Source organism: Aythya ferina (assembly GCF_964211825.1).
Source record: "Aythya ferina genome assembly, chromosome: 1".
NCBI classification, from domain to species: Eukaryota; Metazoa; Chordata; class Aves; order Anseriformes; family Anatidae; genus Aythya; species Aythya ferina.
In genome coordinates this window covers 127,843,827-127,969,422 of record NC_140296.1, presented here as the reverse complement: position 1 = coordinate 127,969,422, position 125,596 = coordinate 127,843,827, and the positions used below count along the sequence as shown (strand labels likewise).

General features: G+C 40.9%; 2 protein-coding genes and 2 long non-coding RNA genes across 7 annotated transcripts; 1 reads left to right on the top strand and 3 right to left on the bottom strand.

Annotated features, from left to right (window-relative positions):
- Nucleotides 1-30,387: 30,387 nt before the first annotated feature.
- LOC311431342 lies at nt 30,388-90,384 on the top strand. Of its 3 annotated transcripts, XR_014689360.1 has the most exons (3): nt 30,388-30,482; nt 32,425-32,488; nt 88,862-90,384. It is a non-coding gene; the product is annotated as an uncharacterized lncRNA (long non-coding RNA). The 3 variants fall into 3 exon arrangements; XR_014689361.1 differs by lacking the exons at nt 30,388-30,482; nt 32,425-32,488 and adding an exon at nt 60,334-60,769; XR_014689362.1 differs by lacking the exons at nt 30,388-30,482; nt 32,425-32,488 and adding an exon at nt 60,334-60,821.
- Nucleotides 36,927-43,671, bottom strand: LOC311431335. Its single transcript, XR_014689355.1, has 2 exons — nt 42,850-43,671; nt 36,927-39,682 (listed from the first exon to the last, which is right to left on the bottom strand). It is a non-coding gene; the product is annotated as an uncharacterized lncRNA (long non-coding RNA).
- Nucleotides 51,546-85,963, bottom strand: GALNT8 (polypeptide N-acetylgalactosaminyltransferase 8). 2 transcript variants are annotated; one of them, XM_084508559.1, is made up of 12 exons: nt 85,709-85,957; nt 85,249-85,540; nt 74,427-74,715; nt 72,670-72,836; nt 71,383-71,566; nt 69,601-69,810; nt 65,370-65,484; nt 58,541-58,726; nt 57,093-57,230; nt 56,117-56,212; nt 55,370-55,537; nt 51,546-52,325 (listed from the first exon to the last, which is right to left on the bottom strand). In XM_084508559.1, the coding sequence occupies exons 2-12, from the start codon at nt 85,439-85,441 to the stop codon at nt 52,155-52,157; spliced, it is 1,917 nt and encodes a 638-aa protein (XP_084364685.1). In that variant the 5' UTR covers nt 85,442-85,540; nt 85,709-85,957; the 3' UTR covers nt 51,546-52,154. The 2 variants fall into 2 exon arrangements, with proteins under 2 accessions (XP_084364685.1, XP_084364686.1); XM_084508560.1 differs by lacking the exon at nt 55,370-55,537 and having other exon boundaries at nt 85,249-85,963.
- A 6,758-nt stretch (nt 90,385-97,142) lies between the features above and the next one.
- NDUFA9 (NADH:ubiquinone oxidoreductase subunit A9) lies at nt 97,143-116,137 on the bottom strand. The gene is made up of 11 exons (XM_084508671.1): nt 116,021-116,137; nt 112,387-112,557; nt 111,499-111,596; nt 111,216-111,307; nt 108,173-108,314; nt 107,028-107,130; nt 106,405-106,472; nt 106,182-106,258; nt 101,562-101,657; nt 99,535-99,601; nt 97,143-97,415 (listed from the first exon to the last, which is right to left on the bottom strand). Exons 1-11 carry the CDS (start codon nt 116,076-116,078, stop codon nt 97,245-97,247), a joined length of 1,143 nt encoding a protein of 380 aa, XP_084364797.1. The 5' UTR covers nt 116,079-116,137; the 3' UTR covers nt 97,143-97,244.
- Nucleotides 116,138-125,596: the final 9,459 nt, after the last annotated feature.

Here is a 125,596-nt window from a genome sequence, read left to right as displayed (position 1 = left end):
GACCCATGGGCTGCAGGGGGGCTCCACCAGGGGCCTCTCCACGGGCCACAGGGGAACTTGTGCTGCCTTGTGCCTGGAGCACCTCCTGCGCTCCTTCTGCACTCACCTTGGGGTCTGCAGGGCTGGTTCTCACTCATCACTCTTCCAGCAGCTGTTGTAAAGCAGATTTCTTCCCTTCTTTAAGTCTGCTCTCCCAGAGGTGCAATGAGCATCGCTCATTGGCTCAGCTCTGGCCAGCAGTTGGTCCCTTTTGGAACTGGCTGGAACTGTCTTTGACCTGACATGGCATCTTCTGTACTCTTCTCATAGAGACCACCCTAGCAACCACCCCACTACCAAACATTGCCCCATAAATCGCATACAATACAGGCTGTCTTTACACTACACTTCAAATAGAATGCCTATGCCATCATTAAGTGAGGAAGGAAGAAGTACACTTCCACAATAAGCTGGAGGTGATAGCCTCATTCACTACATCACTCAGCAATATTCCTGGAGCGCTATCTTTTCTGTACCTTCAATGAGGATAGGTTCTAGTATTGGGAAAAATATGCCACCATGTAACTAAAAAGCATGTCACAATCCTGGAATAGAGGGAGAAGTGGAAGGGAAAACAAGGTTGTATCAGAAACTTTTGTGCAAGTACTTCCTAGCTTTCAAGTACTTACTCCTGTAACCTTAAAAGTGTTGTTAAAGTTGTGCTTATCTTGGGCTTTCAAAAAACTAAATTTTAAAAGAAAATCCCCAAACTTGTCCCACAGATGAGTAACATTTAAACATGAGCTATTTCTAAATAAGCAAGTATATTTCATGAAAACACTTTTTTTTAATTGCCTTTCAGAAATACCTTAGAATTATTACAGGAACTGCCAGGAGATATCTATCACAAGTTAAAAAACATGCTGGCCTGTCAGACGGCCACGGTATTTAGGCTCACAACACAACCCTATGTCATGTGAATGAGTGAAACAGAAGGTAACAACAGCATGCAGACCTATCACCAGAAAACAAAAACAAACAAAGAAACAACAACAAAAAAACATACATATATATATATATATATATATATATATATATATATAAAGTGGGGGTTTCGTAACTGTTTGATAGACAGCTTAGAATTATTGAGACGTGTTGTCCAAATTCAGGTTCTGCAATGTTGCAATGTCAGAGATGCAGCTCCTTTGAGATGTCTGTCCACCCTTCAGCTTGACTTTGTCTTCTTTTGGTTCTGTTCAGCTTCTTTTGTTTCTGGATTCCATCATCCAATTTCATTCTCTTAATTTATTTATATCTTATAGTCCCTGAGCTGGCCCCAAATGTTTACCCTGCCATCCTGTACCTTGGCTCTTCCCCATACTCATTCCTTCTGTTCCTATCTTCTATTTCTCCCAGTCCTTTCAGTTCATTGCTCTTATCCTATCTCATTTTCTAGTTCATCCTTCCTAAACATTATATTTAAATTTGGTTCAGTTCCTCAAATTCCAAGTATTTCAACAGATGTCCTTTCCCATGCAGGAGAATGACTTTATTTGCAAAAGAAGCAATCCTTTAAAATCATGCTGTGGTATTTGCTACATTGCTTGCCAATGTAGCAAAGCTCAAGACACAGCTTTGGAGAGGGCCAGCCTGTGCTTTGTAACTGATAAGGATGGGGAAAACGTAGGAACAGGAGGATTTAGGTTATTTGAGAATATTTGAGGAGGGCCTGTGTTTTGTGTTCCTTAACACAAAACCTGTTAAGGAACATTTAGGGGAAGGGGTTCAGGCAGAAACAAAAGAGTGAATAGATGCTGTATAACAACACAGGGCACACAAAAGCTGTTGACAGTCAGTGTGCTCATCTGATTGAGCCTGGTAGCTTGATTTGCCTTCTTCTGCAAAGCCTGCCTCAGCTACCTCTCACATGCTCTCACCACCACCCGTGTGTGAGTGCTGTAGGGACGAGGTGCCACCAACTGGGAGCTGCGTGAGTTGGTTTGGTGCCTGTGGCTGGAGCCAGGTCAGGGTGCTGGCATACCAACCTGTGGTGCCAGACTGGGGTAGGCAAGGGTTTCAGCCCTGCCACTGGGTCAGGACCAGTGTGCGCATCCCAAAAAACAGCTTCTGGGGAACTGGGCTGAGTGAGGTGAGGGCAGGGCTCTGTGATGGCCGTCACCAGTGAACAGCAGTCCTGAGCAGCCAGAGAGGAGGAAAGGGACTTGTCTGCCTGTAGTTACGCGAGACCTAGCAGTGTTACATCTGGGTGCTGCTTAAGGCAGCACCTGTTTTGTGGCAGTCTGTGCAGCTGGCTATGTCAGTGCATCTGTCTCTGGGATGCACACTCAGCCTCACTACTCTTTCAACCTACAAATGTCCATTGACGTGGGATAGAGATCTCTGGGTCTTTGGGGGCTCAGGATTGAGCACCAACATCCAGGAATGAGGAACTTCTTTGTGAGGAGCTTCTGGGTTCTTCAGAGGTCACTTATAGGCCCTAGCATATGCATAGATATAGCATCCCTTAACACCCATCAATGGGAGATTAGGGATAGGCAGTAGAATTTCCACTGAGAAAGTCTCTGCAGACACATGCACATTAAGTATGTTTAAACATTATTTTTGAAAAAAAAAAAATAGAAAAATAAAAAAAGAGCAGCAGCAACATAAGCAACTATGGAAACATATTTAAATTTGTTACTCTTTGCATGTTATTATGTGTTACGTGTTGCCTGTATTGTTCAATGTCAGCTCCTTTACTGTATGTTGGCACTGCAAATCATTATTAAAACAGAATGATAAGACATGTTTAAGTGAGGTTTGTGTAGTTCTGATGGGAAGAAAACCCAGGGTAAGCCTTCATCCTGTCCCAGCCACTTTCCCACGCCAACACACAAACATGGTGCTGTGAGGAATATTCTGGATGCAAAAAGCTCTTTCCCGTCATGGTTCCATATGACCCAGTTGTCCACCAAATAATGCATCTGTCCTCATCCCGTTGACTGAGAATCCCTCTGTGCATATAAATGCAGTGTCTCTCAAACACAGATCTGCCCAGGTCTGTGGGGCCTCTTCATTATGCTGCCTTTGAGAGGAGGGTCTCTATAAAAGGATGTCTTTCCATTTCTCCCCCAAGGTATTGCTAGGGCAAGTGTAGGCAGTAGACTGACCAGTTGTGCACAAGAGGGGAAAGAGAGACCCTAGAGCCACATGGATCTTTCTGCTCACTCTCCCTGTCCATTCCAATTCCACCTGAGAAGGGGAGGGGAAAAAAAATGGCTTTTTTTTTTTTTTGCAACATCCCTGCCTAGCTGCTCTTCACAGGGATTTCTCTTCACTCCTGGAATAGAAATTATGGGATTTCTAGAGCTTCTTTGACCAAAATGGGACATGTCACTGCCCATGAAGACAAAATTGTCAATACTGTGTTCCTACTCCCATCTCAAGCTCCCTCTGCCACTCCTTGCATTTCTACACCTGACACACACAGCTTCCAACTTCCCCAGTGTCCTGCCTGCAGGCACTTGGAGCACTTCAAGAACAGCTCTCTGTTCTGCTGCCTGTCATCACATCCATCCTGCACAGACAGGAGCAGCAAGGTCTTAGACAGCACAGCTCCTCCTACTGATGTGAAAACCCTTGGTCTTCTCCGTGCAAGGAAATCCTCGGGGATTTTGTGGCAAATCTCTGACAAGTCTCTATGAAAATACACGTCAAAGGAATAGATCTGAGCAGATTTCTTCAAGGATAGCAAAAATGAAACCATAATATCAGAACAACCTCCCTGGCAACTATCCCATATCTGCTCAAAAAGTAAAAGAGCTTTGCAGTAAAATGAGTGTAATAAATCTTGACAGGCAAAGCAAAACATTTTCCACTAACTTTGTTTCAGCAGCAGCCAAATAATATTTTGTTTGTTTGTTTTAGCAGAAGATTCCTAAATAAAAACAAACAAATTAGCCCCAAGGTGGAAAACCAACATGAAAAAAATGCAATTTGAAAGGACTTAAGATTAACAAGAAACCCTCCAGCAGGAGCAGGAAGAGACAGATTCTTCTAAGATAAAAGTAGCATGTGCATGGTGCATACTGACAATATTTTAGAACCTTTTTCACTAAATGTTGACCATATAAGCGCTAAAGCCAATTAAAATTCAACAGAGGAGCCTGATACATGAAAATACACTACTCAGGCTAATTTAATTCACACATTGCTGCCATCTTAATGCCTATAAAGAACAAGTGTAACTTCCCCTACTCTTGACCACTGGGACAATAAGATGATCTCCAAATATGAAGCAATAAGAAACAGATGTAAGCACCAGTCTGGTAACATGAGCCATCTCTTTTCTTGGATGAAAGGGAAAGTCAGTGTGGCATTTCAGAGAAACTGCATAAAAGCCCACTGATAAGGTGGAAATGACACGTCTGGTAGGAATTATTCATGCAAAATAATCTCCATTCACTCCTGGGCTTTCTAGAAACCACTGGAGAACCACAAGCTTTCAGTCTGATTCAAATTTCAGGCCAACAGGAATGGGCTTTATAAGTAAACTGCCAGAAAAAGGAAGGCTAACTAACCCCTTTGCTCAAAGATCCCATTGCTCAGTGAGACAGGGGACCTAGGGACAAAGGACAAGAAAAAGACAAGAAAAGGTTAATATATATATATATACATATATATATATATATATATATATATATATATAGCTTGAGTATACACAGAATAGAAAGCAGCTTTGCAGAAAATGACCTGAGGTCATCATGGGACATAAATAAGATGTGAGTATGCAGGGTGTCCTTGCAGAAAAGAATGTGAGACACATCCCAGTATATATCAGCAGAGAGTAGAGAGCATAGTAAGGGAACTGGTTCTTTCCTCCTTTTGGCATCTGTGGGATCACAGTTGGAGTACTGTACCTAATTTTGGGTCTCCCATCAGAAGAAAGATGTTCACACACTGAAGTAAGCTCAGAGAAAGGCCATTAGGATGGTGAGAGGTCTGGAGAATGAGAGATAAGAGGCTGAGGGAGCTAACTTTGTTCAACCTGGAGGAGAGAAGACTTAAGGGACATCTTACTGCTGTTTTCAACTGCCCTATGGAAGAGTATGAGGAAGTTGAAGAATGTATACTCTTTGAACTGCACAATGGAAGGGTAAGGTGCACTAGATACACACTGGCACATGGGGAATCCCAACTTGATATATGGAAAAAAATAACTCACCAAGAAGGTGGTGAAACACTGAAACAGATACCCAGAGAGTCTGAAGAATCTCCACCCTTGGAGATATTAGCTACTTGACAGAACGAGTTCCTCAGCTACATGGCACAGCTGGATCTATTTCGAGTATGGAGCTGGACCACATCAGTTCAGAGGTCTCTTCCAACCTACCAACCTACATGAGTATGTGATTCTAAGATTTAGCAGGAAACAAAGAACAAATTCAAAATCTGTAGGGGAAAAGGAAAAAGGAGAGGAGAGGAGAGGAGAGGAGAGGAGAGGAGAGGAGAGGAGAGGAGAGGAGAGGAGAGGAGAGGAGAGGAGAGGAGAGGAGAGGAGAGGAGAGGAGAGGAGAGGAGAGGAGAGGAGAGGAGAGGAGAGGAGAGGAGAGGAGAGGAGAGGAGAGGAGAGGAGAGGAGAGGAGAGGAGAGGAGAGGAGAGGAGAGGAGAGGAGAGGAGAGGAGAGGAGAGGAGAGGAGAGGAGAGGAGAGGAGAGGAAAGGAAAGGAAAGGAAAGGAAAGGAAAGGAAAGGAAAGGAAAGGAAAGGAAAGGAAAGGAAAGGAAAGGAAAGGAAAGGAAAGGAAAGGAAAGGAAAGGAAAGGAAAGGAAAGGAAAGGAAAGGAAAGGAAAGGAAAGGAAAGGAAAGGAAAGGAAAGGAAAGGAAAGGAAAGGAAAGGAAAGGAAAGGAAAGGAAAGGAAAGGAAAGGAAAGAAAAGAAAAGAAAAGAAAAGAAAAGAAAAGAAAAGAAAAGAAAAGAAAAGAAAAGAAAAGAAAAGAAAAGAAAAGAAAAGAAAAGAAAAGAAAAGAAAAGAGGAAAATTGTGCATCTCTGCAAGACCAGTGTAGCCCTGTCTCATAAAACATCCACTGGTACTTAAATGTGCACCAATATAGGAAACAAAAGCTATTACCTTCTCCACGCTATGTATACTGCCACCATCCTATACTTAATGTATCCTGAAATATGTGCTAAATAGCAATGGAAATAGAGAACTGTACTACAGATATTTCTGATATGGGTCTTCCAATTTCATGATTTTTCAAAATTACAATCTTGGCAGAATCATAACTTAAAGCACTAGATGCAGTTTAAAGCCATATCAAATAATCTGGGAAGCAGACCTGCAATATCTTTGGTATAAAACTTCCTAAAGAATAAGGAGTTCCAAGGAAAGTGTGCCCTTTTCAAGCTCCAACTGCTCCTTGCAGAGCATGTCTATAGTGGTGAAATATAATTATCTAACTGGAATGTGGTCAACCTGGGACATTCAGGAGAGCCTTCTCAAAAGAGGAGGAAGAGTTTCAGGATCAGAGAACAAGAGCAAAGGAAAAAAGTGATCTCTCCTAGTCCTGGTGTCAAATTCCAGAGATGTAGTTTGGCACCTAATACCGAATTAAACCAAGTATTCGAGCTCTGTGCACAGCTCAAAGCAATGAATCACACTTTTTCCATGACATCTCTACAATTAGAGCTGTCTTATCCACTTATATCCAGCATTTTCTTAATGGTTGCCAAACCAAGCCTCAGCTCCACAGACACGATCTTAAGTGAGGAAAAATAACAGCAGAACCGCTCTTCTTTTAAAATTGCCTGAACAGGCAAAAGCTGCCTGTACATAAAACATGGACCTCCTCAAATCATCTCTCAAAGTTTAATGAGATATACATACAGTTAACCTTGCATATCCTTGCCGAGTCACAGCTTGCTGTGAAGATGTCAACACCCAATGGATTATGGTTGTAAGAAAAAAATATTACACAATCCTGTACCCATGAGAAGCCTTATATAGTCACTTAGGTACTATTGTAGTGACAGGCATGGGAGCAACTGTAATTGGCCTGTGGAATCCTGCTAACCTCTCTGAGATTGCTCAAAGTCAGTAGAGCTATCCTAGCATGTCAATGTTTGTGGAGTTAGGCTCTAACTATCATGAGTTGCGTTTTTTCTGGTGAGCAAACTTGCAAAATGCTGTTCCAGCACAGGGTATGTGCCCACAAATGTGTCAAACAAAATTCTTAATTACAATTTTGATTCTTGCTTCTTTAGAAGATGTGGAAAAAGGAGGGGAAACATCTTGCAGTCTCTATTCTCTGTCCCAAGACTGAATAGATTTTAATTTTAGTTCTCTAATAACCAGAACTATAAAAGTCCTTTTCCTCTCAAAATATCGAACATCATTTTAATAACATATAATGAAGAGGCTGTGGTTAAATAATGTAACTCTTTTGCCCCAGTTCTGATACTTTTTTATAGTGTTCATCTAAGTCACTAAAAGGAATTAATATTTTATTTCTTTCTATGAAAAATGCATAACATCTCTCCCATAGCTTTTCAGCAAGGTTTTAAAACTCTTGTCAGTACGGTTCAGAGCAGAATTTCTTTCCGATTTTTTCCTCACTGGGGTCAATTACCCCCTGTGGGAAAAAACAAAAACTATTTGTTAAAAAATTAACAGGAGCCTTAAATTTGTCATGAAAACTGTTTTTGAACTTGCTTCATAAATCCGTTGTCACATTTCAGTTCCACAGCCCTGAAAAAGAGGAATTTCTGTTTCTGTCTGTATACATCATCACATACTAACCCTTTGTAAAACTCTGGACTCAGTAGCCTGTGATTTTTACAAATTAGGCTGTCTTTACAAAAATGTAATCGCCTAACTCTTTTCTGCTGTATCCTGTCTGTGCAATAGGCCAGCTCATCCCTTAAAACTAAGTATTTGCAAACAAGACTCCATCAAACTAACAATGCTAATGAAGCAAATATAACTGAACTGACAGGTCTATGTAATCAAAACTATTGTTGACATCTTGATGTTGGATGAAAAATAAGCAACATCACTTGATAAAATGACGAGCTTAAACATCCTTAAAGCAGCCAGATTGGTTTCCAGACATCTAAAAATAAATCAAATATTCCAAGCTTTTAACAACAAATAAAATCCCTCTCATTTCCAGTAGTTTCTCAGGAGCATATTCTCTAGGACTTTTCCCAAGGGAACCATTTCACATAATGATAGTAATCCTAATCCTGCAGCTTTTTACACAGTTTAGAAGCATTTCTTTAGCCTTTTTAGCATAAATAACCCCTAATGTGAGGAATAGTCTGACTAAATGACTGGTAAATGTGGAATTCTGAATGTAAAATCTTTTGTAGAGACATTGCTATTAATATTTAAGAATTAAAAAAAAAAAAAAAAAAAAAAAAAAAGATTAGCTGAGGACAGAAATAGCATTGACTGTATTTCATTTTGTAAGGCATTTTGAGCTGTCATCAGAACCAATTACTGGAATGAAGCCTTAAGGATCTACTCTATCTTTGTGAGCCAAAAGTGACCAATAATTCTTCAAACAAAGATGTTGAGATATGCGTGATACCTGATGCCCAGGGTCTGGTGATTGTAGTCCAGTGAAATATTGTGTGTACTCCTCAACAATGTTTTAGGAAGGTTAAATAAGACAAAGTTTCCCAGAGCCTTCTGAGGAGGGCTTTTGCACAGATTTTTCTTTCTGCAGCCAACCAGTGCTTCTACCAAGCAGGAATATCCATTTCCCACGTGAACACTGTTCAAGGATCAGACTGTTTTCCACTCCAGCAGGCATCTTTGGCAGATGTTTCTACAGGGTAATGCATTTACACAAGCTGAAACAGGACTGATCTTTCTCCACTCTCCTTGACATTTACTATGGGCAGTACTGACCTGAGATTCATTCCTCTGCTACATTATTAGAAGGACATCAGTGCTACTGAAAACCCATTAAATGGATTTGCTTCCAGTGCTCCTTCAATTACATGTAAACATATCCAGTTTACACTGATAGATTCAGAGATATCAGTTGCCATTCTATACACTGCTATGAGGAGATGTCTCATCAGCTGTTTATTTCTGAGTTATGCAGAAAACTGCAGACAGATCTAGCTGAGGCAGAACAGTGTAGCAAGAAAACAATATCAAGCTGCACACACTAATCTTGCCTCATGTCAGATGAATTCATCTGACCTTTGCACCTACTCAAATCATAATCCCAAGGAACACCACGCATCTGTCTTCCACTTTTTCTTATCTCTCTGCATGAGAAATACACTGGTGGAAATTTTGACTAACTAGATGCATGTCATTAAGGGTTTTGTTGCCTTATTTATCTATTTCTTCCGCCATTTTTCCTGGCTACTTCTAAGGAGAAAGATAATTTACCAGTAGTTCTTTATAGGAATCGTGAGGCTGAGAACCAAAGTTTTGTGATTCTCTGCTTCCCCCCTTTCCCAGTCCCTGTCTGCCAGAGAGGATCCTGAGTGATGCAGGCAGGGAGGTGGCTGTTGTGTTGCACTTGGTAAGTGCTTCTGAGTTTCACTCTTCCTCTGAAGCTCAAACCTTCAGAACACACGATCAAGGATCCTTCTCTCCAGTCATCCCAGGAGAGGGGGCAGGTGATAGAGTGGGGAAGCTCTCTCTGTATAAAATCTGAGTGTCTGACGTCTTTTTCATGGGAAAACTGATCAGGTAAAAGATTCCCAGCTAGTCCTATTTAAAATGTAATTCCTAAATCCTCATAAATAAAGAAGGACTATCATCTTCTTTGTTTCAAATAAATGATGTCTGATCTCCATCTTTTAATTCAGGGTAAGAACAGTGAAGAGGATAACAATAAAGTACTCAGTTTCTTACTAATTGTTATTGATTATCCTTGGGTAAACAACCAGAAATTCCACAGCAGCCATCAGGATTATTGAGTCTAGATCAGGGTAACTGAGGTCCAAGAGATCCACAGAGAGCTAGCAAAAACTGTTCAGTCCTAGGATGATAGTGGTGTACAGCATTTGGTCCCAAATCAGATCAGAAATGGAAATGAATGAACTAGTCTCTTTTAGCAGACACAAATTTAAACATAAAATGTAACATAGATAGTTTTTAAAGCCTGACAGGGAGCTTTCTCTAGAGCCCAGCCACAGCAACTGATATTTTTAAGGGTATTATAACAGGTACAGTTCTGAAAACCTAAACAATTGAGTGTCAGCATTTGTGTGCTTCAAAATCATACCAATGCATGTAGTGCATATAAAATCAGAGTCACAGATTAATATTGTGACTCAGGTCATTGGGTGAGGAGGAAAAAGCACAGATCATCATGACATGTATTTCTTTCTCTGCTGTTCCCAAATGAATGCCATTATCTGCAAGGGCAGAACCACACCAGGGAATTCCATAGGAAGTTCCAAGCACTATGCATTGCCAAAACATCTAATTGATTTATTCAGAAGCATACTGATGCTCTCCAGAGGAGAGAAGGAAAGAGAAAGAGAAAGAGAAAGAGAAAGAGAAAGAGAAAGAGAAAGAGAAAGAGAAAGAGAAAGAGAAAGAGAAAGAGAAAGAGAAAGAGAAAGAGAAAGAGAAAGAGAAAGAGAAAGAGAAAGAGAAAGAGAAAGAGAAAGAGAAAGAGAAAGAGAAAGAGAAAGAGGAAAAGAAAAAAGGAAAAGAAAGAGAAAAAGAAAGAGAAAAAGAAAAAGAAAAAGAAAAAGAAAAAGAAAAAGAAAAAGAAAAAGAAAAAGAAAAAGAAAAAGAAAAAGAAAAAGAAAAAGAAAAAGAAAAAGAAAAAGAAAAAGAAAAAGAAAAAGAAAACATATTTTTTTCTTCTGTGCTTACTACAAAGGCACCACACTCAGTCTCAATTTCAAATTTTTATCCTACACGATGAACATTGCTTACAGAAAAGATTTAGCTTATGCATGAGCTCATTAGTACATTTCCACAAGTAACTGCTGTGTTTGTGTATTCTTTGTACACACAGAAAAAGAAGGTCTGATTTGCAAAATAGCTTCTTACCACTTCTTAGGATCACACTTTTTAAGATGCCTTGAAGTATTCAAAATGAATGCTCTTCTGAATCATTAGCCATTTTTTTTCAAAACCAAGATGCACAAATCATCCCTAACTGACTGACTTTAAAGGGAACATTCTGCTGAGTACAAAGATCTTCTGATCAAGTTCTAAAGGATGTAAAACATTTTACCAGTAAAGTGACAGGAGGTGAATACTTCAGGCTTCATGTAGAATAAAAGGTGCATTGAGTCTGAATGCTTCAAATGAAAGAGTCCTTTCATTCCAGGATAGCTCAGGTACAAGTTAAGTGAGTAGGCTGGTTTTTGGAACTTAACCATCTTTTCTTTCTCTGCTGTGTTCAGTTACTGAAAGTTTACTGGAACTGTCTGCAAGTCTCTATTTTTGAAGGGTCTTTTTAGAAATAATTATTTGATATTTCATTAATATCTTCCACCCAAACTTCTCGACTTACCTTTAAAATTGCTTTATTCTTTCCAGATATTAAGGTAGTTATTAAAAACAAATAATGGTGAAATTTGTACATATCTCTATGTGTACATGTGCATGTTTATATGCATATGTTTGGTTGCAGGTCTGTGCTTACTTGCAGAATTATTCACGGGCCATAAAAATATGTATCCTTGTAAATTTATGCAACAATATGTTTTTGAATAATTTAGGGAGGTTTTTTACAATGTATCTGGAAATGTATGTTCAAAAAGTGTTACATTCACTATTCTCTCTTCATTAATTACTTTCCTGCTTTAAAGTTTCAGACATCGGGGAGCAAATTACCAAGAAAACCAGTGAAGGGAGGAAGGCTTACTTTAAAGCAAGGAGTTCAAAGACAGCCTTCATAATAAGATGACTTCCCCTTTGCTATTCAGTGCAAAGCTTCAAAATATTCATTTAAAAATAAATCAGGACTGGATGGCTTAAATGTAAGTTAATTTGTTGTATAATTTACTCACTGAAAAGAGTTTAGTGAGCTTTAAACCAATGCTTTAGAAAATGAGCAGTCATATTTTGTTGGAGGGATGCTCACCAATACTTGTACATTGTTCTTATCTCCAAATGCACTATCAAAAAACAGATGAAGCATGCATATTTAGAACGGGTCAGTCTTACTGAGGGTCCCCTTTTTGCAGAAAAAAAAACAAGCAAGCCAAGTGGCTTACCCAAGGACACAAAGTGAGTCAGTAGCAGACCAAACCCTAGAGCTGAGGTTACTTTTGTTCAGAGCTCTAAATAAACCCATATCCATGTGTGGCAATGTGCCATCACACTCAGAGGACATCTTCTCAGCCGCCCATTCTTGGATACAGCATTTGGCTAAGGGACCCTTACCTAGAAGGGCCAGGATGGACAGAGATTTAGATAGGTTTGCTTCAGAGAACTGTCTATCTCAAAAAGCGTGTCTAACCCCTTCCCACCACCACCACCACAAAAAAAAAAAAAAAAAAAAAAAAAAAAAAAGTCTATTTTCTGCTCAACTTGCATGTGTCTTTCAGGCAGGGAGAATGGTAAAATACAATTCAAAAAAACTAAAGCTTCAGAGACCTTTCACATCCATTAATATGATCAGACACAAAGTCAATTAGATAGTGGAAGCAAGGTCCTGTCTTCAGAGGAAGACGAAATGTTTTTCCCATATGACAGAGGATACCTGCTCACACTTACAGAAGTATCAGCCAGAAGAAATTCACTTGAAATGAACACAGCAGCATAAGTGCTGAACCCAGTGAAAACAGGATCAGCCCAAGAGGCTCTTCAAAGGACAAAGGCAACAATATATTCTGAGACTCAGCTCCCATTTCAGGACAGCCAGATGGAAGGAAAGTGAAGCCTCCAAGTCTGCCACATTTCTCAGAGCTTCAGAGACACAAAAGAGATTGCGAGGATACCAAGTATAGGTTTGTAATTTAATTTATGTTTATTTTGGTCCAAGGTTGAGGTCAACGCACAATGAGGAGGTTATCAGATGACTCATATTAGCCTGAGCATCGTGCTGGGATAAAGTTAGTACTGTGCCTACTGGGAAGATGTAAGATTGTCAGATGGCCAGGATATAGCCTTATATAATTCATTTCTATTCCTGAAATAATTTTCTTGACCAAGTCTGAGAAGGGAAGGAACATTCTTTTGTAGTGGTGTGTGGGGGAAGCCTGGCTTTATATATAATATGCTCAGATAAATTGACAGAAAAGCTCATGCAATTGCATTATTAATGTAAATTACTTGCATTGTTTAACACTCAACATGATGATATGACATACACAGCAATACTCAGATTTTTTTTTTCTACTTGACAAAACACAAACATAGATTTCTAAGCAGTACTGCCTTGTTGTTTGGCCTAATTGATGAAACAGGCAGTAGGAGTAGGACAAAGCATTGAGAACCTAGTTTTCAGCTTCATTTAAGTCCAAAGTAAAAAAACATGTTTTTTTCATGGAAAGAAAACAGGACTCCTGGTTGATGGGGGAGGGGGAGACATGACACAAAAAGAAGATAACCCAGACAGAATGTCAAGGAAATGTGAAGCAGATGCTCTGTTCACATATTTGAACACAGGCATATAGGACATCCAATTAAAATATTTAATCTATTATTATCCATCCTTTTAGAGGAAACATAAAAATAAACTTAAACAGCTATTTCAGGGAATCTCTTAAAAAATAGATTAATGTTCAACAGACAGCGATACCTGTGCATCTTTTTTTTTTTCTATCAGGTGGCCAGAAAATACATTGCCATGCTACACTCTAGACTGAGACCTTGTGATACACAGCCTGTATTTTTGTAGTGAATCAGAAACTGTCCAGGTTGGGATGCTCTTTAAAACTGAAAGTAGGACACTCCTTACATTTTTGTGAAGAGCTACTTTATCCAAAATTCTCTGACTATCTACATGAAAGTACTTGGAAATTCCAAGTACATTTGGGTACCTGGAAAATCTTCCCACTGCAACACTATGCCCAAGTCTACCCCATATGTTGTCTTTGTGTGTAGTATGCCACCTTACACAGGTGAGTACAAATAACAGCATCAGCATGGGATGATGTTGCACCCAGCCAATTTTCATTAAATCAACTTTGCTCATGGAAAATGCACCAAAATGCACAATGCATTGAGCACATTTTTTTCATGGCTTTTTCTGAACAGAAACTTCACAACTCCTCACTTATGTCCACTTATTAAAAAATACATGAAGAGTCGTGCTCTCCCCCATAATTAAGCATGTTAGACTAGATGAATTATTCTACAGCATTTGTAAAAACAAAGAAAGTAGATATTTCAAGAACATATTAAAATATTGGGCAAAGTTACGTGGTGATATACAGGCTATAATACTTCACTGTTGTACAAACACTGACAGAGACAGCACTCCTGTCCAAAGGAATCATTCAGTTTTAAATCCCATTCTACAGGGGTTTGTCATTCTCCTGTTTAGAAATTTGTCTACTGATGAGAAGTATTCAACTAGCTGTTTTGCTCCCATCAGAAGTATCAAAAACAAAAGTTGGATCATTAGGTCACACCAACATTTTTGTGCCAGCTGTCAACCTGGAATGAACCTTCCTAGCCAAAGGAGAAAATCATAGGACCAAGGATTTATACTAAGAACACTGTTATGAAACTTTACTCCACAAAAGCCTGGAGCTCTTTCCATCTAGGAGAAGGAGACCATACCAGTGCATGTTTGCAGGCTTGTAGCCTCAATACAACCACTGTTATGAAGCCAGATTTATTACTCAGAGTGTCAAAGAAATCTTTTTAAGACATAGTATCTGTTATAGAACTGTCTATTCCTTTTTATCATTATTATCACTACAGAAATATGGACTGTAGCTAAGGCTACATTTCTTTCATGTTGACTTGCACAGTTGTCAAAAAGTATCATTTAATGCACAGATGGCCTCGTACAAAAACTACCATACTCAACAGAGAGGCATTCAGATTTATTTGGTAACTGAAATGTGGTAATCTGTGAAGTTATATGTTAAGATTAAAGTGAGGATGACCCAATAAACCACAGATTCTTCAAGTTCATTCTAAGTAGCATAGCTTTAAGAGAAGATGGGTCCAACTTTGAAACTGGCATACTTTCTGTTGGTTTAAACCTCATTTTTCAATAATTGAATCTGTCTACATTATTTTTAGACTAGTTTTGCAAATTTAATAGGAACATATGAGAAATTATCATTTTTCTGAGGATATCAAGGCACCAACAACTTACAGCCAAGCTCCAGCAACTTTTCATATCTGAGATAAGAATGGCTTTCCAGGAGCACTACTACACCCATGGAGGATGTGGGGAGCTTCAGTAAGAAGCTGAACAGAATCTGAACAAGATCAGGTTTAGAAACCCTCCTTGGCTCACTTCCTGGAAGCTATCATGCCAGCACAACTGCAAACAGGTCATAAAATGTAGCCTCAGGACAGGAGTCATGCTAAAATTGTCCAAGAACTGCTTTTTAGTCAAGTGCCACCTGATTTCTCTCTGACCAAATGACTGTTTGTGTCCCTCTGGCAGCCATCACTTCCACCACAGCCAATTTCAACAGAAAGTTGACAGAAAGGCTTAGATCTCTGATATAGCAAGTTCCCACTTTTTCACAGAAATTGCTAAACACAGAAGAGAGAAAAAATGGGAATTTCTGTGCCAGAGAGAAAAGCCTCAACTCTATTAACATAGAAGAATTCTTATAGAATTCATCCCTGAAGCACAAATACATAGGAATCAATGTAGTTTTATTATTATTATTTATTTATTTATTTATTTATTTATTTATTTATTCCCACACTCAGACTGCTCCTAACATGTGTATAGTGGGATGTTTATATAGGTGTTCCTTACAAAAATATAAGGTTGGTGATTAGGCAAGCAGCTAGTCAGCTTGCCCAGCCTGCTGCAAGCTTGTAAAAAGCTGAGGGGCAGACACATTTGGGGCTAAATCCCTGCCCACCTATTTCACTGCATGTTCATGGCTTTAGACTGTCAGTGAATCTAGATAGAACTGAGTGGGATACAACTCAACCATTTGGAAACCAGGACTCTTCTGATGAACTGTGTAGCTTTCATGTATAGGCTTCAAAACATACTGACAAGGAACGGATGGGAGCTGCATTTCTCGACCTGAAAAGATCTGAAGCTTTGTTATGGCTTTGTCCCAGAGAAGCAAGACAAGGTGAAATCCCTTCTCTCAGCACACACACACATATTTCAAGGTTGTAGGAACAATTTCTGAAGTATAAGAACAGTTCAAATTTTATGTGATAGTACTTGTGTCTCATGGGTTGTTTAAGGAGAGGAAAAAAAAAAACATTTCAAATGCAAAGTTTGACATGCAAAAAACACATGCAGAATGTAATGGAAATTTAGAAAACCAAGATGGCATTTCTGCATGGGAAAAAAAAAAAAAAAAAACTGTCGTCAATAAATTCTGAAGTTCATCTAGACTTTCAGGAGCAAGTGCATTTCGCAGTACCTACAATAAGCCATAGTGCTGGAAATACAGGAGATATATCAGCAAGTGCAACCAGGTGCACTAAACCACAAGGTTAAAAAACCTTCAACACTAAGCACTACTAATACCCAGCTGATACCGCAGAAATCTGACGATAAGCAGCCAAGGCAGAGAGGTTTTAGGGTATAAAGTAATTAATCAGGAGAAAGAAAAAAAAAAAAAAAAAAAGAAACGGAGACAGGGCGCATTTCGCGCCCGTGCCTGTGGGTGGCACAGCAGGCGCAGGAACCCGGCTGACGGGTACATTCGGCTCCGGGGTCTGCGAATTTCTGGGGTCTGAGATTTCTGTGCCATTAAATGAAGAGGACAGCGAGACTTTGGGCGCAGGTGCGTTACCTGCGCCCCTCCAGAGGCCGCCCTGCAGCCCGAGCTGGGTCCGGGGGTCTGGGGGTGGGAAGAGCATCCCTGGGACGAACGTGAGCCTGGGCAGGTGCATGAGCAAGCTTTGTGAAAACTTTCACAACAAGAATTCACAAGTAAGAGAAATTCACTGGGAGCCAGGGCTAGGATGGGGGTCTTACATTTTACCATTTCAGTTCTTTAGGACAGTTTGTTTTTTACTCATTTTCCCTGCTTTGCATGAGGAAAGGTACTGCACATGGCAGAGTTGTTTTGTCATCCAGTAGCATCTTGCACCTGGAGTCTAAGACAAAAAAAAAAAAAAAAAAAAAAAAAGGGCTTATTGAGCATAGTTTCTTCTCTCAGACACTCCCAGTGATAAATTGCAGTAGACCATCCTCCAATTTAAAACCTGTACCAGATCCTGCCCCCACTTTTTCAGCTCCCAGGCTGTCCCACACTAAGAAGTACACTAAGAAGATAAAAAAGCTGCCTAAATTGTGGACTCAAAATGCTTCAAGTTCTGTTAACAGCTCTGGGTGCCTGCCATCCATTGCCCACAGATGGAGATGTCATGGTTTGGTACATAACTCCTTTGTTTACCAGCAGTCAGAGTAACCACCCCATCACTCTATATAGCACAATAGTTTGATTCTAGTTAAGCTTTCTCAAAAAAAAAAAAAAATAAAAATAAAAGTACACAGGGTGGAACCTTTCTTCCCTGTAAGAACACACCCCACAGAACAGATCATAGCATGGTCAAGGGAGATACCAGAGCTAGAGGGAGTGTCTTTACAAACAAAACCAGTAGTTCTGTGGGAATTAAGGTGGAAGGAATTTCAGAAGGTCATCTAGGACAATTTCCTAGGTCATAACTTCAAATTTAGATTAGCTTGCTCAAAACTTACCCAGTTTTGAAAGGCTGCAAGGATGGAGATTTTACTGCCCCTTGGAGCTTTGCCAGTGTTGAATCATTTTGATGGGGAAAAAGTTTTTCCTTACATTGGGTCAGAGAAGATACAGGAGTCATCATAGCAAACCTGAAATTGCAGGCTTAGAATTTTGTATTACCCATGTCAGAAGACCTAGACTGGAGCTATGCACAATCGTGTACCTTAAGAAAAATATGCTGCATTTCTTCTACAGTTTCCTGCAGCCTTAAACAGCCCCATTGAGATATACTTCCAAAACTGATATTTGTTTAAACGCTGTGTAATGCTGGTGATACTCTAAGAAGAATAATATTTGCAAATGTACATGCAAAGGAACCAAATATTTGCACAGTAAAGCCATACTGCAAGGTACCACTAAGCCCTCTGTTAGCTTTCACAAAGGGAAGTATAAACATTCCTCTAGTAGGATGAGAGGGAAGTGTGCATCTGATTTCAGCTGAGTTGTGTCTGAGTTGCTTGACAGAAGCAAAGTTTCCCCAGTTAGGTCTGCCTGCTGGCATGTTGGGCAACACTGGGATGTACAGTTCTACTACAGTTCTAGCCTAAGCATCTTCACCAGCTACTTCTGTGCTGCTGTCGTCAGACGCTGTATCAACATAATTTGTCTCAGCCTCATAAACCTGCACAGTAGCTGCAATGTTACCTTACTCATTTTAAGCTTGATTTTTAATGATGTTCATTCCTCATGAGCTGTCTGATAAGGCCATGACTAGTTTGAACACTGAAAATTTATCTGCTCACCACATTCTAGTTGTAGGCCTGCAAAAGCTCCTTTACACAGAGGTCTAGTGTAGTAATACACAGATCATTGCTATGATATGATATATTTACTCATAGCCTTGGGAAATTCATCATGTTTGCTTACTTTGGATCAGAACTCTGCTTTTGAAGTTAATCTGATCATACCAACTTACTGTGGCAGTCTCATAGGGGGTCGGTCTTAACTCCTTCCAGGTGAGACAGTGTTCATGAACTCACCTATTTCCAAGGCTTCCTTCAGTCTTCACATCCCCAAAAAGTACATTATTTGTGAGTTTGATGTCCAACAGAGCACCTCTCTTCATTGTCTCCTTTATTACTTGGGCGATCAGTGCTCTCCAGGAACCCCCTGCATTACTGGTGCCCTGCTGTGTTCCTCCAGCAGATATCAGCATGGAGGAAGTCCCCCCATGAGGACTAGGGCCAGTGGACATGAGACTGCTGCTAGCTGTCTGTAGAAGACTTCACTTCCTTATTCTTCCCGGTCAAGCAGCCTATCACAGACACACCCACAACAGTATCAGCCTTACCTGTATGCTCTTTAATCCTCAGTCATAAGCTCTCAGATAGTTTACCACCCATCCCCAGGCAGAGCTCCAGGCACTCCAACGGGTTTCTCACACAAAGGGCAGCTCCACCACTTCTTCCCAGCCTGAGGAGCCTGTATCTTTCCACTGCAACACTCCGGTCATGGGAGACATTGCACCACATCTCTGTGATCCCAGTGGGGTTACAGAACTGCAACTACACACAGATCTCTAACTCTCCATGCTCATTTCCTATGCTGCATGCATTAGTGTACAGGCACTTCAAACAGGCAACCCAGTATGCTGATTTCCCAGAAATGGTTCGTGGTGGTTTTTTTTGTTGTTGTTGTTGTTTGTTTTGTTTTGTTTTGTTGTTTTGTTTTGTTTTTTTTTGTGTGTGTTTTTTTTTTTTTTTCCATAACAATACCTTGTCCACATTTGCTTACTCACATGCAAATGCTGTAGGTGACCCCACTTAAGACCCATTTTGTTGATTGTGTGTTCCTTTCTGTTATCATCACCACAGGCCCTTTGGTCATCAACCCTGCCTTCATTCCCTCGTAGCGCTACTGGTAGCTTATCCCCCTTGCCCATCATTCCTAGTTAAAAGTCCATCTTACCAGGTCAGCCATCCTGCTGGAAAAGATTCTTTTTCTGCTTAGTTACACAGATCCCATATCTCCCAGGTAATCTTCAGACAGAGTCTCATGGTGATAGAAATCCAAACCCTGTTGCCAACCCTGCCTAATCAGGGGGTAGATGCAACAAAGCTCCAGGCACCCTTGGGTCAGGGACAGCTGACCAAGCCTCTTAGAAGCTGCTAGAACTTATAATAAAATGGATTTTCATTATGTGCCTTCAAAACAGTTTGATGCCATGAAATTTGTATTTCCTGATGGAATACTATTCTGCCAGGACAAAAAAAAAAAAAAAAAAAAAAAAAAAAAAAAAAAAAAGCTCTATGAATTTCTTTGCAAGTATCAAAAGAAATATCAAAAGATTCATGAAGACTCCTAGAATGTTATTCATCTAACAGCCTTCAATATTACATCAATATTTCATTCAGAGACAACATCAATCAACACTTGATTTCTGGAGATCCTGTATATGATAAAATATTCTTTAGTGCATTGTTCAAAAAATGTTTTGCTGGTACTTTCTTGAAAGCTAGCCCACAGAAAAATTATGAACTGACATTTCTAAAGCAGGAATTTAAAATTTTGTGAGCAAAATCATCATTTTTTAATCTTTCCAAATATGTGCTCTGAAGATTGAGACACTAAACTACTAAGTAACTTTTTCCGTAGTGAGATCGTCTTTTGCTCCATGTGACTTAACAGCTCAAAAAATTTTGCCCTAAAAATGTTCTTGTGTGCTTAAAAATGTACTTTGACTTGCAAAAGATTTGGTTGTAGTGTTTCCACAATGTGTGATACTAGCCCTTTAAGACTTTGAACTTCCGTATCCCAGATAAGACTGCCATTCTTTCAATTTCTTGGTTGTACATAGCATATAAGCTGATCTCTAATTTTGGTCTCAAATGTTCCTTCCATCTTCTTGACTTGTACTCTACTGCACTACCTGACTCTAACCATACTTTGAGTACCTGAGCCCTGTTACGGCTTCATACACTTTCTCTATTCCAGCCTCAAGCTGCACTTTATACCCTGAAATCTGCTAATACACTACATAAGCCAAAGAAATTGTATAACCATTGATAAAATGGGCAACCTGGAAACTGCCTTTGTTGTTTGTTTTTTTTTGTTTGTTTGTTTTGTTTTGTTTTGTTTTGTTTGTTTTTTTGTTTTGTTTTGTTTGTTTTTTTGTTTTGTTTTGTTTTGTTTTGTTTTTTTCCTTCATTTGGTTAGTTTGTTTTATTTTTGTTGTTATTTGTTTTCTCTGTGTGTGTGTGTATGCACGTGTGGGTGTGTGTGTGATAATATCAATTTTAAAGCTGTCAGGAACACAAAGGAGCAATTCAGAGAAGAAATTATAAATCTCTATGTTATTCAAGAATTATGCAATGAAAACAGAAGCTGTTGCAGATGCAAAGCAGTAACTCCTCTGACTTCTGAATACTTCCTTAAGTTTTGCAAACATTGTTTAATTTTGTGTTTAATCCACTTGCACTGGGCCATCTGGTTTGAACTGTAGCATTACATCAGTGCTAGAATTCACCTGATTTCCTTAAAGACCTCCAAACATTTCTGGAACTTTCAGCCACTAACAGACTCCACCAGCTAGCTTACAAGGGTCCTTGCTCTAACAGTTTGTTCTACACTTGTTTCATGCAGTGCCTGTTAGTCCTAAGGAATGGAAATACCTCCTTTTTTCAATGGGATCTTTTGCCAATGAGAGCTGGCTTGAGGCTACTTATTCAGACATGCAGCACCCACCTGACAGGACACACCTTTCCATTTTCTCCCTTCAGTGGCAGTGGTAGCTGACGCTGCAGCATGAAGTAAGTTGCAGTACTACAATGGATGGTTGTGCTAATATTGAAAGAAAGAAGGGAGAGCCTTGTAAAGGACATGCTAAACAAAGCGAGCAGGTTGCTTCACTACAGTTTGTCACAACCCCAAACTCCCCAGCTGGAAAATGTCATTTTGTGCAGTTTTTTTCATTTTGAAATTAAATATTTCAGACACTGAGTATGAATATTATGCCTCACTCAGTTCTAAAGTGCCTCATCTGCTCAAGCATAGCACAGATCTTCTGGATCACAAAGAAGAGACCCAAACCCTCCTATGGCCCCTGCTGTGGAGAGTTTACAGTCAGTAATCAGGAAATGCTCTGCCTTTCACCTTGAGATAGGATACAAAGTTTGTTCTAAAGCCATGGACTGCAGAAGCCAGAGCACTCTAAGCCTTGAGATTGGCAAGAAGCAAAGCCAACTTCTGCCTATGTTTTCTCAGGAGCTTTCTGAAAGCAAAATGCCATTGAATGCTTTAGTTGCAAAGCTATTATTTTTCTGTGAAAGCATGGTTCCTTGGAAAATACCAAGAGCTATCTTCTTACTATTTCCTCTACAGAGAAAGGTCGATCTTCCACACTTCAGGAAACTCTAGCTACACTGGCACAGGAATGGCAGACAGGAATGCTGCAGGCTCAAGTGTTTACATGGGTAAAAACTAATTTTGCAAAAATCAATGATTCCTTCTAAGGTTTCTTAGTACTATTGACAATCAATTGTAATGTCCTTGCCTGTGGACTCAAAACATATTTCATTCAACCTAACAGAAACAAACTTTCCCTATACTCCACAACTGGCTCAGATAGATGTGAATTTGTACATTCCACAACCTACGTGCCTCCACAGCCTTAATTTCAAAGCTGATGTAAACCCAATATTCTCGCTTCAAATTAAGCCATTTTTTTTCCTGCCCTTTTCCTTCTTTAAGCACTTTTGTACCTTTTCAACTTTTTTACTGACCATGTCTTGCCTAAAACATTCTTTCTTTAGGTGAAGAGGGCAAAGGGATCTAGTTGCTTTGTTAATTTCTTTTTCCTATTGCCAAAAAGGAAATGTTGAATTTTGCAGAAAGAGATAGGAAAATAAATTAAAAAAAGAGTAAAAATGGATAAGCTAGAGGACTGGAATTATAGAATTGTGGTGAAATTCAATAGTGTAAAGTAGGACAAACTTATGAAAACACTTAAGAAAATCCTAGTATGAATCAAGAAAAGCATTTCATGCAAATTGTAAAATACAAATTACTTTGCACTAGGTATCAGTATGCTTTCCTTTGAAATACTGTGTATGACTCTTATGCCAGTGTTTGAAGAAGATGAATTATAACTGTAACAGATGCAGAGCAAACACATGTAGGATGATCCAGGAAGGAGATGTTTTATCATATAAAGAGACTAAAAAAAAATGCCTACTTTATTTAGCCTGACAAAAGTGAAGTTGAAAAAGGAATATGATTGCTTCTTTTATTCCCCAGGAGGGAAAACACAAAGGAGGAGGTACATTTAAGTTAAAAGACAATGTTGACAGAAGAGCATATGGTCTGTTTATTTATATTCTCCAAGGAAGGATGTGGGCTGAAAATTTAGGAGAAATTTCTAACAATCCAAACTATGAAGTTCTAGAACAACCTTTTAGGAATACGGGGGCAAAAACACTATTTTTGGTACAAAACTTGACCAGTTCTGAAATTGCAGGATTTAATGGACTGCTTGCAATTCTGGGAATACAGATATGATGTTAAAGTAGTCATAGGAGGCCCTGGACTTGACATTGCATTGGAGTTTTTAAAAAGAGGGCTGGGGAGGAAGAGAAGAAAAAGAGGAGGAGAGAGAGGGGTGAGAATATGGAATGCTTTAAATTTTCAAAAGCGATGCTCTGAAAGTCACCAGTATTTCTTAGTGATGGGTTATTTTGTAAATAATGTTGCTCAGTAAGTTAAAATGTGTCAGAGAGCATAGATCAAGCTTTTTAATTACTGTTAGTATGGGCTATGTCTTTTTCTTTCTTTCTTTCTTTCTTTATTTATTTATTTTTGACTGACTGACCAAGTGGAAAAACTGAAAATTGAAAAATTGAATATATCCTGTAACAGCAAATCTCAAGAATAACCTCATGCACTTTTACTGCACATTCCTAACACTGGAAATAACCTTCTGCAATCTAGCAGTGGATGGAAAGTAAGAGAAATGGTGGAGAGCCTTCAGCCAGGCCATCTTTCTCTTTACTCTCAGCTTTTTCCACTGTCATTCCCTTTTCCATCTGCTTCTTTTTATCTCTTTTTTACACCTTTTTTCTTTATGGGGTTTGCTTTTTGGAATTTTCCTCTTTTGGTCTGCTTTTGCTGTTAAGAGATTGGGAGCAGGGAAAGATATCATAACTCATATGGTAAAAAGAGAGGATCATAAGACTAGAGAAGATGAATGTAGGCCTACAGGGTGTGTGGACTGTGTGTGAATGAGAAATTGCTGTAAACAACATTATTGGAAGCTACTCTAGAGCAGAGCTGGGAAACACTTGCAAGGTTTTTCCACACCATTTATCAGTCAAAGTTCACTGAATTTTTCCTGTTACTACCGATCTTGAAGCAATGTAATCACCAGAGCTAAACAAAGGTAAACAAGGTCCTTTGCCAGAACTGCTACATTTTGGCTAAAAACATAGTAGGAAGCAAGCAAAGTATTCAGTCTCCAGTGTAGATTACAATGGAGCTCCATAATGTGCAAGTATTTATTGTGTGACATTTCATAAACCATAAAGCGTGACTTGTCGAGGCGATCAGCTCCGGGGCAGAAACGTTCTTCAGCGGAGCAGGGGATCAGCACAGGCAGGGCTTTTTTTCCGGCATCAAGGCCACTCAAGGCAGCCAAGGGCCGGCAGCCCTTGGGAGCCGGAAATGCCCCTCTACCCTGACGTTCAAAGGCAGCACCTAGGGAGCGTGAGCAACCAGGACAAGCAAACAGGGCACGGTGCAGCGCAGCAGTTCGCACAGGCAGGGTGAGCAGGGAGGGCCCCCCACCCATAAGAACAAATCCTCTAATGGCTGTCTTTCCCTAGCTAAGCCGCAATAGTCTACACCAGGCAGAGAGCTCTCTCTAGGAAGTCTGTAACCACCCAGACTGACTGCCCGCTCAACAATGTGGCAGTTCAGGTCTCTGGATGCAGGGAGTGCCTGAGCCTGTTGCTGCCCTCTGAGGGTGGTGGAGACACCGTGTGTGTGAGGTGTGAGCAGGTGGATGACCTGGTCCACCTGGTGGCAGGGTTCAAGGAGGAGGTGAAGAGGTTGAGAGGTGGAGAGGACCTGGGAGTATTGGTGGATAGTCAGCTGAATAGGAGCCAGCAGTGTGCTCAGGTGGCCAAGAAGGCCAACAGCATCCTGGCTTGATTAAGAAACAGTGTGGCCAGCAGGGCTAGGGAGGTGATCATCCCCCTGTACTCGGCTCTGGTGAGGCCGCACCTCAAGTACTGTGTTCAGTTTTGGGCCCCTCGCTACAAGAAGGACATCGAGGTGCTTGAGCGAGTCCAGAGAAGGGCGATGAAGCTGGTGAGGGGCCTGGAGAACAAGTCCTACGAGGAGCGGCTGAGGGAGCTGGGATTGTTCAGCCCAGAGAAAAGGAGGCTCAGGGGCGACCTTATTGCTCTCTATAGGTACCTTAAAGGAGGCTGTAGAGAGGTGGAGGTTGGTCTATTCTCCCACGTACCTGGTGACAGGATGGGGGGGAATGGACTAAAGTTGCACCAGGGGTGTTTTAGGTTGGATCTTAGGAAGAACTTCTTTACAGAAAGGGTTGTTAGGCATTGGAATGGGCTGCCCAGGGAAGTGGTTCCGTCACCATCCCTGGAGGTTGTTAAAAGACCTTTAGATGTTGAGCTTAGTGATATGGTTTAGTGGAGGACTGGTTAGTGTTAGGTCTGAGGTTGGACTAGGTGATTTTGGAGGTCTCTTCCAACCTAGATGATTCTGTGATTCTGCAATTTCATCATGATAAAGCATTTTGGACAAGAAAAGCAAGATATTTTGTACACACATAGTTGTGCCTGCAGACAAACACATTCCAGGTCATCATTATGTCGGTATTATAGTACCAGTATTACATTACTAATATATTATATTATCCTGTGCAAGGATATTGAGACAGCACAAATACAATAGGACATTGTTATCGGAAGCAGGTTTTCTGCAAACTTGAACAATTATTTGAGTACAGAACACAAAGGCTACTCTTCCCATGAACTTAAATAACACAAAGGACTGAGGAGTAACAACACTATGACCCTGCTTACTGAAGGAGAGGCTGCCAAGGCTTGTCCAGTCCTCAGACTCTGATTTTCCACGTAGGCACAAATGATGCTGCCTTGGGAGATCTGAAGGATATCAAGCATGATTGCATGGCTCAGGGGGTGATAGTCAAGGTCATGGGGATCCGGGTGGTATTCCTGTGGATTCTCTCAGTAAGGTGGAAGGCCTTGAGGAGGAGTAGACAGATCCTGCAGGTCAGCAACTGTTTGTACATCTGGTATTTGCAGCAGGGTTTTGGCTTCATGATCATTTTGTTTTGTTTTGTTTTGTTTTTCCAGCAAGGTCCTCTTTGAAAGAGACAAGATCCATATGACCAAGAGAGGCAAAAGTATCTTCACCAACAGGCTGGCTAACCTGGTAAGAAGAGCTCTAAAGAATGAATGATTAAGTAGTCAACAACATGGGGCTGAAGTGGGGTCACCTTAAGCATATGCACTTAAATAAGGAAATGTCTATGTAACATCTATGGGAAAGCTCTCATACCTCTTCTGTGAAATCACCATGCCAGCACACTTCTATCATGTGCCAGTATATCAATGCATACAGCACAGGGAACAAAGAGGAAGCATTAGAGGTCCATGTTCAATTACTGAGCTACAGAATCATTGGGATCACAGAGACATCATGAGATTGCTCACATAATTGAAATGTTGCAGGAGATGAATACAGGCCCTTTATGCAGGACAGACAGGGAAGGCGAGGAATATGTGTCCTTTATGTGAGAGTATATTGGGAATGCATGGAGCTCTGTCTAGGAAAGGATGATGAGCCAAACAACAGTTTATGGGTCAGGATTCTTGGGCAGACCAACGTGGGTAACATTGTTTTGGTTGTCTGCTGCAGACTGCCTGATCAAGCAGAAGGAATATATGAGGCTTTCTTCAGACAAATTAGGGGCAGCCTTGTCTGCATCCTGATAGAAAGGAGCAGAGCAAAAAAAGGTTTAAAACACTGTCCTTCAAGAGAGCAGGCTTTGGCCCCTTCAGGGATCCATTTGGAAGAATTCAATGGGATGTGAGCCTGGAGAGAAAAGGGGTCCAAGTGATCCAGTTTATATTCAAGAATCACCTACTCAAGGCAGCAGAAAGCCTGTACAGATGAATGAGGAATTCCTGACAAAACTACAAAGAAAAAATATATAAAGTGGAAGCAGGGATATGTGACTCCTGACAATATAAATTTAGTGCCCAAACACACAATGATGCAGGGGTCCTAGTGATAAAAGACATGGAAAAGGCCAAGGTATTCAACACCTTCTTTACCTCAGTCTTTACTGGTAAGACCGACTTTTAGGAATCCCAGGCCCCTAAAGTAAGAGGGAAAGTCTTGAGCAAGGAAGACTTCAACCCTTAGTGGACAAGGATCAAGTTAGAGAATATTTAAACAAACGGGACATACAAGACCATGGGACACAATGGGATACACCTACAACTGTTAAGAGATCAGTGAACACATTTAAATGTGAAGCCACTCTCAATTATATTTGAGAGATCATAGCATTTAGAAGAGGTTTCTAAGGACTGGAAGAAAGCAAATGTCATACATTTTCAAGGAGGATCTAGGGAACTACTGGTCAGTCAGTCTTACCTCAATCCCTGGAAAGGTCATAGAACCATAGAATCATTTAGGTTAGAAAAAACCTCTAAGATCATCTAGTCCAACCTTTAACATAGCAGTGCCAAGTCCACCATTAAACCATGTCACTAAGCTCTACATCTACACCATTTTTGAAGATGTCAAAGAATGGTGACTCAACTACTTACCTGGGCAGCCTGTTCCAATATTTAACAAGCCTTTCAGTGAAGAAATTTTTCCTAATATCCTACCTAAACTGTCCCTGGTGCAACTTGAGGCCATTTCCTCTTGGCTTATCACTGGGTGCTTGGGAGAAGAGACCAATCCCCACCTTGCTACAGAATCATAGAGTATCCCAAGTTTGAAGGGACCCACAAGGATTACTGAGTCCAACTCACGTGTCCCCAAAGGACCACCCAAAAAATCAGACCATGCATCTGAAAGCATTTTTCAAATGCTTCTTGAACTCTTGGTGTTGTGACCACTTCCCTGGGGAGACTGTTCCAGTGCCCAGCCACCCTCCTGGTGAAGAACTTTTTCCTGATGTTGAGACTGAACCACCCCTGTCATAGCCTCCTTTAAAGTAATTGTAAAGTACAATAAGGTCTCCCCTGCACCTTCTCTTCTCCAGCTAAACAACCCAACTCCCTCAGCTACTCATCATAAGACTTCTTCTCTAGATTCTTCACCAACTGAAGTGAACTTCTTCAGAAACAGGCCAGAAACTCGATGTCTTTCTTGTAGTGAGGAGCCCAAAACTGGACACGGTATTCAAAGTGCAGCCTCACCAGAGTCAAGTATAGAGGGACAATCACTTCCCTAGTCCTGCTGGCAATGTTATTTCTGATACAAGACAGGATGCCGTTGGTCTTCTTGGCCACCTGAGCACACTGCTGGCTCACATTCAGCCAGCTATCAACCAATACTCCCAAGTCTCTTTCTGCTGGACAGCTTTCCAGCCACTCTTATCCAAGTCTGTAGCGCAGCATGGGGTTGTTGTGCCCAAGGTGCAGGACCCAACACTTGACCTTGTTGAACCTCATATAGTTGGCCTTGGCCAACCTATCCAGATCCCTCTACAGAGTCTCCCTACCCTTAGGCAAGTCAATATTCACGCCCAACTTGGTGTCGTTTATGATTTTAGGAGGGTGTACTAAATCCCTTCATCCAGATCATTGATAAAGATATTGAAGAGAACTGACCCCAGTACTGAGGCCTAGGGGACACCACTAGTGACCTGCCTCCAACTGGATTTAATTCCATTCACCATGACTCTCTGTTATGTGGAATTATTTGTGGAATTAGTTATTACATGCCATGGTGATGGAATAACTAATCCTGGGATCATTTCCAGGCACATGAAGAACAAGAAGATGAGCAGGATTAGTCAGCATGGATTTAAGAAGAGGAAATCATGCTTAAGCAACCTAATAGCCTTCAACAATGAGGATGAGTTGCTTTACAGATGGAGGAAATATAGTAGGTGTTATTTATCTTGACTTCAGGAAGGTTTTCTTCATAGCTAATGAATCCCAAGGTGTGTAATTAGGCAATGAGTTGGATTGAAAACTGGCTGAGTGGACCGGCTCAAAGAGTTGTCATCAACAGCACAAGTCCAGCTAAAGGGCGGTCACTAGTGGTATACTGCAGGGTTTAACACTGTTTACGACCTTTGTTAATTACCTGGATGATGAGAAAGAGAACATCTTCAAGAAGTTTGCAAAACTGGGAGGAGATGATGATACATCATACATATAGCAATTGCCTTGCTACCAAGAAGGCTAAGAGTATTCTTGGCTGCACTATGTGAAGTATTACTAGCAGGTCAAAAGAGATGATTCTCCACTCAGCATTAGTGAGGCCACACCTGGAGCACTGTACCCAGTTCCAGGTCCCTCAGTACAAGAGAGACCTCGACATACAGGGAAGAGTCGAACCGATGCCTACCAAGACAATAAAAGGGGTGGAGCACCTCTCCTATGAGGAGAGGCTGAGAGACCTGGGACTGTTCAGCCTGGAGAAGAGGCTCAGGGTTGATCTTATCATTGCCTATAAACACCTGAAGGAATAATGCAAAGAAGATGGAGCCAGTTTTTTTTTTCCGTGGTGCCCAGTGCCAGAACAAGAGGCAATGGGCACAAAATGGAACACAAGAGGTTCTGTCGAAACATCAGGAAGCACTTCTGCATTGTGTGAGTGATGGAGCACTGGAACAGGTTGCCCAGAGTGGTTGTAGAGTCTCCCTCCTTGGAGATCTTCAATAACCACTTGGACGTGGTCCTGGGCAATCTGCTCTAGGTGTCCTTGCTTTAGTAGGTGCACTGGAACAGACAATCTTGTGGAGTAATTGCCTAAAGTAATTAGGAAAATAAAACTAATATTCATATTTTAAAGAAAATATACAGCACTGAAGAGGTTTTCAGGCTAGGGTGTAGCTGAATTACCTGAACGTTCCCTAGGCTTCCAACCTTAGATGCTATTGCGCTAGGGGAACCTGGTGTGCTGGCTCTAAGGAACAGTATGGAGCATAGAGTAGAGTGGAGACACTGTGACTAGGTTCTGTGACGAGATGAGGTCTCGACTGTTCTTGTGCACACCGAGACTGATAAATTGAACATTTGCTACCCTGAGCCAACAACCTGTCATGTTTTTGACAAAATGCTGTACTCTAGTGAACTTTTGCTCATTATAATATCATTATAATATGAAAACACACCCCCATCCCAAAAGTTACTCACCTCCAAGGTGCAACCACCCCTCACTAAGCTCGCGGTCTGAATTTCTCAGAGCCTATACCTTTAAACAAAGGCGAGAAAACTTTTAACCAATCATAACCAAGACATGCTTGACTAGAGTCACTCAAGCTCCACCTAAAAGGTAGAAAATAATATAAATTGGCTTAAAAGAAAGGGGATGTCAGGGAAGATACCATCCTGAGGGAAGATACCATCCTGACTTCTGGGATAAGTTGATGGGCTGAGCCTCTCTTTCCCCCTCATTGGGACACCTTTGGGTGAGATTTGAACACTTGGTTATACTGGGTGTCTCTGCAGAAGCCTAGAAATTTCTGTAGAGTCTTTGTGCCTTTTAACGTGTTAATAGCCAGGCTGTGTATATGTGTATCTCATGCATGCTAGCTTGATTTTCTAGACAGTGAATTTATCACCAGCAATCCAAAGAACCTGTGTACCTGTTGCTGTAATAAATTGCAGTTAATTGCATTGTTCCTAGCAGTGATAGTTCTAATTGAGTGTGGCTAGAGTGAGGGCATGCTATGTTGATGGTGAGTCTGCAACTGTGATAGTTCAGTACCCTGAATCCAACCAGACCCATAACAGTTAATACATTATTGGTGAGTCTGTGACCATGATAGTTCAGTACCCTGAATCCAACCAGGCCCATAACGGTTAATCAGCTACACCCCTTAACACAAAAAACCTCCAGAAGTCCCTGCCAACCTCAACTGTTCTGTGATTTTGTGATACGGTTGCAATGCTGTTCAAAGCATTACCAACCTCAACAGTTCTGTGATTCTGTTCTGTTCTGAATCCCTGCTGGTGATGTGGCAGAGCAAACAGTCTAAGAAACAAAAGGATGTATTCCTGTCAGGACCACACAGTTTCTAGAGAGATACAGAGCTGGTCTCAGACATGCTGCCCCAAGAAATGTTTGCCATCCAACTTAGTGTTTCTGGGGATACAACCTGAAAAGAGATGGAAAGGCCAAGCAGTCTCAATGTTTCCTTTCTGGATAGGTCACACTTTAGATGTCCCTTAGTGCATCACAAAACAAGGATGGTTTGAACAGTCAGGGAACTGAAGCTTTTAGAAAGCTGTGGGAGATACTGTCACAGAACAATGCAAGAACAAGCCATGATCCATTGCATGAAAGAAGCATTAAAGCATTTGCAGAGATCAAGAGCACCAAAAAGGAATGAGCTGGTTTATGTGTCACCAATCACCCTAAAGCAGCATAAAGGGTAATTTGGGACAGTCTGTCCAGGGAGAAGAGTCAGACTGAGAGATGAAAGAAGTAGTTGCTGAAGCAAAGTGATAAAACAAATACCTTCAAGCTGAAAAGATTTAAGGATTAAGTGTCTACACTGTTAATGAAAGCAAGTAAATCTCATTAAAACTATTGGCACTGCTTTAAAACAGGGAATATCAAACAATGTATTAATATCTCCAGTAAGGCAAAACATGCCCTGAACTATGGTGATTAAGAGTTACATTTTAAATAACTATTACAGTGTTAACTGTTAAAATTTTATCTTAATTCCCTGAAAGGATTTTAATGTCTCTGGCTAAATAGACCTTATTTCTTCAGCTGTCTGAACTGAATGGTTTAACTGCATTAGTAATAACTGTATGAGACACCAGAATACAGCCCAAAGATCCAGCAAATGCCCAGCAAGTTCTACAAACCAAAGATGTGTAAAGTGACAGAAATACCTCCCACTTCTTCATCTTCAGAGCTACACCCATATTCCATGCACAATGGAGAGGTATCACTGCCTCTTTCCTGTGCCACAAAACAAAACAAAACAAACAAAAAGAACAAACAAAATGAAACAAACAAACAAAAACCACCAAAAACAAACCAGCATCTTTTGTGACCTTCTAATTAGCCATGTTTGGCATGCTGGTAGAGAAGAATTGCCCATCTCCTCAGGGAAGAGACAGAACCCTGCTTCAAACTCTCTTTCCTATCTGCAATGCAGCAATGCAACAAAGCAGTCCCTTTCCCCAGCACAGGTCTGAACTTGAATGTTGAGGTCTCAGGTGTCAAGACAGAAGTCAGTAGACCCACCATAAGCATAACATGGAAATGGAAATTTATGACAACACCCCAGTGCCTACAGTAACTGAGAATTAGCGGGGGGAGGGGTGGCAAAAAGTTGAGCAGATGAAGGGTTCAATGTCTTTATTTTTTTGTCTTTTTTTTTTTTTTTTAAGCACACTGGTGATTCACATGCTTGGGATTCAGACAGAGTGATGAAGACTTGACCTCTGAAAGCAGGTGACAAAGAGAAAACTAAGTGGAAACTGCCAGTATTTCCATAAAGAAAAGAGGGAAAAGTACTCTGTAGGAAACCCTTTGGAGATTTTTCCCATTTTCTATTGCTGTGCAGTAGAAAATCATTGCTTTGCTTCTTTGTTTGGGAGATTCAGATATGGAGTGCATGCATGTCTGTGCAAACAGTCCATACTCTGCAGTAAGAAAGAAGCCCTCTGGGCTGAAGTATAAAATTTGGAGACAAATGTAGAAAGGAAGTGAATATACCCACTAAAAAAAACGTTTGTAGACTTTTTATAGGATTTATTGTGTGGGAGGCAGACCAGTTTTAAACATTACACTATGACTAAGGACAAGTACATTTCCTAACCTTATTTTATGTTCTTGAAGGACAGAGGCTGCAACTCAAATGCAGTAATAATGTGTAGAATAAATATGATATTTCATGTTTTTATATAATGTCTTCATGTTGTTATACAATAGCTTTATGTTTTTTAACAAAGGACTTGCAAATCCCTTAGGGTCTTCAGGCCTTCAGAGTCAATGTCCACTCCTCTTGCTTCAACAGAAAAGAATTCAAAGATACTACTGCGATGCTCCAATTTCAATACTGACAAGCTCTTGCTATGTCACAAAAATATCACTGATTTAATGGTGCAGTGTACAGAAACACATATATACGTATATACATGCTTCCTGCTCCTGAATATGCCCCTGAAGATCATATTTTGGTTTTCTTCCTCTCTTAGGCATACCTGCAAAAGATTAGATTTTTAAGTCAGCTTTCCTGCAATCTGCTTAATGTTTTATTTATTTATTTGTTTGTTTCTTTGTTTGTTTTAATTTTTTCATTAATGATTTTTTTTTTCATTTCCTTGTAACTCTGCACTTCTCAGAATAAACACAGGCAAGAAAACAAATATGAAACTGTTCTTAAAGAATTATGCCTTTACCTGCCAAGATAATGTTAATGTGTGGGCAGGTCTGATGTTGAATTAAGGTATCCCTTTCTTTTGTGCCATGCTTTGTTCCTTCCATTACAGAAAACAATATGCTTTGCTCTGAAGACCCCATTCCAAGCCATTGCTTTCTCACACAGATCATTGACTGTGGATGAAAGTCATGCATGGGAAAAACATGGCATCCTGATGAATTACTGCAGTCAGGAAACAGCAACTGCCTTTCAGTCCTGATGACCCAAGATTTTACAGGGCTTATGACCACCATATGTTCCTTGTATGGCTCCTCCTTTTGTCCCACCTTCCACGGAGAGAAAGAGAGAAAGGGAGCAAGACAAAGTCAATACATAAAAGCAACAGTCAAATATCCTGAAAGGGAGTACAGGATCAGGAAAAGGGTCACATGGAAAGTGTACAAACAAGTTAAAAATAATAGAGAATGCCAGAGAAAAGAATAATAGCCCCTTATTGAACATATTATCTCTCCTGATATCAATAAAAAATAAAAATAGAAAATAGCAAAAGAATGGTCTGATCATAAAGGCAGGTGTGAACACATGAATATTTGTGTATCAGGTCCATTACTGTTAACACTTTATTTTGGGTTACATCTAGCAAACCATAAGGGCGGGATTTCCAAAGGCACCTAAGTTAAGACTTTCAAAAAGAGAAACTGTCTCCATGGCAATAAGAAATATTTTCACAGGACCAAGGCATATGATTCACTCTACAGACTTGTTTAACTACATAATACAAAATAAACCTGTCTGAATTAACCCTGTACAGAAAACATGAGCATACAGAAAACATGAGCAATAGCAAATGTCACATTTAATAATGCATTCATCATATATTATAAAGCAAGAAAATTGACTGACTGGTGCTCAGGAAGAATAACGTGGGGGAGTCTCTATGCAGTATCTTACACACTTAAATAAAGAATATGTAAATGGTTTAATGTGGTTTATATTCCACATATACAACAAATATAACTCTATTCATAGCACTGTCAGAACAAGAACTAGGACAGTACATTTAAATCCTCAGAAACAAAAATCTCAAGCTAATGATAAATTACTATTCACCAAAACATTGAATTAATTCTGAGGGGAAAAAATAACATTTACATATGCTCATTTTTTCCTTAAATTCAAAACAAATCTTCCTAATTAAACAAGCCCTTTTAAACTTTGCCCAAAGCTAGAACCTCCAGTTCCCAAGTGTTTGGTGTTCTCACTGCCCTCATGTTACCTTCTCTGGGAACATGAAGGTTTCACAATTGTTATAGACTGTACAGAACCAGAGAGACTTCTTTGCCACATCACAGCTTTCTGTCTAGTTCTCCACATGCACTGAAGTGCATCATAGTTTATATCAGACAACATATCTTGGCAAGGGAAAAAAAAAAAAAAAAAAGAAAAAAAAAAGAAAAGAAAAAAAAAAGAAATAAAAGGAAAATTAATGATTTCTAGATAGAACAAGCAAAAACCTTCTCTGCTAGTGGCCCTTTCATTCAGGCAAAATTGACTCTGTGAGCTGAATACATAAAACTTAAGACTATAAAACAATATTTGGCACAGTAGTTAACTAGGCTCCTAGGTGAGCATCAGTATGTTCACTGTACCCAAGAAAACAACTTTTATTAGTAAAACTGAGCCAAGGTTGCTGCAAGCCAAGTGCTGCAAGATTTGTGCTACACTGCACAAGACTTTGGATCACAGACAGATGAACTCTGGAGATGTGTGATTTCAGCACACATGAAAGCAGAGCTGTGGCTCTGGAGGTGGTGAAGAAGGACATGACTGAATTACTTCTGAGCTAGCACAGAACAACTGAACACACCAGAGGATCTGATGTTACCTTTTGTACCCATCCAAACACTCTTGCATAGGAAGCAATGGAGATTCTGGAAAGGGCAACAACAACAAAACAGACATAAAATTTAAAAATATTTTATTTGAGAGTGAATACACTCAACTCTTTGCAACACAAACAGTGGTTTTGCCATCAGGTGAACTAAGACAGAAGAATATGATGACAGCAGTTATCTTTCAAAACCTCTTTTTTTTTTCTTTTTCTTTTTTTTTTTTGATTGAACAAAGCACGTTTTTCTTTAGAACAAGAGAATTTCCAATAGAGTATTCAGGCCTGTGATAGTGTCACATCTGTAAAACCAAAGCTATAAAGTGAACACTGGCAATCAGTATGCCTCAACATTAGCACTTATCAATAGCTATGTAATAGGATTACTGTTAAAACTTGCATGTGTGAAGCATTTTAAATATATTAGACATTTCTCAAATATAAAAACAAAGAGGCAATTGATAACTTCAACCTTGAACATGTGTTTACTTTACATCATTTCACAGCTTTTTGATTGTTTTATTCTAGCCATGCTGGCCCCCAAAATTCTCTCATCTCTTTGCAAAAGCATAATACACAGAGTAAAAAGAATGATCCAGCATTTTTTTTTATCTTCTGCTATAAAACTTGCACCCTGCCATCCAAAAATTACCTTGTTAGGAAGAAGTCCTGGTGTTCCTTAAAGGAACAAAATCCTTCTTTCATCTCTACTACAGAGAGGGTTGCAAAACTGAAAGACAATATTACAGAAAATCCGCATGGACAATGAGGCAAATGTCACACATACTAAAAAAGGGAAAGGGAGAGGTGTACTGAAAGTAGCTAATTTGTTCTTTAGCCTTAAACAGATGCCCCTGTATTTCTCAGCAATCCTGGTAGGTAAGATCTTTTGTCTTAGCTGAATTTAACAGTGTAAAAGAAGTTATATGATTCTACAATTTAAGTTTAGTTTTCCAAATTGCAAATGCATGCAAATGCTTCACTGTGAAAGCAGACTGCTGAAAGACCAAGGGAAATACTGAGCACTTGCACAATGTCAGGAGGCCACAAGTTGGTCTGGTGTTTTATCACCTCATGTATTTTATAGAATCATAGAATGATTTGGGTTGGAAGGGGCCTTAAAGATCATCCAGCTCCAACCCCCTGGCCATGGGATACCTCCCACTAGACCAGGTTGCTCAAAGCCTCATCCAGCTTGGCCATGAACACTTCCAGGGATGAGGCATCCACAACTTCTCTGGGCAACTTCTTCCAGGGCCTCATAGGAAAGAATTCCTTCCTAATATGCAATCTAAATCTACCTTTTTTTAGTTTAAAGCCATTACCCCTTGTCCTGTCACTACACTTACTGACACAGAGTCAGCTCTCCTGACTCTGCCCTCAACAGCCCTCCTGTAGGCCCCCTTTTGGTACTGGAAGGCCTCTATAAGATCTCCCTTAAGCCCTCTCTTCTCAAGGCTGAACAACCCCGATTCTCTCAGCCTTTCTCCATAGGAGAGGTGCTCTAGCCCCTTGATAATCTTTGTAGCCCTCCTCTAGACTCCTTCTAATACTTCCGTGTCCTTCTTCTGCTGTGCACCCTGTTATAAGTTGCCCCCTTAATTAATTTTCAGAGAGCATTGCATTAATAATAGAAAGGAATTTATTGAGTAAGCAACAGCAAGCAAAACAGCGCTGGGCGGCCGGGGAGTCTCGGCTCCACCAACGGCGCGCACCTCACCCCCGCCAGGGTCCCTTTTTATATCTTGGTAATTCTGGGATTACGCAGCACATCCTGGTATATTCTGCGACTGCGCGCACTGTTGCTAGGGGGTCGTCTCTGTCCCTCTGGTGGTCGTGAAGATGAAGGCCGTAGTCTTCCTCGGCGTTGTGGTTCAACTTCTTTTTTTATTTGGTCATGTTGGCCCAGCCTGAGACAGGAAGGCAGGATGTTGATACACTAGTTTAGCAACTTATCAGGAGATGGTTACATGAACTTTGCAGCAGTGTCTTTGAACAAAAGAGGCAACTGAGATGCAGAAGGAGAGAAGGGGAGGGGGTTCTCTTTTTTGTTACATTAAGCAAAAGAATTTTCATAGTGTCTAGCAAAGCATTATACAGCTCCTTACTTCAGCAGGGAGTTTTCACAACTCCCGTTCCTCAAACAGAACTCCTTGTTTTTATAATACAAAAGACAATGAACAAACATTTATTGTGTATTACAATCCCTCCTTTTTCTTTTAGTTACTCATTTTGTTCATTGAATCTCTGCAATGCCTGGCTACTAAGAACTAATGTTTCCTTGATTTCTTTGTTGGTACTTATTGGCTCGTATTTGGCATGTATGAGCATTAGATGTGCCGCTTCTAAACATCCCTTTACAATCGCAATCAATTTATTAAAAATACATGGTCCAAAAGTTAGTGCTATTATTAATAACAACAAAGGTCCTGCTATTGTTGATAATAAAGTAGTAAGCCAAGGTGAATAATTAAACCAAGATTCGTACCAGCTCTGTTGGGCTTCATTCTCCCGTTTCCTTTTTTCCAACCCTTCCCTGGGTCTTGCCATTGTATCTCTTACCACTCCAGTGTGATCAGCATACACAGCATTCCTCTTTCAGGGCTGCAAACAGCCCGTCCTGTTGAAAAATACCAAATCTAATCCCCTACGATTTTGTAACACTACCTCTGAAAGTGACCTGATAGATTTTACAGGGCTGAGATGGATTGTTCAATTTGTGTCAGGTCCTCGTCCACAGCAATGCGTAAGGAAGTAAATTCTTGATTTTGTTTAACTAATGAGGCTACCCTGGTCCCCACTCCAGCTCCTCCCAGGATTATTAGGGTGGCCAAAGTTAGAGCCGTGAATGGTTCCCGTCTTTCCAGATGATAACTTGCCACTGTGTGCTGGGTATACATACAATCCTCAGGGTGGTATAGAATCCTTGGTATAATTATCACCTGTATACAAAAATCACGAGACGCATTAAAGAGTTTTAGTGATAGACAAAGAGTTACGCCCACTCACGAACAAACCCACCTAGCGTTGTTGGCTGGGATTAGCCACTCGGTTGATTGTTTTCCATTCTCCATGGTATTACATAGGTGACACTTCCCACTAGGAACCGTGCCCACACACCTACCACCTCCAGTGACTTGTGTTAGTGTTACCCTTATGTCTTTTCCCCAACTGCAATGTAGAGGGCTGTTCTTGTTTGTGCAGATGGGCTCCCCAGGATCCCCAATAGCATCATAATATGAAGGCCTTATACTAAAGCATAATCAACAGTGTTTTGTTACATTTGGGTTTGTTTTGTTTAATAATTGGTAGCTAGCATTCATGACCCCCCCCCCATATGTTATTCTCAGCTATGTTATCATTCTTGGCTTTACCTGAGCTCGTAGGGCTGCTGAGGGTTGCACTGTAGTATTTTCCACAGGCTGGATTCCCTGGACATTTTCTGACAATACCTCATTTATTCCTACTGCCTGGGGCCTATCAGCATCCTCCTTTTTATTAGTATGAGTCCTCCCCTATCTGTTCCGTGTTCGTAAAATCTGACATTTTCCTAGTACCCAGCTAGTATCGTCCAAGTTTGTTATATTTATATATAGAACCTTGCAAATTTCTTTATTTCCATGGAAGGTTCCTGTATACCCTATACCATGCCCTTGCCACCTGTAACGGGGATCCACTTGTCAGTTACAACCTTGTGGCCCATATCCCACTTGTAAGAATTTATTCCGACCAGCCCCGAGTGTCCAGTCCGTAGCAATGGTTTCACACCCCCAGTATGCACAATAATGTGCGTTTGGATAATTACAGTACCCCTTTCCTGGGTTAGAACTTGGGCAGAAGTAAAATCCTGATAGGTTAAAGCATGGCTGCACTGACGCCAGGTCACATAATGTGATGCGGAAACTGGGAGCACCCGCTGTCGTCGTTTGCTGGATGATGAATTGATCCTCCCATCTGATTAAGCTCCATTTAAAAGGCTGGTGGGGATGCGCAGACCCATAGCTGACCAAAACGATGATACTGACTCCCATGTATCGTAGGAGGTGGTCGGAGCCCATCTAAATTGTCGGCCCCTCAGTCCCCCACCATTTTCACTTCTCTGCCTCGCTTGTCAGTTCGGTTGCAGCGAACTACAAGGTATCGGTTCTTCTTGGCAGCAGCAGTGTTCTTCAGGGGAACCTACTAGGGAGCCTTCGAAACAGGGCCTCCTCCCCTTCCCACGATACACAGATAATACACAATACTTATCGAGTCCGTCTTAGCGTCAGCTTCAAGTCGTCAGGGCCTGGAGCTGCCTCCCATTTACGTTCCCGGATAGGTCCTTTCACTCGGCTGGCATGCGTCCATCCTTTCTCCGCAGTTTGAATAGCCGTTTCTGTGGTAAGCAAAACAACATAGGGGCCTACCCCATAGTGGTGTTAAAAAAGTCTCTTTCCAAGTCTTAATTAGAATTGAAGGTGATCAAGTGGCAATTCCGAGTCATAGGGCATACCATATAGTATTTCAAAAGGAGAAATTCCTACATCAGTTCTGGGCTGCATCCATATGTTTAACAGTGCAAGGGGTAAGCATTTTACCCAAAAAGCCTTAGTTTCCAGCACAAGTTTTGTTAGTTGTTTCTTAATTTCACCATTCATTCGCTCTACCTTTCCAGAAGAGGAGGGGTGCCAGGGGCTGTGAAAATCCCACTCAATCTCTAAGGCCTGCTTTAATCCTTGCAGTAAAGCTTTACACCCATTCAGTCATGTGGTCAATTAGGACAAACAAGTAACTCAGTAAAGTCTACCTGTATACTTTGGAAAGGTCAAAGCCCTGGCTCCCATCCTCCTCTAGATAGGTTACAGAAGACCATTTTATTTACCCTTTGACATATAGTACATCCTCTGCATGTGTGCTTCCCTAAAGTATATATTCCTACACAGACATGCTTTCTTAGAACAACATCACACATTGCTTGCACCTCCCAATGACTCTTCTGACGTAAAACAGTTAATATTTGCCTCATTATCACTTTATTCAGCATTTCTCTCCCATCAGGGAGTATCGATTTTCCTTAAAATGATCCACATATTTATAACATTAATACCTCCTTGGGAGGTTGTAATTGCTCCAAAATCTTTTTTAGAATTTACCCAAATAGATAGGTGGCCCTGTAAACCCCTAAAGTAAAATTGTCCACCTATATTGTTGCTTCCGCCCCCATTTCAGGGTCTTTCCAGTCAGAGGTGAATATACATGTATGTTTGCTCTCAGGGCCAGAGAGCACTCCATTAATAACACTGTTATTCCAGTCTAACAATTTACTATTTGAATGCCCAATTTAATCATCAAATCCCTTCCCAACAAGTTAGTCTCTGCCTTGGATACATACAATAATTGCCCCGTGATCATTTTATCCCCTAGTCTCAGCTTGGTATCCCCCAAAAGTGGCACTGTTATCCCAGTCCCTTCTACCCCCATCACATTTAGGGTTTCATTAGTTAATTTAATCCCTGATACTTTACAAGTCAGTAATGATTTAGCTGCTCCAGTGTATTGGGTTTGATGGCAAGGTTTGAGGGTGTGTGAGGGGTGTGGGGGTGGGAAACTGCAGTGGCAGCCCCCGTGAAAAACAAAACAAAACAAAAACAGAAACCTCCCCGTGGTAGATAAGGGACAATTTCATCTGGCCCTAAAGGGGCCCACTGCTGCCCAGAGCCAAGCCATAGTAACATAGCCCGTGCCTCTGTGAGAGCACATCCACGAAAACAAACAAACAAACAAACAAACAAAAACCTGCTGCTCAACAGCAGCTGGGAGAGCGAGAAACCCCCCCGCAGACACCAAAGTCAGTGCAGAAGGAGGGGGAGGAGGCGCTCCAGGCGCTGGAGCCGAAGCCCCCCTGCGGCCGCTGGAGAGGCCCCTGGTGGAGCAGGCTGTTCCCCCCTCCCCGATGCTTGGGAAACTGAACAAACACCACAGCAAATATGCAACACCTTTCCCTGCTCATTCAACTTCGAATACCTTTAACACTTTCAACAAACCTTTTAACACTTCCTTTATCTTTCTCTAGCCTTTACTTTTCTAATGCCGACATCAAAGGCTCAGTCAGGGGCCAACTTAATTCCATACCTTTTCCCTCCAAGATGCTGAAACAACATCAATATACAACATTTCATCCTGTTTTCCTTCTCTCAACAAAAACATTGACTGTAATATGGTGTTATAATTAGTAGTTCCATTTAGGGGCCACTCCGCTCCATCCTCTAGTTTATAAAGTGGCCACCACTGATTACAATATTTGATAAGAGTCCTTTTACTTTCTGTACCCTCTCACCCCACTATATCCCTCCAATGTGTTAGTATACATCCTAGGAGGCTTTTCCTCAGGATTTCTTTGCTTTGAACTTTTCCTATTGTAATCTACAGTGGTTAATATTCCACCGTTTTCCTAGAAGCTCTTTACTAGTCAATCCCAATCCCTCCAAAATCCACAATATACAGATACACAAGTAAAATCAAACCACTGTAAATTAACTGCCTGTAGACAATTACACTGGGGACATTTAAACCTGATGAGCCGATAATATGCCTGGGCAAATTTTGTTCCCTTAGACATACACCTCAATGGCAGTTCTTATATTTACATATTAACATATTAACATATGTATAAAAGAACACTTTAACAAAAATGCCCGGGCTTTTATATATACAATATACAATGTACAGTTATTATTCCAGTTAGAATTATTCCTCAGCAGCTGCAAACATTATGCCAGTTGCCATTAAAGCTCGCTTACCCTCCTCCTGTCTCTTTCTTAAAATCTCAGACGTCCCTGGAGTTAATGGGGACTGCCACATATTCTGCCACTGGTCCCTGAGTGCTAGAATCAGAGTTGCTATCAGAGTCTCCCCGGGATTGCAGATTAGGAAGCCCGGGAGTCGGAGGGGCTGCAGGTGGGGGTGGTGGAATATAGGGAGGCAGTGGGGCTGGAATCTCTAATTCTCAGTTTATCTTGTGCCTCCCATCCCCTCCTTTTTCTTTTAGAGGATATAAATTGGCTCTAGTTTCCGAGCTGATCCACAAATGTGCATATTCACTTTCTTCCAAACTAAAAGGTTCTTTTGAGTTTACATAAATATTTAGGGCCTGGCAAACCCAATCTTCAAAGGACCCAAATACAGGCCAGTAAAGGTGGTCTCCTCAAATCTGTTTACCACCCCAAACTTCAACACAATAATGTATCATTTTTACTTTATTCCTTCCCCGCCTAAAAGGGGAATCCTCCCAATTTTTAATCATTAATCCCGGGGTAACCTAACATCAGACGTTACCCCGCCCATGGGACCAGAAGGCTTACTCTTCTTCTGTCCCATCTTCCGGAGCGCCTTCACACACACACGCATGAATCGCTTCCCCCTTTTCGTGGCCCAGTCCCTCACGGGATGTGGGAACCGCACTACTGAGGGGTCCACACTCGCTTCGTCCGCAATTGGACGTCTCACAGCGACACGCTCCAGGATACCCAACCCCAACCGAACGGATCACCGGCCTATACTTACTCACTCCTGAGTCTTCGTTCGGTCTTCGTGCACAAAGATTACTAGGGGTTGCCGGCTTTATTTGCTTGCTGCCGAATTTAGGGTTCGTCGGTGAAGGATTTGAATGAAAGCAGTCCTAGCGAAGGCCGCTGAAATCAGCGGGGCGCCCCCTCCGAAGGTCTTTCAATCAGATTGCCTTCATCCGAGTCACGGCACCAAATTTGTTATAAGTTGCCCCCTTAATTAATTTTCAGAGAGCATTGCATTAATAATAGAAAGGAATTTATTGAGTAAGCAACAGCAAGCAAAACAGCGCTGGGCGGCCGGGGAGTCTCGGCTCCACCAACGGCGCGCACCTCACCCCCGCCAGGGTCCCTTTTTATATCTTGGTAATTCTGGGATTACGCAGCACATCCTGGTATATTCTGCGACTGCGCGCACTGTTGCTAGGGGGTCGTCTCTGTCCCTCTGGTGGTCGTGAAGATGAAGGCCGTAGTCTTCCTCGGCGTTGTGGTTCAACTTCTTTTTTTATTTGGTCATGTTGGCCCAGCCTGAGACAGGAAGGCAGGATGTTGATACACTAGTTTAGCAACTTATCAGGAGATGGTTACATGAACTTTGCAGCAGTGTCTTTGAACAAAAGAGGCAACTGAGATGCAGAAGGAGAGAAGGGGAGGGGGTTCTCTTTTTTGTTACATTAAGCAAAAGAATTTTCATAGTGTCTAGCAAAGCATTATACAGCTCCTTACTTCAGCAGGGAGTTTTCACAACTCCCGTTCCTCAAACAGAACTCCTTGTTTTTATAATACAAAAGACAATGAACAAACATTTATTGTGTATTACACACCCCAGAGCTGAATGCAGTGCTCCAGGTGGTGTCTCACGAGAGCAGAGCAAAGGGAGAGAACACCTCCCTCTCTTTGCTGGCCATGTTGCTTTTGATGCAGCCTGGGATACTGTTGGCTTTCTGGGCTGCAAGCACACATTGCTGGCTCATACTGAGCTTCTCAACAACCAATACCCCCAAGTCCTTCTCCTCAGGGCTGTTCTCAATCCATTCTCTTCCCAGCCTGTATTTGTATTAGTAGAAAACACTACTCCACAAGAGTGGCAGACCAGTCCTATTGCAGGGCAAGACCACAACCTGCCTGCAACGTTCATATTTGCTGCCCATTAGACAAATGATACCAGCAGCAACCAGGCCTGGATGTACACAGCCTCTCAAAATAAAGTTATCACACAATCAAGGGTCAGCACCAGTTAAACAGGCTCCTGGTAATAGATTATGCCTTTCCTTTAGCAACATTCATAAAGGCATTTTTTACAGCAAGAAACATTGGGTTATATTTCAGATATGCTTAATACTCTGCAGATTTTTTCATGGTCCCTGAAAGATTGTTCATTATGCTTTGGGAAACACCTCATCTGTGGAGGCTTCAAGCAGACAGACACTTTTACAGTTTCTATATAGGAAGAAAGTAGAAGCATGATATGAGAGAGATAATTTCTATCCCCAGTTGTTCATCCTGTTTCAAAGAGGAAGCCACTAAAAGATTTCTCTATGAAGGACCAAATGACAAAAGAATAGAAGGAGACACTATTCCGCTGGATGTTGGCTTGTGCCCTGCATCTCAGAACACTACCCGCTGCCCTGGATGGAGTAGTAAGAACAGCAGTGGAACAGGTAGAGCATTATCTGCTACGAACAGGAGGGTTGGATGCTGGAGACAGTGGACGGCAAAGGCAATCTCTACATGTGGACTGGCCTCTTTTCTTTTACAACATGCACATGCTACTGGGTAGCCAAAGAAGACACCTCAAAAGCCAGTGGTTCACCCCTGCACAATGCTAGCTCTCTTTGAGACATTTTAAGCTTGACTCCCCTCTGTTCACCTTGTGCTACTTTTTGGTAGTGTTCTCCCTTTTGGTAACTGAGCTCTTGGGACTTGCAGATGAGTTGGAAAAAGCATGAAATTCACCGTGCATGGTCTCAGTATTACAGAGCTCAAAACCAAAGGGAAAATGCTAAGTAGCTTCTGCTTCTACTATTCCACATATTCAAAACTGCACACTACAAGGCTGTGTCCACAAGGTGTAAAATGTGTCAAATTAGGTGAGGTCTTCTCTTCATGTCCCTCACTAGAGATCAAAGTGTCCACATAAAGACAACAAAAATGTTTTTACAAATATATTAATGGTAAGACGAGGGCCAAGGAGAATCTCCATCCTTTACTGGATGTGGTGGGGAACATAACTGCTGAGGATAAGAAAAAGGCTGAGATTCTCAATACTTTCTTTACATCTGTCTTTAATAGTCAGACCAGTTATCCTTGGGGTCCTCAGCCTGGAAGTCTGGAATAGGGAGCAGGATAAACCCCCAACACTTCAGGAGGAGAGTTAGAAACCTGCTGCTCCACCTGGACTGCCACAAGTCCATGGGGCCAGATGGGATCCACCCAAGGGTGCTGAGGGAGCTGATCAGGTAACCCACCTGGTAGATGAGGGAAAGGCTGTTGATGTAGTCTACCTAGATTTCAGCAAGGCCTTTGACACGGTCTCCCACAGTATTCTCCTTGAGAAGCTGGCAGCCCATAGCTTGGACAGGTACACTCTTTGCTGGGTTACAAACTGGCTGGAGGGCCAGACCCAAAGAGTGCTGGTGAATGGAGTGAAATCCAGCAGGAGACTGGTCACCAGTGGTGTTCTGCAGGGGGCAGTGTTGGGGCCCATCCTCTTTAATATTTTATTGATGATTTGGATGAGTGAATTGAGTGCACCCTCAGTAAGTTTGCAGATGACAGCAAGCTGGGGGGAAGTGTTGATCTGCCGGAGGGTAGGAAGGCCCTGCAGAGGGACCTGGACAGGACGGGTCGACAGGCAGAGGCCAATGGGATGAGGTTCAACATGGCTAAGTGCTGGATCCTACACTTTGGCCAAAACAACCTCATGCAGCATTACAGGCTTGGGGTAGAGTGACTCGAAAGCTGTGCAGAGGAAAAGGATTTTGGGGGTGCTGATTGATGCTTGCCTGAACATGAGCCGGCAGTGTGCCCAGGTGGCCAAGACTTTCAGAATTTCAGTTCACTATCTTCCCAGCCACTGAGAAGGAAAATAGAAACTCTTGCTGTTCAGTTACCTTCCAGTTGCCTTGGATCTTTGCAGTACTCCACCAGAGCAAATAAGATTCATTTAGATGAATCTTGATAATCCCATTGCAGCCAACACACTCATCTGATGATAATAGCTGAAGATTGATACAGTGGTGCTGGGCCATGCCAGGCCTTTGTCAGCAAGCCTGCCAGTTTTCAATCTCTGAATCATAGCTCCTAACAACTGTATCACTTATCCAAAATACTAATATGATTTTGTATGTGGAGAGATCTCTGTTTCAAGCAAATTGTTTGATTTGGTGATTTGTTTTCTCTAGAAAATAATGAATTTTCAGATGTATCACAAAATCGTCTGCTCCCTTACTGCCAAAGTATGTGAACACAAACTTACTTGAATTTCAAGCTGCATGGAATTGCCAAATTACAAAATAATTGTTCATCTTTTGTCCAAAATTACCAGACAAATAATGGCAATGAACATTCCCATTTACTTCCTTAAAATTCTACCTATAGCTGCCAGAATAAGGGAAATGAAGTAGAGTATCTCTTGTTCCCTTGTTTTAGAAAAGTCTGCCATCCTTTGCAGTCCCTTCAAAGGCTTGAAAGCCCATCCAAGAAGCAGTGGTGAAAATCATTTTAAGGTTGCAGAAAATCAATCCTTTCATTCCAAAATAAACTGTTTTATGAGAACAATGATAAATTAAGGCTATTACATGTTTGCCTCCACATTACACACCCATTGTACACACAGTCTTAAGACAGATTAAAAGGAAGGAAGATTACACAAGGAAGATACCTTGAAGTAAGATACACTTTAGACTAGTGAGTAACCACATATTTGCCCAAGTAGGAGGAAAATCATCCCTTGGAGGCAGAGATGTAGGTTCCTTCACAGTGTAGTTCAGGATCTCATAGACAGATGTCCCAGAACTGACACACTGAAACTTCCTTCTTTGCTTATCTCACAGCAGAAAGTGTGTGTCATCATCACCTTGTTTAAAGAGCTTTTCCCTTGCAACCCTAAAGGCATGCTATTGATTGGGGGTGGAGTGGGCAGGATGTTTAACCACAGATATTCAATAAACACTGATTATTGCAGTTTTAATCTGTTCTGTAGCTTCTTCTGAAGGTCAGCAGCAGTCTCAGTGTGCTGAGAAGCATGCGAGGCTTGTGAGGTCCCAGGAGGTGTCTGAGGGGGTTCCTGAGTCCCAACACTCTTGTACTGTGTGTGCCTCGATGGTCTCTCTGGCATGTTGCAGTCTATGCAAACCTACTGAGAAGCTCAAGGTCTTCAGGAAATAATCAGTGCTTGTAGGCTGTGCTCTGAGATTCTTGGTAGAATAGTAGTTGAGACCAGGCATGTGCTGTGCTCTGCAGCAGCCAGGAACCTAGCCATGCCATCCGTAGACAAGTGGAGGCCATCCAGACAGAGCTTCAGGGAGGCTGCTGTCCAGGTGGAGATTTTGCAGCCCACACTCTTGGGTGGAGGAGTATGGGGTGCTCCACCTGTGCAAGGTGTGATCTAGTGGAGTTATGTAGGCAGCAGGTGGAGTAGCTGCTGGAGGAAGTTGGCAGGTTATGTTGCTTTAGGAAACGGGAACAAGAAATAGAGTAATACTTGTAGCACTGCATGGATAATTGCTAGAGCCCTGATCTCCAAGGACTAGAAGACAAAGAACATCAACGAGACAGGCAGCACCTTGGAAGAGAAGGTGTGGTGTGGTCAGACACACAGAAATTCAAGTCCAAAGGAGATGCAGAGGCAAACTTGGATGGCTCCAGTGTGTGATAGCTATCAGATTAAGTTTCCTTGCATCACAGGTTTGCGCATATTTATCACAGTCTTTTTCAATATGGCTGTCAGTGTAGCACTCTAATATTGTACCTCTTTTCCTGGAAATATGCTGAACTGACAACATCTTTGCAAAGTTACCTGTATAAAACGAGTATTTTCTCTTTATCAAACTACTGTCTTCCCTCAAGATAATGTTTGCCATTAAACCATATGTTTCTAATTTTAAATACTGATGATAATTGCTTAAATAACATTTATGCAAAGCCCTAGTGCAATCCTTATCAGGAGTGAGGGACAGGACATTACCCTGTCTTACCCTGTGTAGTTGACGAACTCCTTAATTTGTTGGCAATCTTCAGGCTTGTGCTTTGGTTACTGAGAGATTCTGGGTGGCTGTCTGTGAGCAGCTCTGCCTCTCTCTGCTGGCAATCATTCATATCCCCCAATACCTGTCAAACTGGTGGATGTCCTCAACTCATCTGCCTCTCTCAGCAGAAGGAAAAGCTCAGACTCACAGTCTGCTGAAGATTTCAAAGAACATGCATTCACAGGATACTTAGCAGAGAAAAAAAAAAAAGTGTGGGGGGGAGGGGGACAGAAAACACAAAGTGCTGGAAGATATGTGCAGGAAAACAAATAGATGTATGGCAGCTTAAATAGGATGAATAAAGCCCAGGAATATCAAATCAAACCAACAAACAAAGTGAGCTATTTCTGTCTTGTGCAGGAATGGAAAAGTTGTGTTCTGACTGGGACATGCATAGTGGTGAACTAGTGAAATGTGTAGTAAATTACCTTTCTGAAAATACAAATTCTTTTGGTAAAGTTTGTCATACCTAATGAGGCTACTTTAGCTTTTGACAGATACATTTCTCACAGATAAAATTTAATCTGTCATCTAGTTAAAGATTGATCATTGATTCTGACTGGATTGCTCTTGATGCAAGAAGAGTATTATACTGCAATGGTAACACATGTGCTTGTTTCAAAAGGACTAGTTCTGCAGTGAGAGTGGGAAAAGGAAGAAATAATTTTAGGTGGGAAAAATCAGTCAAAAACATAAATGAAAACAAATATAAATGTTATTTTCACAGTTCCCCACAACATTGTTGGTCAGAACTAAACAAATCCCCTGGTGCAAGCTGAAAAGATGTTCTGTTCTCTGATTTATTTTCCATTTAAAGAGATTGTTGGTTAGTAGTCCATTAAATAGCTCCTGCCTCTAGACTGATTCTTCTCCCTGTTCCACCAAATATTGCAGAAAAACTTATTATCCCTTTCTAGATCTTCCTCCAAAGCTGTATTTATATCAAAATATGCAGTAAGGTCAAGATTGCTTAAGCACAAAACCAAGGAGAAAAGCTTTATTATGTACGTGCTGCTATGGCTTACTTCACAGTGGTATGAATCTCAGTCATTTTGTTGATATTTGCTTTGAATTAAAGTTTCCCTTTCCTTTGCATCTGAACACTCATTAAAAACTTCTATGTTATTATTTATCACTTGTTTTCCTCTGTTTAACACATGACTCACGTGTCATTCTGCAGAAGCTGAGGTGACTTTCTGCATTTCTGAACATTCAGCTAATGACTGGTTACCAGATCAAGAAGAGATCCCATTCACTTACTCATTGGACTTCTGCGGCAAAGTTTTGGTAGCAGGGGGGACTGCAGGAGGGGTCTCTATAGGAAAAGCTGAGAAGCTGCCCCATGTTAGAGAACAGCCAGTTCCAGCTGGCTCCAAAAGGGACCCACCACTGGCCGAAGCTGAGCCAATATGTGACACTTCTTATACTTCTGTGAGACCATGTTTAAGTAAGGGAAAAATGGCTGTTAAACATCAGCTTGGAGAGAGAACTGAGAACATGTGCGAAAACCAGGCCCGCAGGCACCAAGATCAGTGCAGCAGGAGGGCAGGAGGTGCTCCAGACACTGGAGACAAAGTTCTCCCGCAGCCTGTGGAGAGGCTCCTGGTGGAGCAGGCTGTCCCCTTGCAGCCCATGGGTCCCACATGGAGCAGATCTCTGGGCCAGCCTGTGGAAGGGAGCCCATGCAGGAGCAGGGGGTCTGGTGGGAGCTTAGCTAGCCATTGCACTGAAACCACCACAGCTACAGTCATAGGTTCCTTCTCATGACACACCATGACATACAATTTCTACACCTACTCTTGACTTGCTGAGAAATCATGCAGCACTACCCTCATGCAAAAGTATTCAAAGTATATCAAAGTATTATTAGTGAGAGCAATGTATTACTGCTGTAGCACCAAAAACAAACAAACAAACAAACAACAACAAAAAACACTAAGTTGTTCTTTATGTCTCACCAAGCATCACCAGAATGCACTAGTCAGAAAATTGAGTTATTCTCTTGTGGCTACTGTCTTTCCTGTCTGCTAAATTAGCCAAACAGTTTCATTTGTGAATGGGCTTCAAAAAAACAAGACAATGCACACTTGAGAGAAACCAATATATTAGTGTATTTGAAGTGTTTCGGTTTTTTGTTGATTCTTGTGTATAACTGTTGGCCATACATTAAGAAACAGAATATCCAGACTTTCTGGAACATTTTGATGTTTTCCAAACTCTAATTTCAGAACAAAATTGTTCAAATGCCTATTACATTTTGGTTGTATTAAAGTGGCATATTAAGATGAAGAAATGGTTAAGTGAACACTTTTTATTTACTATCACCACCAGCAGCAAGCCAGATTATATTCTCAGTAGTGCTGGCAAAATTTCCACAATCTTCACTGTGCTTTCCAAATTGCTAAATCCTTTGGCTTTGGTCAGACACACTGTTGAAGATGCAGAAAAGCAGCAGAGCACATATAAAACATTTTCTTTGGTGTCTGGCTTTGACACAAAACATGGGAGTAAGAGTTAATTTCAGTAGGTTAAATCCAATCTGGATAAAATGTATCACTTTTAAAAATCAATTTTCAAGGGAAAAAAAAAAAATAAAGCCACCAAAGATTTTCTTTTAAGAGTTTCTCCAATTCCAGACCTGAATATCAGGGATAGATGGTTCACACCAAGTTTACCGAGAAATCATAGAATCATAGAATCATAGAATCATAGAATCATAGAATATCCTGAGTTGGAAGGGACCCTTAAGGATCATCAAGTCCAACTCTTGACACCGCACAGGTCTACCCAAAAGTTCAGACCATGTGCCTAAGTTCACAGTCCAATCTCTTCTTAAATTCAGACAGGCTCGGTGCAGTGACCACTTCCCTGGGGAGCCTGTTCCAGTGTGCAACCACCCTCTCTGTGAAGAACCCCCTCCTGAGGTCCAGCCTAAATTTCCCCTGCCTCAGCTTAACCCCGTTCCCGCGGGTCCTGTCACTAGTGTTATCGGAAAATGGAAGTCATATCAATTCATGAGATTATATTCAAACAAACTCTGAACACATTTTCTAATCAAATAAAATGCTTGGCACTTTTTTGATAATGAAATTACTTCAGGCTGAAACTGTGTATAGTTTCAGTGAGTTTGTTTTGCAGGAGTTCCCTTTAACAAATAAGCGTAGCTTCTAGGAGTGGTTACTCTAAGTAGGACAGCCAGTTCCTCCTACCCCTATTTCTATACTAGAGAAGAGGAATTCTTATTGAGTCTACCTGGAGTTTGCCTCTCATTAGCAACTCTGACTGTATTTTACTTGTTTTTTTTCAACAGGCATACACTACTGCACTGGCCTTATATTAGTTTGCAGAAACTACTGAATTAAATCCCCCTTAATCCACGCTGTTAGCTGGCTCACATAAATCAGCTTCATGAAGGTATTCATAAAACAGCCTTAGTGTAGCACACTGCTGAAAATAATAAACTTTACTGAGAAAATGATTCATGTCCAGGTAAATTATACAGAAAGAAAATGCACTTCATTTCACCAACTAGCATGAACACATCATGACAAGAAGTATTGCATTATCTTCATCACCCAAGAAAAATTGTCCAATTCAGCCTAAGATAAACTCATAAACTGTGATTAAGCAAGAAGCCTTAGACCCATATTTTTTATTTCTGAATATTCATAAGTTACAAAGTGAGAGACCTTGTACCTGCTCTACATTAATGAGCAGAGGTAAGCACTTCAAAATGACATCATAAATAACTCAGGTGGGCTGAAACACTTTTAGGAGTAACTGCTTCTCTCCAGTGATGACGAAACAGAGCAAAGACAATTCCAGTCCTAGCCAAAGAAACTCATGGGTAGGAGTGGGATTGGCAAGGACACTTGGCAAGGGATGCCAAGAACACAGAGAGATGAATATGTACCTTTGCATCAGTAGACGACAGCTATTATAGTAAGTAACACATTGTAAAAACCCTTTCTATCAAACTCTTCAGTTCACTCCTTTCAGTGCTGTGTTATGAACATAGCAATTTCCAAAGAAAAAGATCCTCAGTTGAACACTGTCACTGCTGTATCCTGTGTTCCACATCTTTGGTCTTTCCCCAGTCCTTTACTGTGTGTTGAATATTCCACCTTTGTCCCGTGCAGGTCTGCATTACAAGTCTGTATGTACCTGTATTGTCTGCTGTGATTTCAAGGCATCTTTTAGTGTTTCTGTTGATTACAGCTGATCCCTACAAAAGGAAAAAAAAAGAAAATATGAGAGAAGATGTGGGCATTTAAATTTAGTGCTTAGTCAGAAAGTAATTGTCTTGGCCTCTACAAATGAGTCTGACAAACACTGCTAGGTGACAGATATAAAAGAAAAATTTTACACTTGCCTCATGCTAATGACACATGACAGTTTTTGGTACCCTTCAATGCCTATTAAATATATTTAGAGATTTATTTTGTGTCTGCTTTTCAGAGTTTTTCATTCTAGTGTGTTTTTGTTTTTGTTTTTCCTTTTACACTTCAAATAAACATTTTATTACATTATAAAATAATAGAATCATAATCATAGAATCATAGAATCATAGAATCATAGAATCATAGAATCAGTTCCAACCCCCTGGCCATGGGCAGGAACACCTCTCACTAGACCAGGTTCCTAAAAGCCCCATCCAGCCTGGCCTTGAACACTTCCAGGGATGGGGCATCCACAGCTCCTCCGGGCAGCCTGTTTCAGTGCTTCACCACCCTCATAGGAAAGAATTCCTTCCTAATATGTAATCTAAATCTACCTTCCTAATATGTAACCTAAATCTACCTCACAAGAGCACAGCAGAGGGGGAGAATCACCTCCCTCAGCCTGCTGGCCACACTTCTTTTGATGCAGCCCAGGATAAGGTTGGCTTTCTAGGCTACAAGGGCATATTGACAGCTCATGTTGAGCTTGTCATTAACTAACACCCCCAGGTCCTTTTCCTCAGGGCTGCTTTCAATTCATTCTCCTCCCAGCCTGTATTTGTGCTTGGGATTGCCCTGACCCAGATGCAATACCTTATGGTTGGCCTTTTTGAACCTCATGATGTAGATACAAGCCCACTTCTCAAGCCTGTCCAAGTCCTTTGGCATGCCATCCCTTCCTTCTAGCATGTCAGCTGTGCCACTCAGCTTGGTGTCATCAGCAAACTTGCTGAGGGTGCATTCAATCCCACTGTCCATGTCACTGATAAAGGTGTTAAACAGTGTCAGTCCCAATACCTGCCCCTCAGGGACACCAGTCATGACTGATCTCCACCTGGACATTGAGCCATTGACCACAACTCTGAGTGTGACCATCCTATGAATTCCTTACCCAATGAGTGGTCCATCCACCAAATCCATATCTTTCCAGTATAAAGACAAGGATATCATGCAGGGCAGTGTCAAATGCTTTGCACAAATCCACACAAATTATATCTGTTGCTCTTCCCCTATCCACCAATGCTGTAACCCCATTGCAAAAGGCCACAAGTTTTGTCAAGCACAATCTTCCCTTAATGAGGCCATGTTTGCTATTACCAATCACCTCCTTTTTTCCATGTGCCTTAGTATAGTTTCCAGGAGGATCTGCTCCATGATCTTGCCAGGCACAGAGGTGGGACTGACTGGCCTGTAGTTCTCTGGATCTTCCCTTTTAAAAAGAGAATTTTTTTAATTTTTTTTTTTTTAAGATAAAAAGTCTTTTTAAAAATGGGGGTTATGAAGTTCCCTCTTCCGGTCAGCAGGAACTTCAACAGACTGCCAATTCTTAACACTGTATCCTGTTTCTAAATAACTCGTAACACTGCATCCTATTTCTCAATAAAACTAATAACAGATAAAAGAATAGTCATCCCTTATCTCTAAGTTAGTATTTCAGTTTTAACTGTTGTGAATGGAGTGGGATGTGATTAAGTCATCTCATTACACTGGAAACAAGGATGTTGACAAGTAGCTGGGCTCCAGACCAACAGGATCTTAACTGGCTACTGTTTGCCAGTTGTTTCACTATGATAATGCTCGACACATATGAGGAACTGAAAGTTTACTTTTAAGGTGGATCTTAATCTTCCAGAAACACACCTGCACTTTTTTCTAAGTTTTATGGTTACAGCCCAGACTAAAGATAAAAGAAATTCCATATTCGAATTTCTGGAGAACATGTAGATCTGTATTATTTGTTATACTTCACTGGAACTTTATTATTTGTTATACTTCACTGGAACTTACTTTGTCTTTCACCAGTTCAACTTTATTCTCTACCACTCTTACTGGATTTGTCTCCTGTTTAATTTTTCACTGAGAGGGATATATAGTAGACATTGCCCATACATTACATGTAAAATTAATTAACTACTAATTACATAAGCTAATAAGGTTTGAACTGCCTGACAAGGGTGAAGATGCATGGCTTCCTTTCCCACCTCTCCCTCCACCATTGCTGTTGCTGCCAGTTTATCCTCCCCCAGCACCATGACATACCATGGCTGTATCTCTCCTAGACTAGTTGACTAAGCAGAAGGAAGAGGTACTGAATACAGAAGATGAAAATATCACTGAGGCTCTTAAGCGTGTCAGCATCAGCTAGCATAAATACTGCACAAATGGAGACAACTGAACTTTTTATAGCATGAAGACTCTAATGGCCAGCTGTAACCAGAGCACTGAAAGGATGAACCTAGCCTGATCTCTGGCTAGGACTTCCATGCTCAGACACTGTTACAGATGAAAGTACTGGAGAGGGTGCAGGATGTGGTGTCTTCTCCCTTAAGACCAACACGTCCCATGAGAAGACTGGGAAGACAGATGGTGGATAGTGGAGAGGGTTCATGATGCACAGTCAGACCAAAAACAGTAGAGACTCCCGGGCTTGCATATTTCCTACCTTTCAGCTGAGCTGTGAGCAAGTGAATGTTTTTAGTCTTCTCAGTTAAAAATTAAAAACCTTTATTCTTTAACCTTTGTGTAACAGGCTTAAGCCATCTGATTCCACCCAGGCAGACGAGACAGATGGACAAATGTAAGTGACTATGGTTCAGATAACAAGTGAGGACTGGTTAAATTCTGGTAACTCAGTCAGCATCTGTTGTGTGACCATTCACACACCCCTGAGGACTCAATCAACTTCACCTTAGCTCTTGTAGTGACACCTGCAAGTCTTGAAATTGAGGCAACACTATTCAGAGGCAAGCTGCTTTGCAATGAATGTGTTTAAGGGTTCCTCATAATGGGAAAGCTTATCAAAATGTGGGGGCATAGAAATGCAACCTACCTGCTTAAAATCCCAGTGCAAGTTCAGACCTTTACTCACAGCTATGTCACATTGCTCTAAAATTGGCAGGTCCCCTCTCCCAGGGTCTGTTACACATCGATCAACTGCATTTAGTCGGGCACGTAAACCTCCTATGTACATTTCTCCTGTGCTGTGATAAAACAGGTGCTGAAAGGCAAGGTGACACCACTGACAGTGAATTAAAGTACTAAGGAAATCTCATCAGCACATTGATAGAATACAGTTCCCAAACTGATATTGAGCGACATCAGCTGTACAGTACCAGTACTCACTGATCTCTCAGTAATTAAACTAGGACAAATGTGACACCATACGATATCTTTCTCCTGTGATAATGAAAAAAAGCCAGATGCTTACTCCTGAATGGTAACCCTCAGCTTCCTACCCATGGAGAGACTATGCAGTGAGGTGTGTGGAAGAGCTCCATCTCTCTCCCTTTTAATGCACTGATCTTCTGTCAATTAACAGGATCAGTATCAACATAAGGTCTCACATTTTTCAGTAAGGCTAAATCAAAAACCTTTAATGCACTCAGATATCTGCATGAGCCTGCTCTGCTACCAGTTGGATTGGGGATCAGAATTTAAAGAAATAAAGTTTAATATTTTCCTTTCAAAAGCATAGAGAGAATAGTCCTGAAGTACCTTTTTCATGCCCCTTTGAGAGCTGAAAAGGAACAGTTAGCAATACCTCACATGTGAATATCTGTTCACTTGTTTGCATTACCTGTGGTGAGTATGCATGACAGGGATACATAATTGGTGTGTTTCCAGGGACTGGACCTTGATCAATACAGATGTCTTCTTTCAATGTGTTTTTCATCTACAGAATAAAATACAAAATTTACCATGAGGAACAGCAATTCTATTTTTGACCTCATCACTAATTTTAAAAACTATCCTAAGAGTAATGTTACTTTATTCAGAGCTCAGTATTGAATCCCGAAGTGGGAAATGTAATATGGTTTTAGGAAAAAAAAAAAAAAAAACACTTTGAATTACTATTGTAGAAATTATTAATAAAAGTAAAAATCAAAAGCAAAATCTAAGGTACTTCAAAGGCTTATTAACATTGTGTAATGTTGCTCCATCTCAGAAATCATCAGGCAGCTCCAAACAGGTGTGTACCACTGCCCAGCTCCAGCCTGGGTCTAGAAACTGTCTAGCTATATTAAGAAGCCACTGCAGCCAGGATGCTTAGTTCTCCCTTTTGTAAAGAGGGAGAACTACTGCAATTATATATATTGCTGTTCTCTAGAACTATTGCTAAAATATTTTCAATTCATACTTTCATGTTTTTCAAATTATCCTGCTAACTGCTGCAGAAAAAAATCCATACAATCCAATCCTTACTGTTCTACTTCATGGAAAAATGCAGGTACTTACAAGAAGTTGTTGATCTATTTTTGTTGATCAGTTGGTAAATTTTGCATATAGTAGAACAATGCATATTAAGCACTTTCCAAAATTACTTTTGTGTTCCCATCAGTACATATACAATAACCACAGTTTAGAAATTCTAGTTTGACAACTAATATGAAAAAAGATGTTTGAAAGCTTTAGTGTCTAGAAAGACATGCTAAAAGACTTTTTTAAAGTTTCTAGGGAAACATATTACAATCAGAAAAACAATGTTTGCAACACTTCTTCCTAACACTAGAGTTAATGTGTTGTTCCATACTTGAAATAGATTCAGTACTTACTGTTCCATAGCCAACAATGTTGGGAAGAAATCTTAAATTAGGGTAAACATTTTTTATGTACCAGTCAAAGCCTTTACAGTTCAGTTTTTTCCTTAGCTCTTTTCTGGAAGAAACATCTCCATAGTCTATTCCAGAATTCTGCAAGAACACCATACTTAATTTCAGAATATAAAAGTCATCTGAGAAACCAGGAAAAACACAGACTTATTTCTCCATATTTTCTACTAATGACATATAAATTATATTCAAAAGGACATTTAAAAAAAAATCCATGCACGTTTTTAAGCTTCAGAAATTCAGAACTTGTTTTGACTAGAAGTACCAATACACTGATGAAAAACAAACATGTTATGATTTCATACATATAAAGAATATCAAAGTAGTGAAGTTTGACAGAGATAAGTCCTACACAAGAATTTATATCCAGTCTTTCAGCAGTTTTCTAAAATGCAGTCTGAGGCCTGAATCAGTTAGCTTAAGAATTTCAACATCCCAGAGAAAAGTGATTATTAAAAAAGAACAATTTTCACACAGGTTTCATTCACTGTGAAAACTGTTATGTATGTTACAACTAAAAGCTTAGTTTTTGATGACTACCATATTCAGATGAAAAAATCCATATTTTTATTGTAAAGGTTAATTAATGGGAAAGGGAAATGAATTATTCTGAAGCTTTAATTTATAGTATATGACTATATATTTTGATTTGTTTCTTTAATATAAGGAAAATACAAGTAGATGGGAAGCTATTCTTCCTTTGTTAAAGATTCATAAACCCACTAAGGGCAGACTGGGAAAATTCATACAGTTCTTGTTATTAACCAAAGATGTACAGACTCAAATGACTTGACAATTCCATATCTTCAACAGTTTGTACAGGTTAAAATCATATTCAGAAGTACTGAAGTTAATTAAATATATACGTATATATATATAAAATGAATAAATAAAAGAAACATAATTAAAGGACAGATTATTATTAAAGGAAAAATAGCAGCGTAAAAATGTTTTTCATGAACAGAAGGAAAAAAAAAAATTGAACAGTAAATGACTTCACAAAGTGAGAGGGAACCAGAAAGTTCAAACAAAGAATCAAACAGGGACCTACTTTTATAAGACTTACTTCATAGATCTCAATGAGTGTTAAGAACACCAAGCCAAATGAGAAGTCAATATACTATGATTAACATGAATGAACCACTTTATGAGTGGTGCCTGATGTAATTCTCACTGCTTTCTTAGCAAAAGAGGAACAAGTCTATGATCATGGCTCTTAAATGTCATCCATACCAATAATTAGCACCATATCAATATTAATAACTTTTTTTTTTTTTTATTAACCACTCTTATAACCATGATAGCTTGTCTCTTCTCCTGTGGCCATATGCTCTTATTTGACCACTTTTAAACCCTCGTTATCAGTTTGAAACATAGGAAAACATTGCCACCTCAATTGGAAGATTCCATGCAAAGTAGACCATGTACTTGTATTCATCCATCCATACTTCCGCTACTCGCAAGGCATTGCGTTTCAATGCAATACTCAAGTCTGGCAAGTAAGGCTTGTGAGCTCTTTCCAAATGAGCAATTCTCGAACAGGGCAGTACTTCTATTTTACCTCCACACTGCCAGGCCTGGATCAAGAAGAGAGAATGTCAGGTAAAGTTTCCTATTTCTTCAAGCTGTATGCATTTTTGTTAAAATGTTCCAATTTTTGATCTCCCTATTCTTTCACCAGATGAACTGCCATGACCTCAACATTCCAAGTTATATTTCTTGAGTGAATGAGAATTTTTTAATACCTCTCATTTCTACTGTGTGTAGCCCTATCACAAGTCCAGGAGAGCAAAGGAATGTTCTTTCTTTCTTTTATTTTGCCATCATCATCAACAGAACTGCTCACAAGTTTCCTGTTGCAAGGCACTCAGAACCACTTCAATACTCTAAGGAAAACTGGTATATGCCTCCAAACAGTCTCATTAGAAGCTAGACTGCTAAATACTGTGGTGGATGTGGGTCTGAATCAGGAACTCTCAGGAGCAGTGACATTGCCTGGAACATCCTGAGAACAAAATTCATCCTGCAAAATCTTATATGTTAGGAAGAATTAAAGGGGAAGAAAAAAATCCAGTGGGTTCCTGGAAAATACGTGCATGGCATTCAAAGAGGTACCTAAGCAGGCTACAGCCAACACTTCAAAAGTACCAAAGTATCCAGAGCAAACATACCCAGCCTTACTATATATGAACCAGTGAAAGTTTGGAAGCTCCTCAAGAGGCCAGAAGCTATGCTAATCTAAACTCAAGCTTACTAATTAAGATTCAGAACTAAACATAAAAAGAACTGTAAGAACATGAGAAAATGTCCATACTGGACCGAAGGTCCATCTAACCTATTCTGTATACAGGAAAAACTACAAACTTACTCCTGGAAAAGTGTAAGAACAAGCCAAATACATGTTACCGCTCACAGTCCTCACTTATTTTCAGGCCAGGGGACTTTGTGCTTATTTCTGTGATTCACTGGTGTTTACTAACTCTGACTAGGTTTTTCTTCAATAACTCTTCAGTACTCTCATGAATGACTGAAAATTTTTAAGACCCACCATACTGTTTGGAAGGAGATCCACAGATCTTCAGCTGGGATAGTCAAGTTACTCCTCTCTCTTGTTCATTTTGAACCTGGTTACTACTGTCTTTCAAAGCCCCCTAGCTTTCATATTTCTTTAGAAAGATAAGCACTATGGTGTTTTTTAATCTTCTCAGGTTTCCTAGAATATCTCCATCCACCATTACTTTTCAAAAATACTTCCTAATGGAATTTTTAGTTCTGTAACATGTTCCCTAATAGCTGAAGACACTCCAGATAACAATATTGGGGAGGGGGGGGAAGTCATACATTCTTGATTTGAAGACATCTGAAGTTGAAGAATACATTACTTTCTAGGGGACATGGACCCTTCTGTTGTTGTTTTAAGAATTAAAGTTGTGCTCTTGCAGTGGAAAAATCCACTAACCTTGCATATTCAAAAGTGATTGCACAGACATAGCAGTGGGGACTATGTTAAGCAGATAAGGGGACAGTGGAAGGTCCCACTGTCCCAAAATAAGGAGGATGACTTAAAAAAAAAAAAAAACAAACAAGACAAGCAGTTGCAGAATCATCAAGAACAAGAAGCTACAAAATCATGGGCAAAAAAAAAAAAAAAAAAAAAAAAAAAGTAGAAATAGATGAAATTAAGGTTGGTCAAATAAAATTGCACATACAGGGCATTGTAACAAGCAGTGCGTAGTTCATGAACCTGTAGCACTCAGCCAATGAGGAAACAAGGAAGGAATCAAGCGTCAGGTAATAGGGAATACAGGCCTTTGATACACTTCTGCTGTGCGCTCCTGCTTGCCGAACGCCCACCATTGCAATCATGAATGAAAATGCTACTTCACTGAGATCCTCTCCTGAGCCTTTGTTATTGGCTGCAGATTGTTTCTCACAAACTGGGGGCTCGCCCAGGATCCAGTTGCCTTCAGGAAAGCTTTATTACCACTACAGCAGGAAGCCATGCCCCACTGATTTCAGCAGTCCTGTGCCTTAATGACGGTGGTTCTGCAGAGAGCTGACAAAGGAACTGCGACTGGTTAAAAAGGCAGGATCGGTGAAGAATTGGGGAAGAAAGGAAGGTAGGCACTCCAATTTCAAAAATTGACCAGGTAACTCTGTGCACACACCAAGGTAAGAAATACTAAGTTTGCCTTGGGGATTGGGTAAGACTTGCGTGAAGTGTGATTGAGACGTACGATACGAAGCAAGTGTGGAGCCCCAATCTGCAGTTCTGTAGCTCCACAAAGGGTATGGCCAGAGACAAACAAAGTGAGAGTTAAAAGAGAGAAAGGGTCTTGTGGAAATCTAGTATACAGTACCGCCGTGCACGGTAAAGTGCTCAGCAGTACACTTCCATTTTCTAGAACTGGCGCATTAATGTGTGGTACCCTACAGGAGGAAAAATTTCTGCAGCAGCACACTGAGAACGGCTAGGAAAAATAGGAAATAAGGGTTCCAGGAGACAGGGAGATATCCCTAGGACAGTGCCTACCAATAGTCCTCCAGGAAGAATGGTAAGAAATTGGAAAAAAATAATCCCAAAACTAGAGGAAATAATAAAATGTTTAAATACTGTGTATTAATCTAAACAAAGGAATCAACTGACAGAACAGCAGTATTTTGGCCTAAATATGTGTCTGATGAAAATTGGTTTTGCCAGGCTTTGAATTTATACAAATGATAAGACTTTTTCGGAGGAGGAATTGTTATGCTGCTTGCTGTGTGCAGCGGGTAAGTCAGTTTTTATTGAAAAAGGGCCATGACCAGGAGAAAGAGGAATCAGAGGGAAGGACGGGTTGATTGGAAACCTTGGATAATTTACACCCTCACCTTCTTACCCCCCCCAATCCTAATCCTGTCCCTAGAGAAAAAGTGCACTCTAGTCTCTGTCAAGAATTAGAACAACATAGAAGAGAGATCGAGAATTTCCACTTCCCTGATACTAACACTACTAACACTCCTATGTATTGTCTTAGGGAGGTCCCAGTGGGACAAGGACAAATAGGTTATGTGAACCCCCCCCCCCCCCCACACACACACACACCACCAGCAGAGAGATTAGGAATTTTAAGAAGGAAATGAAGTCTTTAACTGAGGACTCTACAGGACTAGCAGAACAGTTACAATAGTTTCTAGGGTCTAATTTATATTTGGGGCAGGGGGGAGAATATTGATCTTGAGTATGTTACTCACTAGAGACGAGGAGGGGAATGATTAGGCAGGCAGCTATGCAAGAATGGGAAAGAAGAACCAAACCTCCAGGACAAGGAGTAATTCCAGAAGACAAGAAATATCTGTTTGCTGACCCCAACTGGAATAATATCCCACAACACAGAAATCATATGGGAGACTTAAGGGATATAATAATAATGGGAATTAAGGAAGCAGGAATAAGAGAGCACTTGGGGATGAATCCCGAGGACCCAGCAGCCCAAGGGTTCCTGAAAGTTCATCTTCTGCCTAAAGTCTGGCTGGATATACAGAAAAAGCTCCAGAAGGTAGAAGGATGGAACAGTCGCTGGAGACCCTCCTGTGGGAGGCCCAGAAGGTGTTTGTCAGGAGGGTAGATGAGACAGAAAAGCAGAGAGCGAAACTAATGGTCTTCACAGTGGACCAGGTAGTGAGGCAGAGGGTTGGAGATAGACGAAGAAAAGTTTCAGGGAAGTCGGTCCCAGGAAGGAAGGGAGAGGAAGAGAGAAAAAAGAATGGCAGGCAAGGAAAGCTTGCCTTGTTTTACAGCCTAAATCCTAGCAGGGACAGGCTTTGAGAAGATGTTTAAGTGTGGCTGGGCCAGTCACCTCAAACAGGAGTGTCCAGAAAGGAAGAAGGAGGAGAGATTGCTTGCTGTTATAAATTCAGAGTAGGGGAGTCAGGGCTTCTCAGAAAGCTGGTCCACATCGAGAGGCCTTGATAAATATAATGGTGGGACCTAATGAAGAAGTTGTATTTAAAGTAGATACTGGGTGTTGTTTTACCCAGCTGGGCAGCTGAGCTCTGCTACAACTGCATCACTCCCCCTTCTCAAAGGGAAACAGGAAGAAAATACAGTGGAAAGCTCTCAAGGATTGAGATAAGGGAGATCACTCAGCAATTATCATAATGGGCAACACAGACTCAGAATAGGGAGATTAATAAAATTTATTACCTATTGCTGATGGGCTGGAGCAGTGTGAAACAAAAAAAAGAAAAAAAAAAAGAAAAAAAAAAAAAAAAAGAAACAAGCTGGGTGCGCATTCTCGCCATCCACCCTCTTCCACCTCCTCCCCCAGGCTGGCATGGGGGGGCCGGAGTGAGGGCTGTGGTTGGTCTGTAACACTTCCTCTGCAGCTCGTTCAGGGTTGCTCTCTCTTGTTCTCTGCCGTGGGGTCCCTCTCACCGGGTGCTGGTCCTGTGAGGCCTTCTCCATGGGTGGCAGCTTTTTGTGAGCTGCTCCTGGTATGGGTCCATGCTGCAGAATCCATCCATCAGGAGCAAACTGCTCCAACACGGGTCCGCCATGGGTGGCAGCTCCCCCAGGCCCCCTGCTCCTGCGTGGGCTCCTCTCCACGGCTGCAGCTCCGGCCCAGCGCCAGCTCCTGCGGGGGCTCTCCATGGGCCGCAGCCTCCTCCAGGCCACATCCACCTGCTCCACCCATGGGGGGGCTGCAGCGTGGAGATCTGCTCCATGTGGGACCCATGGGCTGCAGGGGACAGCCTGCTCCACCAGGGGCCTCTCCACAGGCTGCAGGGGAACTGCTGCTGTGGTGCCTGGAGCACCACCCTCCCTCCTTCTGCACTGACCTTGGGGGCTGCAGGGCTGGTTCTCACTCCTCACTCTCCCAGCAGCTGTTGTAAAGCAATTCGTTTGTTTGTTTCCCCCCCCTTTCTTAAATCTGCTCTCAAAGGAGCGCAAACAACATCGCTTGTCAGCTCAGCTCTGGCCAGAAGCAGGTCCCTTTGGAGCCTGATGAAACTGGCTCTGATCTGACATGGGGCAGCTTTTGGATTCTTCTCACACAGGCCACCCCTGCAGCCCCCCGCTACTAAAACCTTGCTACATAAACCCAGTACACTGGGGCAGCTAGGTCATCACTGGCCCATAAAGTATCAGAGCTTAAATTAACTAATGAAACCCAAAAGGTGACAGGGGCAGAAGGGACTGGGATAACAGTGCCACTTTTTGGGGACACCAAGATAAGATTAAGGTATAAAACGACCACTGGGCAATTATTGTATGTACCCAAGGCAGGGACTAACTTGTTGAGAAAAGATTTGATGATGAAATTGGGCATTCAAATAGTAAGTTTTTAGACTGGAATAACAGTATCAATTAAGTTATTGACAGAGGTTGATGAAAAAAAAGAGAGACCCTGTGGTATGAGTCAAGGAAGGAAATAGAGGAAGGCTTAATATCACTCCCTGAAGACAGGTATGCGGGGAGGATATAAGGCAAAAAATCAGAAGCAATACCTTATCTTAATAGAAGGACAAATTGGTATTAAACAAAAGGGCTGATCAATGATGGGTTATTGGAGCCATTCTTGTCTCCCCTTAACACTCCTATCCTGATGGTAAGGAAGGCTGACTGTACAGATCTAAGAAAGATCAACGAGATAATGCAAAAGTGGCACCTGTGATTCCAAATCCATACACACTGATGAGCAAGATCCCACATGACTGTAAGTGGTTTAGTGTGATAGATTTCAAAGATGCCTTCTGAGCCTGTCCATTGGACCCCAAGAGTAGAGATATACTTGCCTTCAAGTGGAAAGACCCTGAAATGGAGCAGGAGCAGCAATACAGATGGACAGTTATACTTCAGGGGTTTACAGAGTCACCAAATTTATTTGGGAAACTTCTAGAGCAGACTTTGGAGCAATTTCAACCACCAGAAGGGATGCTAATGTTACAATATGTGGATGATCTTCTATTGTCAGGACAGGAGAAATATTAACTGTTTTACATCAAGGGAGTCATTGGGGAGTTCAAGCAACGTGTAGCACTGTGCTATGGAAATATGTATGTGAGGGAATATATACTCTGGCTAACCAAGTATGCAGGGTAAATAAACATGACTATTATTGGCAGCCAGCTTAAAGGGGGGCAAGAACCAGGAATTTGACCCTTCAAAAGTGTACAGGTAGATTTTAAAGAACTACCTAGAGTAGGTAAATTTAAATACATATTAGTCTTGGTCGATCATTTGTCAGGATGGGTGGAAGCTTTCCCTTCAGTATCTGCTACACTGTGAATGCGGTAGCTAATGTAATTCTAGAACAGATAATCTCCAGGTATGGAATTATTTAAAATATTGACTCTGATCAAGAAAGTCACTTTACATCACAAATATTTCAAGGGCTAATGTGGACTGTAGGAATTACAAGGGAATTTCACACTCCTTGGCATCCTTCCTCTTCTGGAAGGGTGGAGCGGATGAATCAGACAGTAAAGAAGTAAGTACTGATAGTACTGGAAACTTTGACATTGGGGAAAATTTGATTTTGTTGTTGCCTGGTTGGGGTTGGCTCAAGCAACTATTTGTTAGTACTATAGTAATAATGGCAAATGTTGGAAAAACTTGAGTGGAAGATGTGAAGAGGTGCAAAAACAATAGGGATAAGATTTTTTTTTTTTTTTTCCCAAAAAATTGCATACTAATTTTCACTGCTTCTTTCAGAAAAAGGTTAAAAAATGGCTTACCCTCAGGCCAAGTTCAACATTTTCTCCTCCATATATATGCATTCCACCATCTAGTACACCAATCTCACCCAGAAATTTTCTGTCTGCAGCAAGAATCCCCATTATAGATGGGCTCCTGTAGTATAAAACAAGCACAGTTGGAAAGAAGCAACAGTGATTAAAACAAAATAAATTCAACTGGCCATCAAACAAAGCTTGAACTTCCAAAAATATCCAAAGGAGAGTAACAGGTTAACTTCAAACCAAAATGTGGATCAGCAGAGAGGAATCTGGAAGAAAACAAATAATTTTGATCAATGGTCTAAAAAACATGATCTAGTATTGTTTAAAGAATTAGTTCTATTTTGAGGAGAGATGTAGTGGCAGTTAAAACAAGAAGAAAGAAATCAAGTTAAACTGGAGTGAGGAAGAGTAAGGTTAGACGTTACACTAGAAAAACTTACACAGTAAGACACATTGCTAAGGGGGATCATGAAATTGCTATCAACTGTGGTTTTGAAACAGATGAGACAATTGTGTGGCAGGAACAATTTCACTGCAGATGAATCCAACCTAGAGACTAGGGAAAAGGGGACCGAAGGTGGATTTGGTCCTCTTTTGATATTCCCATCCACTGTGACCAAACCCATTTCCATTTTCTCCCATCCAAAAACTGTGGACCTCCTCTCCGAGCTCCCCAACACAAAACCATTCTTTAAGCTACCAAAGAGGAAATTGTAATTACTCTGTAGTTGTGACCAGGGAATGATCTGACACGGAGTGCAAGAGGGCCTGACAGTAGAATGAGTTCAATTGAATGGAAGTAGGAATGACATAAAGGAGGGAAGATTCCCTTGTCATTAAGAAAAGAAACAATGCTCAGGAACCATTTTTGGCAAACAGCACTTGTACAGGGAGATGAACCAAACACCAGGTTAAGGTGCATGGTGACAGCACTCCTATGGCTCGTGCTGGTGAAGGTATATGTAAGGAATTGTCTTGTGTTGCATCTTTGGAGACTCTTTGTAAATCCATTTAGGGCAGTAGGACTTTTTTTCCAACGTGTTATTCATGGAATCTTTTCGTATTTAAACAGAAGCATGTTTAATTTGCCTCAAGCAGTACAACAAAAAATCCCCAGTGCTACAGTTGGCTTTCTTTCTTTCCATTCTCCTGTCAAACAATTACTGTTTACTATAGAATGTTTTTAACACATTACAGAAACCAGTTTCACCTATAGCTTTTTGTCTAGGTATCTGTGCAGTTTTATCTCCAACATTTAGTTAGAAGGCATAGTAGCATACAAATATCTGCCATGATTATATCTTATCTGTTACCAGTTGTTTTTTTCTTTTAATATTGTGTGGCAGAAGGTTGTTAAGAGCTAAGGGACTATCAAGATCACTCAAAATCCTTGTAGAACAAGGAGACAGATGTATTCAAGTATATAAGGAACTGGCTGGATGATCACACTCAAAGAGTTGCACTCAACAGCTCGATGTTCAGGTGGAGATGAATGGTGTTCCACAGGGGTCAGTATTAGGACCGACTCTGTTTAACATCTTCGTCGGTGACATGGGCAGTGAGATTGAGTGCACCCTCAGCAAGTTTGCTGATGACATTAAAGCTGTGTAGTGTGATCAACACACCGGAGGGAAGGGATGCTATCCAGAGGGACCTGACAGGCCTCATGAGGTTGTGCAATGCCAAGTACATGGTCTTGCATCTGGGTCAGGGCGATGCCAAGCACAAATACAGGCTGAGTGGAGAATGGACGGATGGGATCCACCCAAGGGTGCTGAGGGAGTTGGTGGATGTGATTGCTGGGCTGCTTTCCATCATCTGTCAGTGGTCATGGTCATCCGGAGAGGTCCCACATGACTGAACGCTTGCTAATGTGATGCCCATCTATAAGAAGGGTCGTAAGGAGGACCCAGGGAACTACAGGCCTGTCAGCGTGACCTCAGTGCCAGGAAAGGTGATGGAACAGGTCATCCTGAATGGAATCACACAGCATGTGCAAGACAACTAGGGGATCAGACCCAGCCAGCATCGGTTCATGAAAAGCATGTCCTGCCTGACCAACCACATCTCCTTCTATGACTGGGTGACCTGCCTGGTGCATGAGGGAAAGGCTGTTGATGTAGTCTACCTAGACTCCAGCCAGGCCTTTGACACAGTCTCCTATAGTATTCTCTTGGAGAAGCTGGCAGCCCATGGCTTGGACAGGTACACTCTTTGCTGGGTTACAAACTGGCTGGACAGCTAGGCCCAGAGAATAGTGGTGAATGGAGTTAAAGCCAGTGGGAGACCAGTCACTAGTGGTGTTCCCCAGGGGTCAGTGTTGAGGCCCATCCTCTTTAATATCTTTATTGATGACTTGGATGAGGGAATTGAGTGCACTCTCAGTGAGTTTGCAGACGACACCAAGTTGGGGGAAGTGTTTATCTGCCAGAAGATAGGAATGCCCTGCAGAGGGACCTGGACAGGATGGGTCAGTGGGCAGAGGCCAGTGGGATGAGGTTCAACATGGCTATGTGCAGGGTCCTGCTCTTTGGCCAAAACAACCACATGCAGCACTACAGACATGGGGGAGAGTGGCTTGAAAGCCGTGCAGAGGAAAAGGATCTGGGGGTGGTGATTGATGCCTGTCTGAACATGAGTCAGCAGTGTGCCCAGGCAGCCAAGAAGGCCAACAGCATCCTGGCTTGTATCAGGAATAGTGTAGCCAGCAGGACCAGGGAGGTGATCGTCCCCCTGTATTCTGCTCTGGTGAGGCCACACCTCAAGTACTGTGTTCAGTTTTGGGCCCCTCAGTGCAAGAAAGACATCGAGGCCCTGGGGCATGTCCAGAGAAAGGCTACAAAGCTGGTGAAGGTCCTGGAATACAAGTCCTGTGAGGAGTGGCTGAGGGAACTGGGGTTGTTAAGTCTGGAGAAGAGAAGGCTCAGAGGAGATCTTATTGCCCTCTACAACTATCTGAAAGGAAGATGTGGGGAGCTCAGGCTCAGTTTCTTCTTGCAGATAACTATTGATAGAATTAGAGGGAATGGCCTCAAGTTGTGCCAGGTTTAGGTTAGAAATTAGGAGATATTTCTTCTCAAAAAGAGTTGTCAGGCATTGGAATGGGTTGCCCAGGAAAGTGGAGGCATCACGGTCCCTGGGAGTGTTTAAGGAAAGGTTGGATCTGGTGCTTAGGGACATGGTTTAGTGGGTGATATCGGCAGTAGGGGGACAGTTAGACCAGATGATCTTGGAGGTCTATTCCAACCTTTATGATTCTATGATTCTATGAACGTAGCCCTGAGATGGACTTGCGGGTGCTGGCTGCTCAGAAGCTCAACATGAGCCAGAAATATGTGCTTTCAGCCACAAATCACAGGGATGGAGCACCTCTCCTATGAAGACGGGCTGAAGGATTTAGGGTTGTCCATCCTGGAGAAGAGAAGACTCCAGGGAGACCTTATAGCAGCCTTCCAGTACATAAAGGTGGGCAAGAAAAGATGGGGAGTGACTCTTTGTCAAGGAGTGTGGTGATAGTACAAGGAGTAATGTCTTAAAATTAAAAGAAAGAAGATTTAGATTACATATTGGGATGAAATTCTTTACTCACTGGGTGGTGAGGGACTGGAACAGGTTGCCCAGAGAAACTGTGGATGCCCCATCCCTGGAAGTGTTCAAGGCCAGTCTGGATGGGGCTTTGAGCAACCTAGTCTAGGGGAAGGTGTTCCTGCCCATGGTAGGAGGGTTGAAATTAGATGATGATTAAGGTCCCTTCCAACCCAAACCATTCTGCGATTCTATTATTCATCGCAAGCTGGTTGCTGATACCACAGTACTTGTGACCATCTTCTGTTGAATACATAAACTAATCTGAGTGTTTAAGGAAGATGTGAGAAACACAAGGAAATAGACTGGAGCCTAGCAGTAAGAGTAGGTATAACAGCTATATGCATTGTGTTCATGTCTTTTTCTTGGTTTTGTGTGATGCTTGAACAGTAGGGGTTGAAAAATGTTGCCAAAGATTATTTTTATTGTGCATCACTCCAACAACTCCAAAGAAAGAAATAAATTGAATCTATATGAGTCTTCACAGCGCAGATATGTGCTTGTCTGGCAAACTGGTATACTGAGACTTTCAGGTCTGCTGAAGAATCATCAGTTACAAACCAACTATCTAGTTACAATGTGCTTTATAAGTTTCTATCCCACCACCCATGAAACAACCGTCTCAAATGCTGTTTGTACTTACCGGACTGGAGCTGTTTCATCTTTAAGAGCATACCATTCATCTGGTAAAGGTTCATAAAGGCACCAGAGTGCCCAGTCAAATCCATCTGCAGCCACTGAATACTGAAGAAGCTCAAAGTCATCAAAACGAATATTGTCAAATACTGGTGATATTATAACAGTGCGATCTTCTTTTATTCGAGAGGTTAAATTTTTATTTATAGGTTCAGCCCTACCAAAATGAATGAACAGTCTATTCAGCTTGAAAAAGATGAAATCTGTTGAACAGAACTACATTTTACAACTTATTTCAATAAAACTGGGTTAATTAATTTATTTAAGCCATTGAGTTTGGCCTCCAGGAAAAGTTATGTACCAGTCTTGGAGCACTACTAACATGATTTTCTAATTTTCTAATGCTGTGGCTCAGTTCTCCCTTACATTAGGCAACTTCTGAATTTGACTGTCACTAATTATAATAAACATAAGTTCCACACAACTTGCTGAGTTTACTGCTATCCTGGACTGCATCTTACAGGTTCTAGAGAGTATTTACTATCTCCATAAAGAAACAAAAAAAGAAGAGAAAAAGAAGAGAAAAAGAAGAGAAAAAGACCCTGAGAGATGCTGTAAACCACTGATCATTCCCCCTCCTTCCCTGTGCCTTGATGGCATAGCTGCTGTATGATGGAAGGGCTGACCAATCAATGAACCACTACAGTGGAAGAAATCTCACAGAAGATAGGCAAGGACTGACATAAAGCTCAGAGAAGAATATAGGGAGTGACCACAGTGATTGCAAAGGCAATTAAACTTATCTCAACATCAAGGACCTTTGTATGAATGAGTTTTGTTGTAGATAAATAGCAGTATCAGTAGAGTGGGGTAACTGGTTATGTACATGTCCTTCCTAAAATAATAGTAGGAAGTATTATCTTCCCAAGCCAGCCAGATCAATATCAGGGAAGTGCATATGTGGCTCAGGCCAACATAGAAAGTGAAAATTGAACACCCAGCAAAATTAACTTTGAAGAGAGTAACTGACTTGAGTTGTCTTCAACACAGGAATTCTTTCCAAGCAGATGGGGCCCTCTAGCATCTTGATGGTGGGCATATAGGGATCAGTAATGTGAATCATGTTCGTATTGTGATTCAACTGAAACTGAATTTGAAGTTCAATTGAAATTACTATATTATGCTTGTGTTGTGACTTCAGTATAGTGCAGTATCACTTTTCTAAACAAAATTCTGTGTAAGGCCAAAAACATTCAAATAAGTAAATTCAGAATTAAAACATTAAACACGTCTCATGTCTAGTATCTAAAAGAACCTGGTCAGAGACTTTTATAATCTGACAAAGAGACAGCCTTTTTACTGGGTCTCAATTACTGCTAGACCTGGAAGAACTGACCTTATTTTTCCCTCCATACTCTTGCACCCCAACCTGTCCAAAAGAGTTCTTAAAGCCATGACTAGAGGCCTTCAATATTACCTTTAAGACTGTAAGAAATAGAGAATATCAGTTAGCATGTTATCAAGGGAGAAAGAAAGATCTGGACCAAAGCCATTTTGGCCCATGAAGGACTGAGAGAAAAACCTTTTTACCAGGAAATGAAGCAACATGGACAAGAGTCACCCAGTGTTTCTCTCCCTCTCAAAAACAGATGACTTGTTGGCTGTTAATTAACATGTGGCAGACCAGAAAGGAGAGCCATATACAGATGTTTGTCCCAGCTGCACACTTGAACTCCTTGTCCACCACTATCTCCCCATGTCAGAAACCCCTCACTCTTAGTAGTCTTACCAAGCCATGTTCACTTCAATATGGGCATCCAAAATTGCAACAACATCTGCTGTTGATGCCTCCCAGCCAGAAATCCGGGCTTGTGTTAGTCCTTGTCTTCTCTCATGTCTGACAATTTTCAGCAGTCCAGGATGTTTTGCATTGTAATTTTTTATCTGTGTTTCCAAAGGTCCTTTCAGATCATCTAAAAACGTCCCACACATTTCAATGATTTTTAAAAATAATAACAGGGGTCATCAATATTTAAAAATGGAGAAGATCATGTACATAACAGCTTTTTAGCTTCTCACAGTTCCAGATGGAACTGATTTGTTCTTTACAGTAGAATAGCTAAAATTATTCAGGTACTAATGATTTCAAGAGGCTTATTTTAAAATGCAGTTTTAATTCCAGGAGTATGATTATGTACCTAAATTTAATTTATATAGAGTGGTATTGTATGGTTTCTAAATTTTACACAAATGCATCAGTATGTACAAACTTTATTAGACGTATGCTATAAAAGCAAGTAATTAGCTGTCTTGGTGCAGTAATTTATGTGTGTATCATATTGCTTGTGGAAAGGAAAAGAGAAAATAAACAGTCCTGAAAATGTGAAATGGTCCTGCAAAAGGTGTAGGCATGCCAACTCCCTTACCAAAAGAAACAAATACATGTGTATATAGTGTTAGAGAGAAGGGATGGAAAATTTGGAACCTCTTAGCATTGTTTTTGAAATTCATTTGAATTCTTGCTGCATCCAAACTGGCATGTTTTTCTAGCAGTTACAAACCTTAAAATTGAGAAATCACACACAACTCATTAGGCAAGGAAGAAAAAGTACCCCTAAGACAAGGGGCATAACCATTTCTTATAGATAATCTTACAATGCCTTGCTCGATTCAATTTTAAGAGCAATGATGCATTCTCTGCTTCCCTTAGGACTATTTTCCATAACTCAGTATACCGCTCTTCAAGGAGTTATTTCAGATGCCTACAGAAATAGCTATTTTAACATACTCTTTTTTTTTTTTTTTTTTTTTTTTTTTGTAATTTGTCTTATGAGCCCACAATAACAAATTTTTAACTTCAATTTTTAACCTTTTTCAAATACTTGCAGAGCATCATGCTGTTCCTTATTAGTTGACATTTTCCAGACTACTAAGGAGGTGTGTTTTTTCTCACACACTCAATTTGTGTCTTAATTTTGAGCAGCCTACCCTGTGTGTATACTAACGGCCACCAACATTCATTTGACACAATAGCAGCATACATTTGCAAGACTTCTGCCTTCCCCGGGTCACTTACCATTTGAACTGTAATCATCTACTAGGATGATTTCTTTCAATAAATGAGCAGGTGTTCGATTAATTACACTAGTAATTGCACGTAAGATGATTGACAGTGCTTCATTCATAAATATAAGTACAACACTAATTGTTGGAAGGTCTTTGGGATATGTCTTCTCTTTACAGCTGTAATAGAAGAACAATTTTAATACAGTTTCTGAAGAAAATTAGAGAAACACATCTGCAGGAAGTCAGACCTGCGATATTGGACTTAAACCATAAGAATGAAAAAAAGAAGACCCAAATCCAAGATTCATTATTTGTTTCAGCCACATAGTGCTAACTGTTCATTCCCGCTAGAGGAAACAACAGAGCATATCTGCATTCTCAAACTGATGGTTTAATCCCCTTAAAAACATGTTCATGAGACTAACACAAAGTCCTTCTTCTAAGATGTTGGAGGGGAAAATACAGTCTGCATGAACTGTGTAGTTATGTAATACAGTCCTCTGAGAGCCAGGCTTGTGCTCTAATGAGACCTCTGAAGTGGTAATCATGCATTTTTGTTGCAGTTTCCTTAGCTTTATTGTCCATTAGTACAAAAACCTGAGTGAAAAACATCTTCAAAAGGAGGTCTTCACAAGTATGTCTTCCTAGCAAAACAGAAGAGTACCAGGCACTGCACCTGATTTTAGGACCACACAGACCAATCACGAGCTTGCTTTGCTGCGGCACAGCTTTGCAGTGGTTGCTCCAGCTAGTTCTCCCCAGAACAATCCCCAAGCAGGGTGAGCATTGTTCATATTGGGGCTGCCTCAAAAAGATCTGTGGTTGGCACAACACTGAATGAGGCCTGGCTCCCTTGTCCTTCTCTCCACCACTTGCATGGCAGCTTTTTCCCCTTATACAATTCCACACATCCACAATCCGAGCACTCCAAGAGACACTGCACAGAAAGACCCCCAAAACTCACTTGAGAAGCTACCACACAATCCTCACACTACTTCAGCCACTGTTAACTGAGAAACACATGTGAAACTGACATTATGCATCAGAGTTAAAGCTTGATGCAAGACTCAGAGGACACCCACAATCAAGGGCAACAGTCTGCCCTAGATGGAACCAGCTCCAAGCAACAGGATCTGGAACCAGTTGCACTATTCACCTTGAGAAAAGGGATTTGTCCTTCTCTTACACAGGAGCTTAGGGGAACCCCATTTACCTCCTTAGAGAATCATTCCTGTCTATGTCATTACTGGTGGCTGTTAGACTAACCTGCTCTTGAAATCTTCCAGAGGGCTGCCAGTAAGACAACTCCCTTTTAACCAACAACGTGACATGGTTAACTCAGGCCCAGTTTGCAACCCATTTTACATGTCACATTATTTGAAACTGTCTGTCAGATTTCATACAAGGATCTATAGGTACTAAGATGTAGGCTTTCAGTATATTTGTGACATTCTTCCACATTTATACCAGTTAACTCCAGTGAAGTTTAATATTAGATTTTGCAACAAATCATGTATCTTATCATACGATGCAGAAAAATGTGTTTCCTTTTTGAACAGATACTCATTCCTAATAAGGTTTCTAATGGTTACTTACACCAGCTCCCATAGTACCACTGGTCTGCTTAAAATATATATTTTTTACTGAGTTCAAGAACCAACTAATTTCTAGAAAAATACCTTACAATAACTTATTCCAAAGCAATGCAGATTCTTTTCTCCTTAATTTCATGTCACCTTGTCAATGTTGAGAGAGCTTATACTGTACCTGGGAGATCTGGTGTCTGTGATAGGTCGGTCCAGAGGCAGATGATCACTGATATATACATTATACCCATATTTTAAGAACAGCTCCTGTGCAACAGTTTGTTCCTCTTCACTTAAATCTGCACCCCAGCGTTTGAACAGAGCTGAGTCTGGGTACAGCAAATGATGTACTATCTTCTTTTCCTCTTTCATATTATCAGCTCGGCGTACTTCAGTCTTGGAGATATTTTGCAGCTTCTGATCATGTTCTATTTGTTTTACTTTCTCATGGACCTTCTCCAGTGATTTAGCTGATTGAAAATGAAAGAGGATTGATTATAACAGCAGTTGAGAACACTGTCCGTTTGTATTGATTTTACATGGCAAGGTTTTGATAACAGTGTTAAATCAGTTAAACCTGCCGGTGATAAAGCAGCACAGCCCTTTCTGGCTACTAACATGTAGTTTGTAAGAAACTTGAGGTTAGGACAGTAACTGGGAGAGTTTAACAGGCAAACCACAGAGAGGATACTGACAAAGAGTGTAATAACTGTGGTGAATTTGTGTTGTAATATGGTAAAGGGACAAGAGGTAGACTGTGTGTACTTGTCCACCTCTGTAGGTGTTGTGATGATGTTATGTTCACTTTGGTGTGGATAATTCTTTTTGTTGATTTCTGTGAAGCGTGTGAAGATTGTGTGATGAATGTATATATTCATCATAATTTTTAAATAAATTTTTTACAGATGCAAGAGGTAAAATGTACTGTGCTTACATGGCAAGGTTTTGGTAGCAGAGGGCTACTGAGGTGTCTTCTGTGAGAAGAGTCCAGAAGCCGCCCCGTGTTAGATAAAAGCAAGTTCCAGCTGGCTACAAAAGGGACCCGCCACTGGCCAGAGATGAATCAGTGAGCTCAGCTCAATGATGGTTGCACCTCAGTGAGAACAGATTTAAGAAAGGGAAACTTCTGCACAACAGCAGCTGGGAGAGAGGAGTGAGAAAATGCAAGAGAAAACAACCCTAAAGACATAAAGGTCAGTGAAGAAGGAGGGAGGTCCATAACACTCTCTATACAAAGCATTATGTACTGACTGCAGCCCCCATTCCCCATTCCCCTGCCTTGCTCTGGGGGAGGTTGTAGAAGAGGGTGGATGGGGTGGAAGGTGTTTATAGTTTGGTTTTAGTTATCACTGCTCTGTTATTAGTAGGCAATATATTACATTTATTTCCCCTTTGCTGAGTGTGTTTTGTGCATGATGGTAATCAGTGACTTATCTCTGTGCCCATATCACAACCCATGAGGGTCTTTTTTGATCATATTTTCTCCCCCTGTCCTTCTGAGGAAGTGGAGTGAGAGTGAGCTGCATGGTGGTGCTGAGCTTCCTACCAATATGAAACCACCACCCCATTATAAGTAAGCCAAATGTGTCTCATGGTACGATAGGTGAAGTGATCCATGAAGTTACAGCTAAAATGATATTCACATGAGAGTAGCATCAGACCCTCCCTTCTACATAAGATCATTTTTGAAACATTACATTCCACATATCCTGCATCAGATTCTATACAAACACAGAGCAAGATACACAGTTCAAGAAATCTGGAAGTAGGGAAAATGCATAATTTTTTTAATGAGGTCCAAACCATTTTTATGCAATTATGCTTGGCTTATATTAATGTATTAAGAATCCATAACAAGGTTCTTACCTAAGTCCAGTTGTTTATACCATACTGATTTTGAGGACAAAGACTGTAAATGAACTGTAAATGAACCCTTTGTCATCTCCATTAATAAGCTTACCCAAAGAAGTTGCATTCTGCTCTGTCAGAAACCTTTGAACTAAGCAGATCCTTCTCTGTCAAGATTTCCCTTCGTTTACAATATAGGGCTATGCCATAAAGATAAGGCACAGATAACCTGGGTGAGTCAGGTTACTTAGCAAATATTGGTCTTGAAGACAAATACAATCAACAAACCCTTTGCTGTATCTTTTGAAAAGCATACTGAATGCTTTGACCTCTGCTCCATCAAAAACCTTTGAACTGAGTGGATCCCTAATCTCTCAAGTTTTGCTGGTGCTTTTTTTTTTTTTTTAAAGGGTTTTAGTATTACACTGTGACATAAGGAAAAGGCACAAGTAACCTGTGTGAGTTGAAGCTTTTTACAGTGGGATGACTGTCTTGATGAATGAGGGGTGAGGAGTGAATGTTGTTTAAACTCAGGTAAGGCTTTTGACAACATGTCTTTAAAAACACCCTCATGCAGAAGCTGAGGACATATGCACTAGATAAGTGGATAGCAATGGGCGTTGAACTTACAGGCTCAGAAGGTTGTGTTCAGTGGCAGAAAGTCAAAATGGACACCAGTGTAGTACTATTTAACATGGTTAGATAGTACTAAACATAGATAGTACTATCCCACCTTGACAATGGGGCGGATTGCATACCAGTAAAGACTGCACATGATACCAAAATGGGAAGAGGGGCTGATACATCAGAGAGCCATCCTGCCAGTCAGAGTGATCTGAACAGGATGGAGAAGTGAGCCAAGAAGAGCATCATAAAGTTCAACAAAGCCAAGTGCAAAGAGAATAAATCAGTACTAGCTGAAAAACAGCTTTGTAGAAAAGGATCTGGGGGTCCTGGTGGACAAGTTGAACATGAGCCAGCAAAGTGCCACTGTGGCAAAGAATGTCAATGTTATCCTGGGCTAAATTAGGAAAAGCAGTGACAGCAGGTCAAAGTAGGTGATTCTTCCCTCTACTCGGGACTGATGAGACCACATGTGTAGGGCTGTGTTCAGTACTGGGATTCCCAAAACAAGAGACATGGACACACTGAAACAAATCCTACAAGGAGCCAGTAAGATGACTAAAAAAAATAGAGCATATGTATTACAAGGAGAAGCTAAGAGAGCTGGAGAAGAGAAGGCTTGACTGAATTGATGAATATAAATATTTGATGCAAGGGACTAACAAAGACAAAGTCAGTCTTCTCCTAGTACACAGTGAAAGGACACAATGGTGGGCACAAACTGAAATACATGGAATTCTATTTAAACATTTTTAAAATAGTGTTGGTTTTTTTTGCCTGCTAGAGTGACTGAAAATGAGAATGATTAATCTAGACAGGTTTCCAAGTCTCCTTTCTTGGAAACTACAAACCCTGACTGGACAATGTCCTGGGCAGCCTGCTCTAGCTAATCATGCTTTCAGCCCAGAAATTAAACCAGACCATCTCCAGAGGTGCATTCCAACCTCAATTAATCTGTGGTTCTATGGCTAAGTGTTGAAGTGAAGGCTTCAGTTCAATTCTTTCAAATGGCCCTAAAATCATCTACAAAAATATATGTAACTATTGGTGTCCATAAGAATAAGTGTCAACGATAACATGGCATTATGGGATATTAATGTTTGGGATATGGGATATTAAAGCTGACCAAGCTGTATGTGACACATTCCTCACTAAATTCCAAGGTGCCCCACGTACCATTTGAAACAGCTAGTTTCAGGCTTGATGACTGGGACGTTCTAAATTTCTTCTTCTGTTTTACCTAGCATGAAATCTAGCTGTAATGTGAGGAGACATAGACAACATGACTGTTCAAACAATGGCAGCCAGCATGGTTCTGGCTGCTTTACCCCTCTTACCACTGCCATGAGGTGATAATGTTGTCTATAGGTTTATGCCCAGTGCACATGGCCAATAAGCACACAGAGTTGGAATCCACATAAAGGTCTTTTAATTACATAGTTAATTAAATAATTCTGCAGAATCAGGTGCTTGGCGATCTTTTGCAAAGATCCCACATTTCCATATATTTGCATTTTGGTGTGTGTTTTTGAATATGTTAATGACCCTTAATCACAGAACATTAGGGATTGGAAGGGACTTTGAAAGATCATCTAGTCCAATCCCCCTGCTGGATCAGGAACACCAAAATCATGTCACACAGGAATGCATCCAGGTGGGTTTTGAAAGTCTCCAGAGAAGGAAACTCCAAAATCCCCCTGGGCAGACTATTCCAGTGCTCTGTCACTCTCACTGTAAAAAAGTTTTGTCTCATATTTAAGCGGAACCTCCTACGTTCCAGCTTGCACCCACTGCCCCTTGTCCTATCATTGGGTGTCACCAAGAAGAGCCTGGTTCCTTACTCCTGACACTCACCCTTTACATATTTATAAACATTAATGAGGTCACCCCTCAGTCTCCTCTTCTCCAAGCTAGAGACCCAACTCCCTCAGCCTTTCCTTGTAAGGGAGATGCTTCACTCCCTTAATCGTCCTTGTGGCTCTGCGCTGGACTCTCACAAGCAGTTCCCTGTCCTTGTTGAACTGAGGGGCCCAGAACTGGACACAATATTCTAGATGTGGTCTCACTTGGGCAGAGTAGAGGGGTAGGAGAACCTCTCTCGACCTATTAACCACACCCCTTCTGATACACCCCAGGATGCCATTGGCCTTCTTGGCCACACGGGCACAGTGCTGGCTCATGGTCATCCCGTTGTCCACCTGGACCCCCAGGTCCCTCTCCCATTCACTGCTCTCCAGCAGGGCAGTCCTCAACTTATACTGGTGTCTGGGGTTGTTCTTGCCCAGATGTAGGACTCTACATTTGCCCTCATTATATTTCATTAAATTCTCCCTGACCAAGTCTCCAACCTGTCTAGTCCCACTGGATGGCAGCACAGCCTTCTGGCATGTCAGCCATTCCTCCCAGTTTAGTGTCATCAGTAAACTTACTGGCGACGCACTCCATTCCCTCATTCAAGTCATTGATGAATATATTGAACAACACTGGTCCCAGTACCAACCCTTGAGGGACTCCACTAGATACAGGACTCCAATTCAACTCCATCCCATTAACCACAACCCTCTGGCTTCCTCCCTCCAGCCAGTCTACAGTCCACCTCATTACATGATCATCTAGACCACACTTCCTCAGTTTAGCTGTGAGGATGCTGTGAGAGACAGTGTCAAAGGCTTTACTGAAATCAAGATACACCACATCCACTGCCTTTGCATCATGTATCCACCCGGTTATATCCTCATAAAAGGCTATCAGGTTGGTCCAGCATCACTTCCTCTTGGTGAATCCATGTTGACTGCCCCTAACGACCCTTTTATCCTTGATATGTCTAGAGACAATGCCAAGGATAAGTTGTTCCATCACCTTTCCAGGGATGGATGTGAGGCTGACCAGTCTATAGTTACCCGAGTCCTCCTTCTTGCCCTTTATGAAGACTGGAGTGACATTTGCTTTCCTTCAGTCCTCAGGCACTTCTCCCAGTGCCCGTGACTTACCAAAGATGATGGAGAGTAGTTTAGCAATGACTTCCGCCAGCTCCCGCACATGCATCTCATCAGGACCCATGAACTTACGGATGTCCAGTTTGCTTAATTGGTCCTTAACACAGCCCTCATCAACCAAGGCAAACTCCTCCTTTATTCTGATTTTATCTGAGGTTTCAGGGGTATGGGTCTCCTTAGGAGAGCCTCTGGCATTATAGACAAAGAAGGCATTCATTAACTCTGCCTTCTCTTTATCTTCTGTCTCCAGGGCACTCACCTCATTCATTAGTGGGACTACATTGCCTCTAGTGTTAGTTTTATCCACAATGTGTTTGAAGAAGCCCTTTCTGTTGTCCCAGATGCCTCTTTCATGGTTTAATTCTAAGGAGCCTTTAGCTTTCCTAGTTGCTTCCTTACATTCTCTGACAACAGCCTTATATTCTTCCCAAGTAGCCAGACCCTCCTTCCAAAATCTATAGACTCTCCTTGTCCACTTGAGTTTGCCCAGCAATTCCCTGTTTAACCATGCAGGTCTCATGGTTCTCTTTCCTACTTCCTACCTGTTGGGATGCTCTGTTCTGGAACTTGGAAGAAGCAGTCCTTGAATGCTAACCAGCTGTCTTGGGCTCCTTTTCCTTCAAGTACCTTGTCCCATGGGATTTCCCTATTTCCCCTAGCATATGCTTGAAAAGACCAAAGTCAGCCCTACTGAAGTCCAGGGTTGCAATTCTGCTTGGTACTCTGTTCCTGCCACATGAGATCCCAAACTCCACCATCTCATGGTCACTGCAACCAAGGCTGCCCTCAGTCTTCACCACTTCAATACAATGAAGAAACCTCCTGGACTGCGGATGGATGGCTGAGTAGGCCTTCCAGCAAATGTCAGGGTAGTTAAAAGCCCCCCATGATCACCAGGGCCTGTGATCGCGATGCTGCTATCAGCTGCCTGTAGAAGGCCTCATCAACTTCCTCATCCTGATCTCGTGGCCATTAATAGACACCCACAACCCACAACAGTATCCCCCATGCCGGCCTGCCCCTTAATTCTCACCCACAGACTCTCAACTTCTCATCTGCCCCTGGACAGTACTCAATACAATGTAGTTGCTCTTTCACGTAAAGAGCAACTCTGCCACCTCACTTTGCTGGCCTGTCTTTCCTGAGAAGGACATACCTGTCCATGACCACATTCCAGTCATGTGAGCTGTCCCACCATGTCTCTGTAATTACCACTAGATGATAGTATCCTGACTGAAAATGGATTTCTAACTCCTCCTGCTTATTCCCCATGCTACATGCACTGGTGTACAGACACTTCAGAGAGCAAGCTGAGCATGCCGATTTCACCCTAGGCGGGTGGAAGGTCTACCGGTCTTCACCACTGCTAGAGCACTGCCCCACTGGTGCAAGCCCAGCTACAACCCTCTCCTCCTTTGGATCTTCTTTAAAGCTTTCCAAATGAGCCCTGCTAATTCCTGTCCCGGAACTCTTTTGCCCCTGTGAGATAAACCTTTCCCATGTATTCTTGCCAGGCCTGGTGTCTTATAAAACCAGCCATTATCAAAGAACCCAAAGGCCTGCCTGTAGCACCAGTCACACAGACAACCATTTATGGACTGGATCCTTCTATTCCGTCCCACATCATCACCCCGGAACGGAAGGAGGGAAGAGAAAATGACTTGTGCTCCAGACTCTTTCACCAACTGTCCTAAGGCCTTAAAAATCTTTTTTCATTCCCCTCAGATGACAGGATGCAGATTCCTCCCCACCTATCTGGAAAATCAGTAGCAGGTTGTAGTCTGTTGAGCACACCAGGTTGGGGAGTGTCCTGGTGATATCCCTGAGCCGGGCTCCAGGTAGACTGCAGGCTTCCCTTCAGTGAGGGTCAACTTTGCATATCAGGCCCTCCGTTCCTCTCAGAAGGGAGTCTTCTACTACAATTACCCTTCTTTCTTTCTTTTTGGAGGCAGTCTTGAGGCGTGGTGTCAACTGCCTGTTCCTGTGTGACCTTGTAGGCAGGCCTTTCACCACATCCTTGCCTATCTCTCCTTCAAGATCCAGGGCCTACAGACTTATTGTGGAGGGACACCTGGGGAAGCGAGGTAGGGAGAGAGGGGGGTTACCTGCAGCGCTGAACTGGGACTCGCTTCCAACCCTCCTTGTCTTCTTGGTTCCCTCCCTCTGTCTGACAGTGACAGCATAGGGGCTTCATCACCCTCTGGGGGGCATCCCCCCGGCACCCTTCTCTCTGTCACACCAGGGAGTTACTCCCCCAGTCAATCTCCTGGTCACACGCCCTGATGCTCCTTAGTCTTTCTACCTCCTCCTTGAGCTCAGCCACCATGGTGAGCGGACCTTCCACCTGAGAACAGGTCTCCCCGCTGCTCTGCTCCCCTGGCAGTGGCAGGCTCAGGCACTCCCTGCAGCTGGAGACCTGAGCAGCCACGTCTCTGGGCAGGCCCTCTGTCTGGGTCACCACAGCCTTTTTGGAGAGAGCTCTCTGCCTAGTGGACACCATGGTAGCTGGATGATCTCACAGACTGCCAAAAAGTTGGTGCTGAGCCCTGCGCCCTGCCGCACCAGTGGCACACCAGTGCGCACCGCGCCACTGCCAGCCCCTCCCTGCTCGCAGTGTACACCTGCAGCCATTGCCCTCATCACTGGGCGGAGGTGCAGCTGCTGTTGCCCTGGCAGCATCTGCTCCCTGTCAGCCTCTCCCTGAGAGCCAGCGGGTACAACCTGGTCACACTGCTGTCCCAGGCCTCCCCTGGTGAAGCAAGGGCCTGAGGTACCCCTGTAACGCAATGTTGGGCGCTGTGGCTGCAGCGACTCCAAGGTGGCCGGTGCCGACTACTCAAATAATGTATGGCAGTTATTAATGTATGCCCTGTAATGGACAAAAGGTTACCATAGGTCAGTCTGGAATCTTCCTTTAGTTGTTTTCCTCCTTCCTGTTTTCTAGCTTTCATCTCTTCTCTCTCGTACTTCTGCTTGCTAAAGGCTACCAGTTTCCCTGTATTTTCCAAGGTTTCCTTGTTTTCTTCAGCTTAAGACTACAATGAGATTCAAATTAAATTAAAAAAAAAAAAAAAAAAAAAAAAAAAAAAAAAAAAAGTAGGAAATCAAAAGCAGTCCAAACAAAATAGAGATCTGAAATCTTCAGCCCTGAATTGTGTGAAATTGACAAGGTTTTGGTAGTGGAGGAGGCTATAAGGGAAGCTTCTGTGACAAGACCAGGAGCTGACACCATGTCATCTGGTTCTAGCTGGCTCTGAAAGGGGCCTGCTACTGCCCAAAGATCAGCAAATAAATGCTGGTTGCACCTCAGTGAAAGCATAGTTAATAAAAGGAAAAACGCTGCAGAGCAGCAGCTGGGAGAGAGGAGTGAGAAAATTTGGGAGAAACAACTCTGGAGACTCCCAAGGTCAGTGAGGAAGGAGAGGGAGGAGGTGCCTGGAGAAGATGCTTATGGTTCGAAGTTCTCCTGCGGCCTGTAGAAAGGCCCCTGGTGGAGCAGGCTGTCCCCCTGCAGCCCATGGGTCCCACATGGAGCAGATCTCCACGCTGCAGCCCGTGGAGGAGCCCCTGGTGGAGCAGGTGGATGTGGCCTGGAGGAGGCCGCGGCCCATGGAGAGCCCCCGCAGGAGCAGGCCCTGGGCTGGAGCTGCAGCCTGTGGAGAGGAGCCCACACAGGAGCAGAATCACACAGAATCACAGAACCATCATGATCTAGGTTGGAAGAGACCTCCAAAATCACCTAGTCCAACCTCTGACCTAACACTAACCAGTCCTCCACTAAACCATATCACTAAGCTCAACATCTAAACATCTTTTAAAGACCTCCAGGGATGGTGATTCCACCACTTCCCTGGGCAGCCCATTCCAATGCCTAACAACCCTCTCAGCTAAGAAGTTTTTCCTAATATCCAACCTAAAACACCCCTGGTGCAACTTTAGCCCATTCCCCCTCATCCTGTCACCAGGCACGTGGAAGAATAAACCAACCCCCACCTCGCTACAGCCTCCTTTAATGTACCTATAGAGAGCGATAAGGTTGCCCTTGAGCCTCCTTTTCTCCGGGCTGAACAATCCCAGATACCTCAGCTGCTCCTCATAAGACTTGTTCTCCAGGCCCCTCACCAGCTTCGTCGCCCTTCTCTGGACACGCTCAAGCACCTCGATGTCCTTCTTGTAGCGAGGGGCCCAAAACTGAACACAGTACTCGAGGTGCGGCCTCACCAGAGCCGAGTACAGGGGGACGATCACCTCCCTAGCCCTGCTGGTCACACTGTTTCTGATACAAGCCAGGATGCCGTTGGCCTTCTTGGCCACCTGAGCACACTGCTGGCTCATATTCAGCCGACTATCAGCCAATACTCCCAGGTCCTTCTCTGCCAGGCAGCTTTCCAACCACTCATCTCCCAGCCTGTAGCGCTGCTTGGGGTTGTTGTGCCCCAGGTGCATGACCTGGCACTTGCAGGGGGCTGGGGGGACCCGCCACCCGTGGGGCACCCATGCTGGAGCAGTTTGCTCCTGGGGGACGGACCCCGTGGTATGGACGCATATTGGAGCAGTTATTGAAGAGCTGCTGCCTGTGGGAAGCCCACACAGGATCATTTTGAGATAGATGGCCTCCAGTGGGATCCCACATTGGAGCAGAAGAGAGTGACCATGAAGGAAAAGTGGATACAAAGTATCAGGGACTGACCGCAGCCCCCTTTCCCCATTTCCCTGTACCACTCAGGCGGATGAGGGAGAAGAGGATGGATGAGAGTTGTTTTTTTGTTTGCTTTTAGTTTCTTACTGTTGTTGGTAGGCAATACATTAATCTCCCTTTTGCTGAGTGTGTTTTGCCCATGACGGTAATTAGTGAGTTATCTCACTGTTCTTGTCTTGATTCATGAGCTTTTTCCTTCCTTGTCTTTCCGAGGTGGAGTGAGAGCAGCTGAGTGGGCACATAGAAGCCAGACAAACTTAACCTACTACAAGCTGTCATTCAGATGGCTCTGTTGTGCCCACCTCCCAGCAGTCCAACAACAAATATCTGAAAACACAGTTCTTCAAAATTCACAAACTGTTCTGTGAGAAAGAAGAGGCCATCATCAATTAATATCCCTCATGTATAAGTACATCAGCTGGGATGCTGTTGGTCTTGTACTGTAATACTGTAAGCGAGGAATAACCCTGACCACAAATTTTAGCAAATGCTGCTTTGAAATATACTCCAATTTACCAGGTGATGTAAAGTTCATCTTCCTGGTTCGTCACTTGAGATTAGTATACTGGTACAATTGCTTTATAACTGATTAACACTTCAGGGCAAGAAGCTGTCTAATATGCAAAAATAAAGAACACAGTGATGACTGTGAAAGACTTTAATGTGTTGCATGTAAATTGAGAAGCTATCACATCTTTTTCAAGACTGCAAGAAAGAAAAATTTAAACGTCCAGGGAAATCCAGGTAAATATTATCTATGTTACCTATTTTTCTGTCCTTCAGAAAATCTAGCTACCTAACTCTAACAAAGTTAAGCAGCATAGCATTTTACTTACATAGGTTATAAATGTTCCAGTCCAAACGATCTAGTCTCTCAAGGATGAGATTTCCATTTAGAGATCGAGGATTAACTTCCAAAGAATCATGTCTTCCCTGTCTTTGATCTTGCAGTAAGTGCACAAGATAACACACAAAACCTGCATTCATGATTAACAGTGCAACTTTATGCGGTCTTCTCCATGGTGCCATTGTAAGTGTAGAGAAACTCTGCGTTCTGCTGGTGGAAGTTTGTACCTGGTTCTGGGTCTGCACCGAGTCTTCCTCTTAGATTTCCTGTTTCAAATGCCTCTAAGTCAAATAGAAACAAGGACTGCTCAGAAGTAATTAACCAATTCTAATGAGTCACAGAACTGATAATAATAAAGTACAGCTTAAGGGTGTTCTCTCGTTCATGCTGTTATGCAACTGTACACATAATCACTGTCAGAGAGAGAATGCAGTTCACTAAGTGCTTACCAGAAAGGATGCTGTCCGAACAGGGCTGTTGCATATATGTCAAAGTCTGTCGTGCAACAAAGCACATGATCACACAAGGAAGTCTGGAAAAAAATATGAGCCACTTCAATATTTCCTCGTCGTTATCAGCTAGAAATGTTGCATATTATATGTAATTAAAGAACGCTATGAGATTAGCATGTGTACACCTGGATGGCATACAACTTCTCCAGTTGAATTTTTTCATAGGTAGCCAATTCACCAAAAAATAGATGATTTTCAGCAGAGGAATCAGTTCAGGACATTAGCTCTAGCTTGCTCTCTTCTTTACAGAAAAAAAAAAAAAAAGCAATAATCCTCTGAGATCCATCAGAAATGCAAGCAGCTGCTTTTGTGACTGTCTTCCAAGCAAGGAAAGGTGACCGACTCCATGTGAACAGAACAGGCAAACAGGGTGTGGCGTGGCAGTTGGCACAGCAGCTGGCACAGGCAGGGTGAGCAGGGAAGGTGCTGAACCTAGGCCAGCCCAACCAGGTAGAGATGGTATCCACCCAGCAGAAGGCAATGGCCTCTTGGATTTTGGCACCCACCACATCCAATGCAGCCTCTTAGACAGAGCTGGGGGGGAAACACGCTGCCACCCAGGTGTCAGGCTGCCAAGTGTGCCCTTCTCTTATGTCAGTACAGGATGGCAGCAGTGAGCATATCTGTGGGAGGCGTGGCCAGGTTGAAGAACTGCTTTGCCAGGTGGCAGAGCTTTGGGAGGAGGTGGGCAGACTGAGGAGCATCAGGAAGTCAGAGAATGAGATTGACTGGTAGGGTAGAGCTCTGCTTTCCCTGAGACAGGCTCCTCAGGCAGCCACTACACAAGAAATTAAGTTTCCCATATCCCCTCACCACCAGGCAGAGGAAGGGGATCTAAGAGACAGGGGGAAGTCAAATGCAGGTTCCTGTTCGGCACAGCAGGTGAACCCCCCTGCTGCATATGTCACCTTCCCAGGTTCCCCTACGCAACAGTTATGAGGCTCTGGAACTGGGAACTGGATGGGCAGGCAAGTGATGTGGACAAAGGTCCATCCACGTTAGGGAAGTTGCCCAGGGAAAGTCAACATATGCCCAACACCACAACAACTCCCATGAAGAAATAGTCATAGGGGATTCCCTTCTGAAGGTAACAGAGGGCCCAATTTGTTGTCCGGACCCAACCCATAGGGATAGGGAACTCTGCTGACTCCCTGGGGCTCGGGTAAGAGACATCACTGGGAAAGTCACTCGCTTGGTACGGCCCTCTGATTATTACCCCGTATTGCTTATTTCATGTTGGCAGTGATGAGATAGCAAAGAAAAGTCTAGCAGTGATCAAAAGGGACTTCTGGGCTTTGGGTCTTTTGGTTGAAATATCAGATGCACAGGTAATATTTTCCTCTATCCTTCCAGTAGTCGGGATCAATACTGAAAGGCAGACCCAGAAGATGTGTTTCTGAGGCTGGTGCCACCGATGCAGTTTTGGGTTTCTTGAGCATGGGAGGATCTACGTGACACCGAGCATACTGGCTCCTGATAGGGAGCACCTTTCTCAGAGGGGAAAAAATGATTTTTGCCCAGGAGTTAGCAGGATAGGGCTTTAAACTAGATTTGAAGGGGGAAAGGGACAAAAACAGGCCCCTCCAGCGATAAACTGTGGGACTGCATGCCAAAAAATTGAGGGACTGTGTGCTAGTAAGATCCTTCAGTCTGCCCCATGAGGAGCTGGGTCCAGTGAAGCAGATCTTAAACGTTTCTATATAAATGCACAAAGCATGAGAAAAAAAAAAGCAAGAGGAGCTAGAAGCCTTGGCCCCATCCCAGAGCTACAACGTTGCTGGCATAAGCAAGACACAGTGGGAAGAAGCCTATGACTGGTGTGTTTTGATGGATGGTTACAGGCTCTTCAGAAGGGAAAGGCAGGGCAGGTGAGGCAGGGGGATGGCACTCAATATAAGGTGGACCTCAATATAAACTGGACCGTACAGAGCTTACAGTTTGCGACAGTGGGGTTGAGAGACTCTGGATAAGGAACAAGGGACATGAAAATAAAGGGGTCCATCAGTGCTGGTTGGCTTTTAAGCACCACCTCCTAAGAGCATAGGAACAGACAATTCCAAAATGTTGGAAGTCAACATGGAGACACAGAAGGCTGGCTTGGATGAGCAGAGATCTTCTTCATGAGCTTAGGCAGAAAAAGAAAGTGGATGGCCACTGGAAACGAGGTTGGGCGACATGGTGTACTGGGTCTGGCTGGAATGTTAACTTTCCCTGCAGCAGCCCATACAGTGCTGTGCTCTGCACTTGTAGCTAGAACAGCAGTGGTATCACACCAGTGTTGTGTCTACTGTTGAGCAGTGCTGGCACAGCATCACAACTCTCTCTAACCCTGCTAGGGGGTGGGTAAAAAGTGAGAAGAGAAATATCACCAGGGTAGCTGACCTAAACCAACCAAAGGGATATTCCATACCATCTGATGTCACACTCAGCAATAAAAGGTGGAAAAAGGAAGAAGAGGAGAGGGGTGGGCTCCTGTTGCGAAAATGTCTGTCCTCCCGAACAACGGCTACGTGCGTTGAGGCCCTGCTTCAAGGACATGGTCAAGCATCGGTCATTTGTGGGAAGTAGAGAGTAATTCCTTTCCTCTGCACTTCCATACAGCCTTTACTTTTTTTTTTCCCCCTTTACCTCTCATTTTTCCCCTTTCCCTTTTTCCCTTTAGTTAAATTGTTTAATTACTAGTAATCTTTCCTTAATAATTATTTTCCCTTTCATTAAATTATCCTTATCTCAACCCATGAGTTGTTCTTTCCTTTACTTCTTCCCCTCCTCTTCTAAGGAGGGGGAGTGAGAGAGCGGTTGTGGTGGAGTTCAGCTGCCTAGCAAGGTAAAACCACCACACGTGGGAGGACTACGGGGATGCTGCTTACCTTTGTAGAGAGAGAGAATCCAGACAGCCAAAGCTCAATTAGAGCTAAAACTGGCCAGCAGTGTGGGGGGACAATAAAAAAAAAGCTTTTTAAAGTATGGTAGTGGGAAAAGGAGGACCAGAGCAAACATTGGTCCGATACTTGGTGAGGATGGTCACCTAAACAGGGCCATATACAAAGCAGAGACATTTAATGCATTTTTCACCTCTGTCTTCAACAGGAGTGATGGGCCCTGGGACCCCAGCTGCCCTGAGTTGGAGGAGCATGACTGTGAAAATGATAAACTCCCAGTTAACCCCAGACTTGTGCGGGATTTGCTGCTCCATCTGGATGCATATAAGTCCATGGGGCCTGATGGAATTCATCTCAGAGTACTCAGAGAGCTGTCTGATGTCACCACAGGACTCCTCTCAATTATTTTTCAATGGTCTTGGGAATCCAGAGAGGTCCCAGTTGACTGGAAGCCCGCAAATGCAGTCCCAGTTTTCAAGAAGGGCAAGAAAGAAGATCCTGGCAATTATAGGCCTGTCGGTCTCACTTTGGTGCCTAGTAAAATTATGGAGGAGATTATTCTGGGAGTTACTGAAAAACACCTGAAGGACAACACAGTCATTGGTCAGAGCCAACATGGGTTCACTAGGGGAAGGTTATGTCTAACAAACTTAATTTCCTTTTACAAGATTACCCAACTAGTTGACCAAAGGAAGCCAATCAATCTAATCTTTCTGGTTTTCAGCAAAGCTTTCAATACTGTCTCTCACAGTGTCCTTCAGGACAAAATGACAAGAATGCAGTTAGATAAAAGCATAATAAGATGGGTGAACAATTGGCTGGTGGGTCAGGCTCAGAGGGTTCTTGTAAACGGGGTTACATCAGGCTGGCGGTCAGTCACTAATGGGGTTCCCACTTCAATACTCTTCAGTGTTTTCATAAACAATTTGGATGAAGAAGTTTGCTTTAGCAAGTTCATGGATGATACCAAATTGGGTGGAGCTGTTGACTCCATCAAGGATGATGAGGCCTTGCAGAGAGATCTGCACAAATTAGAGAGCTTGGCAATCAGCAACAATATGGAGTTTAATAAGAGCAAGTGCTGGATTCTACACCTGGGAAGTGGCAACCCTGGATATATGGACAGACTTTAGGAACCCAGGACTTGGACTCAATGATCCTTGTAGGTCTCTTCCAACTCAGATATTATATAATTCTATGAGCTACTTTGAGTCCATCCATTGGCTGAAAACAGCTTGTTTCAGGTCTAGAAAACTTCCCAGAAGTCTCTCAATGTCCTGGAGCAGTGAGCTGTCATAGTTTCTAAGATCTGATGTAACAGTGTGGGACAGGAAAGATTTTTCCATATGTCTTTGGAAAGCCATCAATAACTACTGCTTTTCTACAAGAACTTTGCTACCACTAGACAGCCTCTGCAGCCTCAGAGAGCACCATTTTGCATGTTACATTTGAATTACATGGCTGAATTAGCTGGAGAACGCCTAGCTAGTAAGCTCACCTTCATATTCAGACTGCATAATGATAACATTCATAACAGCAAATTATATCTTTCCATATAAATGTTAAAGTGTGTGCTAATATATTTCTATTGGTTGGTTTATTTGATTTTCCTTATTTAATTTTAAACAGTGTAATGACACTTTACAAACCTACTTCCTTTAAATTAGGCACTGAAATTGTTTTCAATTGGATTAGAGGTTGATATTACATCATTTACCTAGTTGCACTGTATACATTGCATTATTTCATCTTTTATATCATTCTACACACTCTCTACGTATATATGTGCTATACAGCACTCTTATCTAAACAAACTGCACATTCCATTCCCCAGACTACTTACCAGTGAGTTTTTCTTCAGCAAAACCACCAGAATTTCTCTCCAGTACAACAGAGTAGAAATCCCACCATAATCTTTTACAGGTCCCATACCAATATGGTGTTAAAAAATTCCTTATTTACCAGTACTTGCATCAACCACTTCCTAGTTTATCACAAAACGTAAGAACTGAGTCATACATCCTTCTGTGTACTTCAAACATAAGAAGGTAATTCTGTATCATGGAGCGTAAGTCTCCTTTCATTCAATAAATATAATTTAAATACTATGTAGAAAAACACTTTGTACCTTTTCTATATTTTTCAGCTCTTCAAAGACAGTATCTTTGCACTACTTCAAGAACACCTACAAAATAAGTGAAGTTCCTATTGGAATTGGGTTCTCACACCACTCGGACACTTCTGGAAATATTAAAATTCTGTTAAAAGGAAGAGGTTATAAGCGTCTGACTTACGTAAGGCTTTAGGATACATACAACAGCACAGTAATGCAGGAATGTGAAACTGGGGAAGAAAAAGCAGGGCTATTTCAAAAGTCCTGAACAAGTTGAGTCACACTTAGCCAAAGGAGCTCTATTTTGATTCTTCTGTTGCCTCTGAACTATCAATGGGGTATTGCTGTTAAAAATGCAACTGCTCACATGTAGAATGTAATTACTTTCAAACTCACAAAACTATGGGGAAGAAAACAGTGAGGGATAAAGGACAAACAGTTCCAAGAAGCTACGGAGTTTGTTTCCTGGTTGAGGTTTTTAACTCTTTACAGTTCTGTCACAAAGGACACTACTCAGCACTAATTACCGTTGTCCATCAAATGGTGTTCCATGTTGTATTTGTGAGAAATAGGCACGATTTCAAGTTCTCTGACACCATAGTCCTCCAACGGCCAGGAAAAAACTGCATTAAGCCAAAAATCAGCGAGGCGTTACTTCTCTAAGCCCCCACACTATCAATGGATACACTTATCACGGTATTTGGTTTACAAGCCTTAAGGTTCTCCAGCATTTAAATATGCATTTAAATCCATATTAGCATTGAAACTTCCATCAGTATGAATCACATTTTCCTCTCAGAAGGAAGACATGTAGAAGTTCTGCTGACAAGGTGATTGAACACTGCCAGGATTCACTCATTTTGTAATTAAAATAGAGGATATTACCATGTGTGTTCTCCATATGTTCTGTACTCAATGAAGTTCTTTTATCTAGTGGCTTCTTCCCCCCACCCCCAATTATCTGTATTTGTCCACCCAGGTTTTAAAGCAGCACTCAAAATCTGATAGTTACTCAAAATTGATGTGGTTAGTCTCAGTAAGCAAAAATTGAGCAATATTGTTTCCAGCATACTCCCAACTCCCAGTTCCTCAGAGCTGATCCAAAACTTTTAGCTACTTTTATGAAGGAATCTTTCAACTGAAATAGAAATGTTTGGGTGCCCAAGATTTCCTTAACTTCCCCATCTCTGGTGTATTTTTCTCCCTCCAGGCAGAGGAAGAAATAGTGGCACAGGGAGATGAACAACAGAACACAAATACAGCCATGATAAACCTTGTCCAAAAAATTTTATTTCCTATTTTTCTAACTGCTTTGCAGAAGACATTAATCTGTCTCCTCCCTTCCTCCTTGTAGGTCATATTTTCTTTTATTACATCAGAAAATGTGAAGTATATATTTAAAATAAATAAAAAGCAAACACACCCTCTTTCACACACACACACAGAATCACAAATCAGAAAACTTTGAAGGAATGTATTTAAGGTCATTTCAATCAGTCTTATCGGCCCCCCAAAGATACCTACTGGCCAAGAGAGTTACAGTGAAGGTGGGAAACCTACAAAAGCATTTGCAAAGCAGTAGCACTGACTACTGGCTGATGAAATTCTAATCAAGGCACTGGCAACACAAGGGGTAAACCAACAAACATGTATTGCTATGTGCTCTCTTCAAATGGGCACTCAGCTGAGCTCTATGCCCTACTCCAACTCAGAATTCCAGCAACAAAATCCTTGGAATCTAAATGAGATTCCCTAGGGACAACGAGAAAGACTTAATTTCCAGTTTCTAGTTTTCACCGAAAATCAAACAGGCTTTGCCCCTTCACGTTAGAAAACTCTCTGCAGTCTTAGAAGATCAGCTGTGATTTATGGTTTTTGATTTATATAAAAGCCAAAATAGAAATGTGTGTCAAAACAGGCCTAAGAAAGAAAAAATAAATAAATAGAGACACACAGGAAGAGAGCACTACCTTCATTCAGAACTTTCTTCAAAAGGTCTCATTTCTTTATTATAAAAATTTCAGTGTTACCAATGATGTAAGCTCTTTCAGGAAAGAATGTTGTTTAGAGTAACTTTCATGCTATAACTAGCCATTAAAGGATAGAAGGAAGCCACAGCAGGATGCTGTCCACTAAATTCTCAGCTCTCCCACCAGATTTCCTTTGTTTTTTAGTGTCCTTTATCTTCTGCCTCCATACCTCAGGAAGGCTGCAATAACATTGCCACAGATTACTTGTACATACAGAACTTCTAATTATTTTAAATACAGCAGTTCTTTGATCTCCTATTTCCATATAGAACTGATCTATTCTAGTACCTTTGCTGGACTACACATCACTTACGGAGATAGAACAGAAGAGGTGAGAAAAAAGAAGCAGATGGGAACATTTAATTCTATACAAGTCACCTGTTCCAACGTGAAGCACTACACTGTAATTTAAGAGTTACCACATTTTCTGCATAAATACACGTGCAATTAGCAGCAAATCCAAACAGAATCTTTATTGCTTAGGAGACATAGTCTCTAAGGAAATCTTAAGTCCAAATCTTTACAGGCTAGAAAAATGGACCCAGGTGAACCTCATGAAATACAAGGACAAGTGCAAAGTCCTGCACCTGTGTTGGAGCAATCCCCAGTATCGGTACAGATGGGGCGCTAATTTGATTGGGAGTAGCCGTGCCAGGAACAGCGGGACACTGGCTGGTGGAAATTTGGACACGAGCCAACAGTGTGCACTTGCAGTTCAGAAGGCAAATCACACCTCGGGCTGCACAATCAGAAGTGTTGCCAGCAGGTTGAAGGTCATGATTCTCCCCCTGTACCCTCATAAGACTCCCGACTAGAACTACCGCACCCAGCCCTGCGGCCCTAGTGAAAAGATCTTCTGTCCAGAGTAGAGACCAGAAAAGAAAATGCCAGAGCAAGAGCCAGCTGCAAATAGAGGCAAGCCGCATGCTTTTGAAGACCGTTGCCGCTTTCTGCTCTACCAGTGACCTCTCGTGGACACGGTGGAAAATAACACGTCCCTCCTCACTGCTTCGAAAAGCTCCCCTTCACAACGGTGTTAAAAATTGTGCCTCTAGATTCTAGGTACGTAAAGAACCTCCAGTAACTGCAAACTGAAGATTAGCAGAAAAAAAAAAACTATTGCAGAAGCTGAGACACTAGAGATGGGATACAAAGGAAGACTCCCTCACTGATAAATGAGCAGGGATAAAAATCACAGATGAAATTGAATCTTACTTTAGCATGGCTTTTTGTGATGGGCATACCATGATATCATCTAATATCATTATACAACAGACATAAAAAAAAATCAGATGTTTGGAATTATTTGAAAAAAAAAAAAAAGGAATACAAAACTAAACAGGCAAGCACCACTGAAGGACTCCGTAAAGCCACAATAAGCCTAACACTTGATGGCTGTACATGCAGTTACTCTTACCCACCACCAAATGGACAAAGAATACAACGGGTCAAGAGACTGCAAAAGGCAAAAAGGTACACAGCAGCTGCTACAGACCAACAAAATAACAGAACTTCAAAAGTGGCAAAGACTACAAAAGTTTATAAATTCTCAGCAGTTGAAGGGAAACTTAGTAGGGAGCCAGTATTTCCTTGAGTATGAGAATGTAAGAGGAAGGGATCACAAAATTTAATCAAATCAAATGAGACAATCAAAAACAAGGAAATGTTTCATCCTGCTGTATGCCCTTGAACTTGCAGAGCCATAAGGTTTTATAGGTGACACAAGTTTTCTTAAGATTTAGAAAATAATTAGGCCAATTAATGGTGTGCTCATGCACTGAGATCTACCTCAGGAAAACTTCCAAACTATAGATTACTAGAAGATGGGAGAGTACCCAAGTATCACTCTCATTTTTCTGTTCGAATATGTTGTTCTATGTATCTACTATTAACAGTGACAAAATACTGAGTTAGGCATACCACTGTCTGACCCAACACAGAAACAGATCTGTTCATGTCATCAGCCGTTCTACCACAGGATATGCAGCTAAAACAGACAGGAAATTCAGAGTGGGATTAGTCCATTGTTCGCCTACATGAGATTTAGTAGCAAAAGAACCTAAGGTGTGCCCTCTCCATTTTTCACATGAATCTTCTTAGTCAGCTTCCACTGAAATCAATGAAAGCTACCTCCCACCTAAGTATTGTGTAGGATATGATCTATTCTGAGGAAGACTAGAAAAAAAAAACTTCAATACTTTCATGTTTATTCTGCAATCACCCCCTTCTCACATAGGTTCACTTCAGAGGGGAGGGAAAAAAAAAAAAAAAAGAAAGAAAAAAATTTTCAAAAACTTTGTCTAAGAAACACCATAAAAAGAGCTGAGATGCTGAGATTTTCTAACCCCTAGTGCTTGTGTATCAAAGCAAGGGCATTTCTTAGAACAGATCCCTTGATGGGGATCTGAAACTGGGGAATTAGTCATATTCTAGCAAAAACATAAGAAGAAGCAAATGCTAATGATTCCCTGTCTTTAAAAGGTACTTAGTGGTTCTGCACTATATTCCTTGGCAAGAAACATTACTCTAAATTCAAGTGACAGCCAAAAAGCCATACAGAGACTGGGAAAAAAATTGACCAGATTAAAAATTAGTGAAGGAGTGGAAGTAGTGGGAGAGAGATACACTGCATAATACAAAGCATGGAAGAGATTAATACTATTAAATTTACAGGTGTGGCTTGCTCACACAGCCTGAAACCATAGGTATGAGGCCATCTAGTGGCATTCATTCACAACAAAAGAGATACATAGCTAACTGAAGTCAACAACTGGGAACTACTGGAAGCTCCTATCTAGTTTTTTCCTTGTAAATGAAAGAAAATAATAGTGACTGAGGCTGCAATATCAGACTCTCAGAAATGAAAAGTGTCAGAATTAAGGCTTCATACACTATCTTAATTTGTTCCGCTTCCATGTTGTGTTCTGATCTGTATTAGTCCGTCCCCCCCCCCCCTTTTTAGTCATTTTTTATTTGTTGTTGCTGTTTTTAATACATTCAGGAACCATATGTCCTACAGAAACCTGCAGCAGCAATAGCTGAGCACATCTATGATGCTCCTCTTCTCTGGTATTCTTACCTGATGTGGAATATGCTGCCTAAAGCAAACTTTTCATGGATCAGGTGCACGTTCTCTATTTAATGTGTATCTGAGTTAAGATCCTGTAGGAGTGGTCTTTGGTGCAACTGAATCCACTGGAAAAAGCTGTACTTAAAATGCTTACTGTAATGTTTATTGTTTTTTTTCCCCCCATTCTCAGAACTGGCATCTATCATTACAGCAGTACCCTTGAGAACATTTTATGCCTGTTTGCCATCTGAAAATGGAAACTGCTAATTATCTGTGCAGGACTATCATGATAATTGCATATCTCTGTCTGTACTCTACATGGCTTCTGTGAAACAGCTCTGAAATACTAGTTTTCCCAGCAGGATGTGAATAACATGCATAAATAAAGCATAAGCCATACATATTAAATGAGCACAAACAAGGCTATTTATTTAAAGCTAGGGTGTTATGGAAAAAAAGGATTTACTCAAGTAAATAAAAATAATATAAGGATCAAATTATTAACAGCATGCACTTCCACTTTGTCTACCTTTTGAATGTTTGAATTGGTAGGTTTATTTTCAAGTGAATGAATTTACGTTATCAAAAGAAAAGTAAACCACGCATGAGAGCCAAATCAAACATGTGGTAGGCAGAATCAGTAAATCTTATTATTACAAGAATCTAACTCTTCCTAACAAAGTAATCATTAGCAGCAGTAGGTTTTCGTGGAAGAGCAAAATGCAGCAGCTGTTGAAATTAAAGAAACGCTTTGTCCAGGAATTTGACAGTACTTCAGTGACAACACAAACACCAAGATTCTGATCTTTGGGTCCAGCAATCATCATGAGTTAATCAAGAAACTTTTTAAACGCTTTTCCTAACCTTGACCTTTTGTTCAATTTGTCCATTCTTTTTCTATTCTCCTTTTTTTTTTTTTTAAACCTATTCAGTCCCAATCTCCACCTCAAATTTCTCCTCCACCATTAGGCTTCTACCTTTGATGCTGTGATTATTTGTCCAACTTGTCCCAGTTCCTTCTCTCCTATTGCCACACACAACAAAGGCAAATAGTAGGAAGCAAGCATTGAGGTGAAAATACAAGGTGCTGTCACTTTTTTTATCCCTGTTCTCAATCCCACTCAGTTTCCCCACCAATTTCAACTTATCCCAGCTAAAATACTTCAATGCTCACCAACTAAGGAATGATATGCAAATTTGCTACCATGACATTTTAAAGATAAGAATTGTGTTACAGTCTTCCATAATTAAAAAGAAAACACTGCCAAAATACAGCTTATGATTAACATATTTTACTTGGTATATACACAGGTCTCCAAACAAATTAGGTCATAGAAAGACAGTTTAGGTAGTGTTAAGTAACCACCTAAGCAACTGTTTACATGTTGTATGTCTTTGCTGGTTTTGCCTCCTCCAGCTCAGCATCCAACCAGCGGTATCTGCGGTGACGGCGCAGAACTTCAATTGCTTTTTGTTCTAGAGGTGTTGGTTGAATACCCAGGTCTTCCAAACCAGGAAGGTCAGGAAATGTCATGTCTGTTATGTGAAACTTTAAGAAGAAATGAAAAGGGAAAAAAGAGTGGGAATTAACAGAATGAATAGCGTTAACACCCAATGCAATTTTTAACACGCAGAAGTATTGTGTATTCACACCTGAGGTTACCGTTTTTCTTTTCTAAACACATACTAGCATGAATCTCTAGTACTAGAAACATTTTAATATGTCTCAAAACAATTTTCTACACATGACAGCTCTTCAGAGATTCAACTGCAGTTCTGAGGCTGTTGATAAAGGGCTATTTCCCCTAAGAAAGAAGACTTCATTACAATACATTCCCACATCTTGCAGTAGATCTGAAGAACTATTTAAAGAAAAGTGGACTCAGCCACCTCTGTGTCATTCCCTGCTCACCAACTGTAATTTTGGCACAATTTTTTTTCTTGGGAGGATGAAAAGAATTAACATGGCCCTACAAAACTATGGCCTAATCATACAATGTATGAAGTACCTATTGTACTTAACTAGGAGATACAGATGCTCTGTACCGCTGCCAAAAAAAAAAATAAATCCTTCAGACTTCAGATTTAGATTCAGGGATAAATGAGATATGCAGAAAGGTTTTTCATTCTCTCTCCATACCAGTAAGATTACCGAATTGAAACCATGATATTAGGCCAAACTTGTATGTAAACGTATATTTGAACTGCAAGTATGCATCCTGCTTTCTCAAGAAAATGTGTGTTGAATTACTGTCTTTAGTATCTGCTTTTCTCTGCTTATGGTTAGAACAGGGTCCTATACAGGACAAATATTTAATTCTATTAACTTACTTTCAACGCAAATGACCTGTACCTTAGAAAAGTGAGATTTCTCTTACAGTGCTATTTCTTAAAAGGTCTAAGTCAATCATCTATTTTTGTGTACAGATCGCTTACAGGTGAAAAGCTGGAAAAGAGGGGAGTGATCAGACACGGGAAACATAGAACCTTTTATATTACCCATACTACAGCTGAATTGCAGTATTTTGAGTCAACTGGTACAGGCTTATTTCACAAAAATCTATGAACTACGAAGGCAGCTAGAATTAAAGTTTTCATGAGGTAGTATGTCTACCTCCTGTGTCAATATCGTCAAGAGAACTACAGTGCCAACTCCCTCTGACATGGGGATTGTGTTAGTGGTTTATAAAGTGGAAAAAAGCTTTTATCTATACCATGAATAAACTTATTTCCTCTATTATATATACTGTCCACGTTTTTTCACAATTAATTTCCATCGGGAATAGAAAATTACTGTTTATTTTACAGATGGAGAAATGCAAAAAGGAAAGTTAATTCCTGACAGCTATTCAATGAGCAGCTCTAAGGACAAGACTTAACTCTTCCAGATTCTTGGTTGTCCCAGAATTTTAGAGACAGTGTACTATCAGGTTATAATAGGCTACTGTTAAGCTTTTTGTCCAACCCCATTCACATACTCTGAGAATTAGGAATTTTAATACTCTGAGAACTTAAGAATGAACACAAAGTTTCAACACCTCCACTAGAAATGCATTCAAATATTAAGCAAGAATTTTGTCTGTATTTAGTGTAGTTCAACTTGAGTTTTTTAAAAAATGACACTGTCTAGGTGGTGTAAGTGATTTTAATGCAGATATAGGAACATAAACTCACTGTTACCTAATTTTAATAGTGTTTGCTGGGCAAAGAAGAGGAGAGGTAATGCATGCAGCCCTGATCATTTAACACATATGAATGTTGGGCATTCATTTTTCACCACATTACCATGCTACTACCACTAATTATATAGCTCTTTGCCAGTTGTTTTGACCACTTTCTTAAACTTATTTAAAGAAAAATGTTAACTATTCTTCCTCCACCAATACTATCAGAAAAACTACATCCTAATGATACCTTTAAAAAAAAATCCAGTTAGTCTCTCTCTCTCTCACTTAGCCTTTTTAAGACTACAAGTGTTAAATTGTTGTACACCATTCAAACAGCCTGAAGTTAATTCTTCACAATCAAACTCTAGCTAGTGAACTGACTGAAATACTGTACCACATGATGTACACACATTTCAGCACTCCTTGAACATAGAACTACAAAGTGGAAGTTACAAATACAAACATTCCCCCCAAAAAATTTGAAAGTTGTTCTTCACTTACCCGGTCTACTTTGTCTCGTGTTAACCATGGTTCAAATGGACTGAGCTCAAAGAATCTTGCAACTAAACTGCAGTCAGGAAGAGTTGCAAAATTATAGTCATTATGCCAATACACAGAAAAAAAAATAAGATCTCAGAAGAATATTACACACTTTATAGTGTGCTCTGCTTGTGCAAAGCTACAAAATCATTAACGCAATGAACATGTCGACAAACAATTTCTTAGCTGTGTTTCTGGTAACTTTAACTGTTTGCTACTGAATTATTCAACCTCCTACTTTTCTACTTCATAAGGGGATGGAAGGGTAGATATCTAGAAGTAAAACTGAGTGTTGTTAGTAGGTGGAGAAAATAAACACATCCAATTTGTTACACACCGGAGGGTTCAGTCCTTCCCCTGCCTTTCCTCCAAACTCTTTTCCCTAATAGCTTAGGCAGTAATCCAATTAGTCACAAAGTTTGATTCAGTGCCTCTATGGGAAAACATGCTTGCTGACAACTAAATGATTTAACAGCCATATAAACAAGATGACGGAATCTGGAACAATCTACATCTATAAAAAGGATGAGTATTAGCGTATTTGCAGTTTCCAGAAATCAAATGTCCCTTGAAAGCAAGTGAATCTGGCAGAGAAAAAAAATACTACAGTTCTTGCTCGATGATTCAGGACCAAGAGTATTCCAAGGTAGAACCTCTTACTGAAACGCTCATCTTGCAGACTAGGATAGTATGAAGTTACTACACATAAACATAACTAGGCTTATCTGCCTTACAGACATGCTCTTTTCTCAAAAATATGAAATACCACTTAGTTTAGCCCATAAAGAAAAACATGTAACATGGACTGCAGCTAATGTGAGCTAATAAGAATAATACACACCCACGTAGCTACTTTTTAACAAGCTTCTCTATGTCATCTATCCATGTTAAATAGAGGACTCTACAACTGTTGCATCTATTTCTGAATTGGCTGAAGATGTTCTTCTAGAATTATTCATCATCTGCTACATGAACCTAATAGTTCATTAGTAGATTGATAAAAGGGTTCTAGACTTCTCTTCAGTTATTTAGCTTGTATTGCACTAAAATGAGGGAGGATCAGCACCCAAACACTGACACATCTACCAAGCAGAGGATTATATTCTGAAATGGAATTTCCTGTTTGCAGGTAGCTCTGTAAAAGGATGCCCAATTATACCTTAAGGACTAAACTTTTTCATGCACTATTACTCTGTAAATACGATTCTGCAGATCAGCTTCTCTCCTGAGTGCTCTAAAGAGACAAAACACACAGCTACACAGGTTGTTCTGTACATGCAAGCAGAACCTTTACAACTCATCCACTGTAGTCAACTGAAGTCATGCTACAGCTTTCTTTTTCTATTTTCCTATTTGTTACTATCTTCTAAAAGATGTTCCTTTCCTCATATTAAAAAAAAAAAAAAAGCTTGCTCAAATGCACTTCTTAAATTCCCAGGCCAACAACTCAACAAAAACCTACCTCCATCACTAGTTGAAATGAATACCAAGGGCTGAACTAGAAAGTCAAGTCAATACCCATAGACACCCCTATCTCAATTCTATTTCCAGTATGGCAGTGCTCAACAGACTGGAGGGACAGCTAACAGTAGCTGTACTGCACAAAGCATCTGTCAGGGCTATGGTCAGCAGCATACACAGTTTTTCCCTGTGGTACTATTAGAAGTTTGTTCAATTTGCTACTGAGTGTCTCCACTTTGGACCTTTTACTAATCCGTGGCTCAGAAAAAGCAAGGCCATTCAATAACTCTGGATAAATAGTTAAGTTTACTACAACTCCAGTTTTTATTCAGTAGCTCATCAAGGTCAAGCCTGTGCCTGAGCAGAAGACTCAAAATTAACAAACGTGTACTTGGGGAAAGCCAGTTTCTACAATCCTACAATGTTAAGTAGCAATTAACAGTACTAATAGTAAATGACCAACGCAATAGTTATTTACACTTCTATGCTGCTTGAAAAGTTCTTAGGAAAGGAAGGGTTCCACTTACTGATACAGAGGACGTGGAAGTGGATATGGAAAAAAGGTTCGGAAGGAAACTGCATATATATATTCTACCAGGTCATGAAGAAGGTAGCGATTAGGTCTGAAAGAAAGAGCAATAAACATTATAGTTAAATTAGGTGTACTTAAACATTTGCAGTAAGAGAAAAATTAGCAAGCTACACATACATTAAGCCTACCAAGGGCCTATATTCTTCAGCATAAATTATTTGTCAGGTTTGTCAGTTACCTCACAAGAAGTGAAAAACTTTTGTTCTTAAAATTCCACATTGTTTGAAATAAGCACATTAATTTAGAAAAACATATAATCAGATGTCAGCGATAGTAACTATACACATCATGAATTACAAAATTGTTTTATCATAGTTTTGGATATCCCTACCAAGGCGTTGGCAGCAGGGAAATGCTGAAGCAGCCTCTGTGTAAAGAGTTCAGGTGTTGCCCCATGCTCAGACACTCATCTCTAACAGACCCACTGTAGGTCACAGATAAGCCCATCAGACAAGTTGGTGGTGCCTCTGTGAAAATATATTAAAGAGGGACCTTGACAGACTTGAGAGATGGGCCTGTGTGAACCTCAAGAGATTCAACAAGGCACAAGGTCCTACATCTGGGTCAGGGCAGTCCCAAGCACAAACACACGTTTGATCTGTGAAGGGAAGAAGTGTGTCTGAAACAGCAGAGAGAACAACAATATCAAAGGTGGTGGTGGCTCTAGGCACTGGAGCATAGATTACTCAACAACCAATGGGGAAGATCATCATAAAGGAGCAGAAAAATGTGTAGATGAAGGAATGGCAGAAAGGAGCTGCTACAGACTGAACCCATATGGCATTCCCCAACCCTCCGTACCACTCGGAGATGCAATAGAGGAGTCAGAAGTGAAGCAGAGCCAGGGAAAAGGGTAGATGGGGTTTCTTTTGTTTGTTTTGTCTTTATTTCACAATGCCCAAATTTATTTTAATTAGCAATAAATGAATTTTCCACAAGTAAAATCTGTTTTGCTTATGACAGTAACTGGGTAAACTATCTCCCTGTCTTTATCTCAACCCACAAGGTTTTTCATTTCATTGTTTTCCCTTGTCCTGTTGAGCAGGAGGAAGAGTAAGTGGCCAGGTGTACGGGTATCTGGTTGCAGGACTAGGCTAGCCCACCAGTCATACTGAATAAAATGTATGGTGTGTGCTTCTAAATCACACTCTTAATGCGCCTCCTCCATGTAACAAGTGACTCAAATTCTGATTTAAATACACTAAGCACTGGGATAAGATTGAATCTGTAGAAGCCCAGTTAACACTTTGTAATACAAGAAAGCCAAAAAGCTAGAAAGCAAACACCAAAAATTAATAAAGGTTTCTAAGGTAGCAAATAGCTGCAAGGAAACTAATTTGCTTGCCTTTGAGAGACTAAGAACATGCTGTTCTCTTTGAGAGCAAGAGGAAGAAACCAAGGTAAATTCCCCAAAAGAATGCATTCACCCTCTCAAAATGGAGGGATAGAAACAGGCTCTAGTACACCTGCAGTTGTTCAAGAGAAACACATACCACTGGGAGTTCCTATTCTTTTCTTGTTCAGACTTCATCTTGGCATTTAAATACTCCATTTTTCTAGATGCCTTGAACTGAAACAATTACCTACCTTGGCTTTCAAGGCAACTTGCCGGTATGAAGATTTTTCAAAATGTATAAGTACACAATAGAGCACACTACTAAGTTCTGATGTATCATTTTGTGTTTCAGCCTTCAAAATTACATGCTGCAGATCAGGATTCAAAGAAACAATGAACAAACAGAAGTGTGAGTCTCCTAATGTTTTGTTGTATTTTTCAGATAAGGCAGAGACTTCAGTGAAATGACAACCATCTTGAGACTGACTCCTTCACAGGTAGAATCATCCTAAAAATAAGACTCTGTAGCTTTTCATCTGAAAATGAATTACTGCTGCAATCTAAAATCCCATATAAACGAAGAGTAAGTAACAGCTAGAGTAAGACTATGTAAAACTCCAGAAACCCTTGGCTACGATATGAAAAACATCAATTTCACTCTGATAAACCAAATATCTCAAGGATATCAATGTTTGAGGTTGCATGAATGAAAACTGAGCCTTCAATAGCTCAGGCTCAATAGCCTGCAATGTTCTTTGGAGAGAATACAAATGCAAATAAACAAAATTTGTTGTTAGGTGTTAGAAAAGAGAAAAATGCTAAATTACTACTACTATAGTTTCTAAAGGCAAATTAGGGCAAAACAATCTACTGTATATACCTTAAAGGTAGGCCAGCATATTTGGGAGAATTCAAATGAATTCAACACTCCAAACTCCTTGTTGACTTCATCCAGGTGGATGAATTATATAGCCTGATAAAGATCTGGATTTATGAAGTTACACGGGAGTACCAGACACCAAGTTTTTGCTTTATACTTAAACATCCTAATGCCTATCCAAAGCTACTAAAATAAGCCAAATCTTGATATTCAATCTTGATAGTTAAAATCCACAGATATCACAGAATCACAGAATCACAGAATTTCTAGGTTGGAAGAGACCTCAAGGTCATCGAGTCCAACCTCCAACCTAACGCTAACAGCCCTCCACTAAACCATATCCCTAAGCTCTACATCTAAGCGTCTTTTGAAGACTTCCAGGGATGGTGACTCCACCACTTCCCTGGGCAGCCTGTTCCAATGCCTCACAACCCTTTCTGTAAAGAAGTTCTTCCTAACATCTAACCTAAAACTCCCCTGGCTCAACTTAAGCCCATTCCCCCTCGTCCTGTCACCAGGCACATGGGAGAACAGGCCAACCCCCACCTCGCTACAGCCTCCCTTGAGGTACCTAAAAAGAGCGATAAGGTCACCCCTGAGCCTCCTCTTCTCCAGGCTGAACAAGCCCAGCTCCCTCAGCCGCTCCTCGTAGGACTTGTTCTCCAGGCCCCTCACCAGCTTCGTCGCCCTTCTCTGCACCCGCTCAAGCACCTCGATGTCCTTCTTGTAGCGAGGGGCCCAAAACTGAACACAGTACTCGAGGTGCGGCCTCACCAGAGCTGAGTACAGGGGGACGATCACCTCCCTAGCCCTGCTGGTCACGCTGTTATGCGTAAGGTAGCTCTATATAATAAAATGCAAAAATAAAGACTAGTGCTTTTGTTCCTTTATAAATTCCCAAGCATCAACAATGCAACTTTACCAAGAAAAAAATTACTACAAGTGTCTACACCAACCACAAAACCAGCCGACAGCAAGCTGTTACCATCCAAGACAAAAGACTGAGTAAATGGATGAAGAAAAACCAGTGACATTTGAGAAGAACTGAACAGAGAAAAAACATACAAAATCTTCAGTTGTTCAGGCGTTGCAATGCTACCACCAGCTGCCATAGTTGAAACTCTATTTCACCATATAGTAGGAGAGGGAGAAGCATTCTTTTACTACATGTAAATTAATATTTTAAACTCAAGCTGTTAACTCCCTTTAAAAAAAAAAAGGAAGAAAGAGTGCTTCACACAGCTTTAATCAAGGGTTATGTTGCAGAGTTCCTTTGGTTTTCCAACACTGATTTGAGTCTTCAGTTTAGACTATCACTTATTCAAAAGCTTTTCAGTCACTGTTAGGTGCCTGAAACTCTGTATTCCTTGCAGCAACAGCCTGGCATCCTTGCTTAAATTCCTGCCTCTGAAACCTAGGTGTTGAACCCCTGGCCTTCTCCAAATTGCCAAAAAATGAGACTTTGAAACTGCAAGAATACAAGGTTTAGCCAACTGCCCTTGCATTTGGTTGCAAATATTGTTCTATTTAGTGTGCAGTTCTCAGTTTCTCCTGCTGCTGGAGTAGTTACTTCTTCTGAGACAGGGGTGAGGCTGAAAATTATTTTGCTAGTTTTTAAACAGAAGTTCTTCAGCCTGATTTAAAAAAAAAAAAAAAAAAAAAAAAAGCTGCTGCCTTTTCAAGAACATCAGCATACTACACACCTAAACCGGCCACTAGAACAGCATCTTCCTCAATAGCTCAGTTACATCACAACAGTGAAAGATAAACTAGTAATAATCTCTGCTCTACAGTGACAGCATCACAAAATGAATATGGAAAGAACAATAAAGTCTCAGATACGCCTTCTGCAAAATCCAGTACGTTTTCAGGAATAACCGTATGACTGATTTCAGTGCCACATACTGAAACACGAAGCCATTACCTTGGCATTTAGCAGGTCATCTTTCCTTATTACTAATGACCTATTCTGACTTGGAGCTTTTATAAATAAATATTCCAAGGGATCCACTGGCTTTATCCATTCTTATTCAAGGTGATTTCCACATAGTTTCAGTAGCATTTTCTCTAAAGCTGTTTTGTCTGGTGTATTTTAAAAAGACTGGGTTATTTTTTTGTGTGTGCACATACATAACATTAAATGCAATGGGGCCCAAACTAGGATTTTCAGAGTACTCACAACAACAGCTTGAGTCATTTTTCCTCCCAAAAAGGAGGTGGAATTTATTGCAGCTCAAACTGTGTGCATGGATGGAGAAATTAAATGTACTGTGCAGCATGCCAAAAAATGACACCAAAAAGAAGTACTTCAGATAATTAAAATCAGAAAAGTAACCTACCCAGCCAAGGCGTATGTTTTTCCTTTAGCGTCAGGATCCTTAATTGCATTAATAATTGCCTTTGCTACATCAACCACCTGCGAGAAACAATAACAACAGATAATTACCAACAGAAAACATGAATGCATGCACACACTCTTCTTCAAGAGTGATTTATGGGGAAAAAGGAAAATAGAAAAAGACACACAGGATTTGGGATTGTCTTGCTTTTAGGAAAACTTACATATACTGGTTGCTTAGCTGTTTTTTTGCCCATCGAAATAAGAGGCACACCACCAAACCAGCGCATGTCTGACGGAGAGAAACAAATATAACTTGAGAATAAGATCTGTGAATCATTTCAGCAGGCAAATAACCAATACATGTTGCACAACACCGAGTGTGGATCTCTTCTGAAAAAAAAAATTGATTAAAAAAATTGGAAGTAATTATCCCCCACATTCAACTTTCTTATCAACAACCATGGGAAGGCTATGCTTGCTGTTCACCTAAAGCGGTTCAGAGATATCTCAACTTTGCAAGCCAAAAACAGCTTCTACTCTCTGCTGTCTAGATTGTCAGGACAATCTAAAAAAAACAAGCAAAAAAAGTAGTAGCATATAAAATCAAACAGCAAAGTCTAATTAGATTGAGGAAGAATTCAGGCTCTACCATTTCACCATAGGATGAAAAATTATTATTCTTCTGTTACACATCTTCAATAAAGTAAAATACAGTAAATTTCTGATTAAAAAAAAAAAAAAAAAATCAACTCTCCACTCCCCAAAAGTAAAATGCATTTTCCCTCTGTTCTCCACAAATATGTATACATACCTGACATGGTTTTATTATTTCAAGAATACATACTCGCATAATGATTGAGAAAACGGTCTTCCCTCCCAAACATCTCAGCAGGCTTCATAATTATAGCATCTGGAAATTCTTCCCTCACTGCTTTCTCTCCAACAGCCTGTCATTCAATTAAAGTGATCACATGAATTAGATCCCTTCCAGATAGACCAAAAGATGATACCTTTTCAGAATTTACAGCATCCTTACTATAGCACTCAGGAACTCATCAGCAGCAGTACAAAATTATTTGTATCTGAGTCATTTATTTTTGAGATGCTAAGTTAAGTTCTCAAAGACTGTCCCAAAAGTCCCATAGAAATGTAGATAACTTATTTCATTTGAGATACAACAGTCTCATTAGTGAAGGAATGCATGTTAAAAGCGATGAAGTTCAAAAACAAAGAAGCCTAATCTAAGTACTTCTCTACCTTATGTTAAAACAGAGATTGAAAACAAAAAAAACAACATAATGTTTAAATAACCCCTACTGTATTATTAAAACACTCGAAGAATTGCTTAAGTAGACTAAAAAAAAACTTCAGAAGCAGCTGTTTTCCCCATGGGACTGGTCAATACAATAAGGCCTACATATATATATATATCCCCTATAAACTCATTACACACTGAGAGCCACCAAATTTTAACTGTGTTTAAAAAACATCTATTATAAGCAAGGCAACAGAGTCCAGCATGCAGGATAAAACAAAAGGATACCAAAAACAGATTTTTTTCGTAGCAGTAGAATTATTATCTGTTCTTGCACAAGGGTCTGTAACTCTGATTTTTTGTTTTTGCAGAATTCATTTCGGCATCATCTACTTACTTCCATTTACTAGGTCAGCCTTAGATGTAAAACATAATATCAGATCTCAAACCACCACCAAACTCCTTCCTAACAACAGTAATTGTAGATGCAAAGATACCCAAGGACAGAAGAAACGAGTAGTTTGTAGGAATACAAGATCTATTTCCCTTCAAAGTACATGAAAAACGTAGGAGGATTTCTAGCCCCAGTAAGCACAGTAACATAATTCCTCAGATGAAGACAAAATTCCATAGAAGAATGATTTCATACAGTGATTTCCTTCAAACAGACTCAGTTGGAAAAGAGACAAAAAGTAGGCTTTCTGAAAAAATCTTCAAAGTTATTCTAGACTTACTTTATTCCTCAGGTATTTGGAAGGACTCTTCAAGCTTGCATTCAGGTGAGAGATATGAACGAGTGTTTCCACACCAGCTTCCCTAGTTATCTGGGCAATACTTTTAGGAATATTTACAAATTCATCTTCAAAACTGAAGTTTCTAGAACAAGCCAAAAACAAATTTTAATTTAAGAGTGACCAATAGTGGTTGCCTACCAACCAAGAGCAATCATTACATATTACTTGAATATATTTCAAAAACCTATCAATGCTCCTCATTAGAAAGTTTAAGTTTGTGAGATATTCTCCTCATAAGAAGAAGTGAAATGCAACAGTGATCTTCAATTACAGCAATAGTACTGCCTTCTTCATCTGGTAAGATCAAATCAGTATGAAAAAATCTCTTGCCCACTCATCTGGGACAAGTAGAAAACCATTCCTAAGACAAAACATTTTCTTTTGTTTGAAAAAAGTGCTGCATTTCAAAATCTGAGCAAAACTGTCTTTTTACAACACCTGTTCAAAAACTGACTTTGTTTGATGCACTCAATTACATTAAAAAGGAACACAAATTCTGAGTAGCCTAAGTTAGGACAGATGCTAGGCATTAAGAAAGTGGACGAAAACAGACCAAAGAACTCACAGGTGCTTATGCAAATGGAAAATTTTACATTGACAGAACAGCTACGACTATTCCATTGCAGCTGACAGAGGACTTCAAAAGGAAGGGTGAAGGAAGAAAAAAAATATACTCTACTCACTTCATAGCATTCAAGGGGCCAAAGTTAGTGGGGTTCAACTGTAATCTAGTTTTGCATCTGATCAAGAACAATACAGAAGCTCAGTCTCCAAGCTATAGCCTGGCAACAATCCCGAAATTCCTTCCAACTATACTAAAACTGCAAGGAAGCGAACTGGCTTCTCATGTCTTTATATTGTCCTTGTAAGCACCCCACTCCATCTTTTCCATTTGATTCTGAGTAAAAAACATTTTTGTTACTCTGAATGCCTCTCTCAAATGCCTCTCCCTCTATCCTTATCTACTCTCACAGCTCTTCAGATCCCACTGGAGTCTAAAGAAAGCCTTAAAAATAAAAAGTTATTTTTGACCCTTCAATAGCTAATCTGATCCTGGGAACCATTACTCCTGTTCTACTCACAAAAATAGATTTTAGAAACACAGAAGAATGACCAACATCCCTCCTGTAACTATGGAGTTTTCAAACAACATAGTATACACAGATCATACTGTATACTAATACAAGGCAAGGAGGAAAGTATTTAATGGCAGGCTTTACTTCTCTCTCCTCCCTTCCCACTCCAATCTCCACTTCTAATCTTAATCTTCTTTTTTTTTCCTGCTCATGTTTCTCACAGACTTTGGGATGATTACAATGGTTAGTGTGACCTCATGTTTAACAGGCCACAGAATTTTATCACAGGGTTCCAGCACCACCATTGATATCAACATAGCAGATAAAAAACACCTAAGGACCTCTGAGAAACACAGTAGCAAATTTTCAAACACTCAGAAGTCTTTAAGGTGTACTGACTCCTGTTTTTGACAATGCTGAAATTGACCAGAGCGACACAATTCTTTTATTTGGTTTTGATAGTTTCATTCTAGTTTAAAAAAACCATTTGTTGTTGTTTCACTCACTTTCACTAAAAAAGGAACTCTCCCATACACAAATCATACTTTTTATGAGTCCAGAAACGCTAAGGGAGAAAGAACATTTCTGAATGATAAATGGAGATTACATTGTCCTTTGGCCAACTGCACAGGCTTTTTCTTCCTTTGCTTCCACATTATGAAGAAATTGCTGCTGTTAGAACAGCAATAATAAACAATACGTAACAGTCTTAGGTTGTTTTTGTATGTTTTTACCTACACCCCAAAGTCTGAAGAAGACAAAAAAAAAAAAAAAAAAAAACTTTGCAGATACACAAAGTTAGTTTAGATTTTTTTCCCCAACTAAACTATTTTATAGACACCAAGGGTGGGATAAGGAGCTAAGTGACTATCAGGAAAAAGAAAAAAAAAAAGCACCTCTAAGAGTTTGAATACAAAATCAAAGAGTCTCACAGAAGTTATGTATAATACTTGACCAGACAAGAAACAGCTGAAATTGGTGCTTGCCAAGAGACACACTATTTTAGGAAAAGTAATTGTAGAACTTAGGGCAACACCGACAAGTGACTATTAACCAAAAATAGTGCAACACAACAGAAGCATTAGGCTTTTAAGTATAGGTGAAACCAAGATCTACAATTGATTCTGTCTGCCATGACAGCAAGATTATGTTAAAAGACAAACCACATAGTTAATGAGTTTTTGTCTGGCAGTGCTGCAGTAACAAGGTCTTATTTAAAGTTGGAAAACTGCATGCATGAAAAAAAAAAAAAAAAAAAAAAAGAACCACCAACGAAACACAGAAACAGGCTATTATGTGCATTTTCAACCTGAATTATGTGAGGTGTTTTTTTTAAATGGATTTCAAGAAAGAGCTACTTAAAAAATTATTACCAAAAATGCTTATGTAGCTAAAAGCATCTGTGCCAAACTGTCAAAGAACTGTTAATCATAATAGGGACTCTCCATAGCTATTCCTGTTCATTAACATTTACCAGAGAATAGGAAAACCTTGATCATAGCTTATTATAGTAGGCTACAATCCATCATTACCACAAAGTTGCAGGATGTAAGCCAACTTCTTTAACAAAGTAAATGAGTCCACAGAAAGTGGAAGCCTCCACGAGATACAGAAAGGGACCCACCAAACATCAGGAAGGTGTGCAAAAGAAGTTTAACTCTCAAGCAAAACAAAAACCGTACACTAGAAAATTACAGAAATAATTTACTTCTCAGGAGCAGATCATAACCACATTTTAAAACATTAAACATTTAAAGTGGAAGAAGTTTTATATGCAGGATTTCAGTTTTGCCTTTTCATGTAAGGCAAAAATAAGGTGTCACTGCATACTGTACATGTGCTGTAAAAAGTGGCTACAATATCCAATACCTGTTGCAAATCTATGCATATAGGTGAAAAAAATTTACTTTGTTTCCCATTCTTTTCCAACAAGATTAATGACCACATTGCTGTGCTCCACGGCTCTTCGGATAGAGTCTTTGTCCTTACAGTCCCACTCCTGTAACCAGAACATCAAATGGGAAAGAGATGAGATAATGTGTAAAAAGGCATAATCAAAGAAAGCTCTTTCCCATCATTTCCATTTACAGGCTAAACAATAGCAGGAGTTCTGACTTTGAGAATGATTAACAGACTTCCTTGTATAGCAATGGTATTATATTTGATCTGAAGCCAAAGTAAAAGACTTACTAAGAAGAGAAGTTGCCCCAGGTCACCCATTGGTCGCAGATACATGAGGTCGTACTGATCACAGCGATAGGGTATGATTACTTGAGATCCAATGCGACCTAAGCATTCAAAAAAATTTCATTTATTTTAAACTACTACATACCTAAGTAGATGAACCTAGGAACTTACAGATTTTTTTCTTTGTCCCTTGCATTAAAGAACAACACATACACATAACTATCTCAAATATTATCTGCAAAGCTGAAAGTAGCAAAGAAAGAAGTTACTGAACTTAACATATAATTTTGATTCTTAAGCAGGTAGATACTTGAATACTTGAGTGAATTAATGATCTAGTAAGACAGAAAATAAAAAACGCAGTGCATACTATAAACACAGTACAATACATAAAAATGTGTCACACCTAAGGATATTTGCATTTTTAGAAGGCGGATGGAGAGAAGGAAAAACAAAATGCAAGAGTTATTTTCTGGAACTCAAAATCAAAAGGACAACTCTAAAGAATTCCAATCAAACTTCTGCAAGCTATTTACTATGGTGTGCTAACAATGCCAAAATCAGAAGAATCAAATAGATGCTGTACATCTTCTCAGAGCTGTATTCTACAGACTGGAAAAACATTATGTGAATGAGAATGACTGGTCTTAATGTCTATAACAATCTTCAAATGCTTCTATATTTTCGAGATTAAAACTGCTTTTACTGATTGCTGCATCTTGGCGCTTTACTAAAGCAAATACTATGAAGGAATGATGCAAAACACTTTTGTACTGCTGCATTTTTAAGATCCAAAATGCTAAAGCCTTCTAGATTAATCTGTAACCTAATGAAAAAATTGAGCTTGGTTAAGCACTTAAACTTTTAATTAGTACTCCTGGAGAACATTACCTAAACGATTGACAACATAGCGTCCTAAGAAACCTGTAGCCCCAAAGACAGTGGCCACAATGCCACTAACAGAGGATCGTCCACTTCTTCCATGAGGTATCACTGCATGATGAATGTGGCGGTGCTGCTGCAACGCAGATGGAGCTGCAGCTAAGGCAGAAATCCCAGGGCCTGAAACACAAAATGGAAGAGAGCATGTGATACAAGCTAAAATTTATCAGTGTCAAACCATAGTTAAAAATACTTTCTCATTACAGACCTATATTTTTTTTAATTATTTTTAGGTTTTCTTTTTGTTTTTTCCCCTTTCTCTGTTAGAAAGGTTTCCCATGCCAGGATATTTCAGAGACAGCTGGATAGGTCAGAGGACAAGGAGCATGAGGGAGGTGTGGATAAAAACTGAAGTCCAAACTAAGACACAGAAGGAGCAGACTAGGGCTATCAGTTCCTAAACAGCAAGTAAAGCTTAACTGGCTAGCACTAGTATTTGATGTATGAGGTGAGACACAGAGGTTAAGCAAATAAAAACTACTTGCTACAGGCAGGTCCCTTCTGAGTACATCCACATCCTGCTCCTAGACTTGAGATCTATGAGACAAAGACGTCAAGCTCATTCTAGATGTGCTTAAACCAGCCTTTTTATCTCAGTCTAAATATAGCAGACTCAAACATTGGAAGAGGCAGCAGTCCTCCTGTAACACAGCTCTAGAGTGCAAGGAGATGAAGAGATACAAAGAGGCAGTTCCACGATGCACAGGATATTGACTCAAAGTCCTTTTCTCAAGGAGCTACAAAGAGTTGAAACCGCAGAAACAGCAGATCACTGTAATATTGAAATAAATTGACAAGATACCTCAAAAAGGAAGTTTGGAGAGGACATACATTCATTCTCTTCAATCAGGTTAGCCAAAGGAAACAAGGAATCTATCTACTCATAGAAGATTTTTGAAATTGGAAGCGTGTTGTGCTACTACATGGCTCTGTTCATAAAAAGAAAGGAATGGATGAAATGTAGAGCATATAACAACACCACAGACATCCTGCTGTTAACAATAGCAGACTGCAGCAGCTGTCGATGAGAAGAAAAAAAAAAAAAAAAACAGAAGAAAAACAGTAACTGACCTTCCAACTTCAAATAAATCATGACCACAAGCACTTCATGGGTAAGCAAGTTTCATCTTCCCCACATAAAACTACGCAAAAAGAACCACAGTAAAAACAGTAAGACTAGTAGTTGATACCAGAATCTGATGATTATGGGATTTTTAAAAATCCACTTGTACACTGACGGAGGCAATTTTAATCAGATATAGTTAGGTACTGCCAGTTGAGACAGCGGCACTGATGCCACAGCCACAGTGTTAATAAGATAAAAAGTACAAGGTATGCTTGGAGGTGAATTATATTTTATTAGGTCAGATGATAACACTCAAACCAGAAAATCCAGCAAGACTTCAGTGCTCAAGACCTGCAAAAAATCCAGCAAGACCTGTGCCCAAAGGTTTGTCTATCCCTCCTCTCTTCACACTGTACAAACTGGAAAAAAAAAAAAAAGATGCCACAAACATCTACAACTTTGTCCTGAAAGGCAGTTTGACAAACACTTAATTAAATAAAGCACAAACATTCATTTGGACTTTTCAAATTAATCTAATATGCTTATAAACTGTACCCTAACTGGCTGATAGAAACAGGACAAAATAATGTATTACCTACATAAAACTCACGTTTATGACTTTTTGAAAAGCAACTCTCCTACACGAAAAGAGGCCCGATCTCAGGAACACTTAAACAGCATGGTACCTGGCTCAAAGTAGCAGATATGCTACCGCATTTCAGGTTCTTAACGTGATGCAGTAGGCTCATATTAAACTTTGCAATACCTCAAATTGACTTTAAGAAACATACCAATTCATCACTGCCATATTCCCACGTATCTTCACTCTCTACTTTTTCTACTATACAGTTAATTCAACACTGCCCTCTAAAGTCTCTGTTTTCACTTCTGGAGAAGTACAGTGATGGTGAAAGCAGTCATTTCAGTGAATTTCCAATATAGCATATCATAAACAAATTACCAAGCTGTCAATACAATGTCACCTAGCACAAAATACACCAATATGCAGCCTATATAGGTTCTTTGGTACACAAAGAAAAGCTGTATAAAATACTATGTCACTAATTTTCAAAAGTGTTTTGTTATACAGTTATTCTGTTTTTTTGATGATAACTGCAACAACTGAACTCTCAGCCTAAAAATTTACCCACGTTTTTATGCTCAAAAATACTTCAGATACTTGGGGAGGGGACTTTCTTTTTTAAAAAAAATATCTTTTAAACAACAACAAAGTAAATCTGCGTATGTAAACAGGAGTGTGTATTGAATACTCTGTACAGAATAAAGCCCGTATGTAATGTAACAGGTGGCTAGAAAGTGGAGATCAGTTAAGCCCAGTACAAGTGCAAATATAAAGGATAATATTAAGGCAGATCATTGGATGAACATGTCACATAAATTCTTGTAATGTTCCAATAACTTCTTGATACTTATTTTTAGGATAAGCAAACCTACATAAAAATGATTGGGTTCTTCAAAACCAGATACCTTTAGCTCCAAAAAGCTGCACAGCCTGCTGAGATGGTAAAATAGAAAGCTTGATGACCAACCATCCTTCTCAATACCCTGTTCACATACACTCCTCTTTCCAAAGGCTTAAGTGGAAAAAAAAAAAAAAAAAAAAAAAAAGAACACAGTATTCTAGTTACAAAATTAACCAACACTCTCTCTGTTACGGTTCACTAGGAACAGTTCAGTCCTTAAAACATAAAACCTAAACCCAACAGTATTCTAGTCTACTACTAGTACCTTTCAAACAGAATATTATTAAATAGTTCTACCCATGTCTTTTTTTCGTTCTTACAATCTGAAAAATTTCTGCATGTCTTCCAACGTTTTTATGGGTTCTTTGCTGTTATTTCTGCAAGAATACGTGACAACAGGCTCTTCGTGATACTATCACTGTCATATTTGTAAATAACACCTCCTTATTGTCTTGTATTCTCCCACTTGTTGGTGCTTACCTTACACTGTAAGCTCTTTAGCAGCGTACACCTTTTCTTGTTCTGTAATTATTCAGGATCCATCATAACATATCATAACCTATGGCCACACGCCCAATTATTACTACATTACAAAAAAAAAAAAAAAAATTAAGGGATATCCATGAGACTCAAACAAAACAAACTAGGAAGATCCTCGCACTAGATTCACAACCAGTAAAGGACCTTCTGTATGGCGTGCAGCCCTGCCAAAATGCAACCCCTAGTAACCGAGGACAACATAACTTAAGAGACCCGTACAGCTTTCATAACCCACGTTACTATTTCCACTACTTAAAGCTTTCTGTCTCATGCTCACGCGTACCCCAGACTTGACGAAGGGTCCTCACCAAGCAGAGCCCCCTTGGCACTCACAGCTTGTCTTTACAAGCTTTACCCGAAGCACTCTGAGTGCTGTTTTGAATCAAATAAACACCAACGGCAAACCACAACCGTGTTTCTCTCGAGACGTCCCGCTGCTGCGGTTAACAGCGCGTTAAGCCCCCGCCGCACCCCCACCCCCAGCCGCGCTCACCTGCCCTTGGCAGCCACAGGCCGCGGGCCGACCGAGGGCGCAGCGCCGCCGCCGCCATCTTGCCGCTCAGCCCACAACCCCCCGCGGCCGACGGCGGGCGGGCAGGGCCAAGCGCTCCGTATGGGGGGGGCGGGGGGGGGGGGTGGAATGGCTGCGCCGTGCCCTGTGAGCATGCGTAGGGCTTGGTCATGGCGGCGGGGCGGGGAGGCGATGAGGGTGGAAATGAGGTAGGGCAGCAGCTGAGCCGCTGTAACTTCGGTCGCCGCTGAGCTGGCTGGTTGAAAACATTCTCAGTAATAATCGCACACACCTTCAGTTACCTGGCCTCCTTATATTAGTCTTCAACGGGGATTAAGCTATGACGTGATTAGAGTCAACCACCCTGCAGTTCCCAGCTCCTCCTCTCGCCTCAGCGTTGCACTGAGATATTTTCCCCCTAAGCAAGTGCCGTTGTGGATCTTGCATCGTGGTCACACGCAGGGCACTCTAAATCTGCCACCTGCACTATTATAGCTTCGTTTTTCCCAGGAGCTCCCATTGCTTTTTAGTCTGTATGGAATACAAATGGCTGTTACTGCAAAAGCTGGTTTACATCGCTGTAACCGCTGCGCCTACTCACTAAAATGGTTTTAAAACATCAACAAAGTAAAAGGAAGAGTGGAGATTATTTCTGGAGATTATTTGATGCAGATTCCAAAATACTGACACAAACCCAAAGTAGCAGTTCTGCCAGAGATGGCGTGTAGCAAGTGACTGGGGCTTTGGGGCAAAAACCTGGATGCTCTGCACACACTGGCCATCTCCAGTTCTCAGCCACAGTGCACTTTTATGTCTAGCAAGTAGCCAGGTGCATACCAAACTGAATGTGTGCATCTTTTGCTGGTAGCTTGGGAATTACAGTGCAGCTCCTGACTGCCTCCTATCCCCAAACTATGCCCTCTTCCCCTTCATCATGCATGACGGTCTCGCCACAGCTTTTCTGAGTGGCCCAGCCTGCCTCTTCTCCTTTGGGAAATCTCATTTGTAGTGCTGTGGTACAGAAAAGCCTACTGTCAATCTGCAAATGCAGTTCTTGCCCATGGAAAGCAGTGGGAACTTACTTTCTGCATGTCACCCAGGCATGTTATTCTTGACATAACTCAGAGACTCTTGCTGTGGAGACTTGACCCCTGCTTGTTTTGTACAGTGACATAAATCACTTCCACAGAAAGTAATTTTATAACAAATTCAAAGATAGGACTAGAAAAAGAAGGATGAATTAAGGCTAAGGCAATGGAGTACAAATCAGGAGATGTCTTCCACTCCAGACTTACTACTGCCTTTGGCTCTGATTTTAGGAGAGATGAGATGAACCAGAGCTCTGTGGTTTCTACTCTCCATTTTTGAAGGAACATTTTCCTATCTTAGCAGTGCTATTGTAGGGATAAGATGTGCCAGTTGAGCAGAGATGCTAATGTGTTACAATGATGTAATAAAAAAAAAAAAAAAAAAAAAAAAAAAGCACTAAGGTAATGGACACATCCTACTTGTTACATCTCCAGTTACAAGTTAACTAGGTTAAATGTGCAATTTACAGAGAGCTGAATTTGATTTAATAAAAAATATGTGGAACATCATAATGCTGATTATCTTACTGTATTTGAATCCCAGGGAGGTTAGAGCCAAACATCTAAAAGTAGCCTCGGGGCTAATGATCGCCTAAAATGTGTGAGGATTTTTTCAGAGTCCCATACTGAGTGTCTGGTGTCTCTCAGCGATCTCCCACATCACCAAAAGGCAGGCTAGCTGCAAGTGCTGAATTTAAGGGCTGGCAGGTGTAAATAGCATGCCACCATTTTTATACAAACCTGCACCCTCGATCTCCTTGTGGCCTTACTGCTGTTAGGGAAATACTATTATCACTTTGACTTCTGGCTGGAGCAAGGTAAAAGGGAGACCAAAGTGCCTGTCTGGTGGGAACAATCCAACACCTTAGCTATAAAACTATCCTTTGAATGCTCAGTGTTTCGTTTGTTAACTCCATTGGAAATTGTTTGATTTGTAAGATGTTACATAATTTCCCCAAGGTGTTAACTTCTCTTGCACTCCATACATAGGAGTGAATGTCAGAAATGTCATTACATTTCTGTATGCAAGTAAACATACAAACATACACATGCTGTTGAGATCTTTGTGTAATAGGTTGTTTCCTGTGATGCTGCACATAAATTTGACTGAGAGGAAGCTAGACTATATACTGCAGATGGCAGAAGGGGATCAGAGCATTGCGAGTGGAACCAGTGCAGGGTTAGCACTCTGGAGACCTAGGGTGTGCTCCCAGTCTTGCTGCTGCTCTGCTCTGTGACATATGGAAGTGGTGTCACATTCTCATATCTCAGCTTTCTCATCCATTAAGTCTAATAATGCTATCTAATTAAGGAAACACTTAGAAATAGACTAATGAAAAGCACTATATTAGAACAAAGTATTTATGTTGTTATTTGTTGATTTTATTTCCTGTAGATAGCATATTTTTTGAGGTTAATATCCCAATCCTACAGCATCCTCTGTTTATATAGAATTATAACTTTTAGAATGATTTTGAGCTTTTTTTTTTTTTTTTTTTTTTTTTTTGAAGAGTGGTAGCCTAAGTTACTCCAGGCTCCCTAGAAGTAATTTTTCTCATAATATACAACAGTAAATAACTAAGAAAAAAATGTGACCATCTCACATTAAGATACAGATAAACAAAATATTTTAGCATTGACATAAAGGCCTGCTTTTAGATAAATTGAAAGATACAGCATATTAAGTTCAGCCTCAGTTGAAATTAATGTTAGATCTAGATGTGGGGCCTCTGAAACAGAAAGGGGAAGAGGAATGTGAGGGCACACAGCAATCACATCTTTTGGATCTGGGTAGAAGGTGTGGAGGGACTATGGGATGCCTGCATCATGGATGTGAATCTGCGGCTCCTTTGCTCCAGTGATAACCCCAGGGAAAACAGTGAGCATCTTTTAGCCTGCAGTCCTTCAACTAAAACTGGGATGTAAGCTAGCAGATAGCTGAAACTTGCACTGGCCTGGACCCCCCTCAGCACATTTGACACAGTGCCTGAGTCCAATAGTCTCTAATTAGTTGCTTTTAGATGTTCTACATGTGTAGGTTTTCATGCTTAATAACAGATTTAGTTAGCTGAAGTTATATGAAGTTACATGTGGTTTTCATTTAGCAGAATGATACAGCCTTGTACTTAAATCACAATACAAGTAGAAATTATATTTGCGATATAGCGCTGAATCACAATAGAAACCTGATTCTTAATAAGGCTCTCTACAGTATGCTCACCATCATAGTGGTGGGCATCATCAGTTCATAGAATCATAGACTCATAGAATGGCTTGGGTTTTAAGGGCCCTTAAAGACCCTCTAGTTCCACCCCCCCCGCTGTCAGGTTGCCCAGGGCCTTATCCAACTAGGTGTTGAACACCTCCAGGGATGGGCCATCCACAACTTCTCTGGGCAACCTGTTCCAGTGTCTCACCATCCCCTCTGAGTGAAGAATTTCCTCATAACGTAGAATCTAAATCTCCCTTTCTTTAGTTTAAAGCCACTCCCCCTTCTCCTGTCACTGTCTGGTCAAGCAAAAAAGTTGCTCCCCATCTTTTTTATAAGCTGCCATTATGTATTGAGAAGCTGCAAGGAGGTCACCCCAGAGCCTTCTCTTTACCAGGCTGAATATCCCCAGCTCTCTCAGCCTTCCTTCATAGGAGAAGTGCTTCAGCCTTCTGATCAAATTCATGGCCCTCCTCTGGACCCGCTCTAACAGATCCACATCAAGATCCTGACCTCCACTATCTCATGATCTCTGCATTCCAGGCTGTCTCCAACCTTCACATCCTCAACCAGTCCTTCATTGTTAGTAAGAACAAGGTCCAGTAGCACACTTCTCCTCATTGGCTTGTCCACCACCTGCATCAGAAAGGTATCTTCAGGAACCTCATGGACCTTGCAATGTTGCTTATCCAACAAATATCAGAATGATTGAAGTCCCCCTTTATATATTTCATCTCTGATACATAAATCTTAATTTCCAGTAACTCTTCCAATGGCCTGATCTGGTAAGAGACTGACTCTCAGGGTAGACCAGGATGAATGAATATTCCTTTACAGTTTGGCCCAATGACAACAAAACATCTCTGGGGCTTCCATTTCCATGTATCCTGTTGCTGAATTGTACTGACAGAACTATTTTTCTTGGTCCCCTTTGCTCTCCAGCAAGGTAGGCTTCAAGGCACCTCACTCTGGGTGGAATTAATTGAGCTGCTTTTTTTTTTTTTTTTTTTTTTTCGGATTTAAAGGAACGCAGTCAACTTGAAAATTAATTATTTCAAAGTAAATTAAATAAAAAGAATGACAGGTACCATATCTGTTCTTGAGTCTTAGCATTTTGTACATCAAGTTGGAAGCATTTTCTCCCACTTCTAGCAATATGGAACAACCAAATAAATTAGGAAATTGGACAAGAAGATTAAGTGATTGAAAAAGATATAAAAATATATGTCAAGAATACAAAATGCATAATAGAAAATTCAAATTCCCCTCATGGCTACTGTTGTAATCTTATGTGGGTTTTGTAACATAAATAAAGGAAAAACATTCATGGAAAAGAGAACATCTATGTAGTTGACAACATTCTTGTATTTCACTGCATCTGTAGCCAAGCCCTCATAGGAATATTAATCAACATTCTGCAGCAGTAGTGCTGTGGACTAGAAATTCTGTAGTCTTTTGTGATACTCCAAAAACAAATTTAAGATTTAATAAATGCAATAGGATAAGACAACATGTGGTGTATAGTATTCTCTTTTGAACATGAACATTTACTGAAGTGCACTTCATAGACAGGTTCACTGAAATCAACAGAGAGATCCTGAACTGTAAAATTAACCACCTGCATAAAACTTTGCAGGATTTGGAGCATTAAAAATTTGCATTCTCTTTCTCAACACTATTGAATAATACTAGTGATATAATGTCTGCTCAGTTAATTGTACTTTATAATAATTGCATATATTTTATATATATATATATTTAATATGCATATATTTTGTAATAATTGCAATTGTTACAGGATAATTTATATTGAAAATGAAAAACAAAATAAAACAAACAAACCAGAAAATTCCTCTGGAAAAAGATGAACATCAAAACTAAGTTATTTCAAAAACTTAATTAGAACTCATATTTGAAAGAGGTATTTTTTGGAGTTAAAACATTGAATTAGGATTTCCCAATCCTTTATAAATGTAAGTGTAATATTTTCAGCTGAATGAATTAAAAAAATAAAAAAAAAAATAGTACAGGCTCTCCCTACAGAGACATCCTATATTTTTTATGCTTATATTTTCACTGAGACAGAGATTTTTTGGAAGACTTTCATTTTCTTTGAAAAATCCCAGTTTCAGTGTGAGTCTGTCTATAAGCACATCAAAGTGTAAAGCTACCAAAATAAATTCTTACTTTTCTCTGGTGAAAAATTGAAAATCCCATATTTCCATAATACACTACATACTGTCAACAATTATTTTATTTTCATATCCATTCCTTTCTGGTATTTTTATTATGATATTCACCAATATCTGGTAATACAGTCTGGTTACAGAGCAGAAAACTCTGTAAAATAAATTGTTATATTCCTGAAGGCATGAAAGAAGAAAATAGGATGGTAAAAAATGTATGGTGTTTTTTTATTATTATTATGATTTTGTATGTGCACCTGCATGTAGGAAAAAAAAAAAAAAAAAATCAAGAAAGAGGATTGTGTCTTGTTAAATATTTTAAAGAAAGTTACACCTTTTCCTTGGTAAATTTGCTAATAAAAAAAATAATAATAATGCTCTTTGCTACTTAATACCAGATTGCACAACACAACTTTGGGTTCTTCTCACAGCTTAATTCTAGATCTACCATCCCATCAGTACAGAAACATATCTGTTGCTTACATACTATAGTTCCTGCTGCTTTGCAGTAAGGAATTTGTTGACTAAATAAAGGAGAGCAAAATTCTTCAGTTTCTTGTACTGCAAATTGGGTAAGGACATGCAGAGAACTGAGACATAGAATTCCTTATCTATGTATGTTTCTTATCAGCCAAAATAAATCACTGTGTACTTTTTTTCAGACTATGTTCCTCAGTGCTTAATAGCATTATCCTTTACAAAAGCCAGGACGATTTTAATTAAGATTTAGTCTGCAAATCCAAACCAAGTAATTTCAATTTGAAGCTAGGCCTGAGTAAAGACTTAAGCCCCTCAGCGAAGTTGCCCTGGTTTCTTACCAAAGTAACTACAAAAGTTAATTTCCTGTACGCAAGGGCTTAGATGTCAAAGGTGAATATTTCCAGCAGCATGTATAGTTCAGTCTGCATCTCTGTGTAGCCACCACATATTTAAAATTTTAACTGAGCATTCTTTTTAGTTGTGATACCAATCTTCTGGTACTGGTGACAGTACCAATCTTCTCTCTCTTTAATTTCATGTGGGGACATACACTTGGTTTAACCAAAGGTTTGAGGTTTGTTTACCTTCCAAATACTGATAAAGACAAAGAATGATAGGAAAAATTCACAAAGCTCTTTGCATTGTGGATTGTTTGAGATGGTTTTAGAGATAGACTAGATAAAGGATAACCGGACAATCCCATTTTTAAGTAGAAATTAAAGAAGAAATAACAAGTGAGATAAAAAAGGAAGTTAAAGGAAAAGAAGAAGCCATGGACAAATAATTCTTTTTTTCCACCAAATCTTTATGATAATCACTAGTATTTCAGCTTGCAATACATAAAACTTTCACAAATGATGAAAAGATGGTGGAGCTTGAAAGGAGCTTGTTTGAGGAAGATAGGAGAAAGGAGACAGATTTCAAAGGGTAACTATAAAAGGAGAAGTGAGAAAATAAAATAAAACATAGTTGAAGACTGCAGTTCTTTATTCTATGTTCCCCAGTGTATGACAGAGTAAATCACAAATCTACTACATTTAAACAGCCAGGTATGATCTAGAAACATAAGGAAAATGCCGTCGTTTGTGGCACAACCACAGGCTGGAATATGTCTAGCTGAAGACACAACTGTTTATTGAATTGGATGCCAAACATATTGACTGTTCCAGCTAGCAGAAGTGGACCATTAAGTGTGGTCAGAATGACCTAAATATTGTTTTCTGCCAATGTGAAAAAAAAAAAAAAAAATTGAAGCTTTCAGACATTTAGGAGTGTCACAGCTGTAATCTGTGTCTGCTTCACATTTGTACTATGGCAATGGAAATACTGTGCTGATGAAGGTGCCATTTTTAAAATGGCTTATCCTAAATTCTAGCAGGCTAAAACAAGCCCCTGCCATTCTGTTGTTACCAAATGGAACTACAGTTACATAAATAAGCTCATGCCTATCTTGGTGAGTACACCTGTATCTATGCCTACAATCCTGAAGTCTACTGCAAACTTATGCTTGTCTCAGTACTGAGTGTAGAATACATTCTCCAGATATGAGTCCTTGGTAAGCATTCAGAGAGGATGAGCCTAGGAAATTCTGCCACTAGGATTAGTGCTGCATGCTGAAATGGAACAAGGAGTGAACATATGTAGCCATGTGCTGTATCCCCCCATTTAGCCATGTGCTGTATCCCCCCATTTATGCCAGTACTTGCTGCACTGCTTATACTGACATGTATACAATTGTTCATGCAAGCTTACTGCAGATACTGACCTTGAAGCAATGCTAGGCAAAAGACTGGTTGTTTCAAGTCCCCAGACAGTTTCAGAAAACAGAAAATATTCTGCCATGCCTGTCCATAAATATCCTCAGTATTCTGGGCTTCTCCTATCACTCACTGTTGTTTTATTTTTTTTTTCCATGTGTTGTCCTTAATTCTTTGGAAAGATACACAGTAAGAGTAGCAGTCTGACTGTACGCTGATTGTAAGAAAAAGAAAAAAAAAATAACCAACCAAACAAAACAAAAAACCACAGTGGTAGGGGCTTAGAGTCTATATTTTTAATTTAACCTAAAATTAGAAGTGTCCTTAATAATGAGTCTGCAATAAGGCCTGTAATCTGCAATCAGACAGTGGTTGTCATCACCAGTGGAGCAACAGTCACTCTCAATAGAAACCATCAGAAAAGTTTAATGGCATGATGTCATAAACACCTCGTCTTTGTCCATATCAATATTTACATGGTTTATGTCAGTAGTGGAGCTAGTTGCTATCACTACCAGTTGCATTGACAACATTCCACTGACATCACTATACATACTGGTTCCTCTGTACAGAATCATAGATTGGTTTGGGTTGGAACCCCACCCAGACATGGACGGGGACACCTTCCACTAGACCAGGTGACTCAAAGCCCCATCCAATCTGGCCTTGAACACTTCCAGGAATGGGGCATCTACAGCTTCTCTGGGCAACCTGTTCCAGTGCCTCACCTCCCTCATAGGAAAGAATTTCTCCCCAATACAAAATCTAAATCTACTTTATTTTAGTTTAAAGCCATTACTCCTTCTCCTGTCACTACACTAGCTGATAGAGTCCCTCCTCATCTTCCCTTTAGGCCCCTTTAGGTACTGGAAGGCCACTATAAGGTCTCCCTGGAGATTTCTCTTCTCCAGGCTGAACAACCCCAATTTCTTCAGCCTGTCTTCACAGGAGAGGTGCTCCAGCCCCTTGATCATCTTCATGGCCCTCCCATGGACTCATTCAAATATGTCCATTTCCTTCTTGTGCTTGGGGCCCTGGAGCTGAACACAGGACTCCAGGTGGAATCTAATGAGAGCAGAGTAGAGAAGAAGAATCACCTCCCTTGACTGCACCACTCAGCTTAGTGTCATCAGAAAACCTGCTGAGGGTGCACTCAATCCCACTGTTCATGTCAGTGACAAAAACATTAAACCCTGTCAATCCCTACACCAATTCCTGAAGACGACTTGTCAGGGATTTCCACTTGGAGACTGAAGTGTTGACAGCAACTTTTTGGGTATGTGACTAGAGCTCTTGCCAATGAAGACTGAAGCAAAAAAGTAATTAAGTACCTCAGCCCATAGCCTGGGTAACCAGGTCTCCTGTTTCATTCTGGAGAGAACCCAGAGTTTCCCTAGTCCTCCTTTTATCACTGATGTAGTTACAGTGATTGTAGTTACAATGAGGTCATAGCCCTGCAGGCATACGTACATCTCTAACTCTTCTTGTTTATTCCCCCTGCTACATGTGTTAGCACAGAGACATTTGAGCTGGGCCCCTGATGAAGCTAAGTTACTGACTGGAGAGGCTGGAATACCTTTGTGCTGCTCTTCAGGTGCTCTCCTGCTGAACTGTGACCCTTCTCCATGCTCTGGGCATCTATCATTGACACTGGCATCAAACTGGGAGGAGTGTGACAGACTGAGATTCCTCTCCCTTGGCAACTCTAGTTCAAAGCCCTCTTCACCAGCTTGCCAAGCCCATGACTGAGTCCCTCACTGCTGCTCCCAGGGCTCTGTAATCCCTCTTGATAATCTTCAGACTGCTCCTGGCTGCATCACTGGCCCCCACATGAAACA

Coding starts and splice junctions, on each gene's coding strand:
- GALNT8 (XM_084508559.1), bottom strand. CDS start 85,441: ATGGCACCATGGAGAAGACCGCATAAAGTTGCACTGTTAATCATGAAT. Junction 72,837..74,426: donor ACAGACACCAGATCTCCCAG/GTACAGTATAAG, acceptor CTTCTATTACAG/CTGTAAAGAGAAGACATATC. Junction 58,727..65,369: donor ATGTTGAACTTGGCCTGAGG/GTAAGCCATTTT, acceptor TTCTTGATCCAG/GCCTGGCAGTGTGGAGGTAA.
- NDUFA9 (XM_084508671.1), bottom strand. CDS start 116,078: ATGGCGGCGGCGGCGCTGCGCCCTCGGTCGGCCCGCGGCCTGTGGCTG. Junction 112,558..116,020: donor CCTGTGGCTGCCAAGGGCAG/GTGAGCGCGGCT, acceptor TTTGTGTTTCAG/GCCCTGGGATTTCTGCCTTA. Junction 111,308..111,498: donor TGGGGCAACTTCTCTTCTTA/GTAAGTCTTTTA, acceptor TTCTGGTTACAG/GAGTGGGACTGTAAGGACAA.